This window comes from Aulonocara sp. 'chitande type north' Nkhata Bay, linkage group LG7 (genome assembly GCF_057382095.1).
Source record: "Aulonocara sp. 'chitande type north' Nkhata Bay isolate Kocher_YH1m ecotype deep benthic linkage group LG7, A_spYH_male_GT1.1, whole genome shotgun sequence".
NCBI classification, from domain to species: domain Eukaryota; kingdom Metazoa; phylum Chordata; class Actinopteri; order Cichliformes; family Cichlidae; genus Aulonocara; species Aulonocara sp. 'chitande type north' Nkhata Bay.
The window spans coordinates 55,467,940-55,599,283 of NC_141350.1; the positions used below are offsets into that span (position 1 = coordinate 55,467,940).

Genomic DNA, 131,344 nt, shown 5'->3' on the forward strand with positions numbered 1-131,344 from the left:
TTTTAGTTCCTCCCACCAGGGAGTAGCAGAGGCGCCAATAAACAGATAGATGAAAAACAAGTAGAGACAACAGCAATTTACTGAAGTGAATCCTTGGAGTCTTATTTTATAGAGATATCAATTAGATATGAAGAGCCCTAACCCAGTCCTTCAACTGCTTCTTTTTGTAGAGCTTTGACAGCATTTCAAGGGCAGTATAATGTGATATATGCCATGGTATGAAGAGTCTAGGATCACTAATTGCAGATTTTATTATTATCATGATTATTTATTTATTTATTTAAGAAGATGACAAACATGACATGTTACGGGTTTTCACTGTTTATAAATAAGTGCTTAAAACTTATTGGCAATAATGTATAAACAATAATATATATTAAATAGAAAATGGTTTCCTGCAATTAAGTGTAATGGCTATATAATTACATATAGCTGTGCATGTTCTAGATTACTATATGTGAAAAATGTCTTTAAATTATTATTATTTTTTTTATTCATTCACTCTAAAGACCTCTGCCATCACACATCTGTGGTATCTGCTGCTTTTGTTGGGCAGTATAAATAGCAATTCATCAAAACAGACATGAGTGAAATACAGCGAATAAAGCAAAAACAGTTTTTACAATTCTAACTAGCTTGAAAGTCAATATTTGGTATGACCACTTTTATTCTTCACCATGACTTGAACTTGTGAAAGCTTTCATGTAATTTGTTTAACTAGTCTTCAGGAATAGTTCTCAAGGCTTCTTGAGGGGCATTCAAAGCTCTTCTTTGGATGTTGTTTCCCTTTGTTCCATTCTCTGACAAGATGATGTCACACTGCTTGAGTAATGGTAAACGGACTGGTTCTGATCTACGCAGGCACTCAAACCACCTGGTATTTCCATCCAAGTTCTAACCAGGCCCAAACAAGCTTAATGAGCCCCTGTAGTCCCTGAACTATTGTGATACCTTGGGTTTATATTGGCAGTCATGTTCATAATTTTTTGAAGTACAAACAGCTTGGAGTGTTTTTTCAGACAAGCTGTACTACACTACATGTTTTCCATTGGCCATGTAGCCACCGACAACAAAGATTTAGCTAACAGGCTAACATGACTGGGACTTCTGTATTCAATGATAACCAGAGATGGGTCGAGTATCCAAAAATTGTACTCAAATAAGAGTAAAAAAGTACTTGGTGAAAAGACTACTCAAGTAGTGAGTAACTGTTTGAAATGTCCGATTTATTTTTTAAATAAATGCTATCAGACAAACAAAAATAAATAAATATACAAATTGTAGTATTTTCCAACAGGAATATATGTAAAAAGATCAACAAAATAAGGCACAACAATTCTAATTTCCAGATTTCAGTTTTTCCACAACATAAAGCTTTTTTCACCAATACCTACAGTAAATAATATAAATATATAAACAGTGCAAACAATTTCTAGTGACAAGATATGCTGTAAACTTTATATTCATTTTGCTCCAAATGGCACAGCAGCCTCAGAGAAAACATTAGAACACGGCAACTTCAACATACAAGGCAGCTCAGTTTACCATAAGTTGTATGGGTGTGCATTTATTTCTGCATATTTAGCAAAAATGTGCCATTTCTTCACTCAGTGAAGTGATGGTTAAGCTTCAGCAGCAGTTTGCTCTCAAGGTTCTTTCTGTGAAGCTGTAACTGTTTAGCAGTGAACAGGAGTCCTGCCTGACTAAGAAGTCCTTCACAAGCTCCAGATGCATGAAGAGCTGTATTGATTTTGATCGACAGCTTCTTGATGTGAGGAACATCCCCCAAGAACCCGAAGAGGAGAGTCCTGGCCCCTAGCCCTGCCAGTGTAGCAGAAATGATGATGGATGATGACGGCAGCAGCAGCCGTTCTTCTCTGGGCGAGTAGCTTAATGTTGTTCGTGTGTAATTTACGTTGAGTAGGCTAACCACGTTATTACATTAATGCATGTAAGGTGAACTAGCAAACACCATCGTAATTACATGCGGCTGTCTTCTTGTTTGATGGCAGATGCTCCCTTCACCCTGGCCAAAAAGGCTAAAATGACCGAAGAAAAAGTGGAAAACAGCTAAACATGAGAGGTTTTTGGACAAAGTTTTTTTTTTCCCATTGATTAAGCACTACTTCCAGCCAAGAGTGATGTCATAAATCCCCTATAGCTGCAGAAAAGGCTAACATTGTTATCTTTTTACAAAAAAACAGCTGAACATGAGAGGTTTTTGGACCAATTTTGTGTTCTTCATTCTTTAAGCACCGGTTCGAGCACCGTTTAAGCACTGGCACCGTTTCAAAAGAACCGGTTTGGTACTGGTATCGGATAAAACCTAAACAATACCCATCCCTAGAAAACAGGCAACCCACCCGCAGTAGATGTGCTCGGTGTGAGGTCTCGCAGCAAGCTATCAAATACGGCGCATTTCTTGGCTTTTAACAAAACGCTATACGTCGCCAGGTGTTTCATCAGATTCGAGGAGTTACCTCCTTTGCACAGTATCACCTTAAAGCACTTGTTGCAGGCTGCTGAGTTTGCATCTTTTGCTGTTAAGTACAGCCAGAATTTGACCGCTTCGACTTGGGCATTTTTAATCTGTAGCTCTGCTCTAAAAGAACGTACGTACCTGGGCCCGCCTACTTACGCTCGCAAAGGTAAAATGATTGGCTAGAATCCAAAGTGCATGACATCTCAGGAAACAAAAACCGAAATAAAGCACCGAAATGTGCGCTGCTTTTCGGTCTGGTTACTACCGTTTATGCCACAATGGCACCGGATACCGGTACCCATCCCTACTCGTTACTACCCACCTCTGATGACAACATACTGTAGATTGTAATAAACTGCTCTGCCACCTAGCTGTAGCTCAGGTGGCAGAGCAGGTCAGCCACTAATCAGAAGGTTGGTGGTTCGATCCCAGGCTGCATCCTGGCTGCATGCCAAATATCCTTGGGCAAGATACTAACCCCATGTTTGCCTACTGGTGGTGGTCAGAGGGCCCGGTGGCGCCAGTGTCCGGCAGCCTCGCCTCTGTCAGTGCGCCCCAGGGCAGCTGTGGTTACAATGTAGCTTGCTATCGCCAGTGTGTGAATGTGTGTGTGAATGGGTGAATGACTGAATGTAGTGTAAAGCGCTTTGGGGTCCTTAGGGACTAGAAAAGCGCTATACAAATGTAGGCCATTTACCATGTACTCAAAATGTTGATATAAATGAGTGCTGCACAAATGGTTAGGCACTAATGGAATCTAGGAAATTTGTGTCTTGATGTGAAGTCTCCTGAGAATCTTATCCATTAGCTGGGAAATGTAGATCATCTGCTTAGAATCAATCAGAATCAGAATCAGAATACTTTCTTGATCCCTGGGGGAAATTATTTTTTGTTACAGTGCTCCATTTTAAACCAACATTAAGACAAGACAGACAATACACTAACTAAGAATAGTACAATATATACATATATATACATACATACATAAGTCACTCATAAATAAATAGTTGGAAAAGAAACATGTGTAGTTGTAGCAGCAAACAGTGTGTTAAGTGGATGCGTTGTACAGGGAGATGGCCACAGGCAGGAATGATTTCCTGTGTCGTTCAGTGGTGCTTTTCGGTAATCTCAGTCTCTCACTGAACGTGCTCCTGTGACTGACCAGCATGTCATGGAGTGGGTGGGAGGTGTTATCCAACATTGTCTTTATCTTGGACAGCATCCGCCTCTCCGACACCACCTTGAGGGAGTCCAGCTCCATCCCCACAACATTGCTGGCCTTACGGATTAGTTTATTAAGTCTGTTGGCATCTGCGACCCTCAGCCTGCTCCCCCAGCATGCAACAGCATAGAGGATCGCACTGGCCACAACAGACTCATAGAAAATCCTCAGCATTTTCTGGCAGATGTTGAAGGACCTCAGTCGCCTCAAAAAATAGAGACGACTCTGGCCCTTCCTGTAAAGTGCTGTGGTGTTTTTAGCCCAGTCCAGTTTATTGTCAATGTGTACTCCAAGGTATTTATAGTCCTCCACAATGTCAACACTGACCCCCTGAATTGAAACAGGGGTCAAGTGTTTCCTGGTCTTCCTGAAGTCCACGATCAGTTCCTTGGTCTTTGCCACGTTGAGCTGCAGATGATTCTGCTCACACCACGTGACAAAGGAGTCGACCACAGCCCGGTACTCTGTCTCATCATCCCTGCTGATGCATCCAACCACCGCAGAGTCATCAGAAAACTTCTGAAGATGGCATGTCTCTGTGCAGTGGCTGAAGTCTGTGGTGTAGAGGGTGAAGAGGAAGGGGGAGAGGACAGTCCCCTGTGGTGCCCCTGTGTTGCTGATCACCTTGTCAGACACACACTGTGGGAGACGTACATATTGTGGTCTTCCTGTCAGGTAATCAACAATCCAGGACACCAGAGAAGCATCCACCTGCATCGCTGCTAACTTATCACCCAGGAGGGTCGGCCTGATGGTGTTGAAAGCACTGGAAAAGTCAAAAAACATGACCCTCACAGTGCTCGCCGGCTGGTCCAGATGGGTGTAGACACGATTGAGCAGGTAGATGATGGCGTCCTCAGTTCCGAGACGAGGCTGATAAGCGAACTGAAGGGGATCCAGGTGTGGTCTTACTATGGGTCGCAGCTGGTCCAGGATGAGCCTTTCCAGGGTCTTCATGATGTGGGAGGTCAATGCCACGGGCCTGTAATCCTAGGGGCCACTGGGACGTGGCGTCTTTGGTACAGGGACGAGACATGATGTCTTCCACATCACCGGGACCCTCTGCAGACTCAGACTCAGCATAAACAGTTTATGAAAGACTCCACACAGCTGGGGGGCACAGGTCTTGAGGACAAGGGGACTCACTCCGTCTGGTCCAGCAGACTTGCCTGAGTGAAGTCTCCTCATTTGCATCTCAACCTGGTATTGAGTGAAGGTGATGGGTGGGGGAGGGGTGTCAGGAATCTCACAGGAGGCAACAGCGCCATGTGAAGAGAGAGGCTGGCACAGTGGTGTGGTTCTGGATTCCAGGCTGACTACAGGTGAGGTTGTGGGGGTAGGAGCAGACACTGTGGTGTCGAATCTATTGAAAAACAGATTCAACTCGTCGGCTCTATTCTCACCTCCCTCAGCTCCCCTGCTGTTGGTTGGCCTGAATCCAGTGATGGTCTTCATGCCCCTCCACACCTCTCTCATGCTGTTCTGCTGGAGTTTCCACTCCAGCTTCCTCCTGTAATTGTCCTTAGCCTCTCTGATCTTGTCCTTTAGTAACAAGATCACTTTGGGCAAGTAAGCTGAGTGTTATATTACTGACCAAAGTTTCCTGAAGACTATACATTTACAAACATTTATCTCCTCGGGGGTAAATGACTGGCAACATGGTTTTAATAGTCACATTCAACAGCCAGCTTGGTAATAAACTTAAAATGTCTAATTTCTCTGCAAGTAAAAAATATCCATTAAAATGTTTTATCTTTATTATTTGTGTTTTGTAATGCAAAAGAATACATTATCACCACAATGTGATCTGGTATCTTGTGATTTTGTGTTTATTATCATAAACTGTGCTCCTTGTACCTTCAACTGTAGCAGGCCTGGAGTACTTGGTATAGGTTTAATGCTGTGCAAACTGCAAAATACAAGATACAAAATGCATATAAAAGTGGTTAACATGAAAATAAAAGACAGAATTTCAAGCTAAGCGTGTCCAGAGGTCCGCTGGATCTCACTGTAAATGCTCTATTGTTTCAGCTTAATTTGTTAATGTCAGTGTTTAAATATACCTTTTTGCCACAGTGCTTTTCAAGGATAAATTACCTTTTTAGATTTTGTGGCTGAAACAGGCTGTACTAACATCTGTAATGACAACCTGATGACCGATTTTCACCTACAGCCAATTTAGAGTAACCAATCAAGTTATCTTACAAGTCTTCTTCTTCTCATAGATCTGATTGTTGTGAAATTACAGTACTTTTCAAAAGGTCCTAAGTAAGCCCTCATTTCTATAAATTTTGGTTTCAAGGAGCCCGATTTTTTTAGTCATTGTATAGGCCTTGTACAGAACTATGGACATTGGCTGCTTCTTTTTTTTCTTTCCATTTTCAGTGCAGCCATTGCACCTGTTTCCCTGAAACTACTCAGGGTGGCTGTCAAGAAGCCATTCTTAAGAAAGGGAAACAGGGAGAAAAGGTTGAGGTATGCCAGATTACACACAAACTAAACTAAAAGTCAGAAGGTTTTGTCAATACAGTTTGTGGCTGCATTTTAGCCAGTCGTATTGGGCAGCACGGTGGGATGCACAGCAAGAAAGTCCTGAGTTCAATTCCACCATAAGGCGGGGGGTCTTTCTGTGTGTAGTTTGCATGTGTTGGAGATCTTGTCAAACATTGATTGAATTATGAATGCAGTCCCATTCATACAAGACCATCTGGGAAGTGTCTGATTGGCAATTGATTTATTTTTCAGCATGGTAATTACCCAAATATATTGCCAATACATTTAAAGCATACCCAGATAGAAAAAAAAACACAAAATAGACACTCACTTATGGGCCTCCCTGGAGCCCACACCTCAACATTATGGAAGCATCTTGACAGAGAAAAAAACAAACAAAAGGCAGCTAAAGAAGAGCTGTGGACTGTCCTTCAAATCTGTTTTGCCTTATGTAATATATTTTCATGCTCCTTTACACATATTTCCAATTTTACTAGGAAAATATAAAGAATATAAAGGGGTTACTCAAAACTGTATTTTATAGGAACAGTAGGTGAGTTATAGTTCCTGTGGGTTGTGTATAATTGTGCTCATCACTTCAAAGTTACACATGTCATGCTGATAATGGAAACTGGCATCTCTGTTTAAATGTCCACTTTGACCAGTAAATCTATCAGCAGTAACAGCTATTTCTTGTTTTGTTTTAAATATTTGGCTACATCCACCCACACCTCTGAATGAAAGATGAGGCAAAAGGAATATACAACTGCCTACTGGAGAGAAAAGGATATTGGTGCAGTAGGATGAACTGACACTCATCAATGCACACTCTCACCAACAGAGGGAGGCATGAAACAAACTATGAAGGGCTTTAAAATTATAGATGGCATTGAGACATGCTTGTAGTGTGAGTCAAAAATATTTATTCAGTGAAAAAATGCTGCAAAAAAATAAATAAAACTGGTATATGTAATAAAAACAAAAAGTCATAAGTAACTGCTTTTCACTGGTTATATATAAACACTTTAAAACAAGCAAACAGTTAAAAAAATGGATTGAATAATACTTACAGAACAGTGAGCCTTTATATATATAGGGTGCATAAAAATAATAGTATTTCATTTCAGTGTTGCTCTAAAAAGCAGTCTTATCTGAACTCCCTTCATCGTTTAAAAGGCATAATTAGGATACCAAACAAAGCTAAACCCTATATATAGGCTTTAATTGTTGTTGTTGTTTCATAACTAAAAAAAAAAAATCACATTTAAGGATTCAATTAAAATGTCAGCTCAGTGAGAGTTAGAGGAGTAGTTTCTTATATTGGCTGTCGGTGTTTTCTTGGAAAGAATCCACTTTAATTGAAGAGTTTATTTTTGAACTTTCTGTACAGCTGGATTTCAGCATTGGTCTGGTGCTGGATCTGCATGAAGCAGGCAATGAATTACTAATATCATTTCTCTTTGTAACCTTATGACACTTGAGCACGTTGGAGAGTTGTCTCTGGCATTGGGAGGATCCAAAGTAGTAGAGTAGGGGATCTAGGAGGCAGTTCAGACTTCCCAAACACAGAAACACCAGATAGAGTGCGTAAGAGCCATCAGGTGCCTCCTGGCTCTTCTCGGTGTTAAACTGCAGGTAGTGTGCAAGCAGCAGACAGTTTGTAGGCATGAAACACAGGACAAATATCAACAGAACTGTCAAAACCATCACTATTGCTCTTTTCCTTTTGTGTGAGCTTCCAGGGAGCCTTTTTTGGAGTTTGCTCAGCGACCAGATGACTCGAGTGTAGGACACCACTGTGATGAGCAGAGGCAGGAAGAAGAGGAGGCAGCAGAGAGTGATAAAGTATGTCTTTAACCAGACGATCTTATCTGTGGAGTGGACATCATGGCAGGTGGTGATATTCAACTCACTGATGTGAAAAGTCTGGTCCGATGTAACAAGAGGCACAGAGCCAGTCAAGGATAACACCCACATGGTTATGCAGGCTATGACTGTGTTCCTTGGCCTCCTCCAAGCCAGAGAGTCAATGGGATAAACAACAGCAAGCAGACGGTCCACACTGATGCAAGCTATGAGAAGAACAGAACAATACATGTTCCAGTAAAAGGCAGCAGTGACCACACGGCACATGGACGGGCCAAATTTCCAGTTGTTGCCTTCAAAGTGGTAGGAGATCTTGAAGGGGAGCATCAGTGCAAAGAGCAGATCAGCTAAGGCCAGGTTCAGCATATAGATTGCAGCTGGCTTCTTAGGACGGATCCCCCGAGCAAAGGCCAGCAGAGCACAGATGTTAATTGGCACACTGATGGAGCAGACCAGCGTGTAGAAGGAAGGTAAAAGGATGGTGGACACAGGGCCAGTTAGAAACATCAGGGCCTGTTCCGAAAAAACTTTTCTGTCCTTGGGACCATTTGAAGAACGATTTAATGTTCCGTTATCATCATAATCTATTGGTTCATCCGTCACTGACTGGCGTAAGCCATACAAAAAGCCCCTTCCATGTGGAGCAGCTGGAGAAAGAGAGAAGGGGGGGGGGGGGGGGACAGTCTGATCAAAGGTAAAGGAAATGGAAAAGTTTTGGCTAATCCAACAGGAAGACAATCTTCATTTGGTATCAAACTGTTTAACAAACATATACCACATTTTACTAGGTCCATATTATGCATTTCTAATTTATCTAATTACCTTAATACCAGTTTTGTCCATTAAAGAAAAATCAATTTCAATTTTAACAATACTTACCAAATTTAAAATCGCTAATTAAATCATTTCTTAAAAACTTAAAAAGTTCTCTTAATTGCTACTGTTTTATTACTTCAGCTTGGAAGGGAAAACACTTCTTCAATGACTTTAAAATAAAAAAAAAGAAAACCATCAATTTTATGCCGACTAAATGTAGCTAAATCAACACATTTCCAGTGAAAGTTTTTTTAAACAGTGTGCAGGGAATGCCAGAGTTTTAAACACAGTAGAAACTTTTCTTACTTGCGTTTTCTCTTGCGTAGGCAGCACCGAAACACGACACAAGGCACAGAGAAACTAACAGAGACATCGGAAGCATTCTGCTCACCGGTGAAAAATAAAACCACTAAACGAGAATAAATTGATTAAATGCGCGACGTTAATACTCTCCGTTCCCAGTCGACCCAGAGTTCTTCTGCTGCCGCTCTTCTACAGAAGCACGTCAAATGTGGCTTGTTTACGCCCAAATTTCGGCTGGTCAGATCCTATCGCGCCCCTCCACCAATCAGAGAGGTCTGTTCCCAGACACATTCCTGTGGTGTGATGTCACCTTTCCAGTCACACAGCAAGGTCAACATCTAACCAAAGACATGCGAGCAGCATCGACCCCCCCTGCCTCCCCCCGCACACCCAAACCTCGTCAACAAATTAGGACCGTTTTAATTAATGATGTAAACGGTTAGAAGACAGTTCATAGATTTTTGTCTATTTTAAATTAGAAAAAACAAACAAACTATTTTTTAAAGTTCTCTAATGAAACCTTTTACCTGTCGTTTTAACACACGATGAAAAACAAAATTAGAGTGAGACGGGGCTTATAACGTAGCATATTTCAAAGAAAAAGGCACAATGTGTTTCAAATGGCACATTTAAAACAGTGTGGGTTTTTTTGTTTGTTTGTTTTCTTTAGACAGTGAAGTTAGATGAGCCTCATGCTTTTTTTTTCTTCTTTTTTTAAAAGCAAAAACTCTCCTCTCAACCCAGGAAGCGTGACTAACACTGCAGAAAGTTGTGTCCTTTTTCCGGACAGCACATTGAACTCTGCCTAAGAGCTGCATTCTATTTGATGAGTGATAAGAAACAATGATAATGAACCACAGTAACCTAGTAGTGAAGGGACAACAACAGCAATTTATTTATCACCACTTTAAATTGATCTTTCGTTCAGCTAAATATGAAACAGATTTTCTGTTCTTGGGATGTAAACATCCAGCAACACATTTCAAAGTATTAACTTCTGGGAAAATGCCTTGGAATAAACAATTTTGTTTGAAGTGATTTAACTTATCCCTGCAGACTCTTAACTGCTTCCTTTGTTTGTGACAGAGGGCAAATGGAAAGCTCTATAGGGTCATTAATTTTGGAACAAATATATTTTCAGACAACAAAAGCCAAACTTTTTTCCCTTTTCTTCTTTTTATTTTTTTTAACCCTTTGTGATGAGATAAGATGTTGCCATTACTTATTTTAGACATGTTCAAAAGGTGGCTGGTAAAATGATAAATGTGCCTTTACATCCTCCGTTCCTGGTAGCAAATTGCTCTCCAGATTTTTTCCCTTTTTTGTCTATGTGTCCTTACATTTTTGTTTACTTACTTATGTAAACTGTTTATCCAGATTGCAATTGCTTGTCTTTCCAGGAAGTTACATGACCATGGTACTTCCCACTGGTGAAAATGACCAAGAGACAACCAACACAATAACCAATCATACAAGTTAAAGTAAAGGGAGTTTTTATATTCATGTATCTGCTTTATAAAAGTCTATATTTATAAAGTGCTGGGATGAGAACAGAGGACAGTAAAACCACCAAAATGAAAGGCACCTTTGCCTTGAAATGTGCTGATTACATTTTCTCTGTGTAAGATGAAAAGAGACTTCCTGAGGGAGGGATGGGAGTAGGGATTGTCAGCAGCTGGACTTTTTCGCCTTGCTTTTTGCTTTCATGCTTTTAATATTCACTCAAACTCAGAGAGGCAGACTAAACCCATTTCCTCCCAAAAATATTGGTCACAGTGAATTGTTTCTTATTTAAACATTCTTACATATTTAAACATAAAAAAAAATCATAACACAAATATAAAATCATATTTAAACATAAAATCTCTTTCTGCATTGGTGTTACTTAAAGCAATAGTTTAACATTTTGGGATAAATAAATTTGCTTTCTTGCTGAAGGTGCATATCTTGCACAACTATAAAGACCCAACCAGCATACTTGAGCATAAAGACTGGAAAGCAGGAAGTATATCTATTTATTTATTTTTATTTTTGGGGGGCCTTATTATGGTTTTATTTTTGATAGGGACAGCAAAGACTGACAGGAAAGTGGAGGAAAGAGAGAGGGGAAGACATGCAGCAAATAGCCGCGGGTCGGACTTGAACCCAGGCTGCCTGGCCGCTTTCATAAAGTCCACATATATCGCCTATCTATACCAGAAAACTTCATTAATTATAGCCTACATTATTTTCTTCATTAGGACTTGAGTTTTAAATAAAATTGCTGACAATAGGGAGATTACATGGAAAGAAGTGGGTCTGCATATAGATAGTTAAAGCTTTTTTATGTTTATTGTGTTCCTCTTGTATGCCTTAGTGCATGACGATTAATCGATGCAAAACCTAAGGTATTTCAGTCATGATTGACAGGGTGTTGATCTTGTTACAGTTTTCATAGTCAAGCCTTCAGTTCTTGGGGTGGGGCAAAAAACCTGAGCAGTACTGGCAGCAAGTGTGTATTCTGGTGAATTCCGCATGTTGTAATCATAATGCTGTAAACTGAACTTTCTCATGACTTCCTCAGAATGACTGGTGACTTGGCCATTCTTTAACATATATAAATAACAAATAATAACTCGTAACAGAAAATTGGTTGGCTAAATGAAAGTCACAGTATTTACACAAATGTATTGAAGACATATAACATTTGATTTTCACCAAGAAGAAGCAGAATTTGAAGTTGATTATTTTGTTGATGTTATCTAGAAACTTCTACATACACGATACCACAAAACCACTTAACTCAGGGTCCATAATGAAACATGATGAAGTCCCAAGCAAGCTATGTTAGTTAGCCCCTGTTATGACACTTGAAATTCAACACCGCATTGCAGAATATAATTATATCCCCTGAAGGATGATCAATATACTTTAGGTAGCGCATTAGTGTTACTGCATTAGTATAGTGTTTTTGTACGAGGGTATCGTCTGAAATGAATTTCTACTTTGCTCTCTAGACACTCCCCAAGTTAGCTGCTGCTCTAGTGTTGGGCAGGAAGGAAGCATTATGCTTTCAAATACTTTTTTATTTCTTGAAACAATGAGTGCTGTAAAAATGATACTATAAGGCTCTGGGACTGGCAGTATAATTCTCTGGGTTAATGGCTGCCAGAAACTGTTTTCCTGAACATTTTTGTTGTGAGAAAAAGTACAGTTTGGTATGCACAGTAGAGGACATGTTGTTCCTGCAGCCTGCAAGGCTTGGGGAGTTTCTAAACTAACAAAAGTTCATTCGTGCAAATAGGAGGAGGAAGGATACAGACTGTGGGAGATTAGATCCAGAGCAATGTCACTGCCACGCTTCCTGCTTTCTGTTTTTTTAGCGCCTGTAACAGCTGAAACAAATGTCTTAATGTTGAAGACTTGAGCATGTTTTTCTTTCTGTTGGCAAGTGAATAGTGTATTACTGTTTTTTTTTTTTTTAAATTAATACAGCCATAACAATTTTATGTGCAAATACTCAGATATCTACTTTAGTCTAGTTCCAAGAAATACAGACCATATAAATATATATATGTATATTTGAAGAAATGTAACTGTTGGTGCTTACTTCTTTGAACTGAATTAGAGCAAATTCATGTAAGTCATTACATCAGCGCCTTTGAACAAATAGCATGTTCATGCCAGCCTATGCAACGCATGAGGGTTCTTGCACTTGATGCGTTTAAAGTGTATGTGTAAAGGAGTCATAGCACTTCATTTGTTCCAGATTTTGTCATGTTACAGCCTTATTCCAAAATGCATTAAAAAAAATTTCAACTTAAATTCTATGCACAGTACCCAATAATGAATAATGAATGGTGCAAATGAACATGAACATGAACAACAAAATGTGTAAAACTCAGATAATCAAATAAGATTCAACAGCATGTGATTCAGCATATTTGAAGGACTTGAACTTCTCTAAATTCATGTTTTCTCCAAACAAATCAACAGCAAACAGTGCAAATTTCTGAGCTCATAAATCCACCATCTTTTTATAATGTTCATGAGTTGCACAGTTTCTGTCAGTGAGAAGATTGGCATTGCATAGATTCAACCAGAGAGCTTTATGTAAGAGTGTATCCATGTAAGATTTTTATAGTTGTCTGGCTCCACCAAACTCCAGAAATGCTGAGAATGCTGCTGAAGTTTAAGGTGGACATCATTTTGGAGATTTATGATGTCCATCTCCAAAGGACCAACACTGAAAAGCTCAGTCATCTGCCCTGACAACTCACTAGTGTCAACATCTAGGAAGAGGTTAGCAATAAAAGTCTCAGCAGGCTCCAGTTTCTCAAAGCCATAGAATCTGTCTGAAAACTCCTGTCCCAGTTTGGACACCAGATCACAGAATCTGTGTCCATTAAATACCTTTTCTGCTCCTAAATGGGACTCCAGTATCTTTGCAACAGAGATGAAGTGCTTAAGTCTTTTATTTAGTATCTGCTGGATATAAAATGAGAATTTAGCTGTGAACACCTTCACAGCACTGATCATTTCACACACTGTTTACTCTCTGCCATGCAACTGCTAGATCAGCTGGTTAATTCTTTCAGTCACGTCCACTAGGAAAGCCAGATCTAACAGCCACTCAATATTTCTTTGTAATGTGGTATCCTCTCCTCTTACTCACATAGACATTCACTGTGTATGCTATTGCTTCCTTGCAAGTAAATAAACGCGTTGGGACACACTACTGTGTGTCTCACTTCATAAGATAATTTTTCTAACAGGTTTTCTGTTTTCTTTGTATTATTGTAGGGTCTTTACCTTACAATATAAAGCAGGTTGAGGCAACTGTTGTTGTGATTTGGTGCTATATAAATAAAATTCAACTGAATTGAATTGAAGTGAAAAATGTCCATCCATATTCAATTTCCAAGGCAGGCTTACTTGTTTGATAGGATTTAAGGGTTTCTTTTATTCCTCTCCGTGAGAGCAAGTGGCTACATGGGTAAGTAGTTCACATATCTAAACAAATTATCTCTGGTTTGAGTGTGAGAGGAGCCATTAATGCATTGACAGCTGTGTCAGGAAGACTATCTGTTGCAATACTCTGTCAAATCAACTATATGGTGACCCCTTGTAAATAAGGGAGTTGTAGCTAAAAGATGCTAAAGATCTTTAGGGGGTATTATATGAGAACTCATCTGTGTCTGAGCTGGTTCACAGGGATCCACACACTTTCTGCTGAACACAATCTGACTACTCATCCACTCTCCTTATTTTTATAAGGAGAATGTGTGTCTGAAAACTTATGTCAACTGCAGAGAGAGACACATATATCAGATTTTAGCATCTGTTGATCTACAGCTGTGAAATCCAAAAACAGTATAGATATAGATATAGAATATTCCAGCTTGAAAAGATTACAGAATGAGGAACTTATTTTTTTTAGACTTGCAGTCTGCTAAACTAAACTACACTACTAAATAAAATACAACATCTGCGACCAGAAAACAGGAAGATACACACAGCAAACATAAGAAAAGAGCTGAAAACCATGCAGACATTTATATTATTTGACAGTACAGTTTTGGCACATGACTGTGAACAGCACATTTTCCCTCACCTTGCCCTCTAGTGACAGTACACAGAATTCCATGGCAGCGGAGTATTGGGCTTACAAGATTTAAATGACACCTGCTGTATGATAGTGTAGTAGTTTGCACCTTTTTAACATCTGGTGTGAAAAATTGGATAAATAAAATATGCAAAACTACCCACTGTGGTAACCCCTTGTAAACAAGGGATACTACTACTACTAGTACTAGTAGTAGCTTCTCTTCTACTGTTATGTAGAAGAGTGCAGATAGACTTTTATATATTCTGTATTACTGGAAATTTTAACCTTTGCAGAAATAGGTGAAAGGTGTTATATTGCTAAAAATCCCTGGACGTCAGAGCCATGGGAAGGTACTTGAAGTTGAGGGTGCTGAAGTAAGAGCGTGCATGTGTTGGGTTGGGGGTACTAATTTCTGAGGTATAAAATATATATAATATATTCCATCTGACCCCACTGGACACAGCAGACAAGGTATTTTATGATACAGCAGCGCAGACACAGAATAATTTTGTTTGCGTACAGCTGACTAGAACCCATCTAAATATGGATATTATTTTAGCCAGCCCAAAAACCAGATTTAGACAGCATACAACATACCCAAGAACTCTTTTGCACTAAAGATCTACAGCTGTGAAATCCAAAAACAGTACTTAGATATAGAATATTTCAGCTTGAAAAGATTACAGAATGAGGAACTTATTTTTTTAGACTTGCAGTCTGCTAAACTAAACTAAACTAAACTACTAAATAAAATACAACATCTGCGACCAGAAAACAGGAAGATACACACAGCAAACATAAGAAAAGAGCTGAAAACCATGCAGACGGCAGATATTTATATTATTTGACAGTTTAGTGTGAACCACAACTTCCTCCCAGAGGAATCTGACTAGAAACTCTTTGTAACTAAGAGTATGAGATCTGACAGAGAACACAACAGCAAAATGTCAGACGTCACTCAACTGAAAAAATAGGGATATTTCTTCTGTGCAACTGGACAAAATATTTTCTGTTTCTAGAAAGAGCATTGGTCCAGTGATTTAAAAGAAAAGAAGAGAAAAGTGCCCCCACCCCCACTCACTTTTCATTAACGCTTAAAAAAGATTGAGATAACAAAAAGTTCAGCATGTTCCTGTTAGCAAGCATACATCCACATGTACCTTGAATAAATATCCTTTCTTCTATCACAGATAGGATCAAGATGACAAAAACACAATCGCATAACTTTTTAGAGAGTCACATATATGTCATCTTTCTTGTTTCAAGACTCTATTGACAATAATTAATTTCCTAGGTTGACCTTGATCAGACAAAAGTGCTGATGTCAAAGGAAATAGCCTGGAGTACTGATTTATTTTAGTATATTCAGTGTTTGAAAGTGTTCCTGTTTTTTTTTATTCTTTGGCTGTATCATACCACACTTTTACTAACCAAGTAACTAAAGAGGAAGTTAGCAAGCACTTTCCCCCAAAAAATACACAATACAGTTTTGGCACATGACTGTGAACAGCACATTTTCCCTCACCTTGCCCTCTAGTGACAGTACACAGAATTCCATGGCAGCGGAGTATTGGGCTTACAAGATTTAAATGACACCTGCTGTATGATAGTGTAGTAGTTTGCACCTTTTTAACATCTGGTGTGAAAAATTGGATAAATAAAATATGCAAAACTACCCACTGTGGTAACCCCTTGTAAACAAGGGATACTACTACTACTAGTACTAGTAGTAGCTTCTCTTCTACTGTTATGTAGAAGAGTGCAGATATACTTTTATATATTCTGTATTACTGGAAATTTTAACCTTTGCAGAAATAGGTGAAAGGTGTTATATTGCTAAAAATCCCTGGACGTCAGAGCCATGGGAAGGTACTTGAAGTTGAGGGTGCTGAAGTAAGAGCGTGCATGTGTTGGGTTGGGGGTACTAATTTCTGAGGTATAAAATATATATAATATATTCCATCTGACCCCACTGGACACAGCAGACAAGGTATTTTATGATACAGCAGCGCAGACACAGAATAATTTTGTTTGCGTACAGCTGACTAGAACCCATCTAAATATGGATATTATTTTAGCCAGCCCAAAAACCAGATTTAGACAGCATACAACATACCCAAGAACTCTTTTGCACTACAGATAGGAATGTGAAATTACAGCTTAATGATGTAGGTGGGTGGTTAAAACACAAACTTAATTTAATAATGGAGTTTGACTAAAGTTTTCTCTTGGGATGTTAGGGTGCCATTAAACATGTTCTTCGTTACTGTCTTTTGAATGTTCTTAATTTATGGTTGTAAGGTACATTTACCTAACGTTTCAAACATCCACCACAGGATGGCAACATCGGGAAGAACAATAGTTACTTCTTCCAGATGTTGCCAAGTGCATCTCTGTCTGTTTTTTTTTTTTCTTTGTGCTGTTTGTTTTATTACACCAGACACAGAGTCTGCAGTCCATTCTCTAGAAAATCTTTAAAAACTAATACACCTACTGGTAGAAAAAAATAATGAAAGGTCACTGATGAGGGCAGACGGAGCAAGAGACTGAGAGATGGATTGGGGGCATGGCTGCACTGATGCAGATGCAGTGATGCAGATGCTGTGCTGGTCCACCGTGGTGAAGAGAGAGCCAAGTATAAAAGATAAGCTCTCAATTTAGCAAGCTGGCTTGATTGCCGCTAATTCTACGATTAATTAACTTTCAGCGTCCATAGGGTCAGAGTTGAGAAGTAATAATGTACAAATGTGTTATACTTAGAATTTGGGGGTATCTGTACTTTACTTGAGTACTTCTTTTTCTCAAATTTTTTTTATGTTTACCCCCTACATGTTAACACAAATATCTGTACTTTCTACTCCTTACATTTTAAAAATGGGCTTGGTACTTCAGCTTCAACCCTTAAAGGGATGTAAGCCATCCTCATACAAGAATGCTACAGTACACAATGTGAAAACATTCCTACATGGATTACAGTCAGTTACTGCCTTTTCCCATTCTGACAACTCTGTCTGCCAAATATACAGCATAGCCCTACATATAACATACACATGTATGTTTATACTTAATTAACCAGCATCACTACATCCTTAAAAAATGCAAGGTTTTCTTATAACACTAGTTAAAGAAAACTAAATAAATTACAGTACGACCATTCTGGGAGTTTCAACATCCTGGCCATTCATCCATCCATTTTCTTCTTCTTATCCATGGGCCAAATTGTGGGAAGAGCAGCCTAAGCTTAACAGCCCAGACTTCCATCTCCTTCACTCCTTCCCCCTTCTTTACCTCATATGCGGGAACACTAACACGTTCCCAGCATGATGTAAGCTTATAACCAGCTGTTATTGTTATAGCTGTCAGCTGTGTAGAGGATGAGATAATCCATTATATAAAATTTCAAGCACCTAAGCAATATTCTGTCCCTAGTGTCAAGTACAGAGGACTCCATTTCCTTTTATAAGTTGGAATGAGTGAAGAAGCAGCCAGCGCCCAAAGAAACTCTGGAGAACTATCAATTAAGATAATTTTAAAATATTTACAAGGTAGTCTGGCTATTGGAAGAAATATGTTAAGAAAGAGCTTGAATCCTCTACACAGCACTGTAATATGTGTTTATTGTAACGTTATGTGGTTTGATTCACTGCAATGGCCAATTTGTAAAAAGTACTTTTCATGAAAATCGTTGAAGGTAAATTAAGAATAAGACCATGAACAACTGGTAACACCAGGTCATGTATAGATAAACTTTATCATGAAATTCCTTTGCATAAATATAATATGTCATGATTATTAGTTTGCTGTAAATAAATCTTTTGTCCTTTTTTGTTTTGTCATATCAGATAAATGTGTCATATCTGACATATTATGGGCTCCAGCCCCCTGTAGCTCAAATTCTAATTCAAATTCAAATTCAAATTTTATTTGTCACGTACACAGTCATACACAGTACGATATGTAGTGAAATGCTTGGACAACTGCTCGTGACCTAAAGAGAACAAAAAAGGAAAAGGCTATGAATAAGATAGGAAATAAATATGAAAAATTAAAAAGGGTAAATTTAACTAGGAAGGAATAAAATATAAATTAAGGTTAAAAATGAAATAACTGTACAACACAAATTAGAATGAAGGGTAAATTTAACTGGGAAGAATAAGATAAAGATAAATATATAAATTAAAGTTGAAAATAAAATAACTGTACAACAAAATACACAATACACAATATAGAACTATATAAGAATGTATGAAGAAATCTAAATATAAATAAATATATACACAATAACAGCAGCTGTACAAGTATTAACCGGAAATGAAGAATATAGTGACCAGTGTTGTGCAAAACCAAAGTCCAGAAAGTCCAGTGTGTGTGTAAGAACCATATGTGTGGGTCAGTACTGTGTGGTGGTGTGATTGAGAGATCGTATCGCCTGCGGGAAGAAGCTCCTCCTCAGTCTCTCTGTGTTGGTCTTCAGGGAGCGGAATCGCTTTCCTGACCTCAGCAGAGAGAACAGTCTGTTGTTGGGATGGCTGAGGTCCTTCACGATCTTCCTGGCCTTGGTCCAGCACCGCCTGCTGTAGATTGAGTGCAGGTCAGGGAGCTCGGAGCGGATGGTGCGCTCAGCTGACCGCACAACCCTCTGTAGAGCTCGTCTGTCCTGCATGGTGCTGTTCCCGAACCAGGTTAAGATGTTTCCCGCCAGGATGCTCTCTATGGTGCACGAGTAAAAGTTCCTGAGCACCTTGGAGGGCAGTTGGAAGTCTCTCAAGCGTCTGAGGTGGTAGAGACGCTGTCGGGCCTTTTTCACCACGGTGTTGATGTGACAGGACCATGACAGCTCTGACAAGGATGAGCGAAAGAGGATGGATGGATACTTTCAAGTCACACATTTCTTTCAGATATCTCTGACTGTTACTGAAACGTATGTTAAGCACAGCTCTTATCATATGGAAGGAACAAGTTAATGTTTTGGCTTCCTGATATTGGTCTCAGTTTGAGATATTTTGAGTAAAAGGATGTTGATATCATCTCTGCAGTTTGAGATATTTTGAGTAAAAGGATGTTGATATCACCTCTGCATGTTGTGAGTCTGAAGACTGGCATTGCATTGCTGAAACAATTGCACGACTGGAAGGAATGTGTAGAAATGTAGATTTGTACATTTCTATTTGAGGGAGAGAGGAACAAAATATGGGGAAGATACTTGTTTTACTTGTTTTTGCTCTCTGCATAAGCGGTACACAGCTGAAAAAAGGTAAGAGAATTTTATAAAAATTTAAGAGCAGATTTAAGTGTTTTTTCATGGAAATTGACAGTTAATCTGATAATTAAACTGCCACAGTTTCATTATTCAGATAAAAACACATGATTTTGCCATTGAATGGTTTATTATAGAATGGTTTTGAATAGTTAGCCAAACATTGCCTTGTGCAGCTCCGTCAGTTTGAAAACTTCCCGTATTTTCTGTCATGCATATTCATCTTTTTTTTTTTTCTTTTTTTTTTTTTTTAAAATGACATCAGAAACAGCAGTATGCGACATTACGTGATGGCAGAGCTTCAGTTCATCCTTTGTCATTTTTTTTTTTTTTTTTTTAAATAAATAGGACAGGGGGAATGAATGAGAGAGAGAGGGGGAGAGAAAGAAAGAAAACCAAAGAGGAGAAGAGACGGTGAGAAGGGGGGGAAGAGAGAGAAAAAAAAAAAGAACTCCTGGGTCACCTGTATGGAGGAGAAAAAAAAAAAAAACAAACAAAAAAAACAAACAGAGGAGACAGCAAACAACAAAGAGCAACATAATAATAGAGAAAACAAAGCACCATCACAATAAACTAGCTAGTCATAGATATCAATATTTACTAAATAATAAACGATATTGTGCAGCACGCAAGATAGACAGCGCACAGTGTGCTTTGAGGCAGCAGCCAAGAAAGCTTTAGTCCGTGTCTGTGAATACCCATGTGTGCATACCTGTGTGGATCAGCATGCTTGCATTCCAAAGGTTTCTCCATGTAATGATCTGCTAGGGAGTGTGGGGGGGCCACAGCCCCGTCCTCCAGGGTGTGAAGCGGGTATGGAGGAGATCAAAACTCCAGACATCCAGAGGCCCCCAGAACACAAGAGACCATGGAAGACCAACAGAGGGGCAGCCGCGCCACTGTCCCAGTAAGAGCTGAGGAGAGTCCCAGATGAGGGCTCGCCCAGCAGCCGCGGAGCAGAAGTCAGGGGGAGTTGCAGTGACGCGCCCGTGAGCTCCGCCGGCCCCCAGCTGCGCCTGAGCGACCGAGCCCTAGGCCGAGAGGCCGGGGGCACCCCACCTCCAAAGGGGCCCGAGCGAGCCCCAGGCCCCAGGCCCCGACAAGCGGCCGCCAAGGAGTGAGCCGGTGTGTACCCGGACGCCCACCCCCAGACACAAAGAACCACCAACACACCGACACCTGAGGGAGTCCGCCACCGGCAGGGGAAGTGGTGGTGGGTGGAGATAGGCCTCCAAACCTTGGAGGGCCTGAGGTGTCCCCAGAGAGGTGGCGTCTGATACCCAACCTGACATATAGACACAGACATACAGGCACACACAGACACAAACATCCATTCCCACCCACATGCTCTCATATGCACTCACTCCACACTCAACCAACGTGGAGACAGACATAAAGAGACGCTGTACACACAATCACACTCCCCAAGCGTACTCTACAAACCGGGTCTAGGTACCCTTGCCCCTGGAGGGGGGAATTGCACCCAGACCCAGGTGGTGTTACCCTTTTCCCTGCGGTGGGGAGAGGCAGACCACCCCGACTCCGCAGCAGCAGGGAGGCCCCACACCCCAGACAGCAGTCGGACGGCCAACTCCTCCTACTAGCCCTCCCGCTCCAGCAGGCCGCAGAGAATGGGGGTGGGAGAAGACTCCAAACCTCCCTCCACCCGCTCATTGTAGTGTTGATGCATATGTGTTCTAAGGTGCAATTAAAACCCAGGAGGGCATGCATGCATATTCATCTTTGATTTTTCAAGCGCAGAAAAAACAAGCGTGGCACTGAAAACGGTTTTCTATTAACAAAATATATCAGTACATATGTTGGTACAAATATATTTGAAAATCATTTATATTTTGAATGTAACTTTCATTTTTGTATTGTTTTTTTGGTTTTTGTTTTTGTTTTTTGCAGGACAAAAGACATGGAGGGAGCAGAAAAACAGCTCTGAGGTTGTTTTTCCCATGCTCAGAACATTTAAAGGGGCCCCAGTCATTAACATCCAGCCCTTCGTAAATGGGACTCAGGCTTCCTTTCTAACTTATTCCCCTCCAGCTCTGAACTTGCTCAACAACAGCACAGTGCGGTACCTCGGTGGTTCTCTGAGCACCCGAGTCATTTCCATTATTTACACGTTGGTGGTTACAGTTGGGATTCCAGCCAACGTCAGTATCTTGTGTTTGCTAGTGACTAAAATCCGAAAGGTGTCTTCTGCCATCCTCTACTGCAGCCTGGCTGTCTCCGACCTCTTCCTCCTCCTCTCCCTCTTCTTTCCTCTCCATTCCTGTACAAAAGTATGCCCAAGAGAATGTGCGCTGCCTGGGTGAGCCTGGCTCTGTGGGGGGTGTTTGGTGTCGCCATCATCCCAGAGCTCATCATCCAGCAGAGCTACTGGCTCCCTCAGCTCAACCGCACAACCTGCCATGATGTGTTGCCCCTGGATCACAGCTCTCACATGTTTCTGCTCTACTATCACCTGATTCTTATTGTCTTTTTTCTTGTGGTGCCTCTGGTTGTTATAGCTGTGTGTTTTGCCCGAATCATCAACAAGCTCACAAGGTCACATTTTGACTGGGTGACGTACATCAAAGCAAGCACACTGGTGTTTAGTATCTTCCTGGTGTGCTTTGTCCCCCCTGGAGTCCTACACTTTGTCCATTATGTCCAACTGTTTGTGGATGGAACAGAAACTTTGTATGTGTACTTTAATGTGGCAGTGTGTTTGTGCTATGTCCATACCTGTCTGGATCCCTTCCTTTTCCTTTTCATGTCCAAGGCTGCACAGTCTAGGTTTCATTTTAAAACTTTCAAGAGAAAGACACTGAGCAGTGTCTTGTTAACACGTAACACGTAGACTAAGGGTTAGCAATAAGTAATTATGACTTTTTATTTTTGTAGCCAATCATGAGGAAAATGATTCTCCTTGGTTGCTATCCAAAGAGAAATCAAAAATACCTATTCTATTCATTTAAAACTTGCAGTTTACCTGAACCTGATTTTATCTTTGTTTAGTTTATGTGTGTGAGACACATATACAATTGGATATTAAAAAAGAAAGCACTAACAGGCCAATTTATTAAGAACAGCTTACTAGTACTGAAATTGACACCATTTTGCCTCCAGAACGCCTTTAATTCTTCATGTAATATGTTCTGCAAGGTGCTGAAAACATTCCTCAACAATTTTGCCTATATTGACATGAAAGCATTATGCCGTTGCTACAGATTTCTCAGCAGCACATCCATGATGCATGATGTGATTAGCCAAGAAGTTATCTATTGCTATTAAAAACTATCACAAATCAATCAACATGAGTGACCTAAATCTTGCTAAGAGTAAACCTAACTTGATAATATACTTGTTTTGTTGCATAAATAATAAAGAAAATATCTGAAACGTTTATTCCAGAAAATAGTTTTTGTGGCATTTTCTTCTTTTCCCTCCACATTCTAAAGCTATGAAATCACAATGACATGAAGGGTTAGCTGCAATGTTGATCCTGGATGAACATTATTAGGATGGAATGCCACTGTGTGAAAACATGTGAACTGTAGTCTCAGTTGTACACACAATAAACACTGCTGTGTGATTAGATGTTAAGATAACACACTTATTTTGCAGGCAAAAATCAGCACACTTAAATTTCCTCTTGCTTACTTTGGCTCTATAACTAGCACATGATGTTTATTTTCTGAGTCTATAATACTAAAGGCCTTCCTGATGAACACTTCTGATGTCGCATTGAGGCTCATAGTTTAAAATTTGTACATTAAATTATGTGAAAAAGCATAATCTTTCTACATGTTGGTCTATAAATTGTGTTTAGGAGAAAAGGTTGTGGGAGTCACAAAAGCTGTTTGGGGGAACAAAAGTATAACAGCTGAAAAGGAGCAGCTCTACACCTTTAAACTAAACCTGGAGAGGAAAAGATTAAATGATGACCAAGGATTACTGAAGCAGGTCAGTAATCCTGACTGTGGTGTACCTGGATCGTAGTACAGAAATCCTATTCCCAGCTCTTAGTATGCTGACGATACAAATAAATTGTTGTTTAACCTACAGTATTATATTCTAGAAATCACACCTTTGTTGTGGGTGTCCTGTGAGGACAATGTACATATAAAAAAAATCAGAAAAACAGGTCTACATCTTGAATTTTCAAAAAGTGTATTACAATACTAATAGAAAAATCCGATGAATTAAAAGGCTGGGTATTACATGCTGTCAACATGCATGGGGGCAATAAATATATGAATGAAAAATGAAAATGAAAGCTGCAAAACAGCTCAGGCAAGCTTATTATTATTAGGTAATATTATATTATTAATAATGAAATCGTAATATTATATTATATTATATTATATTATATTATATTATATAAAATTACTTATATTATTAAGTAATTTCCATATTTGTTAATCTGAAAGTGCTGTGAGCGTGCACCTGATCAACATGCCTGTTTTATTAGACTAGACATGATCATATTATTATTATTATTATTATTATTATTATTATTATTATTAACTTTTTTTTTTCAAACTCCATCTTCTCTGCATCACAAATGTCGACCGAGGTGGTTAGCAAGACGAAATTGTCATGATGCTAAATCACTAAAGCTCATTTAATTAATTGCTAACAACTGATGCCATAACTGTGAAAGCTGAGCTGGCCTCTCAGCTAGCCCAGCTTTGTTAACAGGACACGGACACGCCCTCAGAGAAAGAGAAGACTGCACTTTATTATGAGATGAAATAAGCGCAGCTTTCAACAGCAATAATCAATTGTGGCCACAAGTCAGCAATAATGTAAAAGATGACGACAGCGGGGTCTGAGATTAAAGGAGAGAGAGATCCCTTCATGTGAAGAAGGATAGCCTCCTGTGACAGACTGAATGTACTATCAAGCGAAAGCCAATCAGAGTGCTCCCTGCTGGCACGAGGAGACTACTAGTGGAAAGGGATCATGGTGGAAAGACTGTAGAGCAGGGATAGGCAACTCCAGGCCTCAAGTGCCGGTGTCCTCCAGGTTTTAGATCGCACCCTGGGTTAACACACCTGAATCAAATGATTAGTTCATTACCAGGCCTCTGGAGAACTTCAAGAAATGCTGAGGAGTCATTTAGCCCTTTAAATCAGCTGTGATGGATCATGGACACATCTAAAACCTCCAGGACACCGGCACTCGAGGCCCTACCCCTACTGTAGAGCTAAAGTGTTAGTTGGGGGGGGGGTTCATAAATTTTGTCCAGAATGTGTGCGTGCAGACAATCAGTAAATAAATTCATACTGTTTTCGTGATAGCATAGTTTGGTGCAACTTTCCACGTGGTCACTGTTGTTTATATTTGCGTCATCGGACAGTTTACTACTTTGTGTGCTGAGGTTTGAACAACCTCATATGAGTTGCACCGTTTGGTGAATACTTTGTGACTTTATTGTTGGTTCACTGTGTAGACATATAGAACTTTCTATATGTTAGTACATATAAATAGTATGTTTATTTTAAGTATTAATTTCTGGCGTTATGTTTGAGAAATAAGCAGTCAGAAAAATAAAATCATGTCCAAATAGACGTTACATTGCAGGTTTATACAGAAAATATGTATCTGTTTATTATTAGGTCATTTATTCCTTGTTACAGAACCACGCCCCTCTACATAGAAACAACAGCACAAGTAATTTATTTTTTATACTTAATTTCAGTAAGCTGCATTGTAACCAATGCCCCCTGGTGGCTACATTTTTTTATTTATCATTCACCAAATATATTCTTTAAATCTACTGCGGTACTTTAGTACGTCTAAAATTTAAGTTTATTTATAATGGCATTTTATAGATATTACCATGATTTTTTTGGCCACAAACAAATTTCTGATGTTGTCATATCCGTCTTACTTAAAAAATGAGTAGTCTGAGGGTTTGTGTGAACAAAGTGACTTAAAATCAAGTCATACTAATACACAACTATATTTTTATAACAAATCTAAAGGACTTTAAATAATTGGTTAATCAAATTATTAGTCTTTGAAATTATTCCTTTTAACAGCCCAATACGAGTAGGTGGGCATGTATTGTGTAGCTTCATGTTTACCATTCTCTTCATTATTTGAGCCTTCAAGGGTGCTGTTATGATTTGGCGCAAATACATGAAGGTTATAAATTCTTTGTTAGTTCTTTTCTGGAAGTTTTAAAGTTAAACTTTTTGTCATTAGAAAATAGAAACAGAAAGTAACACAATGCGACGACACAGGAAAGATGCAGTTATTTTAGGCATACCACTTGCACCACTTTTAAGAAAAGAAGGCGGGGGATCATGCTTAGTATGACTATGAAAAAAGCTATTTCTGCCTACGTCACCACTGTTCGTGGTAGACAAAATGGGTGATATTTAACTGGTCGCAAATGACTTGTAATGACTTGAGGAAGTATTCCTCTTCTGTCCCCTCACGGCCACTTGTGCCTCATGACACTCATGACACATGCATTTAGGTCCTTGGGGGTGGGCATGGTGTCCAGAGGGGGGGGGTCTGTTCATTCAGCATCACCACTGGTGCTGGTGCCCACTTCTCAATTTTAAAACAGCCTGTAGACATCGAGGGTCACAGACACACACTATGTTGGTCGGCTGCTGCTTCTAAAAATATCTTGTGTTATTAGTACTGTGTGCTTTTCAGTAACAGTTATTATTTATTCTTTACTATTATTTATGCATATGTCGGTTGTCTCCCTTTCTGTCTCTATCCCTCTTCTTCTCCTCTATTTTTCTCTCCCTCTCCTTCTGTTAAATTCCTTCCCAACTTCTCTTTCTTCTTTTTTCCCATCCCCTAGTGTTGTCTGTTGTAACTATAATAATTCAAAATAAAAAAATCCTAATAAAATTCTAATAAACTATGACTATCAAGTGGAACATTATGCAAAATATCATAATGATCCACTTGGGAAAGTAAATCTGTTGGGCCTTTTTTGGCCTTCAGATAACAATTCTGACTGACACACTGCCGGACAGGAGAAGAGGAAAAAAATGTAAAGAAATGTCTGTGAAGGTTCTCAGTCATCCAGGTCATCGTAGTCAAAGGAGCTTGCAAAGAAAAGCGTTTGGACTTCTTTAAGTTACTTGAAGACGTTTCACCTCTCATCCGAGAAGCTTCTTCAGTTCTAATGTAAAGAAATGTAATTAGTGGAGGATGGTCTCCGACTTTCACTGAAACATAGATTAAACATAACCTGTTAGTCCTCCTCAAGGTTGAAAAGAACATTCTAAAGTTTCCATTAAGTTGACTACAGTGGAGAACATTTGGTTGTCTCAGTTTGAGTCATCTGTGACATTTGGAGTTTGACGTCACAACAGGAAGTTGAGGTCACTGCTGGGGCACAACAGACCCTGATACTGATGTTACTTCTTCCCTCTGATAAAAATATACGCCGAAAACAAGGCCCGGGTCACATCTGTGATCAGCTGGATGTCTACAATAATAAATTATTCTTTGATAAAAGCAGAGAAAATACTCCAACAATCCTTCCACCAGCATGTGTCCTGATCTGTCTTACCCTGATCACTTTCAAGCATATTAAGTTTCCTGTAAATGTAAAAGTGAAATGTAAATAACATGTCAAAAACACAGAACTTAAACTGCAGTAACAGAAACCTTCTTAAAGGTTTCTGAACCAAAATGAGTAATGTTTTTAGTAAGCGTACCTGTACACAAATAGCTGCAGAAAAGGAAGGGAAGACAAAGCTGCTCGTGTTGAGGCAGGCTTATCATCTTCACACAGGCATTTCCTTGACTCACCAGTTTTTCCTTTTTCTGTGTGTTACCTCTCTTCATAGCTCCAAACTTAGGCATCATATAACTTGCAGCACTAGGAGAACTGTGTGAAAATGTATATCTGAACATTTCTATTTAAGACAGTGAAAATGATACACAATACACACGGGAAAAACTGCGCAGAAAGTTCTGAGTAAAGTACTGAGATATCAGGTAAAAAGTGGGTCAGTATTTGTTTTGGCAAAGATACAGCAACAATAAAATAGTTTTCAGACAAGACAGAGTAGGGAAGTGAAAACCATTGTCCTTCATATTCAAAACGAAAGCAAAGATATTTTGTTTTGATACTGTGTTGGGTGAACGTGTGATTTTTTTTTTTTCTTACAAGGGTCGGCTTTCAAGTTCCTCCCACAGAGCTAACTGAGCGAAGCAGACTGGGGTGACAGGGAAAAGCAGTGATAACAAACAAAGAAGAGGCTTGCTAGTGACTCTTAAGCTGGGAGCCGATCAACAAGAAGAAAAATATGGGGAAACTACTCCTGGTTTTCTTCGTTTTTGTCCTCTGTATAAGCAGTACACAGCAGAAAAAAGGTAGGAGAAGCTTGTCAAAATTCAACAACAGCTTTAAGTAACAGTTTCATGGACTTGAGAGATAATCTAAAACATCTGGCGGTGTTGCTGAGGGTTGAATGACTGTTTGGTAAAAACTGGCTGAAACAGGATTTGAAGCAGATTCATGACCCTGAATTATTTATTATACATATATATACTTTGAATAGTTAATATTTCAATATCTTGACATCATATTCTCCAGCTATTTCAGTGAGAGGATTTTTTTTGTGTTTTCTGAGTTTCCTAATCATTATTTGTTCGTGGAATTTAAGTTAGATGAAAGTGTTTTGAGAGCATTTGGCTACAGATGAAACTAAATATCTAAATACCTAGCACATTGTATAGATACTTTGAACCAGTATATTTGAAATCTATGTTGGTACAAATATATTTGAAATTCATTTACATTTTGAATGACCTGCAGTAACTTTCATTTTTGTATTGTTTTTTGGTTTTGTTTTTTGTTTTTTGCAGGACAAAAGACATGGAGGGAGCAGAAAAACAGCTCTGAGGTTGTTTTTCCCATGCCCAGAACATTTAAAGGGGCCCCAGTCATTAACAATCAGCCCTGTGTAAATGGGACTCAGGCTTCCTTTCTAAATTATTCCCCTCCAGCTCTGAACTTGCTCAACAACAGCACAGTGCGGTACCTCGGTGGTTCTCTGAGCACCCGAGTCATTCCCATTATTTACATGTTGGTGGTTACAGTTGGGATTCCAGCCAACGTCAGTATCTTGTGTTTGCTAGTGACTAAAATCCGAAAGGTGTCTTCTGCCATCCTCTACTGCAGCCTGGCTGTCTCCGACCTCTTCCTCCTCCTCTCCCTCTTCTTTAAGGCTCACTACCATTTCCATGGAAACCACTGGGTTCTCGGAGAGACTGCTTGTCGAGTTGTTACGGCATGTTTCTACGGCAATCTCTACTGCTCGGCCATGACGCTGGCTTGCATCAGCATCAAGCGCTACCTTGCTGTGGTGTACCCATTCCTGTACAAAAGTATGCCCAAGAGAATGTGCGCTGCCTGGGTGAGCCTGGCTCTGTGGGGGGTGTTTGGTGTTGCCATCATCCCAGAGCTCATCGTCCAGCAGAGCTACTGGCTCCCTCAGCTCAACCGCACAACCTGCCATGATGTGTTGCCCCTGGATCACAGCTCTCACATGTTTCTACTCTACTATCACCTGATTCTTATCATCTTATTTCTTATGGTTCCACTTGTGGTTACAATTGTGTGTTTTGCCCGAATCATCAACGAGTTAACAAGATCACACTTTGACTGGAGAATGTACATCAAGGCCAGCTCACTGGTGTTTAGTATCTTTCTGGTGTGCTTTGTACCCTCTGGAGTCCTACACTTTGTCCATTATGTCCAACTGTTTGTGAATGGAACGGAAACCCTGTATATGTACTTTAATGTGGCAGTGTGTTTGTGCTGTGTCCATGCCTGTCTGGATCCTTTCCTTTTTCTTCTCATGTCCAAATCTGCAAGCTCCAGGCTTTACTTCATGTCTTTCAAAGGCAAGACGCTGAGCATATCTTTCTAATAGAAACCTGTTTAACAGTGTTAAAAAGTAAGTGATCATATTTCTTATTTTTGTGGATGATAATGAGAGAAATGTTCTCCTTGGCAGGAATCCAAAGAGAGATCAAAAGCACATGATTTTTCATTTAAAACTATAAATGGATTTCATCATTGTTGTATTAACCTTATTCTATGAGTCATAATTGTTGTTTTATTATAAAAGTTCTGTTTTTGTGACACCCACACACAAAACGTAACTCCTATATTTAAAAACTAGAAAACAATAAGAAACTTGAAAGTGTAAAAGAAAAAAGAAAAGAAATGTATACGTACATAATACATTTTCCTGTTTAATGACAGTAGTGGCAGCAAGATTTACAGCATGTAGGGTCATTTTATGCTTACTGTAATTCACAAGTTATTTGAAAAGATGCAGTGCAATGATACATAAAATATGAGTTTTAGTGTCTGCCATTTGGTTGCTATTATAATAGTATTTTAGTAAAGCTACTGTAATCGGCATAAACAATTCATTAGAGTAAAATGCATCTACATATGTTCATGTTCCCTGAATTTCATTTTTCTCTCTACAGTGTTTACAGTAATTTCCCTACTATCCTCTGTTGTGTAACTACCCTGAAGATTTGAACTGGAAGTTAATGTCATGATGGGCTTTAGCTAAAACATAGCTGTGTGTTTTTATGTCAATTTGTATATGTATATAGTATATGGATGTACATAGAAGATGAAAGGATGTATATTATTTTTTAAATTAAATAATAAATATAATTAATAAATGTGTCAAGTAAGAATACTATACATCTATACTTAAAAAAAAGATTTCATAACCTTTTTGAACTTTTACAGTAGTATATAACTATATTCTATACATTTCTGTATCTCCGGCTTTCCTGTGAACTTTTCAAAGATATCATCAGTTATTAAACTACTCTACTTCTCTCTGCTCTCTACCACTGACTTGGTATTTCCTAACCAGCCTTTGACAGGATGTAGAGTAAAGTGACACTGACGAGTGGAAAAGTCTACTGTCCGTCCGTCACGTCACACTGGGGTAGTAAAAAAAGAAAGCACTATGTTAAAATTTTGTCTATGACTCACTTCTGGCTGTAATTGACATTAATGATAAGACAGTTTACTGAGATTAATCTTTATTCTTTATTAAAGATTCTTTGACTGTGTATTTGAATAAGGGCAGGCAGAGAGAGTTGCATGTTTTGGTAAATTTAGTATGAATGGCACCATCTGCTGGTAAAAATGAAAGTTCAACAGCTGCTCAAATGAAACTCTTTATTCAATATGTAGATACCAGAGGAATCCACCTTTACACTGTATTCACTAGAGCTTTTTATCAGCCTTATCAAAATAAATCATGTCAAGGTCAGATTTTTATCTTTACACACACACCTGCACATGTAGTTTGACAGCAGAGCTTTTCAAATCTGAAAGTCTCAATGGTGGCACTTTAATTCCTGCTCCAGTGACAATAATGACTAATCTAACTCGAAATCACCCGAAAAACAGATCTGACAACCCCTGCTGGAGGTCAGTTTGTAGTACAATCATCTCATCACTAGCATGCCCCTTCACAATGACGCAGAAGAACAATTCAGTTTAAGGAACACCTGTCCACAACAAACCTGACAACACACGAGAATGATACATTCACCTTTAACCCGGGAATCACATCTGTTAACCTCCACAGAGGAACAGCAAAGACACCAAAATGGCATATAGCAGACAAAACAGAGGGACTTAACAAACATGCAGGGTTTCAGTCTGGAAACTGTGATGTACAGTATAACAAGTTTGTTCAGCACAAGTGGAAGAGCGAAGGAGAAGCCACAAGGCAAGGCCGAGGACAGACAGAGATAAAGCATCAAACACAGGAAAGCAGATTCATATCTTGAAACAGCTGCAGTCCATTTATATTGGTAGAAAAAGGAAATAATTGGTCAATAATAGGTCCTTTACTACCAAAACTAAGATATATGTGAGAAACATAATATAACATTCAATAACAGTATCACCAAAGCTGACAAAAATTATGAAATTCCAATGATTTTTTGTATGATGGAACTAATGCAGAACAAACTACAAGTTTATGTTTTACAAATGACCTAATGTGTGTTAACATCAACTCATTAGCACTAAAGCAGGAGGTTGTTCAAGCATATAAGTCACAAAAAATAATGTTCTACAAATAACTTTTTTATTTATTTTATTAGATATCCCTCTCTGAGGTCACTGTAGTTTTGTTTGTGGTGCTCACAGTGCTGAAAAGTGTGATTTGTAAATATTTCCAAATATATAACATGTGTTTCCTTTGCAAATTAGGAAAGAAATACTGTTGAATCCGACTTCCATGGATTATTCAAAAATAACTAGCATTTCAGGATAAACTTTACTGTTGACTCCCCCCAGTGCTTGATTTTGGGATGACCAAAGGTGAACCAAAGTTAGGCCCAAAGTTGGTCCACTTTGGATCAAAGTGACTTCTTTGGTCCAGACTGAAATATCTCATTGTTCATGTTCCCCAGAGGATATATCCTACTTAATAAAGCAGTTCATTAATTTTTCTCCATATCTTTAATTAGCTAGATGGTTATTTTTGTCTTTTATGACATTCACCTCCAAAAGACACCATCCTTGTCTGCACTGCACTACAAAATATTTATGCTAGCACAGGAAACGCACATGCTAGCTTAGCCAGCATGATAGTGCAAGGCTGCAAAGGCTAAAGAGCCTTTAAAATCTTAAATAAGTGAGCATCACAAACAAATTGAATTTGCAATCTTACCATGTTTTTGTTTTTTTGTTTTGTTTTCTTGTTTTTTTAGAATTTGAGTGACTTGGCCTTTTACACATGGCTTTTAGTTTCAATTCATGATATAAATCAAAATGTAAAAACCTCAGTTCCTTGGTTTAAGAAAAAAATTAGAAAAAAATATCTGTCCACATAGTGTTAGTCTAGATATACATGCAATAAACTTACAGTCGTAGTCAAAAAGTTCTATATAGTCATCACAGGCATCAGTGTCATCTTGTGGGCTTTTAATGAGTTCTCTGAACTGTCCTTTTTTTTTCCAGGATGTAATAATTGTGCAGCATACAATTCTTTAGTCCTTTAAAACACAAAGATTGGGCGCACAAGTTTGAATTTGTTTTGGATATTTGGTCAAATGTTTTTTAGCAAGTTATACCTCGACTAGAGGCCTTTGTTAGCCATGAACAAGCTTCTGTGGTTAAGAAATAAGTTAGAATGTTCAGGAAGTCTGAAATCAAAACTGCTGGAACACTAGCATCACTGTCCACATTGAAGCCAGTTTTATATCACCATGGCCTGAGAGGTTGTGGACCAAGAAAGAAAACCCCTGAACCAAAACTGACACCTTCAAGCTTGAAAGTTTTATGGTCAGATGAGACAAAGACTGAGCTGTTTTGCCACAATGACAAGAGGTATGTTTGGAGCAGTAAACATGAGGCTTTCAAACCTAAGAACACTGTACCAAATGGCAAGCATGGTGGTGGCATCATAATCCTCAGGGGTGGTTTTACTGCCAGTGTACTGATAGAGTGTGCGGTGGATGAAATAATAAAAAAGAGAGATTACCTCAAAATTCTTCAACTACAGCTGAGATCAATAGCTAGGTGGTTAAAACTGGGGGACAACTAGGTGTTCCAACAACATAATGACCCCAAACACACATCAGAGCTGGTTTTGGAACAGTTTAAGCTTGCTAACATTATTCTTCTGAAATGGCCTTCCCAACTAACCAATTTAGATGAACCCTGACACTTCTGCTAAGAACAGTGGTCAAATGTCCAACTAGAATTATGCCAGAAGCTTGTTGATGGTTACTAAAGTGGTTGATTGAGTTACAAATTGTTAACAGTCATTTAACCAATTTCAGGGGTGTATATAAATCTGTGTGGATTTGACAATAAAATAAATTCACCTCGTGTAGCCAATTCTTATTTTTAAAGTAAATAAAGATGTGTGCGGTACAATCATTCCAACCTGAAAAAAGAACCATTCAAAGAAATCATTAAAAGCCCAAATTCACCATGATATTCGTGGCCATGACGAGTGTATGCAACCTTCTGATCACAGCTGTACATACAGAGAGAGAGAGAGAAATACACACACACAGGTGTGCTCACTGCAGTATCAAGAGATAGGAATGAAAAAAGCAAGATAGAGCAGCAAAGCTTCCAGCAAGGTTTGGAAGGAGAGGTGGGCTTGACGGTAAGAGAGGCACAACATCTGAGAAAGGCCTTTGAGTTTCAGGCGGAGCAGCAGCAAGGCAGGAACAGAGTGAAAAGACAGACAAAGTGACACTATGAAGAAACCAGGACAATGAGACAGATAGAGAGGGGGAAAAGACTCTAAACATAATTTGATACCAACAGAAGTTTCCTACAGTATAAATTCTTTTTGGCAGATGAAATTAAAAGAAAGAGCAAAGCCCTTCATGGTGAACTAAACAATACCAACATGAGAGATGCAGAGAGCAAGCATTCAGACAAAAGGATTCCAGGCCCAAAAAAGTCTCTTACTGTAAAAAGCAGAAAATGTAAACTTCTTTTCACTTTAGAAATGTAGCTGCTGAAGTTGCCAGTTTGGACTAAACTACTATGTATATCATTATTGATTTTTATGGCCTTGTCATTTTTGCAAATTGCAGCAAAAGGCTTAAGTATCATCAACCTATTTTATCAATGGAGTGAAAATTGTAGGAGCAAAGTTCAAACACAGTAAATCGCCACCCAAAAAACAGAAAAGCACATTGGTAAAGCAATGAATGAGACATAAATTAATAAATAAATAATAAAACAGCCTGTCTAATTATAAACACTTAATAAATAATTTTTAAGCAAGCCAACATTGCCAACTTTCAAGTTTTGACTCAAAACAATACCTCTTTCCCCATCCTGGTGCTATATGTTGATCACAAATTTGCTTTAGGTTTATTTATGAAATTTAATGATTTTATAATGAACACTGAAGATCCTAACCATGTCCAATGATAACTGTACCTTATACCATTAAAAGTGTTTTCATTGTTACTGGTCATAGTTACTGTAATGACTATAGCATGAGATATGAGCAAATAATATCCCAAGGGGCCAATAAATAAATGGGGACTATTTTGGAGGCTTACATAAATAAGCTGAACTCAGTTATGCTCACAATTTAATTTTATATCTTTATAAACTCAACCCTTTACAAGAGGGTAACAGCTCCTATATGTAGTTAAGTCACGCATTGATACATGAAAAAGATTACTGCTACAGAAAGCAACTGTGGACAATATCTACAATAAATAAACAAATAAAAATAAAAACTTTAGAAAACAGATGAGACTTGTACACACAGTAAATTAAAAATGTCCTAATGGCTATAATAGAGAAGGCTAAACAAGTAATTAAACTGCAGCATGAAAACTGTGACTGTGTGTGACATTACCTGTCTGGAAAAAAGTAGAGGATAATATGCTGACAGATCTTTATCACTTGTGTGTCATGTTCATGAATGTTCATGCTCATATGGATCCTTCGGTTATATAACATTTACAAATTTAAGCAAAAAGTCAGTGGGAAGACTCCTATAAACAGCTGAAAGCAATAAACTGAACTCAATAAACTGAACTCCTGTGCTCAGCATTTTGTGCAGTCATTGTGCATGAAAGGTCTTCAGTTATTTTGGACTGTGTGTCCTTTTGCTGACTAAGGGCAAGCAAATTATTGACCAGCATGAGCCACACAAGGTAGAGCCTCAAAGCAAGTGTCTCATGCCAAAACCTTGACAGTTGGCAAACCTGAGCTGCTGCTGGTGGCTTCAAATGCACATGTAAACAAAAACGTCACACATTTCCTTTAATCAGCATACAACTGATTGGAACTCGGAAGGGGAAGGTTGCTAGAAACCCAAGCCTTTTGCAGCTTTGGCACATGCATTTGTGGGCTGCATGTGTGAAACCGCCCACTGTAGTGCTGAGCTGCAATGAGCTGCTGTTATAAAGACTTTAATCACCACTGATAAATTTAGCTTGCTTCTGAAAAGCTTTTTTTTCCTCCAAATTCCTGCAAGAATGCCAATAGCTCTGGTAAAAAGCCACTGGCATAACATTTGATATTCTAAATGAAGCTCCTCTGTACACCTACTGCTCTGCAAAACTGCATTTCATTATCCTAATTTACCAGGTATTTCTCTCAGAAATAACAGAATAATAAAACTCATCATGAATCTGAGTTTGTGAACATATTCCGCATATCTTATGGAAAAAAAGTAAATAAAAAACAAACTGCAAAGCGCATTTCAAAAATATTTTAACAAATCACTTTCTGTAAATATGTTGCTATTCAGTAAACTGAGAAAATACCTGGTAAACAACATACTGTTCTGTGGTGAGGTTTACATGAGGACATTGGCACGTGTGTCTGGCAGTCGGAGCCCCACTAGCCCGCCGCCAACCAACACGGATGATGCCAGCAGAATGGGAATGGCCTTGGTGATGCCAACCAGAGAGCCAAAGATCAGGTTGCCCAGCACCGCTGCCAGCTTACACATAGCATTACAGAAGCCAAATCCTGTGCCCCTACAGACAAAGAGGAGAAGAGGGTTACAAATGTACAGTAAGTATGTCTCATTTGTTTCTTAACAACGTGAAACACCATGTTTTCTTAAAAATGCTGCTGCAAATATCCCAAATGTGCAGAAATTTAATTTCTATTCAGTTCTTGCTGTAGTCAAGGGCACCAGAAGAACTTTTGATTACTAATACAAAATCAAATCTCCTGATTGCCACCAGTTTAGAGAGCCAGAAAAAGCTGTAGATAATACAGAAGCCTTGGCATGTTTTTTACTATAGTTCATAATAAAAACTGACATGAGCCCTGAAACACAGTTTCTGATGCAATTTCTGCACCGGGTGTTTTATATGCCTTTGCTGTGTCTAACGTCTTGACCTCCAAATATGGTCTATGCAGCTTGATGTGGCTTCTATGAAAAGCATGGCTATTTCAAGGGATGGAAAGTTGAGAGACACTTCTGACACACATCATGGTGCATCTCATAGATTTGCAAGTTTCGTCTTGAGTATGGGCTCTCCATTTAGGCTCACATTAGTTGGTTTTTGCAGTGACGGGAAATAATAACTCCCTTCTGATATCTTCAACCTAAAGTAATGAACCTGTTTTGAAAATTTAAGTAGTAAAAAGTAGAGGTATTTACTGTATGTTAAACTGTAGGGAGTACAAATGATAAGTTGTCAGAAAAATAAATGCTCAAATAAGGGTGCCTGAAAATTCAACTTAGTACAAATTACAAAGTATTTGTACTTCTTTATGTCCAACCTGTGTCTAGAATTAAACAGTCGACTGTCGTGACAAAAAAAAAAAAAACTTCCAGTACTGTGAAGTGACATTACAGTCTGTGAATGGGTCAGACTTTGGCTGTGAATGTCCTCAGTGTTTCACTAATAAAAGGTTTGAGGTTGCTACTTATCAAAGTAAATTTGAAATTATTTAACACTCCCAAAACTTCCCAACTTTGAAGCAGTGCTATAGCACAGCACTGCTTAGTTTTATTCAAAGATCAAAGCAAAACTTCCAAGCATGAGGAAAAACTCGATTTTTTGTTTTGTTGTTGTAATGTTTCTTGGCCTTAGGCCTCTGCAAGACTAGTTCTTGAAAAGTCTTGAAAAACAAGAAATAATAAAGACGTGTTCTTCTTTATCTTTCTTTCATATGGGGGAACTGACAAGACAAAATTTTGCACAAATATTGGTTTGCTCAGTGATAAAGCACAGAGCCACACTATTTCCTGTATTCTAAGTTAGTATATGCAGTAAGTGCACCACTCACCTCCTGTCTGTTGGGTATAGTTCAGTGGTGACCACATCCAGGGAGTTCCAGGCGGAGATACTGAGGCCGTTGTAGAGACAGAGCATGAAGATCATCATTGACTCGCTGGTGCCAAACCAAAGGAAGAAGCAGCTGATGCCTGATAGCACCATGGAACCTCCTGCAGAGCACAGCATGAGCTTTACATCTTAAACTTGAAATAACTTCATTCACGTCACTAGAGGTCACTGCAGGCACAAAAGCCAACTGCACATGACACTAGAACAACAAGGGGAAAAATTGCTATTCATATCCCACATCGAAAGGAAATCCTACCTAACATGCTTAGGCGTCCTATTTTGTCCATGAGGAGAGCAGAGACAATGTTTCCAGGAAGCACAGCCAACGTTCCCAGGAAGTTGACAAAATAGACCCAGTAGGCACTGTAATCGTCATCAAATGTCATCTGACAGCCTGTCTTGTTGTGGTGAAAAGAGCTGTTGATCACCCTTGAATTTGTCAACTTGGTGTCATCAATATCTGTAAATGTACAAGATAAAAAGAAAGGTTTTACATGTTGACCCGGGATTAAAAGTTTGTATCTGACTGTCACCTTCTACTACCACTTGCTATTAACTAGAACAGTGGCAGACAAGACATTATGCATTGTAACATGGAAACCAACACCTAAGAGTATGTTCAAAAGCACAAAAGCACAAAAAAACACAAAGTGTTTTCTTTGTTATATCGAGACAAGAATGAGCTTTAATCTCAAATCTGATCATGACTCTTGGGCTCAAAACTACATAAAATACAACTAATTGAAAAAAGTGAACAATGTATATCCTAAGACCAGATGCAAGACGTGAAGAAGCAGACAGATAAATGTTAACATGGAGCTGACAAAAAGGGTAAACATAAAAATGACCCAAGAACACAAGAAAGTTAAAAAAAGAAGAAGATTATGAGTGTAACAAACAAGACATGATTCATTAATATGTTAGCTATTTGTTAGATTCAGATGTATTGATAGGCACATTTGATCAAAGCCATTCTTACTCCAGTCATGCCAGTTTAAACTAACTAGCAGAGGTGTGGACTCGAGTCACATGACTTGGACTCGAGTCAGACTCGAGTCATTAATTTTATGACTTTAGACTTGACTTGAAAAAATGTTCTAAGACTTGTGACTTGACTTGGACTTTTACACCAATGACTTGGGACTTGAATTGGACTTGAACCGGTTTACTTGAAAAGACTTGATATTTTACAAAAAATATAAAATTTAACATGCATATTATATAGAGATTGAAAATGTGATGTCATTCACGGGTAGAACCGCAAAGGATTCTGGGAACTCGTGGCAAGCGGTAGTAGCGCACGCAGGCTTTCAATTAAAATCAGTCACACAGCGATAAAAAGAAACACAAAAATGTCAAGAAGCTGTTGTATTATTAACTGCAATAGCCGGTCGCATAACAGCCACGGGAAGCCGACGGGTAAAGAGATCGGTTGTTATCGGATTACGTCGTTGAAGAGAAATTGTTCAAGCCATGTTTCCGAAGTAAGAAAGACGCGACGGATGGCCTGGATTGCAGCCATTCAAAGATCAAATATAACGTCCCAGAACCCTCCAGCTCACAGGTTAGTCTGCTCCAAGCATTTACACGAAGGTCAGTATTTTTTAGTAGTTAATACGTCATTTTCATAACATAATTAGTGATATAGGTTACAAGCAAGTCTGGCGCTGAACAGAAATTGTCGCGCTATGCTCCTTTATTTATTGTGCATAAATAGTGAATTGTCCTGACACAATATTGCGTTTCGCTTCTGTTATTATGGTACATTAACAAAAACATATACTTTTATTCACAGGATAAAACAGGTTTTTTGTATCACTAATTGCCCAGTACGATTACAGCATACAATATTGTTGTCACTGCTACATTTCTGTGATGGGTACCAGAAATTATTTCCACTACTAATTAATTACCGTTGAGCTCAAAGGTCCTATTAATAAACGGTTAACGAATATGTATTTATGACGACAATTTGTGAGACTGGTAAACTTATGATACGTACGATGGTCTTTCGTTCTACACGGTGCATTTCAAGGTCCTGCACCCATCTCTCGGTAAACTGTACCTGGGCTTGTTGCAGTGACCTGAAGTTACTAAACTTCATGAGTGTGTGCACTCAATCCAAGAACCGTATGATTATAAATATGCATATAAATATGCTACGATGAGATAGCTGACTTCATCTAACTAGCAAATGTTGTCCAGGCTACGTTGGTGATGCAGTTTTTTTTAATGTGTATGATATTTTTGTCATGCGATTTTAAAGCCGGTCCTACAACCGCATCCAAGAATAACATGCGGCTTATCTCAGAACTGTCGATGAAAATTATTCTTGGAGCTAGGTTTAATTGAGCTGCATTTTAAAGAGGTGCAATTTCACAATTTGTGTATATTTTCTAAGTTCACTATTTTGTCATGTGTTGAGAAAAACACAGATTTTAAAATTACATGGTCTAATATTTACATTTAGCATATAACTGCAACATTATTTTTTCGTTTTTTTTTTTAAAGACTCGAAAGGACTTGAAATTCAAAATTTCAGACTTGTGACTTGACTCAGACTTTTACACCAGTGACTTGAGACTCGACTCTGACTTGCCTGACATTACTTGAGACTTGACTTGAGACTTGAGGATAACTTGAGACTTACTTGAGACTTGCAAAACAATGACTTGGTCCCACCTCTGCTAACTAGCTCCTTACTGTAGCATGTTTTGCCTGCTAGCTGAGAAAACTATAATTTGGGATTTGCCTGGTTTATGTGGCTAACAGTTAATTTGCCTGTCATTGCTAATGTAATTTGCTAATTGCAAATTTTTGAATTTCATTGACATTCCATGATGTGTTTATAAGTTGCTAAATAACTGCTAGCTTCTTCCTGTCTGAACAACCCTTTACATACAGTCCTCTAAAAAGCTAACAGCACTTAGCTTGATGGCTATGATGCTATGCATCATTAGAATACTGACTGCCTAAAAAGTTTGCTTGGACAGGATAGGAAATGACACCACAGTCCATTTAACATTACTACAGAGAGCCAAAGTACTGCAGTACTACCAGAGTTAATGATAATAATAATAATGGATTGGATTTATATAGCGCTTTTCTAGGCACCCAAAGCGCTTTACAATACCACTATTCATTCACTCTCACATTCATACACTGGTGGAGGCAAGCTACAGTTGCAGCCACAGCTGCCCTGGGGCAGACTGACAGAAGCGAGGCTGCCATATCGCGCCATCGGCCCCTCTGGCCAACACCAGTAGGCAAGTAGGGTAAAGTGTCTTGCCCAAGGGCACAACGACCAGGACAGAGAGCCTGGGGATCGAACCGGCGACCTTCCGGTTACAGATGCGATTCCCAACCCCCTGAGCCACGGTCAGGGGTTTGTCTTCTCTGCAGGATAAAGGACTAAAGACTAAAAGACAGACAACAGCACAAATATAAACAACTACGATGCTGGTTCATGCTGTTTGAGTAAAATATCCATTGTGTGGCAGTTCTCTGGACAGAAACGCTTTGTTGATGCCAGAGGAGAGTGGCTAGACGATCTCAAGGTGACAGGAAGGGGGGAGTAACTCAAATAATCACTCGTTAAATCCAAGGTATGCAGAAGAGCATCTCTCAAACACACAATACGTGAAATTCTGCTCTCTAGAGACACATTTCCAATTGCAAAAAGATTTCACATCTCATGGAGCATTACTGGCAAACCCGACATGCCCATGCTGTTGCTATATTCAGCGCTTTCCTGAGTGCTGAAGGGGACTGATTTTCTACCATGTGCTCCCTCAAGGTCTGATTCAGCTCCAATTCTCTCAGACCATTTAAAACACCTCTCCTGCCTTTGCCTTTTGGTTCAACTTGTTTCTTTGTCGGCCTTAAAATAACTGGATTACACTTTCATAACTTAGATTTATTAACAGTACAGTTTGACACTTTTGGTGCTGCTGCAATTTTAAATTTGTTCCTGAAAAAGAAAACAGTAATCAGCAAGACCGCCTTAGTAAAGAAAAATCCACATGCACAGAGAAATATTTCTAAATAACTGTCTGACTGAACAATCACATAAGAAAATGTATCTCTGCAGGAGTCATCATGTGGTTACAAACTGCCATTTTCAGTCCTCCCAAGCACAGCTTGGCCCACTTTTTTGTTGTTAAATAAAGTCACAGTTAGTTCAGAGAGGCAATCTGTGCAGGGGGCACAGAGGTTAAGCAGTAATTTAGAGGCATAAAGCAGAGGTATAAAATGCTCAAAACCATTCTTTCTTCTCTGAGCAAGAAGTTTGGATCCATAATGAACTGCCAGACAGAGGCGGGGAGCCTGAGTGAGACTTATGTATAAGGCAACAAGAGCCTAATAGGATTTTCTGGGTTGGAGAGAAGTGCCTTTGTTCTGGAAAGGCAGAAGAGAAGTGCCCTGAATAAGTGTGCATTTTACAGATGTGGTTTACCTGTGTTGTAAAAGAAGGAGTCTACAAAGGTACAGTTCCTGAAAAGGGATCCTACTGAGGAGACATCTTCAAAGTAGCAGTTGAGAAAAGATGAGTCGATGAACGTGACTGCCTTAAATCTCATACTGATGAACCTAAAAAATAAAAATAAAAATAGGAAGTGGACAAGGATGGAGTTATTGCAAGAAAGAAGCACCTACTGACAGCGATATGCAACACATATTATTGACAATTAGGGTGATGGCAGATAATTTTCCTTCAAACCAGGGAAATGCAGAGTCACTATTTCAGTGTCTGCACAGACAACAAAGGCAGGGATGAATTGCTGAATGCAAACCAAACGGTCCAATTTCAAACTTCTTAAGATGGAATATTAGAAATTAGATGTAACAAAGGCTGCTAGATGGAAGTGAATAGCTGCATTTAACCTGATATAAAACCTCAGCAGAAATTTGAAATATTTCTACTAACATTTTTTTATTTTTGGAGATACAAGGCCTTTTACTTTTTACTGAATTAATTAGGCATTGAGGACATCTGTAACTGAACAGATAAAGCACTTAAAACCAGAATGTATGATATTCTTTATAATACTAATATAATAATAATACTGTCCACTTCCATTTGAGTGTCTCAAACTGGGGAACTATGGATACAAATAGCTGTAATTCTACAACAATTCAACAGTTAATGCAATACTTTTGTTGAGCCCCTCAAATTAAAGTTGAAAGCCAGCACTTTAATCACATGATGTATTGGTTTGATTTAAGATTCACTGTGGTGCTAAAAGAGGCAAAATTACAAAAATAAAAAAGGTCACTGTCCTCCAGCAGAACCAGGAATTTCCCACTTCAGTTCACCCTCCATTCTCCACATTTTTTTTTATCATTCAGGAACAGCAAAAATAATAATAATAAATAAAAAAAATAATCCAAGTTGAATTTTATCGAAGTACTGGTCAGCATGACAGCATCAGGAAACTGTTTTTTTGTTGTTGTTTATTTTATCTTCAAAAAACGTATTTATTCTGTTCAGTTCCACTCCATATTTTTCCATGGTCAGCTGCACCCCATCTACAGTGGATCTGTTCCCCACCAATGGTATATGTCCCACAGTTTGAAAACCACCAGCATCTCCTCCCTTCAGGATGTCTGGCCTTAGCAGTCAGTTATCTATGTGTGCTATTTCACACCACGATACACAGTACATGGTACTGTTTTTGATTTAATCTCTTATAATAAATGCATTCTGGTCTCCAGTGAGAAGGCAAAAAGAACAAAAACAGCATATCAATGTGTCTTTGCTCGGCTCTGTTTGTGAGAATTGTAACCAGGAGGAGGAGGAGGACCAGATGTGTGTATATGGGTGAGAGAGAGACCGTAAGAAAGAATAAGGAAGAGAGATAAGCTTTTTAATTTCCTGGTGGCAGACGAGAAAGAGGAAAGATTTATATTACCTGCAGTGGTGTATTGTTTGTGGGAATGACAAATAGTACTGCTATCCCACAACAGGACAAGCAGCTTTAAACTCAACATTGTGCTAAAAGAGGCTTACAGGTTTAGATCACAATGTGTTACCCTGTAGCTAGTTTTAATAATTTCTCCCACTCTTGATATCGGTGTCTGAGAAAGTTGAAGATCACTGGAAAGTATTCAAATAGAAGTCAGTTTGTGCACCAAGCGTGGCGTACCTGTCATTTACAAAGACCCCATTTCTGTGGATCTGGTTCTCCAGGGTGAAGTTGAAAGTGAAGTCTTCAATGCGTTCATTGTTATGAATCTTCACTCTGGAGGCGTACTCGTCAGCTTGAAGGTGCTTGATGACATCTGGGAACCACACAGACAGCCCGTAGTACCTGAACACAGCAAAAGATTCTGTATTAAATTGCGTTACATATGGTCATTTTTAATAACCTCTAGTAATAGTCACTTTCTCTATTCTCCATCATCTTATTCTGCAGAATTGCGTTAAACAAACTGGTTAAAAGATCCACTGCTCTCTCTCATCTCCATACCTTCTCAGGTATCCCGTCTGGACCAACAGCTTTTCCATTCCGCATCCTTGTCATAGCTGACCACACTTTCTTTTTATTAATCCTCCACACTTGCTGATTCACCATCTTTGCTCCATCTCCACTTGTCTCTCTCTCTCATTTTCTTCAGTCATAAGCTCTTCGTAGTACTTCTGCCATCTTCTTAACACACTTTTTATACTTGCTAGCGCATTTCGATCTCAATCTTTAATCACCCTGACCTGCTGCACATCCTTTCTGGCTCTATCTCGCTGTCTAGCCAATCGATACGCGTTAGTTTCTCCTTCCTTAGTGCCCAGACTCACCTACAACTCAATATATGCTTTTTTTCATTTGCTTCTGTCTTTACCGTACAGCCAGGTTCCCAGTGCTCCTGTCTTTTTCTTTATTTTCTTTGCTAACATCTTTCTTTGAGTTGCTTTAGTCTTTCCATAAGGATCTATATTAAAAGAACATGAGTCAGATGCAACACTACTGCACAACATCTGCTGAGAAATATTTATCTGGGTGTACATATATGCAGATGGTTAGGTGGAAGGTAAAAGACATGAAACTGTCTTTGTTTAAATTATACTGCTTTGTCTAAATTGCCACAAAGTCATTAGGACAGTGCAGCGTTAACTGACCACAAGTTCAAAGCCATTGCCCTGATGTTGATGTTTTCTTGCAGAGGTAGAGTATGAGGTGTAATTGAATACCAGTTTTTTTAAACAAACAAACAAACAAACAAACAAAAAAAACATTGTATTTGACTTGGGGTTTCAAATGGAAAAAATCCAGTCAATCATAGAAAGTTTGCAACAGAAAAACTGTCATAAATATGATGTAAAATAAAAGCAATAAAAGACACAAATTAAATGTAATCTAACTGACCACGGCTCATCAGGCAGATATAAGTGAGAGAACATCTACTTTGGTGCCAAGGGCATAACAGAAATCTATATTAGCTATGCATCATCCAGAGCAAAAAACAGCATATCTGAACATGATCAAAGCCAACAGTAACAACACATTCAAAGTGCAGAAGTAGAACTATATGGGATGTGTAATAACTGTCTTACCCAAAGGACAAAGTAAACCAGACTGCAGCCAGCTTCATAGTGTTTTCTTTCACTGGGTGGTTGAAACATTTCATGAATGTCAACCAGATCTGATATAAAAGAAAAAGGTTTTGGTGAATTTTATTCATAGCAACCATAAATATTGACTATAAAAGAAAATGCAGCAACAAAAGTGAAGGTTAACAAACAGGACATAAAGAGTCTCCTACTCCTCTGAGTTCAGCCCTGATCTTGAAGAGGACCTTGAGTACAGGGTTGGCTGACTCATTCTGCATCTCTACCAGCTCATCCAGCTGTTTGGGGATTTTTATCCTGTTCACCTGCAGGGGGAGACACTGATCAGTCATCTGCCAATGGCTTTGCAGCAGCAGGAATGATGGAGAGCAAAGCCCGGGGTGTACTCACAGTGAAGACTCTCTCTGGCTCTCCGCGGGCACGCATGTTCGTGTCATGGATGTGTTTGAGCACCATCCAGGCCTCGTCATGTTTACCCATCTGGGGAATAGTTGTCATAATTTGGATATATATGCTGGATTTCAATATTAACACTCCACATACACAGTGAATAGCACATGTATGCAATTTATATATCTGTGTGTAAAGTCTATTTCATGTGTTGCACAGTGACCTTCACCTCTATGCCCCAACCCCAGCATCAGAATCTCCACACTGCTGTCCTAATAAGTAAGCTTATTAAGAAGAGCAGGCTGAAAATAAGCTTTTTGCTGTTCTCCTAGGAGAATGATTTTGTTTCATTTAATTTGTTCTTTTTGATAAAAGGATAATATAAAGCAAATATTGTACATAAACTTCAGTTTCATGCAAGGGCATCTAACAGATGGTATCCACTTTGTGAGAAAAAAAAAAAAGCTTCATTGTGTGCCAGTGATTTATTTTTTCTTTGCAGCTTTTTGTTAGGGAGGCAGCATCAGAGAGAGTGACTCTAAGAAACTGAAAAAACTGATAAAGGCTGGCTGAGCTCCATGGGGAATACTCTGAGGTCCATACATGTGTTGTGTAGAGAGGGAAGCACCACAAAGTGGTCAATGTAATGAAGAACACTGCACACTCTTGCTACACATCATACTAGTTGGACAACAGGCTCTGTCAGAGGCTCCTTTAGACTTTTAGTCCTCCAAGGTGGTATAAAAGTCTAAAAGTGGGAAGCATTTAATGCTCACTGCAATAGCCATCTGGAGTTTAGGATTCCACTGTGTGTAGGGAGACTAGACTTCTCCATTGGTAACACATAAAAATGCATACTCTTTGTAACATCTGCTTTTAAGTTTAAAATTATAATTCTTTTTCTTTATTACACCCCAGTGGAAGTCTTAGTAGTACACTTTGCATCTCCCTCTATGAATATTTTATGTGTAATAATAAATAATGATCAGAAATAATAGAGGATAAATACATCTTCATAAAGTTTCAAATTCACCTGTTACAGTTTTACTTTCCATTTTCATGTTCTTTATATACACTGCTACAGTAGTGAGTGTTTAAGTTTCAAATAATGAGGTCAGCATATGTACAAGTAATTACTGTGATTTTGAGTTTTAACTAAATTCATCGCTTGCCTAATAGGGCGCTAAAGCTCACCTACCTGTAGTTTAATATGTATCTTAGTGGGCAGCCAATCAGAAAAAAGTTGACTTAAAAAGTGACATCAAGATTGTTTTTCACTATGGTCTGATTTTGTCTGATATCTACAAGAATCATAATTATTCTTTTCTTTAAATAATAAGGCTAATGGTTCTCTGTAAGAGTGTCTTTTCTTTATAATGAGGAAGACATGTTACCCAGTCCATCAGTGTGGCTCACTAATGTGATTTTAATTGAGCTTTATGGCAAAGAAGAATGAACAAGTTGCAAGCAAGCGGGAACAGTTCATATACTAAACATCTCCTTTACCTCCAGGTAGAAACGGGGGCTTTCAGGCATAAAAGTGAGAGCTACCACAGCAGAGACACAGGGCAGCGCACACACCACCACAAACACTCGCCAGCTGTGGAACTGGTAGGCTGATCCCATGCTGAAACTCCAGCCTGCACAGAGAACCATGCACACACAAGGACAGTTAGAAATAATGTGGCATAGCATCACGTTGTGAGCTCAGTCCCCGTTGCACAAGAAGACATAAAACTTAAATTCAAGCACACATGTATACTTGCTGTAGCTTTTTTTTTCTGTCCCTCAAGGTTGGACAGAAATGCAGTTAGTGGAATTATGTTAACTGCTAAATTCCCCATAGGTGTGAATGTGAGCGTGAATGGTTGTCTGTCTCTCTGTGTTAGCCCTGCATCAGCTTGGCAACCTGTCCACCCTATTGTAGCTGTGATAGGCTCCAAAACTGAGCATTGCATTAGTTCAGGTGGGCCATAAAGTCAAGTCTCTCAGCATTCCTGTCAGATCAGCTGATCTCACTGGCAGGCCAAATGACTCTTTTCGACATCCAACTGGAAAATTTCTTAGGTGTGGTTATTTAAGCTGATTTAGCTGCTTTTACAAAACTGTGCCTGAAAAAAACAGTTTGTGGTGTCTAATGCACTGTATTCACAATTAAGAAAGATTTAATCCTCTACAAAATGTTATAATAATATTCTAGTAGAGATTCAACGAGTCCCCTTAGGATTTGGTCCCATAATAGAAAAAACAAAAGAGACAAAACATGATGTCTTTAAAATGATCTAATGAAAAAACAAAAATACTTTAATTATCACTTTCTAACGATATGTTGGTCACTATGTGTTCTGAAAAAGAACAGAGATCTTTTGACACTGGCTCCATTCCAGTACTAAAATCTGAAAAACATCAAATACAAAAGTACTCTGTGATTTCTCTAAAAGTTTCAAAAGCTCCAAAGGACATTCTGCAAAGACCATCAACAAGTTGTAGCAATATATGATGGAGTACCTATATGTTTGGAAGCCATCCTGTCTACTCACACAGCAAAGTCTGTATGCAAAAATTAACAATAGAAAAGTGTATTAGCATGGACATACAAGTGTGTGTGCGCGTGTGCGTGGCCTGTGGCGCTGCTCTAGCCTGTACCAGTACAAACCTCATTAGGGGGATTATGGCTATAATGGACTAGAGGAGATGGCTGACTGATTCAGACACTCAGCAAGATTTATGTCCCTCCTCTACAGTAAGTGAACACTGCTGAAATACACATACAGTACACCGACACACACACACACGCGCGCACACACACGCGCGCACACTGTCCTTGGCCATTGCTTAGTGGTATCACACAAATTTTAAAGCATGTACATAGGGTACGTGCATAAACACAGACACACTTGCACACACACAAGCATGCACAAAGACTCACAGACAGAAGAGTCTTAAAGAGACACATGTTGCACTGTGACACACATCACACTTGAACTGGCCATTTTTTATTGTGATTTATGTGCTTCTTTACTTTAACCCATTTTTAGCACCTTAAAAAGCTAAAATCACACACACACACACACACACACACACACACACACACACACACACACACACACACACACACACACACACAGTTATCTACAAGTCAATGGAAGCACTGCGGCAGAACTTATTACCCACACATTGCTGCATCTTGTAGAAAAAATGTGTTACAACACTGGCGTCTAATCAATTGACCTCAATTATAAGCCCTCTCACACTCAGTCGCTCCTGCACTCTGACGGCCACTGGAGAGCTTTAGAATGTAAGCTTCTATCTTTAGATTCTTAGGAGCCATTTATGACCTATAAGACAGAAATATCTTTCTGTGTATGCTTGTGAGCTTCACCGCACACTAATTTTTCTTCTTTTTTTCTCATTAAACAGTTACTTCTAATTTTTGGTACTTATACATAAGTAGTAGTACTTGCAGGGACAGAACACAATGCAACTATTTTTACCCGCTGACTCAGAGACATACTGAGTTTAGCTCTGTTTTACAATAACAGTATTCTACTGGCAAAATCGTTGTAAAGCATTTATGAGAAATCCCATGTATTTGTCACGGAGATGTCCATTTATTGCTGTATCACTTTAAAAATGTGTCGCAGAGGGTTCTGCGGCACCCACTGCTGGATAGTATATGGCCTGCGTGTCTATACAAATTCTTTAAGTTAAAAGTAAATAAATGAATACATACATTAAAGAAAATACATTTATGTTATGAATTTATTTGCAGATTATTTTTCACATTCTACTGATATTTTGATATCACTAAGAGTTTAATAGGAAAGCTAAGGTGCTTACTTGCCATGTGTAGTCAGTACTGTCATGGTCTTTAATTTTCTATTTGTATTTGCTGAGTCCTGGTCCCTGTTTTGATATTGTGTTGTCCAGTGTTTCTTTATAGTTACTTCCATCTGTCTTTTCTGTATTTTTGTTACCACTTCTTTCCTCCTTATTGCCATTTCCTGTTGTTTAGGTGCCTTTTCTCTAGTTTCACAGTAGTAGTTCCTAAAGGTAGATACTGTTACTTTACTTTACTGCATGGGTGCTGGGAATGGGAAAAAAGCTCAATGTGAACTATTTTCAAAAGTGTGAGCCCAAAATTCAAAATTTCTCCAAGTTCATTCAGTGTGAAATGAAATCAGAGGTAGTGTTTATGAAATGTGAAGCTGCACAGACTGAAGAAGTTTGCACTTCCTCAACATGTTTTCTTTACCTGCTTAAAAAGTTGGTGTTGTAGCTTCATTCTAAATAAAGAACACCACTTGGTGTAGGAACTTAATCAACCCTGTGCCCCCACACTATAGTGTCACACAGTCACAGAATAGTCTCCAGCAGAGACAACATCCTGATGGCCAGTGTCCAAGAGCAAACTCCATTATATCTGATCACCAGGACCATGGCAAACAAGAAGCTTTCCTCCTCCTCCTCCTCTCCTCCTCTGCTCCTCTGTTGTGTAACAGTCTCACTCTCTCACTCTGTCTTTGTTTTGCCTCCCTTTAGCCCTCTCCTGTATCCCTTCACCTTTTGATTATCCCCGATGCAGGCCTCATAAATCAGAGCCCTCTTCGCTTCTCTTTTGCCATGTCTTCCTAATCTATTTCTCTGCTCCTCTTTCTTTATCTGCAGCCCCCCATTCCTGATTGATTTCAGTTAGCTCATTTTTTGTTCATATGCTCTGACACACCTCCTCTCCTTCACTATATGAGATTAACTATATGAGTCAACTTTTTGCATTTTTTTCACAACCTCAAACAGTTTGTCATAAAATTCCAATAAATGAGCAAAACCATTGGTTTTCAATTATAGTCTCCTAAAAGGATTTGATTAAAAAGAATGCTCTTTTAAAATAAAAATGCTGTATGTCCAGATGAACCTTGCTTGCCTAACACAACTCTGTACATTTTAGTGCCCTTCATGTATATATTTATTGTGCAGACTGACAGACACTTTGTTGCTTTTTTGTGCTGCTGTTATTGCTGTGGTTTCCACCTACATCGCCACCTGCTATGTGTTTGTGTGCCCCCCTGATGGGTCTTGATTTCTAAATTAAGCCCCACGATGGGGGAATTATTTGCGAGGCTCACTGGATGTTATGTATCGTGTTGTGATGTGCATGCCTTACTACTGCAGGGGGTATCATCAAGAGTGGAGCAGTACCGCCAAGTCCGACGTTAATGCCTTTTCTTTTTGCAGTAATGTTCAAACTGGTGATGTGAGTCTCTCCTAACAGTGGGAAACCTCTCCACTTTGGAACCTGGGCCAGTAAAGTTGCGAGCACATTGCATCACTTTGCCCTTACTTTAAACGTAGCAATGTCAGCTTTTGCTTACACTTTGTGTTTCTTTCTCTCTGTGTGTGTGTGTGTGTGTGGGTGTGTGTGCATGTGTGTGTTCCTCATGTAAAAAGCAAAAAATAACATATATGATATAGATTGTTTTTTAGGTATGTAGCACTTTTTTACTCTGAGTACTTAAAGTCTCATTCTCCCAATCACACACACATTCACACAAACACCATATCTACAACTCACACACATACTCACACTCCAGTGGATGCATCAGGGGGAACTTGGAGTTGATCTAGCATACTTCGACACGCAATCCATCAACTCTTTTTTTTTTTTTTTGGTATTTAAAACTTTATATTCAGTCATGTATTTTTTTTTTTTTTTTGCATGTCCCATTTGGCTCTTTTGCCATCAGAATTATTGTCTAAAGGCGAAGAAAGATGCCCAACGGATTTACTTTACCAAATAGACCATCCCAGCCTTGCCGTAATGGTCTATTTGATTAACCTTTTATTGTTTATTTTATTTTATTTTATTTTCACTTGCTAAATACGGGACAGATTTGACTGGGGAAAAGAAAGGGGAAAAAGAAAGAAGGAAAGAAAAACAGCGGGGAAGAGGGACGGGGATAAAGGGCAAAAAACAAAAACCAACAAAATAAGCAGACAAAAAATACATATATCAATCACCTGGATCACCTGTTGAGAAAGAAAAAAGAGAAAACAAGCAGAAGAAAAGAAAGAGCAACATAATAAACAACATCACGATGATATATGGGAATATAACAGTAAATACTAAATATTAAACATTATTGTGCAGCACATAAGATCGACAGCGCACAGTGTGCTTTGAGGTAGGAGCCAAAAAAGGGTGTAGTTTGTGTGTGTGAGCACCCGTGTGTACACCTGTGAGCATGAACACGCTTGTTTTTAAAAGGTTCCTTCATGTAATGATCTGCTAGAGGGTGTGGAGAGCCATAGCCCCGTCCTCCAGGGCATGAAGCAGGTATGGAGGAGATCAAAACTCCAGACATCCAGAGGCCCTCAGAACACAAGAGACCAAGGAAGACCAACAGAGGGGCAGCCGCGCCACTATCCCAGAAAGAGCTGAGGAGAGCCCCAGATGAGGGGTCACTCATCTGGGGCCCGTGAGCTCCGCCGGCAGCCAGCTGTGCCTATATGTATGTGTTATGAGAGTGTGAGTAATGTGAATGTCTAAGTTGTGGGATAAAATTTAGGCACAGGCAGCCAGAAGGGGACAGAGGGGGGGAAGCCTCCCCTGCACCCTGGTGACACACCTTTAAGATAAGATAAGATAAGATAGAACTTTATTAATCCCTCGGGTGGGTTCCTCTGGGAAATTCGATTTCCAAAAAAGCACAGCACCGACAGAAGTTACAGAGTTATACACACACACATATATATAAATACAGAGACAATATAAATAAAATATACGAAGGGGATAAATAGAATAAATAGGAATAAAAAATAATAAAAAATAAAAAATAAAAAAAATAAAACCCAAGGCCCTGCATGTGTGGGTGATTCATAGGTGATTCGCCCTACCTCTTGAGCCACAGCCGCCTCGTTATGCAAGGTGGAATTTAAAAGATGGATATGCCCACTACAACGTCTCACGCTGGTTAGTGAAAACCTTGAACTAGGTATTTTGTCATCACCATTTTGTGATAAGCAAGGGATGACACTCACTGTTAAGTTGAGAAATACTACGTAGCCATTGGTTAGAAAGTTGAAACTGACAAATTTTGAGGAACCTGTGTATCTTTATTTTATCCTGCTCTCTGACTCTAATAATTAATACTTATAATAGAGAGAACAAGATGGCGCCGAGTATGGCAGCCTTGTCGCGAGCTCCCCCAAGCAACAGCTTTTTTCTGTGTTTAATTTTACTTTTCCTTCATTTTTTCACGAGTAGCACATGTCTCCTTGTGTACGACCGACAAACCTTACTGGACATAAAAGACGGTCTTTCTTATAACTTTCCGGAGTTCAAGTTTTGCAACACGGACGCTCCGTTTGCAGACCCCCCATTCATCTCACCTGAGACGCCTTTGTTCTCTGGCCCTGGAGGCCGCAAACGCCGACGCAGAGGGAGAAGATCTGGTGTTCTGGTTCGACTGAGACGGCGCACTAACAGACCACCATTACCCAGTTTATTACTGGCTAATGTGCAGTCTCTGGAGAACAAGCTGTGCGAGCTTCGGGCACGGATCTCATTCCAGCGAGAGATGCGGGACTGCTGCGTGATCTGCCTCACAGAAACCTGGCTATCGGACAAGCAATACAACTACCGGGGTTCTCCGTGCATCGCGCGGACAGGTCACAGGATCTTACTGGGAAAAGCAGAGGCGGTGGTGTGTGTTTCATGATCAACAACAGCTGGTGTGATTATGCGAACGTGCACCCGGTCAAATCCTTCTGCTCACCGGACCTGGAGTACCTGATGATTAAGTGCCGGCCATTCTGGCTACCGAGGGAATTTACAGCAGTGATTATTACGGCTGTTTACATTCCCCCACAAGCCGACACTGACCGAGCACTCAGGGAACTGTACAGCGCGATCAGCAGCGAGGAAACCGCACACCCAGAGGCGGCGTTTATCACAGCCGGAGACTTTAATAAGGGAAACCTGAAGAAAGTCTCACCCAAACTCCACCAACACATCCACTTTAACACTCGTGGAGATCGGCTACTCGACCACTGCTACACCTCTTTCCGGGATGCGTACAAAGCCCTCCCCCGCGCCCCATTCGGCCAATCAGATCACCGCTCCATCCTGCTCCTGCCCGCCTACAGGCAGAAGCTGAAACAGGAAGCTCCAACCCGGAGGGCGGTGCACTGTTGGACGGACCAATCGGAGTCTGCGCTGCGGGACTGTTTTGATCACGCGGACTGGGAAATGTTTCACGTGGCTGCTAGGGACATTGATGAATACACAGACTCAGTCTGCGGATTTATCAGGAAATGCGTGGAAGATGTCGTCCCATCCAGAACAGTTAAATCCTTCCCAAATCAAAAACCCTGGATTAACGGAGATGTTCGCGCGGCACTGGCGGCACGGAGCACCGCCTTTGCCTCCGCGAACACATCGGACTACAAACACGCACATTACCAACTCCGGAAGACGATCAAAGCAGCCAAACGTGAGTACAGGGACAGGGTGGAGCAACAGTTTGACAACCCTCGGAGTATGTGGCAGGGACTAAACACGATCACAGACTTTAGAGGGAAAACCAGCACACCGCAGACCACGGCCTCTCTGTGTGAGGATCTAAACGTATTCTACGCTAGATTCGACACAGCGAACACCATGAGACCGGACAGTGTGCGCACCGCGGATGACGTCAGTGCGCACACTGTGTCTGAGGAGGATGTGCGGAGGTGCTTCAGGAAGGTGAACGCACGCAAAGCTACTGGTCCGGACGGGATTCCCGGCCGCGTCCTCAAGTCATGCGCAGCTCAGCTGGCTGGAGTGTTCACGCACATCTTCAACCTTTCCCTCTCTCTGTCTGTAGTCCCAGCCTGCTTCAAAATGGCCACCATCGTCCCTGTACCCAAATCCTCCACCATCTCCTCATTGAACGACTGGCGACCTGTAGCCCTGACCCCCATCGTAAGCAAATGCTTCGAGAAGCTGGTCAGGGACTTCATCTGCTCTGCACTACCCGACTCACTGGACCCTCTACAGTTCGCATACCGCCACAACAGGTCCACTGATGATGCCATAGCCCTGACACTACACACTGCCCTGTCACACCTGGAGAAGAGAGACACGTATGTGAGAATGCTGTTTGTAGATTACAGCTCAGCATTCAATACCATCGTTCCCTCGAAGCTGGACAGGAAACTGCAGGATCTAGGACTGAGCAGCTCCCTCTGCAGCTGGATCCTTAGCTTCCTGTCTGACAGACGCCAAGTGGTCAGACTGGGCAGCATCACCTCATCCCCCATCACACTGAACACTGGTGCTCCACAGGGGTGTGTACTGAGCCCTCTCCTGTACTCACTCTACACCTACGACTGCACAGCCACTAACAGCTCCAACATCATTGTGAAGTTTGCGGACGACACTACAGTGGTGTGTGTAGTCACCAATGGTGATGAGACGGCTTACAGGGAGGAGGTCAGCGCCCTGACCCACTGGTGTCAAGACAACCATCTCACCCTCAACGTCGCAAAGACAAAGGAGTTGATAGTGGACTTCCGGAGGTGCAGAGAAGTACACACCCCCATCACCATCAACGGCGCTGCTGTGGAGAGAGTGAGCAGCTTCCGGTTCCTTGGTGTACATCTGGCTGAGGATCTTACGTGGTCAGTACACACAAACAAAATAGTGAAGAAGGCGCAGCAGCGCCTCTTCTTTCTCAGGAGACTGAAAAGATTCGGCATGAGCCCCCGCATCCTCAGGACCTTCTATCACTGTGCTATTGAGAGCATCCTCACTGGATGCATCACCACCTGGTATGGCAACAGCACCGCCTACAACTGCAAAGCTCTCCAGCGAGTAGTGCGGTGCTCTGAACGGATAATTGGAGGTGAGCTTCCCTCCCTCCAAGACATCTACAGGAAGCGGTGCCTGAGGAAAGCGGGGAGGATCATCAAGGACTCCAGTCACCCCAGCCATAAACTGTTCAGACTACTTCCCTCAGGAAGGAGGTTCTGCAGCATCTGGTCCCGTACCAGCAGACTGAGAGACAGCTTTTTCCATCAGGCCATCAGACTGCTGAACACGTCATAGACACCTCACCTTCACTACTGGAACTTTAACATTATGCACTCCATACTGTACAGTAATGCCACTGTTTTGCACAATATATAATATACTATTATATATAATATACTATTATATATTGTACATATATTTATTAGTTTCAGATGTAGCCATTCTTGTATTTTGCTTGTTTACATTATTGTATTTTGCACAACTCTGTTGCTTGTGAAGCTCGCACACAAGAATTTCACTCACATGTGCTGTACCAATGTACCTGCACATGTGATGTGACAATAAAAGTGATTTGATTTGATTTGATAATAATTTCTAAAAGAATGTAATCAATATTAATTTAATTTAGCAATTGATACATAAACTTGTATACAACCTGTAATTAAAAAAAAAAATTAGCAATCAAATTAAAACGGAGGGTAGGCAGAGGAAGTGGTGGTGGGATATACTGAATTAAATGTGATGTCAGCACGTTACATTCTAGCACATAAAATGTGTTATCCACATCGAAACTATTCTTTCACTTGAAAGAGTAGTTGATCTGAACTAACTAACAGATCATCTGCAAAAGAATGGCTTATTTGAAGAGTTTCAGTCAGATTTCAGAGCTCATCACAGTACAGAAACATGTTTAATGAAGGTTACAAATGACCTTCTTATTCCCTCTCACAGTGGACTCATCTCTGTGCTTGTCCTGCTAGAATTCAGTACAGCGTTCGATACTGTTGACCATAATATCCTATTAGCGCGATTAGAGCATGCTGTAGGTATTACAGGTACTGTGCTGCAGTGGTTTGTATCATATCTATCTAATAGACTCCATTTTGTTCATGTAAATGGAGAGTCCTCTTCACACACTAAGGTTAATTATGGAGTTCCACAGGGTTCAGTGCTAGGACCAATTCTGTTTACATTATACATGCTTCCCTGAATAATCAGTCCCCATCTTATCTTAATGACCTTATAGTACTATATCACCCATTAGAGCACTTTGCTCTCGCACTGCAGACTTACTTGTTGTTCATAGAGTATTTAAAAGTAGAATGGGAGGCAAAACCTTCAGTTTTCAGGCTCCACTTCTATGGATCCAGCTTCCAGTTTGGATTCAGGAGAAGACACTATCTCTATTTTAAGATTAGGCTTAAAACTTTCCTTTTTGCTAAAGCATATAGTTTTGGCTGGATCAGGTGACCCTGAATCCTCCCTTAGTTATGCTTTTATGCTTTAATCCCATGATGCACTGAGTATTTCTTCTTCAGTCACCTTTCTCACTCGCTATGTGTTAATAGACCTCTCTCCACTGAATCATACTTGTTATTAATGTCTGGCTCTCTTCCACAGCATGTCTTTTATCCTGTCTTCCTTCTCTCTCCCCAGCCAGTTGCAGAAGATGGCCGCCCCTCCCTGAGCCTGGTTCTGCCGGAGGTTTCTTCCTGTTAAAGTTTTTCCTTCCCGCTGTTACCAAAGTGCTTGCTCATAGGGTGTCATATGATTGTTGGGGTTTTTTTTCTTTATGTATTATTGTTTGGTCTAGGTTGCAATATAAAGTGCTTTGAGACGATGCTGTTGTGATTTGCCATGGTATAAATAAAATTGAATTGAACTGAATTGTTAAAACAGAACTGAACAGAAATGAAGTTGATGACGAATACCTGGACAATAACATCGTAGTTACTGGCAGGTTTTAGGTATGTTAACAGATGGTTTCATTTAACCACCTGCAAAATATGTGTTTTAAGTAATTGCCTGCTGGTGAAAAATATGAAATATTATGCAAAATATTACAAAGCATCTACATAGTTAACCTTACTGGCTATTTTCCAGTCTCAAGGCCCGTTAGAGGGTAGCTTATCTTTTGTTTGTCTGTGAAGGTTCTCAGTCATCCAGGTCATCGTAGTCTAAGGAGCTTGGAAAGAAAAGCGTCTGGACTTCTTTAAGTTGCTTGAAGACGTTTCACCTCTCATCCGAGAAGCTTCTTCAGTTCTAAAGGTCAAATGGTGGAAAGACCCAGATTTAAACCCAGTGGGAGTGACCCCCCACAGAAGGACAAAGGACCCCCTGATGATCCTCTACCGGACTTTGGTAAGTTCACCAGTGAAGACACAAAGGATAACTGTTTGCCTTTCCTGGACTATGCTGTGCACATAGAAGAGAATGGCAACCTCAACATTGAAGTTTACCGGAAGCCCACACACACGGACCAGTAACTCCTCTTTGACTCCCATCACCCTCTGGAACACAAACTTGGAGTAATTAGGACCCTACACCACCGGGCAGAAAAATGTTCCCTTTAAGCCTGAAGGGAAAAAGAAGGAACACACACATGTAAAGGAAGCACTCAAAACATGCGGTTATCCTAATTGGGTGTTTATAAAGTTAGCAAAGAGGCACAGAAAAGAAGATCAGACACCAGCTAGGGAGGATAAGAAAGACAGACTCAATAACATTGTCATCCCCTATGCTGCCAGTGTATCAGAAAAACTGAGGAGAGTTTTCTCCAAGCACGACATCCCAGTGTATTTCAGACCCAGCAACACACTCAGACAGAAACTTATTCACCCGAAAGGCAAAACCCCAAAACACAAACTTAACAATGTGGTGTATGCTGTACAGTGTAACGAGGAATGCCCAGACCTCTACATTGGAGAGACCAAACAGCCACTTCACAAACGCATGGCACAACACAGAAGAGCCACCTCCACAGGACAAGACTCAGCAGTCCACCTGCATCTTAAGGATAAAGGACACTCTTTCGAGGATGCAAATGTTCACATTTTGGACAGAGAGGACAGTGGTTTTAAAGAGGAGTGAAAGAAGCCATCTATGTCCACTGTGAGCAACCATCTTTGAACAGAGGCGGGGGTTTACGACACCGACTGTCTGCCATCTATAATCCAGTTTTGAGATCCCTTCCCATATGCCTTAATGCCCACTCACACCCTGGGCCATCTGACCTCAGGAAATCAGATGATAGGGCTTTGGAGTTGACGTCACGCTGCAATGTATTGTGGGAGCGCGGTGCCATTTTCCGGGTCCACAAATCAAAACAAACACACAGTGTTGGAACGACGACAAGAAATATGCGTAAAAGCAGCTCAAAAGAAAACGGAGGGTATAGAGACCGATTGCGTCCAGAGGCGAAGCAGCGGTACTTGAAAAAAAAAATAGAGTGCATCGCAAATGTGGACCCATATGAAATACGGCAGTGGAGTAAAGACCCAGACGACTTACTGCCACTGTCCTACCCCAATATCTTCACGTATCTTGTTAACCTTAACCATCACGTTCGCATTTCTGAGTGCCCCATGTGTAACGTTGGTACCCAGTCTGGATTTGTTTGATCCATTTCATAGGCAGGCTTCCCTACAGTTGTGCGAAAGAATTAGCAAATCGTTACGTAGCACTGGGGCCCGGCCAGGCACAGCCCGAAGAGGAGACATGGGCCCATCCTCCCGCAGGCCCACCACCCGCAGGAGGCGCCATAGGGGTCGGGTGCATTGTGTGCCGGGTGGCGGCCAGGAGCGGAGGCCCTGGCGGACTGACCCCCGGCTGCCAAGACTGGCAATAGGGACATGGAATGTCACCTCACTGGTGGGGAAGGAGCCTGAGTTAGTGCGTGAGGTTGAGAGGTACCGGCTAGATATAGTCGGGCTCACCTCTACACATGGCTTGGGCTCTGGAACCAGTCTCCTGGAGAGGGGCTGGACTCTGTCTCAGTCTGGAGTTGCCCCTGGTGAGAGGCGGCGGGCTGGGGTGGGTATCCTAATATCCCCTCGGCTTGCTGCCGGTACGTTGGGGTTTTTCCCGGTGGACGAGAGGGTTTGTTCCCTGCGCCTTAGGGTCGGGGAACGGGTCCTGACTGTCATCTGCGCTTATGCGCCGAGTGGCAGTTCAGAGTACCCAGCCTTCTTAGAGTCCCTGGGGGGGGTGCTGGAGGGTGCTCCACCTGGAGACTCTGTTGTCCTGCTGGGAGACTTCAATGCTCACGTGGGTAACGACAGCGAGACCTGGAGGGGCGTGATTGGGAGGAACGGCCTCCCTGATCTGAACCCGAGCGGTGCTCTGTTATTGGACTTCTGTGCTAATCACAGTTTGGCCATAACGAACACCCTGTTCGAACATAAGAGTGTCCATAAGTGCACGTGGCACCAGGATGCTCTAGGCCGTAGGTCGATGATCGATTTTGTAATCGTATCAGCAGACCTGCGACCATATGTTCTGGACACTCGGGTAAAGAGAGGGGCTGAGCTGTCAACTGATCACCACCTGGTGGTGAGTTGGATCAGGTGGCGGGGGAAGACGCTGGACAGACCTGGTGCACCTAAACGCGTAGTGAGGGTGTGCTGGGAACGTCTAGCAGAGGCCCCAGTCCGCGAGATCTTCAACGCACACCTCCGGCAGAGCTTCAACAGCATTCCGAGGGAGACTGGGGACATTGAGTCCGAATGGACCATGTTCAGCGTCTCCATTGCCGAAGCTGCTGCATTGAGCTGCGGTCGCAAGGTGGTTGGTGCCTGCCGTGGTGGTAATCCCCGAACCAAATGGTGGACACCAGAGGTGAAGGGAGCCACCAGGCTGAAGAAGGAGTCCTATCGGGCTTGGTTAGCCTGTGGGACTCCGGAGGCAGCCGACAGGTATCGACAGGCCAAGCGGAATGCGGCTCGGGCAGTGGCTGAAGCAAAAACTCGGGTGTGGGAGGAGTTCGGAGAGGCCATGGAAAAAGACTTTCGGGCTGCCTCGAAGAGATTCTGGCAAACCGTCAGACGTCTCAGGAGGGGAAAGCGGTGCTCTACCTGCACTGTGTATAGTGCTGGCGGAGCGCTGCTGACGTCGACTGAGAAAATTGTCGGGCGGTGGAAGGAATACTTCGAGGACCTCCTTAATCCCACTGACACGTCTTCCGAGGAGGAAGCAGAGTCTGGGGATGAGGGGAATGACCCGCCAATTTCCGGGGGCGAGGTCACTGAGGCAGTTAAACAACTCCTTGGTGGCAGAGCCCCTGGTGTTGATGAGGTCCGCCCCGAATTCCTGAAGGCTCTGGACGTTGTAGGGCTGTCCTGGTTGACACGCCTCTGCAATGTTGCGTGGAGATCAGGGGCAGTACCTGTGGACTGGCAGACCGGGGTGGTGGTCCCCATCTTCAAGAAAGGGGACCGGAGGGTGTGTTCCAACTACAGGGGGATCACACTCCTCAGCCTCCCTGGGAAAGTCTATGCCAGGGTGCTGGAAAGGAGAGTTCGTCCGCTAGTCGAACCTCGGATACAGGAGGAACAATGCGGTTTTCGTCCTGGTCGCGGAACACTGGACCAGCTCTTTATCCTCTCCAGGATACTTGAGGGTGCATGGGAGTTTGCCCAACCAGTCTACATGTGTTTTGTGGACTTGGAGAAGGCATTCGACCGTGTCCCTCGGGGTGTCCTGTGGGAGGTGTTGCGGGAGTATGGGGTGTCTGGCCCATTGCTACGGGCCATTCGATCCCTATACGACCGTTGCAAGAGCTTGGTTCGCATTGCCGGCAATAAGTCGGACTCGTTCCCGGTGGGTGATGTGCTCCGCCAGGGCTGCCCTTTGTCTCCGGTTCTGTTCATAATTTTTATGGACAGGATTTCTAGGCGCAGCCAAGCTTTCGCTTTGGTGGCCTCAGAATCTCATCTCTGATTTTTGCAGATGATGTGGCTCTGTTGGCTTCATCGGGTGAGGGCCTCCAGCTCACACTGGAGCGGTTCGCAGCCGAGTGTGAAGCAGCGGGAATGAGGATCAGCACCTCCAAATCTGAGGCCATGGTTCTCAGCCGGAAAAGGGTGGAGTGCCCACTCCGGGTCGGGGATGAGTTCCTGCCCCAAGTGGAGGAGTTCAAGTATCTCGGGGTCTTGTTCGCGAGTGATGGGAGAAGGGAGCCGGAGATCGACAGACGGATTGGGGCTGCAGCTGCAGTAATGCAGACGCTGCACTGGTCCATCGTGGTGAAGAGGGAGCTGAGTGTAAAAGCGAAGCTCTCAATTTACCGGTCGATCTACGTCCCTACCCTCACCTATGGCCACAAGCTGTGGGTAGTGACCGAAAGAACGAGATCGCGGATACAAGCGGCAGAAATGAGCTTCCTCCGAAGGGTGGCTGGCCTCTCCCTTAGAGATAGGGTGAGAAGTTCGGCCATCCGGGAGGGGCTCAGAGTAGAGCAGCTGCTGCTCCACATCGAAAGGAGCCAGCTGAGGTGGTTCGGGCATCTGACAAGGATGCCCCCTGGGCGCCTCCTGGGTGAGGTGTTCCAGGCATGTCCCACCGGGAGGAGGCCCCGGGGCAGACCCAGGACACGCTGGAGAGATTATATCTCTCGGCTGGCCTGGGAACGCCTTGGTATTCCCCCGGATAAGCTGGAGGAGGTGGCTGGGGAGAGGGAGGTCTGGGCCTCTTTGCTTAGGCTGCTGCCCCCGCGACCCGGCCCCGGACAAAGCGGATGAAAATGGATGGATGGATGGATGGGTTACGTAGCACGTATGTCTGCACAGTCACTCAATTCTATGTTTGTTCGCAATTTCTAAAACCTCGAGAGCCCCAACAATAATATTATTAAGCTATAAAGAGTGATATGAACATATATAGAACCGGAGTGAAAATGTCTGGAGAACACCAACAGATATCTGGAGATGGAAGCGAACTGGATATCAGCTCATCTCACGGCTGCTATCCAGGCTAGACGCCTTCATTTTTTAAGGTCCGCCATATAAGCTCCCTCATGTTGCTTTCAGGTTGGGAAAGAATAAAAAGACAAACCCTTTTTAAGCTCATTCCCGTGCCGGTCATGCGATCGAACATTGGAGCCGACCACACAGCAAGGACGAACCTGTTGTGTGTGCCTTCGCTCCTTTTTCGCTTGCGCTTTGTTTGGACCCGGAAAATGGTGCATCAGGCCAAAATCCTTTCCACGCCCACCCCTGTGACATCACACTCCAAAGCCCTATAGGGTGGGTCCAGGTTTCACAATGAGCTCACCCGAAACCCTGGCTGATTGTGACCCACACCCATTTTCAAACCTTGGCTCATGTGATTTGGTAGAGGATCATCAGGGGGTCCTTTGTCCCTCTTTGGGGGGAAACTCCCACTGGGTTTAAATCTGGGTCTCTCCACCATTTGACTTTTAGAACTGAAGAAGCTTCTCAGATGAGAGGTGAAACATCTTCAAGCAACTTAAAGAAGTCCAGACGCTTTTCTTTCCAAGCTCCTTAGACCTTATCTTTTGTTTGCTGTAATCTCTACATCTGATTGGCTAAAGTTAGCCCGTAGTGGGCTACAAGGATGACTTCAAAGGATGTCCTATATAACAAGAAATCTGCCATGTCAAGATGCAAATGTCTATAATTACCTCACATGTCTGTTCCAGTTCCAGTGCAGCCTTGTTTCATTCAACAGAGGCACAATCAATTGGTGTTCTCAATCCAAGATCGTCGACACCCTTATCCCCTCCTCATATGATGAGCATTAGACACTTTATTCTGTTCTTAGCAGTGGAACAAAACATCCACAGACTATAGCTTGCATAGAAAACGTTACTGCCAGGCACAGGCTTTCACTGATGTACTCCAGTGATTTAGCATTACATGCTTGTGTTACAGGGTAGCAGAGTAGTTTCGTCCCTAGCATGAGTCTCCATTAAACTTCAGTGCATAGTTTTTTGAGTATTTCTCATAACACACCTTGGCAGCATTATTTCAATATATATTCTGTCCATGATGAACACCCACATAGGTTATACCACTTGTCCCTGATTTTTAATAACATTTTTATTATACATTTGGTGACACAGTACTTTTAACATTATTGGTCCTTTTTCTACCATCAGGATTATTTTTCACAGGCTCAGGAAACAGCAGTCACAATCAGCCAGGAGTGAGGGGAAGATAGATGTGAAAGATAGATGATAAATAGAAGCACTTTTACATCATCCCCTGGTTTTTGAAGTCTCATGTTAAGGCCTTGAACACCTTATTGGTGTTTTGAAAATAGATGTGATAAGAGAATAGTGAATCATAAAGCACTGCGTGCTCATACATTACTGGCTTCTCATTCACAGAGTAGGTTTAGGTAATAACGTCATGTTGTATTCAGTAACAGTGTAAACTAGCAATTGAGACCATAAACTCATTATGAAAGTGTTCATTTAAGGTAGATTAAGGAAGACAAGGGCTGTTTTCTTTCTACGTCTGTACAATCGTTTCATTTTGGCAACCAGAGCATTTGCCCTCTGCTGGCCATTGAAACAAATCCCAGTTCAGGGTATTTCCACATTGGACTCAATGTTAAAACATCTGGCCTTTCTTCACTGCGATCATCTCACCTAACTTCTGTCCTGTCTCCTTCCCTCTTCCCAGAACCAGTCACATGATGACTGCCTCCTGTTAAAAGGGAGATTTTCCATCCAACCTTCGTTAAGTGGTCAGAGGGTCGTCTAATTGTTGGGATTTTCTCTGTACTATTGACACAGTCTCTACCTTACAATATAAAAGACCTTGAGATAACTGAATTGAATTGCATTGAATTGGAATGACTTCCTAAATCTGGTTGGGTTATCTGTTCATTGTAAACTCTACTAACTTGATAATATAAAAAAAAAAGCAAAAATATAAAATAAAGGAGCAATATTATGAGGTGGGAAAATGTAATAATACACTTTAACATTTTTATGACAAATTTCTTCGATCATTTTAATGATTTCCCTTTAGTGCTGCTTTGCTGTCATGTTAATGTAACCTTTTTTAGAAGTGGTACATCATGTCACTCACCATAGTGTGGGATGATAGCCCAGGCCATGGCTGAGGCATAAATTCCTCCAATCATCCAGAACATGCACAGCCAGCTCAGATGCTCTCCTCTCTTCTCGCGAGCCAACACCTCCGCAAAGTATGAGAATACTATCGGTACTGCTCCACCGATCCTGTAAATACAGCTTGTTGTAATTAGCTATGCATGCTCAAAAAGGCAATCCTCATTTGCCTCATCAGCGCTTGCAACAATGAACATTTATCACAATATGAAACTGATTTATTGTTACAGAAAACATTTCTTCATTTGTCACTGTGAATTGTACAAACGTCTGAAACTTTTTTTTAGAACATGTCTTCGCACATTTTTTGTTCATTCATGTCACAAAGCAGATTCTACACTATTCTGGCTTATTTTCTGAGTCTTACCAGATCATCAGGAGGCAACGGCACTATCCACTGCAGCTTAGTATTTATTTGCACAAACTATACTGTCATCTTCTTGACCAAAGAAAATGAAAAATCACCACACTGTAGCACACAGGATATTACAGTCTTTGAGCCATCTTTGCTGCTTTCTATCAAACTTGCTTATTATATCATTTTCCAGAATCACAGGTTGTGTGGCCTTTAAATTTAACATAGTGAACATGTCTCAAATTGCATTGTTCCATATTAGTACGTTGTTGTATCTTGTGTTGATGTGAGGGATAGGTGCACTGAACTGAACCCTTTCAGTGAGGTGTCAGTAGAGTCAGAAGGAGCCCATCTGTGACTGCAGTGACAGTGCCCATTTTTTTCATAGCCTCAGAGTGTCGTACATATTTGAAGAGGAAAAAAACCAAATGGCAAATCTTACTAGTGTATCTCTTAAAATTAGAATATCATCAAAAAGGTTTTTTTTTTCATAATTTATTTCAGAAAGTTACATTTTCATGTAATCATTCAACACGAAGCCTTTTTGTTTTAATTTTGATGATAATGGCTCATAGTTCATGAAAATACAGTATCTGATAATGTATTAGTTATTTCTACAGATCAATAAAAAAAGCTTTAACAATACAAAAACTTCTGAAAGGTATGTTCATCTATGCACAACTTTTTGAGATGCACTGGTTTTACTGTCAGTTTTATGGTTGACTACAGTGTTGCAAATGAGAGGCAGATAAAGAGCAATCAGCATTTCTTTTATTATTATACATTTGTTTCTGATTCATTTCAACATTAATTAGCTGAATTTAATATGGATAGATGGCTTTGGAGAAAAACAAAGATAGCATGTATTGAAAATGTTGAACTTCTCCTTTAAAGTCTGATCTGAGCTGTAGCTGTTATATCCCAAATTTCTCACTTGAGCAGCCATCTGTGACATTTTAATTTCTCACTACATGTAGAAACTAAGCGCTAACTCATGAGGAACAAGTAAAGAATCTGCATTGCCATATGCTTTGTATTACCTGAAAGATGCCAATATTAGATAATCCATCCATTTATTCATAAATTTTTCAAAGTGCTTATATGTCTAAGATGAGGTGATAGAGCCTGTCCTAACACTTAATTAGAGGTGGGGTACACCCCTTTCCATTTAAGATAAAGTAAATAAAACAAAATCAAAACCTTTTCAGATCATCAACATTACATATTCATAGAAACTGCGTAACTGCAAAAAGGCTTAAAGCAAATGAAAATGTATATGGCTTGTTTTCAATTCTCAAAAACAAAAAAACCAACCATGTATAAAGTATCCAGTAAATATTCAAGATTGTGGTGACACCCGAGAATCTGATGAGATTGGGTTGTGCCTTTTGTCCTGCTTCCTTCATGTCTGCGTGGGAGAAACTTACAGTAAGAGGTTATATATGTATGAAAATAATTGTCTATGATATTCATTCTAAAAATGTCAAAACCTGTTTAAGGTTTTGCCAGAGGAGTGACTGATATGACAAACTGGTTTAGAACATTAAGTAAAATTGCACTAAAACTTAATCTGTGTGAATTCTTATTTTTTTTTTTTTATTATGGCACTGTGCTGTGAATGTCTTTTCCTATTTGCTGAGACAGATTCTGATAGCAATGCTAATAAGGTAGGAAAAATTCAATGAAAGGAACAGTGAAACACACAGCACTGGATGCCAGATCGTATTTCTGCCAGAATGAGGATGGAAAACAAAACAGAAGATCTCAGTGACCCCTTACAAAGCAATGCCTCTTTGCTGTTATTCCCAAAGGTATATGTACAATCATAGATACCATCCCACACCATAGACTACTTTCTGCATACAGATTGACAACTAGTGGTGACATAAAAGCTAAAGCTGCTAATGAAATTTTAAAGCCATTAAGGCAGAAGCTGTTTTTCAGATGATGTGAGGTTTACTGGTTGCTTACAGAACTGTAATTAAATGCACAAGAGCTGAGTGCAGCTCAGGTAAACCAATCATGAATGCCCTCAGGCACTGTGGCCCATTCTGATTTGAATATCCATTTTGGTCTAGTCATGAAGCAGCACCAGCTTAAGCCATCACAACTTGATCTAAATGTTCATACACTATACAATCTAAAAAGGATATCATGTCACTGAGATGGGAGGGCTGTCAAGGATCTGTGCAGCCAAGCAGACCATGCTAGCATTAAAACACCCAGATGTTCATTTACACTACTAGCTGATTTCTGCAGACCTTTCTCTTTTGCTTTATTTCTTCTATACCCCTGGGTATGAGGAAGAGCGGATGCCTGGCAGTTAGTATAACCTCTTGTCATGTGTTTTGAATTTGGAGGAGGAGAGACAGCAGAGGAAGTGGTGGGAAGATAGATCAGAGGGTCTGCAGGAGCATGAGAAGAGGAAAGTTAAACAAACTTACCCGAAGCCAGACACCATGCGGCAGAAGAGGAACATACTGTAGCCCTGGACAAAGGAGGAAAGGAAGGCAAAGAAGCCGTTGACTGACATGGATATAAGCAGGCACTGTCTGCGGCCCACTTTGTCTGAGAGGCCACCCCAGAAAAAGGCTCCAAACATCATCCCCAGATACACAATGCTGCCTGGAGGAGGGGAGACAGGGGGAAAGACAGTGGTAGATAGAGAGAGAGAAAGAGGGAGAGCTATAAATGATCACAACCATCTGGAGTCAAGTGTTTGTTACTGAAACTGCTGAGTAAACAAAATCCATTTTACATTTTGGAATATAAGAAGACAGTTTCAGCAATTTATTCATGCATCCTCACAACACACACAGCTTTTAAGCTAGAGTTCATAGATAACAAAAACTCCATCACTAAAACTGACTTAACTTATAGTCTGTACTTAAACTACAGACTTTAAATAATCCCATAATCTAACATCCAATTATTGCTTTACTTTTTTTTCTATAACACATGGAAGAAAATGAGAAAAAATTGAATACAAAATAGATTTTGTTTTTGTTTAGACACAAAAAACAAAAACAGATTTCTTTGATATTTCTTATGTCTAGTTATTTGTTTTTACTCACTTACGCTCTGCTCAGCTAGATGGGCATATGTTAGGTACTTCTAGTCTTAAATGCATTAAATTACAAGAGCTGCTCAGTGTCCTAACAACATGTTAGACTGTTCAGCGCTCACACACAATAATGTCGTTCAAAAACTTCGGCTTAGAATATTTATCTATTCAATGGGATCTCATAATGTGGTAACTCAAGATTTTTTTTTCTTCTTTTTTTGCTGAAAGCCTAATATTGTACATTTTGCGGTGTAATGAAGATTTGACCATATATTAAATTTCTCCAAATCAAATCACTGTCTGACAACTGATATTTCTTAAAGTGTCTCTAGGAAAAATAGAGCAGCAGTTGACTTTGTGGCTCTGTTTCTTTGTACTGCTGCTTACCTGTGCAAGGTTGGGGTCATTTCTCTTCCCATGCAGTAAAGACATTGGGTGGCAGTGGTGGAGAGGGGTTAGGGTTGTCCTGTAAACAACCCACTTTTCTCCCTATGTTCTAATAAAAATGATAATTTGCGGAGGAAGGCGTTTGACATGGCAGCACCTGAAATAATCCTGGCAGATGATAGGAAGCAGCACCCCCCCCCCCCCCCACCTCCCCCCCTCCCCCCCTCCCCCCATGTTTGCAGTGATGGGACAGATACGCTGAAAGTGGAGGGCCTTATCAAGCTGGGCAGACATGATGGTGAGAGGTAGTGATTCATTACAGGTGACAGCCCCTAGATCTATGCACTTCAGCTGCAGAGAAGGCTCTCCTATAGGTAGTAGGATATAAAGGTGAAGCTTCACTCGAGCTGGCTTACAAATATCAAACTGAATATCAAAAGTGCTGCATTCTGCACAAACTGTTGACACTTTTTGATTTGTGTAGCTACATCTGAACGTGTGTACTGAAGAAGATGCTATCTGGGAGCACTAGCTCATTTGTTTTATGGCTTCACTCACGCTGAGTTTGTATCTGTAATAAAGGGGGAGGGTGATGGGGCATCTGAGAGGCATTCTGAGATTGGATTTGTGATTTCCTGCTGGGTTCAAACTCAGGTCAGACCTTAAGGGCCTTTATGCAAATTAGCAAGGGTCAGTTAGAGGCACTGAAGCACATGGGGGAAAAGGTTTTAAGTGCTTTTCTCAAGCAGGAAACCATACATACAAATGCATTTTAAAATCCCAGTGGTATAAATACTCCCACATAAAAGAAATTAGTAAGTGAGACTGCTTAACAACAGCATGACCAAGGATATTGAAAACAGTGCATCCATCCAGTAGTGCTTGCAGTAGAGCCCCATGAATCTTCATGTAGATACTGACGTTGTAACTGAAGGCCACTAATTGCTAGTTTCACCGTACTATGAATAGTGACATTAAATATAATTTATTCTGTCATGGTCCTGGGTCGGTGACCCAGCGCTTTTAGTTATCATTTTCTAGTTTATGATGATGATGATTATTATTGTTTGAGTTCTGTGTGTTATATTTGGTCTGCCTTTGAGTCTGTGTCTCTGTCTATGGTGTCACCCCATCTGTTTGTGAATCTGTCTGTTTATTTCAATGTCTTGTCTGGTTCCATGTGTCTGAGTTTCCTGTTTTATTGTGAAGGTCTGTGTCGTATGTGAGTGTGCTCAGTTTACGTTTCCCCTGTCTCGTCAGCTGTGATTTCTCCCAGGTGTGTTCCCCTCCTGTCTCTCATCCCTTGATTACTGCCATCTGTGTATTTAAGCCCTGTGTTTCTCTGTGTCAGTGTCGCGTCGTACCCTCATCTAGCTGTGTGTTCTGCTTCTATGTTCCTAGTGTTTGGGCTCCTGCTCCAGTTTAGTGTTTCTTTCCAGTGTTTCAGTCCTTGGTTCCTCTGTTCTGACTTTTGGTTTTCTTTTGGTGAGTTTAGTTTGTACGAGGTTTTTCCCAGCAATAAAGCTGCGCCTTAAGTTTCACTTCCGTGTCTGAGTTCTGCATTTTGGGTCCACCACTCCTGCTTGCCTGCCACACAGCGGTTCATGACATATTCATTCTAAGAAAACAGCAAAACATGTAATAGATACGCCATTTGATTATGTCTATTTCACGCTTTGCCTATCCAAAGTGTGAAAAGGACACACTTGCAGTAAGTTGCAGTAAACTGCAGTAACAGCAGAGTGAGATATTTTATTTCAAGCCAACATGAAAATAATGGGGGGGTTTAAATAGACATTATTAACACATTTGCATGTACATACAAATCAGCCGCCTAGCTTAATCGTTTCTGACAATTACGGATCCTGGAATGCACTTCATACGTTTTTTGCTCACTACCGACTTCGTGGTTATATTATTTCCCCTTGCTGGTAATGCTATTTCTGCATGCGTGCCCATTTCACGTTTTGGATAGGCAAAGCGGGAAATGGACACGGTGGATCAGCATATACATACTTGCTTTGCCGTGATACTGGGTTGGACACTGGATAGACACAACTATCCACTACTGTCACGGTCGCAGTGGCAGACCGTGTGGAGAGTGTGTTGAGGACCCAGGTGCGAACACAAGTGAGGATACGGGAGTGCACTTAAACAAAAGCGAGCCTTTTATTGTGACTGATGATCACGAAAGAAACAAGAATGAGGGCAGCACAAGAGCAGTAACTAAACAAACCTAAACTGGGAACAATCTATGCTATGGCTGGGGATACAAAAGACTGGGCATGGAAACACGGAGGGTGGGAACACAGACGACGCGACTCAGACTACATGAAACACAGAGACTAAATACACAAGAGGGATGATCAGGGGAAGTGGCCACACATGGGAGCACAGCTGACACAGATAAACATAACAAGACATGGCAGGAGTAAACAACACTGAAGGGAGACTGTCAAAGTAAAACAGGAAGTACACAGAGGTGCAGACAGGAGGAGAGAGAGAGCACGGGCATAGTGGGCTGGGGAAACATGGAATGAAACACAAGGAGGGGAGACGAGGGCTCACAGATACATAGAGGGGCACACAGGGGATAAAAGTCACAAGGGGAAATCAAATAAGGAACAATACACGAAAAGACATGAATACTAAGACTGCTGGGCCAACATGGCCCAGGATCATGACATCACCCCCCCCCCCCCCCAAGGGCTGGCTCCCGACAGCCCAAACCCGAGAACCAAAACACAAGACAAACAGAGAACAACCCACCCAGGGCGGGAGGCGGGGGACCCGGACAGAGGGAACGAAACCAAACAAAAGATGAGGAGCATGAACCAAAACTGAGTCCAAAGACACAAAAACAGTTCAAAACAGGGAGGCAAATGTCCAAAGAGGTCAGAAGGTCAACCCGGGGGGCGACAGCACAAAAGTTCACAATTCAGCTGTTCCGGGGCCGGCCACGTGAAAAAGTGGCAGTGGCGGCAGAACAGATCCGGAGGCCGGCCGCGTGGAAGACGGCGGCGGCTACAGAGCGGGTCCGGAGGCCGGCCGCGTGGAAGATGGCGGCGGCTACAGAGCGGGTCCGGAGGCCGGCCGCGTGGAAGACGGCGGCGGCGGCGATGACGTAGAGACAGGTCAGGGGGCCGACCGCATGGAAGGCAACGGCGGCGACTCAGGCGAAGGCGGTCTGGGGGCCGACCACGACGGCGATGACGTCCGGCTAGAGGCCCAGAAACTGGCTGACAATGCCGAGGTGCTGGATGTACTTTGGACGGGGGTGTAACAATCGCTGGACCAGGCGTGGAGGACAAAGGCTCGGAGGCCGGACCAGGCGTGGCAGAAGCAGAGGCCGCGGCTGGACCAGACGACGCAGAAGTAGATGGTGGCTGGACGGGCTCCCCGGGCCCTCCAGCTGACGTGGCTTGAGGCTGAACGGGCCCCTCGGACCCTCCAGCAGAGACGGGAGGCTGAACGGGCCCCTTGGACCCTCCAGCGGAGACAGGAGGCTGAACGGGCCCCTCGGACCCTCCAGCTGACGCGGAGAGAGGCTGAACGGGCCCCTCGGACCCTCCAGCGGAGACAGGAGGCTGGACGGGCCCATCGGACCCTCCAGCTGACGGGGAAGGTTGCCAGACGGGCTCCTCGGGCCCTCCAGCTGACGAGGCATGAGGCTGGTGCGGTTCTCCTGAACCCCCAGCTGACGTGGCATGAGGCTGGATGGGCTCCTCGGGCCCTCCAGCTGATGTGGCATGAGGCTGGTGCGGTTCTCCTGAACCCCCAGCTGACGTGGCATGAGGCTGGAGGGGCTCCTCGGGCCCTCCAGCTGACGCAGTGGCAGGACCAGTAGGTGCAGAGACTACTGGCTGAACAGAAGGCTGAGCAGGTGATGGAACAAATGACTGAGCTAAACACTGGGGAGCTGGCTGAGCTGCACAGTGGGCTAAGGGCTGAGCTAACGGAAACACAGGAAAATGAACTATGGACTGGGCTGCTAACAGAGCTAATGACTGAGCTATAGACTGAAAAGCATGCAGTAGTGATGGTGGTGATGGTTGTGGACTGAACTCTCCTGAGCCTCTGGAACACAGGGAGGACTGCTGGGCGGGGTTGCCTGAGCCTTCAGCAGAAACAAGAATGGGTGCAGGCACCTGCCGGACACTAGCCGCTCCCACCCGAGGAGTAGGTACAGGTGCAGAGATGGGCTGTATCCTGGCTGACCTCACCCTGGGGACCGGCATGGGTGCAGGGGTGGACTGGTTCACAGCCCCCCTCACCCTGGAAGCCGGGACAGGCACCGGCAACGGCTGGGCAATTGCCCTTCTCACCCGAGGAGCTGGTACGGGTGCAGAAACTGACAGAGCCTCAGCCGGCCTGGAAACCAGAGCAGGGACCAACTGGACCTCAGCCTCCCTCACCCGAGGAACTGGTACGGGTGCAGGGGTACGCTGGGCCCGAGCTACCTCGGGAGCAGGAACACAAGCAGGCAAAGGAGCGGGCTCAGAAAAAACAGTCTTAGAATTGGCAGGCTTAGGGTTAATATGTACTGGGTCGACAAAAACAGACCTAGCAAAAATGAATTTAGCATTTTTCCCACCCTGTTTTACAGTCTTTGTTTTAGCAGGTTTTGACGTCCTCGGGTTAATAGTCTTAGAGTGAGCTGACTTAGGGATGACTGAGCCAGACTTGACAAAACCTGAACTGACAGACCCTGAACTGAGTGTTTTAGACCTGGTGACATTGCTCACAGTTTTTCCTTTAAAAGCATTTGCAGCCTTTGGCGAGTGCTTATTGTCTTTGATTTCTCCCTGTTCAAAGGGAGCAAAATGAAAAAACTTTTCCCAGTCTATGTCATCATCCAAAAGGGAGACTCCAACAGTGTCTGGGGTGAGTTTATTGTCCTTTTCAGTTATGGCTTCAGGTGGGATGTGTGAAAGGCAGTCATTATAACTCACCCCCGGGAGTGACGAGACAAGGGAAGCAAAACTAGAAACACTCACATGAGACATGGACCTTCAAAGTAAAACAGGAAACACTGACTGAATTCTAAACATGCAAACTTAACAGCAACTGGGGAGACAGAACATAGGAACCTGAAACATGGTACAAAAACGTCACAGTGGACATAACATGGAACACAGGGAAGCCATATGACAAAGCCAAAGAACTAAACCTATGATAACCATAACAGACCTAGGGAAACAAGAAACAGTACAACAAAGGACTCAAAACATAAACCATAATATAAAAACACAAGATCTCTTCAAAATAAAATAGGAAACATAATGAGACGCAGACATGACAACCAGAACTTGACAACGTAAGACACAGACATGAAACACATGAAGAGCAGGGGAGACTTAACATGGGTTGGAAACACAAGGGGGAACTAATAAGCAAATGAACCTAGGAGACCTAATGAGCTTAAACATACTATAAACATCAAAATGAACTAAAACTCAAAACACTGGGTCATAAGACCCAGGATCGTGACAACTACTGCTAAGCCACAGTACCTGCAATGGCAGCATGGCAATACAAAGTTGACTCCATGCTGACCCCAGTTAAGCAGCCAGAGCCTGACCTTTACGGTTAAGAAAAGCAGAGATAGCAGTCTAAATTTTCTTTTTCAACTTCTATCCATACCCGTTTCTACAGAATCTCTTTGGCAATCACTGTAAAGTTCTCTTTGAGATGGTTTTAAGCTTTCTTTCAGTTTTATGTTCACACTTGTGCTTATTAGAATAAGGATTTAGATTTGGATGGATTTAAATGATAAATGTGTGGCAGCGCATCTGGGCACATGTTATTGAATAATACAGAAGTAACAAGTAATCTAATATTTCTCCAGGAATGTAATGTCCATCCATCCATCCATCTTCATCCGCTTTATCCGAGGCCGGGTCGCGGGGGCAGCAGCCTAAGCAAAGAGGCCCAGACCTCTCTCTCCCCAGCCACCTCCTCCAGCTTATCCGGGGGAATACCAAGGCGTTCCCAGGCCAGCCGAGAGATATAATCTCTCCAGCGTGTCCTGGGTCTGCCCCGGGGCCTCCTCCCGGTGGGGCATGCCTGGAACACCTCACCCAGGAGGCGCCCAGGGGGCATTCTTGTCAGATGCCCGAACCACCTCAGCTGGCTCCTTTCGATGTGGAGCAGCAGCTGCTCTACTCCGAGCCCCTCCCGGATGGCCGAACTTCTCACCCTATCACTAAGGGAGAGGCCAGCCACCCTTCGGAGGAAGCTCATTTCTGCCGCTTGTATCCGCGATCTTGTTCTTTCGGTCACTACCCACAGCTCGTGGCCATAGGTGAGGGTAGGGACGTAGATCGACCGGTAAATTGAGAGCTTCGCTTTTACACTCAGCTCCCTCTTCACCACGATGGACCAGTGCAGCGTCTGCATTACTGCAGCTGCAGCCCCAATCCGTCTGTCGATCTCCGGCTCCCTTCTCCCATCACTCGCGAACAAGACCCCGAGATACTTGAACTCCTCCACTTGGGGCAGGAACTCATCCCCGACCCGGAGTGGGCACTCCACCCTTTTCCAGCTGAGAACCATGGCCTCAGATTTGGAGGTGCTGATCCTCATTCCCGCTGCTTCACACTCGGCTGCGAACTGTTCCAGTGCGAGCTGGAGGCCCTCACCCGATGAAGCCAACAGAACCACATCATCTGCAAAAATCAGAGATGAGATTCTGAGGCCACCAAAGCGAAAGCCCTCCGCCACTTGGCTGCGCCTAGAAATCCTGTCCATAAAAATTATGAACAGAACCGGAGACAAAGGGCAGCCCTGGCGGAGCACATCACCCACCGGGAACGAGTCCGACTTATTGCCGGCAATGCGAACCAAGCTCTTGCAACGGTCGTATAGGGATCGAATGGCCCGTAGCAATGGGCCAGACACCCCATACTCCCGCAACACCTCCCACAGGACACCCCGAGGGACACGGTCGAATGCCTTCTCCAAGTCCACAAAACACATGTAGACTGGTTGGGCAAACTCCCATGCACCCTCAAGTATCCTCGAGAGGATAAAGAGCTGGTCCAGTGTTCCACAACCAGGACGAAAACCGCATTGTTCCTCCTGTATCCGAGGTTCGACTAGCGGACGAACTCTCCTTTCCAGCACCCTGGCATAGACTTTCCCAGGGAGGCTGAGGAGTGTGATCCCCCTGTAGTTGGAACACACCCTCCGGTCCCCCTTCTTAAAGATGGGGACCACCACCCCGGTCTGCCAGTCCATAGGTACTGCCCCTGATCTCCACGCAACATTGCAGAGGCGTGTCAACCAAGAAAGCCCTACAACGTCCAGAGCCTTCAGGAACTCGGGGCGGACCTCATCAACACCAGGGGCTCTGCCACCAAGGAGTTGTTTAACTGCCTCAGTGACCTCGCCCCCGGAAATTGGCGGGTCATTCCCCTCATCCCTAGACTCTGCTTCCTCCTCGGAAGACGTGTCAGTGGGATTAAGGAGGTCCTCAAAGTATTCCTTCCACCGCCTGACAATTTTCTCAGTCGACGTCAGCAGCGCTCCGCCAGCACTATACACAGTGCAGGTAGAGCACCGCTTTCCCCTCCTGAGACGCCTGACGGTTTGCCAGAATCTCTTCGAGGCAGTCCGAAAGTCTTTTTCCATGGCCTCTCCGAACTCCTCCCACACCCGAGTTTTTGCTTCAGCCACTGCCCGAGCCGCATTCCGCTTGGCCTGTTGATACCTGTCGGCTGCCTCCGGAGTCCCACAGGCTAACCAAGCCCGATAGGACTCCTTCTTCAGCCTGGTGGCTCCCTTCACCTCTGGTGTCCACCATTTGGTTCGGGGATTACCACCACGACAGGCACCAACCACCTTGCGACCGCAGCTCAATGCAGCAGCTTCGGCAATGGAGACGCTGAACATGGTCCATTCGGACTCAATGTCCCCAGTCTCCCTCGGAATGCTGTTGAAGCTCTGCCGGAGGTGTGCGTTGAAGATCTCGCGGACCGGGGCCTCTGCTAGACGTTCCCAGCACACCCTCACTACGCGTTTAGGTGCACCAGGTCTGTCCAGCGTCCTCCCCCGCCACCTGATCCAACTCACCACCAGGTGGTGATCAGTTGACAGCTCAGCCCCTCTCTTTACCCGAGTGTCCAGAACATATGGTCGCAGGTCTGCTGATACGATTACAAAATCGATCATCGACCTACGGCCTAGAGCATCCTGGTGCCACGTGCACTTATGGACACTCTTATGTTCGAACAGGGTGTTCGTTATGGCCAAACTGTGACTAGCACAGAAGTCCAATAACAAAACACCGCTCGGGTTCAGATCAGGGAGGCCGTTCCTCCCATTCACGCCCCTCCAGGTCTCGCTGTCGTTACCCACGTGAGCATTGAAGTCTCCCAGCAGGACAACAGAGTCTCCAGGTGGAGCACCTTCCAGCACCCCCCCCCCCCCCCCCCCCAGGGACTCTAAGAAGGCTGGGTACTCTGAACTGCCACTCGGCGCATAAGCGCAGATGACAGTCAGGACCCGTTCCCCGACCCTAAGGCGCAGGGAACAAACCCTCTCGTCCACCGGGAAAAACCCCAATGAAACGGCAGCAAGCCGAGGGGATATTAGAATACCCACCCCAGCCCGCCGCCTCTCACCAGGGGCAACTCCAGACTGAGACAGAGTCCAGCCCCTCTCCAGGAGACTGGTTCCAGAGCCCAAGCCATGCGTAGAGGTGAGCCCGACTATATCTAGCCGGTACCTCTCAACCTCACGCACTAACTCAGGCTCCTTCCCCACCAGAGAGGTGACATTCCATGTCCCTATTGCCAGTCTTGGCAGCCGGGGGTCAGTCCGCCAGGGCCTCCGCTGCTGGCCGCCACCCGACACACAATGCATCCAACCCCTATGGCGCCTCCTGCGGGTGGTGGGCCTGCGGGAGGATGGGCCCATGTCTCCTCTTCGGGCTGTGCCCGGCCGGGCCCCATGGACTAAGGCCCGGCCACCAGACGCTCGCCCTCGGGCACCCTCCCCGGGCCTGGCTCCAGGGCGGGGCCCCGGTAACCCTATCCCGGGCACGGTAAACTGTTCCCTCGATATCCTTTTCATAAGGGTCTTCTGAATCGCTCTTTGTCTGGTCCCTCACCCAGGACCAATTTGCCATGGGAGACCCTACCAGGGGGCAAAAGCCCCCAGACAACATAGCCCCTGGGATCCCTGGGACACACAAACCCCTCCACCACGATAAGGTAGCGATTCAAGGAGGAGTGTAATGTAAAATGAATAAATACATAAATAAAACAGCCTTAGATTACTTGTTACTTTTACAAATGTAAAGATAAAGGACTGCTTTTTTGACCAGATCCCTCTTGTAAAACAGCCTGTGTTCTCAATAAGTCTAACACATGACTTTTTTGTGAGTTACAATTCCAACCCTGATTACCAACTACCGAAGAAACCAACAAAGTTTCCATTTCATCAGTGTTACTTGACTGTGCACATTGTCAGCATGACAAACTGATCAGTTATTAGATCATTAATATGAAAATAAAATGACATGATTGTGATAGTTCACTTGATGGATGTTATTTGAGATAGTTTACAAGATTAGAAACCTATTGGTATTGCAGTAAAATCAAATACTGTATCATAAATAAGTGATTTATGCATGAATCATACTCAATGGTTAAAACAAATAGATATTTAAGCCCCCAAAACATGCAATGGTCAATCAGCCCTGGCACCAGAGTGATTTTTTTTGTCAGATATTGCAATTCAACAGTGTATTCAAATTTTATAGTTCCATATTTACACTGATAAGGCATAATATTATGACCACTTAGAAATGTAGCAAATAACACTGACTATCTCTTCATCACGGCCACTGTTAGTGGGTGGGATATATTAGGGAATAAGTGAACATTTTCTCCTCAAAGACCTTAAAGTCCTGGACAAGATACTGAACCCCAAGTTGCTCTCTGGTGTGTTCATCAGTATGTGAATATTAAAATATTCACATTAAAATTAAGAAATTTGGATGTAGACTGGATTAGCTTGGATGAATATTGGTGAATGTGGAATTTCATAAATAAAAAAAATAAAAAAATAAAAAAAGCTTGAGTAGAAAAGTACACCATACCACTGCATTTTTAGCCACCTAGATGGATTTGGAAGTTTATTCAGTGTGTGTTTAGATAAAAACATCTAAATGACAAAATTATATATTGTCCGTAAAAAGTTCTAAAAGGATGACATTGTACAGCAACGTCTTTCACAGAGTATCACAGCCATGGTCAACCACCCTAAACACATATAAGGGTTATGACTTGCCTCCATTTCTCAAACACTTGTAGTCACAGGACCTCAGAAGTGCAAAGTAAACCTTACTAAAGTTGTTCTGAAAACACCTGAACTGTTAAGTATGAAGTGTTAATCTTCTTCTTAAGTAAGACCAGACAGTGTCTGCTTCTAATGTTACACTGTGTAGCTTTTGTTGCATCCAGTGGGATTATTTCAGCAGTGGAGTCTCAGCAGTCTGCATGCATGCCACTTACTTTTCCACAGTAATTAGCTCTTATGTGCAAGTGTAATTCTCTTGACACATTTCTGCTCTGTTTTCTCATCCTGTCACCATGCAATGTCCTGGCATGGATGAGAGGAGAGCTTCAGGATTTCAACAGATGAGGGGATTCCCTGAAGACCACCTGTGATTGACAGGTGGTTGCTGCAGGGAATCATACAAACAGTTTGTTTCAGGGAGGGAGGAGGAGAAGACCCCTGGGAGCAACACACATTCTGGCATTAATTAGTGGTTCCCAAACATTTTTTGGTAGGCCCCCCTTTGTTTTACAAGAAAAATGTTTGCGCACACGCACGCACACATCCTCCAACCACATACACCCATATTTTGCTCCATTGCGGTTTATTTCAGACCTCAAACATTTAGCAAGCAATTAAGCAAATACAAGTAATCTGCAATAAATTACAGGTAGTAAGGAAATAAACTACTAACTCTTTTACGCTAAGTCCACACCTACACGGGTATTTTTGAAAACGCAGCTGTTTCGTCCACACGTAAACGCCGTTTTGAATCACCGAAAACGGAGATTTTTTTAAAACTCCTTTTTTGCGTTTACCTGTGGACGAGGAATACAGAGTTCATCACGCAACGTCAAAGGTATGTGCCAAGGTATAAAGTAACACTTTATGTACACTCTGGGTTTTAATAGGATATGACGTCTTTCAACAACCACAGCTATCGTTCATTGGTGGCCTCTAAAAAGATTCCAGATTTAAGACACTTCCAGGTTGGCTTCAATTATCAGATCAGGAGGCTAAATTCATCTTTTATGCTGTCTGAGTGTTTCCTCTCTTCGCTTCATGTAGTGATGATGAACTCTGAAGGCAAGAAGTATACATCATTCCACACTGAGACTTTGGGCCATTATGAATACACCATGTGGGTACCTGTGGAGCATTTCATGTAGCTGTATGTACTCAGAATAATAAGTGTAAGTGTGGAAATATGCAATTTGATTATTGATCCTGCTTTGACCAACAATTTTAGCCTTGCTAGCTTTAACAGGTTGTGGTTCGCACTGCATAAGTTTTCAAATTGCTTGTGTGAAATTATTTACCCAGTCAGCTGATTATAATTCCAGTCAAAACAACGATTTCACTCAGATCCTTATTTTCTCACACATAGCAGTGCAAGTGCTAAGTGTACAAGCTGGAACAATTCACATGTGACACATGGACTTTTTTCCACTTCAGATATTCTCAATAATAAAGTATGCTAAGCTCTTAGTCTCTCGTGTATTTAAGTAATATCTCCTAGGATGCATAATCGTTGATGTTTCCTGGGTTCATCAGATGTTTTGGGTATCTCAACAGCAAACATCCTCACCCAGGTGACCCTCTGTATCTTTGCTCACAGATTGAATGGGCATCCTCTAAGCCATTCCTGTAATGTCCAACCATTTAAGAACTTTGCAGAATGAGCCCTTTTGGGGCTGTTTTTCTGCCAAGGGGACAGGACGACTGATCCGTGTTAAGGACAGAATGAATGGGGCCATGTATCGTGAGATTTTGAGCCAAAACCTCCTTCCATCAGTGAGAACTTTGAAGATGAAACGAGGCTGGGTCTTCCAACATGACAATAATCCAAAACACACCGCCCGGGCAACAAAGGAGTGGCTCCGTAAGAAGCATTTGAAAGTCCTGGAGTGGCCTAGCCAGTCTCCAGACCTCAACCCCATAGAAAATCTGTGGCGGGAGTTGAAAGTCCGTGTTGCTCGGCGACAGCCCCAAAATATCACTGCTCTCGAGAAGATCTGCATGGAGGAATGGGCCAAAATACCAGCTACTGTGTGTGCAAACCTGGTAAAGACCTATAGTAAACGTTTGACCTCTGTTATTGCCAACAAAGGTTATGTTACAAAGTATTGAGTTGTATTTTTGTTATTGACCAAATACTTATTTTCCACCCTGATTTACGATTCTTTACAAATCCTACCATGTGGATTCATGGATTTTTTTTTTTCACATTCTGTCTCTCACAGTTGAAGTGTACCTCTGGTGCAAATTACTGACCTCTGTCATCATTTTAGGTGGGGGAACTTGCACAATCGGTGGCTGACTAAATACTTTTTTGCCCCACTGTACGTCTATTGCACCATAACTAAGGGAGGATTCAGGGTCACCTGGTCCAGCCCTAACTATATGCTTTAGCAAAAAAGGAAAGTTTTAAGCCTAATCTTGAAAGTAGAGATAGTGTCTGTCTCCCGAATCCAAACTGGAAGCTGGTTCCACAGAAGAGGAGCCTGAAAACTGAAGGCTCTCCCTCCCATTCTACTTTTAAATACTCTAGAAACAACAGGTAGGCCTGCAGTGCGAGAGCGAAGTGCTCTAATAGGGTGATATGGTACTACAAGGTCATTAAGATAAGATGGAGCCTGATTATTTAAGACCTTGTGTGTGAGGAGCAGGATTTTGAATTCAATTCTGGATTTAACAGGAAGCCAATGAAGGGAAGCCAATACAGGAGAAATCTGCTTTCTCTTTCTAGTCCCTGTCAGGACTCTTGCTGCAGCGTTTTGGATTAGCTGAAGGCTTTTCAGCGAGTTTTTTGGACATCCTGATAATAATGAATTACAGTAGTCCAGCCTGGAAGTAATAAATGCATGAACTAGTTTTTCAGCGTCACTCTGGGACAGGATATTTCTAACGTTAGAGATGTTGCGCAAATGGAAGAAAGCAGTCTGACTCCAAGGTTCCTCACAGCGTTACTGGAAGCCAAGGTAATGCCATCCAGAGTAAGAATCCGGTTAGATACCATATTTCTAAGATTTTCAGGGCCGAGTACAATAACCTCAGTTTTATCTGAATTAAGAAGCAGAAAGTTAGCAGCCATCCAGGTCTTTATGTCTTTAAGACATTCCTGCAGTTTAACTAATTGGTGTGTATTATCTGGCTTCATGGACAGATAGAGCTGTGTGTCATCTAAATTTGTGACACACCATTTCTTCTCCAGCTTACGAGTCATCTGCTTTAGGCTACGTGTTTGAGAATTATACCACAGAGTCAGGTACTTCTGATTTGAGGCCTTAGTTTTCACTGGAGCTACAGTATCCAGAGTCGTACGTAGTGAGGAGGTAAAATTATTAACAAGATAATCGACCTCTGTTGGAGTAGCGTTCAGGTAGCTGCTCTGCTCTATGTTGGTACAGGGCATTGAAGATGATAACCGTGGGTGGATTATATTCTTAAACTTAGTTACAGCGCTTTCAGAAAGACATTGACTGTGATAAAGTTTACTCTCCACCGCTGTGTAATCGATTATTGTAAATGTAAATGTTATCAGGAAATGATCAGACAGGAGAGGGTTTTCAGGAAACACTGTTAAATGTTCAGTTTCTATGCCATATGTTAACACAAGATCGAGAGTGTGAATAAAGTGGTGGGTGGGTTCTTTTACATTTTGAGAGAAACCAATTGAGTCTAATAACAGATTAAATGCCATGTTGAGGCTGTCATTTTTAGCATCTACATGGATGTTAAAATCACCCATAATAATTATTTTATCTGAGCTCAGAACTAAATCAGATAAAATGTCTGAGAAATCAGACAGAAACTCTGTGTAAGGCCCAGGTGGACGATAGATGATAACAAGCAAGACTGGTTTCTGAGTTTCACAGCTGGGGTGGAGACAAGGTTAAGCATCAGGCTTTCAAATGAATTAAAAGTGTCACGGCGGGGTGCGCCGATGTGAGTGAAAACAGGACCCAAAAGCAGATGATGACGAGTAGTGTAAGTTTAAACAGAAAGTGATCCTTTATTAGATGACGGCAGGAGTAAACCAGGAAACCAAAATAAACTGACAAGACACTAAGAAACAAAATACTAAACGGTACTGAGATTGGAGACCACAGACTGGGACACATTGAAGGCTGCTTCTAACAGCTTGGACGAGTTTACGGACACTGTCACCTCCTATATCCACTTCTGTGAGGACAGCATTGTGCCATCACGCACCAGGGTGAGTTATAACAATGACAAACCCTGGTTTACTCCTAAACTCAAAAAGCTGTGGCTGGAAAAGAGAAAGGCGTTCAGAAGCGGAGACAGGGACTGCTACAGAGAGGCCAAGTACAGGTTCACTAAAGAAGTGGACATTGCTAAACATCAGCACTCTGAGAAGATGCAGCAGCAGATCTCAGAGAATGACTCGGCCTCTGTGTGGAAAGGTTTGAGGAATATTACAAACTACAAGCCTAAAACCCCCCACTCCACTGATGACTTGCTCTTAGCCAACACCCTTAACGACTTCTACTGCCGTTTTGACGAGCCATCAGGCAGCCTTCACACCTCCAACGGCCCCAACAATAGAGGCACTTTGGACACTAATTCCCCCACCTCTCCCCCCTCCATAGAGCCATCACCACCTTCAAACTGTTCACCTACAACACCCCCCTCCTCACCCCACACAAAAGAGGATTTCACACCACCTCCTCCCACCACAACTCTTCATATTCATGAAGCAGATGTGAGGAAGCAGTTTAAGAACCTGAATGCTCAGAAAGCTCCCGGCCCAGACGGCGTGTCTCCTGCCACCCTCAGACACTGTGCAAACGAGCTGGCCCCAGTGTTTTCTGGCATTTTCAACTCCTCACTGCAGGCATGCCATGTGCCTGCCTGCTTCAAGTCCTCCACCATAATCCCTGTCCCCAAGAAACCTAGGATCATTGGACTAAATGACTACAGACCCGTGGCTCTGACATCTGTGGTCATGAAGTCTTTTGAGCGCCTAGTTCTCTCCCATCTCAGGACCCTCACGGCCCCCCTCCTGGACCCCCTGCAGTTTGCATATAGAGCCAACAGGTCTGTAGACGACGCCACCAACATGGCCCTACACTTCATCCTGCAGCATCTGGACTCCCCAGGAACCTACGCCAGGATCCTGTTTGTGGACTTCAGCTCTGCCTTCAACACCATTCTTCCAGACCATCTCCGAGACAAGCTCTCCCAGATGAATGTGCCTGATCCCATCTGCCGGTGGATCACTGACTTCCTGACGGACAGGAAGCAGCATGTGAGGCTGGGAAAGAATGTCTCGGACTCCCGGACCATCAGCACCGGCTCCCCTCAGGGCTGTGTTCTTTCTCTGCTCTTCTCCCTGTACACCAACTGCTGCACCTCCACCCACCAGTCTGTCAAGCTAATCAAGTTTGCAGATGACACCACCGTTATTGGGCTCATCTCTGACGGGGATGAGTCTGCCTACAGGAGGGAGGTTGAACGTCTGGTGTCCTGGTGCAGCCACAACAACCTGGTGCTGAATGCCCAGAAGACAGTGGAGATTATTGTGGACTTCAGGAAGCACACAGCCCCACTCCCCCCCATCATCCTGACTGACACCCCCATCACCTCTGTGGACTCATTCCGCTTCCTGGGTACCACCATCACCCAGGACCTGAAGTGGGAGCCCACCATCACCTCCGTCATCAAGAAAGCCCAGCAGAGGATGTACTTCCTGAGGCAGCTGAAGAAATTCAACCTGCCAACACGGACGATGATGCAGTTCTACACTGCAATCATCGAGTCCATCCTCACCTCCTCCATCACCGTGTGGTACGCTGGAGCCACTATCAGGGACAAACAGAGACTGCAGCATGTTGTGCGCTCTGCTGAGAAGGTGACTGGCTGCAGACTCCCATCTTTGCAGGACCTGTACACCTCCAGGACATTGCGGCGTGCAGCTCGGATCTCAGCTGACCCTTCTCACCCTGGACACAGTCTGTTTGACCTGCTCCCCTCAGGCAGGAGGCTCCGGTCCATTCGCACCAGAACCTCTCGCCATAAGAACAGTTTCTTCCCCTCTGCTGTTGGACACATGAACAATAACCATATGACTGTTCCCGCCACTAACACATGACCCTACGCTGTGTTCACTGCATCATTCCATGTTTGGCACTGATCACCACCTGCACTCATGTATATATCTTTCAACGTAGCACTCTTAATTCTTATTCTCATGTATATATCCCATGTATATCTCATGCACATATCTTTCTACGTAGCACTTTTAATTCTTATCCCTACTTTTATTTTTTTTTTCATGTCTATTTAAGTGCTATTTATGACACTATGTTTGCACTGAAGCACCGCAGCAATTTCCTAATGTTGTAAACCTGCTCAACATTTGGCAATAAACCCCTTTCTGATTCTGATTCTGATTCTGAGACCAAAACCTAAACTATGACTGTGGTGGAAAATAACAAGCAAAGACCATGACTAAGACTAATAATACATAACAGACGAAAACCGTAACTAAGACTGAGGTCAAATAAACAGACGAACCGATCAAGGCAAGCAGAAAACAAAAGGCTTAAATACACACATGAGGTGATCCAGGGAAGTGGAGACACATGAGGAAACAGCTGACTGACATGAATCTAATGACAGGACCAGGAGGAGTGAAACTAAATACAATGACCAAAGAACACATGACACTGTCAGAATAAAACAGGAAACACTAAAAACTAAACATGACAACACAATAAGACAGACCTAATACGTGATGAATGAATACAAAACCCCAAACATAAAAAAACCCAGGAACAATCATCAATAACTGCCCAAACTAAAGGCAAAATAGGAAATAACACAAAAACTAATAACATATCAAAAAATGAGAAAAATACAAAGAGAACTCAGAGTGCTGGGTCGGAGACCCAGCCTGTGACAAAAAGTCTGTCTTGGTCTTTGGTTGATTAATAGGCTGGTGTGAAAAATTGCTGCCACACCGCCCCCTCGGCCTGTGCTTCGAGATTTCTGGTAGTTAGAATGACTTGGGGGTGTTGATTCATTTAAACTAGCATAATCCTCCTGCTGCAACCAGGTTTCTGTAAGGCAGAGTAAATCGATTTGTTGATCAATTATTAAGTCATGTACTAACAGAGACTCGGAGGAGAGAGACCTAATATTTAATAATCCACATTTCACTGTTTTACTCTTTGGTTCAGATGTGGATACTGTATTGTTCTTTCTTTGTAATTTTTTTTTATGTTTAAGTTGTCTATTGCTGGTTTTTAGTTTGTTTTTTGTCTGTTTGGCAGCTGACACAGTCTCAGTGGAAATGGGGTTTTTTTGGGGGGGGGGGTAGGTTGCAGGAGGACAGAGGACAGAGAGGCGTGTTAGACTGCAACTCTGCTTACTGGTCCCAACTCTGGATAGTCATATTTTGGGGGGTTTAATAAATTTGTCCATATTTCTAGAAATGAGAGCTGCTCCATACAAAGTGGGATGGATGGCGTCTCTCCTAACAAGACCAGGTTTCCTCCAGAAAGTTTGCCAATTATCTATGAAGCCCACATCGTTTAAGTGGGTGATTAGCTAACAATGCTGTCCTTGGTTGTGAAGAGGACATGTTTAGCCTAGGTTTTTAATTAGCTAACCTCAAGCTGCACAGAGCCTATTTATCACTCTGCTGTGCTGATAAACTTCAGGTGTCTGTGGTGATTGTGACTCTATAAGTACGTAACCACAGCATGCAAAGGTGATAGACTTAACAAATATCAGCTGGCCAAAATCCCCTTTAAAGTCTTCTTACTACACTACACCTGCAGCATGGTTTCATCTGAGCAAGCACACATTTGAACTAAAACAGTCAAAAAGGGTGATTGTGATGCAGGAAAACACCGGCAGACAAATTAAAGCCATATGTGGTGGAGGAGAAAAGGAGAAGAGGACATTTAGAGGAAGTGTGTAAAATCTCAGCCTCTCTCCTTTTCTCCCGGGAGGTACGTGAGCCAGTCTACCATAGCTAAACTGCGGTGAAGCACAATGCTGCAGAGATTAACTCTGGCCCATATCTTCAGATCGCCAGTGAGGCTATGAAACACAAAGAGGTTGTGTTAGAGCGTAAGAGCAGGATTACAGCAGGGTAACAGAAAAGACAGGGAGTTAAAAAAAAGTGGACCATCCCACATCAAGATAGCATTTCACCTTTTACGTTATATTAAAGGGAAAGAAAGTATTTGGAGTAGATCAGGGACAGAAATATAAAAATGAGATAATTCCTTTATATAAATAATAAATATATTCATGTTAGTAAGGCTTTGATCTGGGACTACCCAGACTTTTCATAGGTGTGCATTGAATAGCAGCAAGTAATCAATGATAATATATGTGCTGCTTATTTAGTCATAAGCATTGAGTATTTCTTCTTCAGTCACCTTTCTCACTCACTATGTGTTAATAGACCTCTCTGCATTTAATCATACCTGTTATTAATCTCTGGCTCTCTTCTACAGCATGTGTTTTATCCTGTCTTCTTTCTCTCTCCCCAACCAGTCGTGGCAGAAGGCTGCCCCTCCCTTAGTCAGGTTTCTTCCTGTTGAAAGGGAGTTTTTCCTTCCGACAGCAGTGTCCTGGCAGTGATTATATATGTATTTATTATTGGTGTTATTTAGTTTGTATTAAGCTATTCTATCTAAAATACTGTGATAAAATTAAATATATCATAATTATGCATGATAAACTTCATTTCCTGAGTTATGGCCAAAAACAAGTTCAGTGAGGTCACCTTCCCCTTTGGACTTTTATCCACCCAATTTTAATCTGTTTGTCTCTTGACTAAATTTACTGAAACATGTTCTCAAAGATGTGAACCTAAAACTAAATGTGTCCAGGAAGTTGCCAATATTATAAGGCTGTGAGATATCTTTAATCTGAAGCTGGTGAGGGGAGAGGCAAAGATTTTTTAAGTCATATCACATATAGATATGTATTCACTCAGTCAGACCTCACAAACACTAATGTACGAGCTGGGATTAGTGTTTTAATCAAATATAAGCAGATGTCTCTATCATTTTAACATTGTTTTTGTCAGGGTCCCTGTGCCTACCTGGTCGGCTCAGTACGGCTACATATGTTTTGTATTCCTTTTTTTATTTTTTTCCTGCTCTCTCCTTTCCCCTCTTTCCCTCCTCCCTCTGCCTGGGCGGAGCTTACCTGCGGGCTCCTGCCCTTGGCCCACGCACCTGTGGCTCATCACGAGTGATCCAGCTCCTTTATAAGACGGCAGCCCTGTGTTTCTCGTCACTGGACCGTTGCCGACCCTCGTCAGTGTAACCCCAGCTCAATGACTTCAGAAGTGTTTCATAGCGATTTACCTAACTACCCATTCGTGTCTCTGTGTACAGATTCCCTGGACCTACCCCTGTGTTACCCGAGTGAGTGGAGTGTGAGGAGGAGTGGACGGAGAGTGTGCGAGTGTGAAGAGGAGTGGACGGAGAGTGTGCGTGTCTTTCCCGTTCGTGTGTGGACCCCCGGAGCCCGGCTTTCCCCTCACTTTTGTAAATAATCACCTGGTGCATCATAATAAAGACTCTTGTGCTTTCAAGACCTAGAGCCTGCGCGTGAGTCCGTTCAGTCCCGTTGTGACAGAACGGTCCAGCCTCAATGGACTCAGCAGGCTCGGCGTCACCCGCCCCAGCCCCGGTCTCGTTGGATGAGCTGTTGCAGCGACACGAGCATATGTTGATGCGGCTCAGTGGAGACGTTGCCGCTTTGTCTCTGGCTCTCGCCCAGCGGACCCCGTTGACTGACTCTCCGCCCCCGCCAGCCTCTCCGGCAGACGAACCCATCCCGGGCGCGAGCGCGTCTCAGCCCGCAAGCGCGGCCCAAACTACACCTGTGGTCGTCGGGCATCAGCCTCCCTCTCCTGAACTGTTTCATGGTGAGTTGGATAAGTGTGCAGGATTTCTCACACAACTCACTTATTTTTTTCGTCAGCAAATTCACTGGTACCCTGGCGATGGAGATAAGATTTCCTTCTTTGTGCAACTGTTACGTGATCGCGCTCTACAGTGGGCCCAGGCAGTGCTACGATCCCACCCCGACATCTCCTACCCCGAGTTTTTGTCTAAGTTTAAGAGCGTTTTTGACAAAGGATCCGAGGCTGCCGCCGCCGCTCAACGCCTGTTAAATCTTAAACAAGGTAGACGCAGGATGTCGGATTATTCTGTCAATTTCTGGGTTTTGGCTGAGCAAACGGGGTGGGGGCAGGAGGCGCTAAAGAGTGCCTTGCTTAATAACATCTGTGATGAATTAAAAGGCGAACTAATAATGCATGACCTGCCTGCCTCTCTTGACTCTCTAATGACTCTGTGCATTAAGTTAGATGATCGCCTTCCGGCTCGCAGAGACCTCCGGGGGCGGGCCTTTCAGGAGCCACGGGCGCTCTTGGGCCCACCAGCGGGGGAATGGAGGGCTAAACCCAGTGCTGCCCACAGTGGCGAGCTAAGCGAGGAAGGCGAGCAGCCCATGCAGCTGGGTTGCTCACGGCTAACACCCGCGGAACGTCAGCAACGCATGGTCTCTGGTGAGTGCCTGTACTGCGGCCGTAAGGGCCACTTCATTGCCACCTGTCCATCTCGACCAAAAGGGGGCGCCCGCCCGTAGTTAAGGGAGTACTGGTGGGCGACCTGTCTAGTAAAAGCTCCCTTCCGCGCTTAATGTTACCGGCCAAGTTAACAGTTCACACAAAAACCCATTCTGTGATGGCGTTACATGTCACCGCCTTATCTGGGCAGCGGCTGCCTGATATAACCCATGTCTCAGAGCCCGTGTCACTCACACTCTCCGGCAACCACACTGAGGTTCTAAGCCTATTCGTGTTTAAAGCTCCTCAAACACCGCTTGTCTTAGGTCACCCCGGTTGCGACAGCATAACCCTCATATCGACTGGAAATCTGAATGCGTGGTGGGCTGGGGAGTGGATTGTCACATGAATTGCCTCCGGGCTGCAACTCCGCCCTCCGCGTCTCCTCCAAATAACCTGTCTGAGCCTCCGGATCTCACCTCTGTTCCACCTGTGTATCACGACTTGGCTGAAGTTTTTCGTAAAGATCATGCACAATCGTTACCACCTCATCGGCCGTATGACTGCGCCATTGATCTTCTCCCAGGCGCCACACTCCCCACCTGTCGCCTTTATAGTCTCTCCCAACCTGAGAGAGCGTCTATGGAGAAATACATCACGGACTCACTGGCAGCAGGCATAATCCGGCCGTCCTCTTCCCCTGTGGCAGCCGGCTTCTTCTTTGTAGAAAAGAAGGACAAGTCTCTCCGGCCTTGCATTGATTACCGCGGCCTTAATAACATTACGGTTAAGAACAAATACCCCCTACCGCTCCTTTCCTCGGCTTTTGAACTTCTGCACGAGACAACGATCTTCAGTAAATTAGACCTCCGCAATGCCTACCATCTAGTTCGGATCAGGGAAGGCGACGAATGGAAAACAGCTTTTAACACCCATCTGGAGCATTTTGAGTACCTGGTGATGCCCTTTGGGCTGACTAACGCCCCAGCAGTTTTCCAGGCCCTCGTGAATGACGTCCTCCGGGACTTTATCAATCGGTGCGCATTTGTCTACTTGGATGATATCCTTATCTTCTCTAAAACAGTGGCGGAGCACGAGACACACGTCAGACAGATTCTGCAGCGTTTGCTGGAAAACAGACTGTTTGTGAAAAGCGAAAAGTGTGACTTTCACGTGGACTCCGTGGCCTTTCTCGGATACATAATAGAGCGGGGTGATCTGAAACCCGACCCGGCGAAGGTCCAAACAGTGCTTACCTGGCCCGAACCCCCAAACCGTCGACAGCTCCAGCGCTTTTTAGGCTTTGCCAACTTCTACCGCCGCTTCATCCGAGATTTCAGTAAACTCGCTCTGCCTTTAACCAGACTCACTTCTCCTAAAGTGTCTTTTCAGTGGGACCAATCCGCGCAGGAGGCCTTCCTACGTCTCAAAGAACGGTTCGCTACAGCACCTATCCTCTGCCAACCCAACCTCCAGCAACAGTTCGTCGTTGAAGTGGACGCATCGGATTCCGGGGTCGGGGCGGTGTTGTCCCAACGGAGGGAGGGTAAGCTCCACCCATGTGCCTTTTTCTCTCACGAATGATGTTGGAGACCGGGAACTTCTGGCTATCAAGTTAGCACTGGAGGAATGGAGACATTGGCTAGAGGGAGCCACTCAACCATTCATCGTGTGGACAGACCACAGAAACCTTGAGTATCTCCGAGCCGCAAAGCGACTCAATCCCCGGCAAGCGAGGTGGGCTCTCTTTTTCACGAGATTCAACTTTTCAATTACGTACAGGCCCGGGAGCCGCAATGTGAAGCCAGACGCCCTCTCCCGACTGTATGACTCCTCTGAAGCGGAACCCGAGCCAGGTCCGATTCTTCCTGCCTCCTGCTCCATCGGCACGGTGACCTGGGAAATCGAATCTCAGATTAAAGAAGCTCAGAAAACAGAACCAGATCCCGGGACCGGGCCCCCAGGTCAGTTGTTTGTGCCCTCCTCTGTTCGTTCTCAGGTACTGCAATGGGCACACGCCGCCCGGTTCACCTGTCACCCGGGAGTACACCGCACCATACGATTCCTCCAGCGTTACTTCTGGTGGCCCACTTTGGCTCGGGATCCACGGGAATACGTCGCCGCCTGCACGACCTGCGCCCGTAACAAGTCGTCCAACCAACCTCCCTCTGGTTTGCTACAACCGCTGCCCACTCCGGGACGGCCTTGGTCCCACATAGCCTTGGATTTCGTCACCGGATTACCGGCTTCAAAAGGTAACACAGTCATTCTAACCGTTGTGGACAGGTTTTCTAAAGCTGTCCATTTCGTTGCCTTGCCCAAGCTGCCTACGGCCCTGGAAACCACTCACCTCCTCACCACGCATGTATTCCGCCTCCATGGAATTCCGGAGGACATTGTGTCAGACCGTGGCCCCCAGTTCACTTCACGGGTCTGGAGGGAGTTTTGCTCCGCCCTCGGCGCTAAGGTTAGTCTGTCCTCTGGCTTCCACCCTCAGACCAACGGGCAGGCTGAGCGGGCGAACCAAGACCTGGAGGCTGCTCTGCGGTGTGTGGTGTCCACAAATCAAACGACCTGAAGTGACCAGCTGCCATGGATTGAGTACGCCCACAATTGCCTGACTTCCTCAGCCACTGGAGTTTCACCTTTTGAGGCGTCATTAGGATTTCAGCCTCCGCTCTTTCCGGCCGTTGAGGGTGACCTCTCTGTGCCATCCGTCCAACACCACCTGCGTAGATGTCGCCGGGTGTGGAGAGCCACCCGAGCTGCCCTCCTCCGGACGACGGCACGTAACAAACAGCTCGCAGACCGCCATCGGACACCGGCTCCTGAGTATGCGGTCGGACAAAAGGTATGGCTGTCCACCCGCTATGTGCCCCTCCGGGCGGAGTCCAAGAAACTGTCTCCTACTTTTATTGGGCCATTCGAAATCGGTGCGCTTGTGAACCCTGTGTCTGTTCGGTTGAACCTTCCGCGCAACATGCGTGTCCACGACGTTTTCCATGTCTCCCAGATTAAGCCCGTGCTCTCCAGTCCTTTGTGCCCTCCTTCCGGGCCCCCGCCTCCCGCCCGGATCGTTGATGGGCTGCCGGCGTATGGGGTCTCCCGCATTATGGACTCTCGGCGCCGGGGGCGGGGGGTCCAGTATTTGGTCGATTGGGAGGGCTACGGGCCGGAGGAGCGCTCCTGGGTGCCTCGCTCGGCTGTTTTGTGTCGGCGCCTGCTCCGTGACTTCCATCGCCGGCACCCTGGTAAGCCCGGTGGGTCGCCGGGTGGCTCCCGTTGAGGGGGGGGTACTGTCAGGGTCCCTGTGCCTACCCGGTCGGCTCAGTACGGCTACATATGTTTTGTATTCCTTTTTTATTTTTTTCCTGCTCTCTCCTTTCCCCTCTTTCCCTCCTCCCTCTGCCTGGGCGGAGCTTACCTGCGGGCTCCTGCCCTTGGCCCACGCACCTGTGGCTCATCACGAGTGATCCAGCTCCTTTATAAGACGGCAGCCCTGTGTTTCTCGTCGCTGGACCGTTGCCGACCCTCGTCAGTGTAACCCCAGCTCAATGACTTCAGAAGTGTTTCATAGCGATTTACCTAACTACCCATTCGTGTCTCTGTGTACAGATTCCCTGGACCTATCCCTGTGTTACCCGAGTGAGTGGAGTGTGAGGAGGAGTGGACGGAGAGTGTGCGTGTCTTTCCCGTTCGTGTGTGGACCCCCGGAGCCCGGCTTTCCCCTCACTTTTGTAAATAATCACCTGGTGCATCATAATAAAGACTCTTGTGCTTTCAAGACCTAGAGCCTGCGCGTGAGTCTGTTCAGTCCCGTTGTGACAGTTTTTCCTTTTAACAAGATGTCCACTGAAACTTATCTTACTGACCACTTCAAGAGTCACTGACCTTCACAGAGACTCTGTGATAAAAATAACTAATGAGTGCTACTGTGCTACTGTTCTTTTAAGCATATCTGCAAGTGAGCACATATATGCATCGTCTATTTATGCAGCGTGTGACAAGTTGGTGAAATGACTCATTCTTTCTATTCTTTCCCTCCTGTCTCCCACTGAGGGATGAGTCAGAATACAGGAGGAATCTGGGTGAATAATAAACCATCTTGCTCCCCCAAACATGAAATAAGATTAGTACTCTCTTCTACATGTACTCCTGGTAATAAAGCCACACTAAGATAATGTAATAAGAGACAAGGATGACTTTTTGTCTCAGAATCTTATTAAGTGACAAAAACTTTCATTTAGCACAAACACACTGAGAAAAATATCAGTGCCAAGCTAGTATTTTTATAGTTGTGTTAGAAATGATAAAGCCAAATCACACACCATCCACATTTAAACATACAGATACATATTGGCACACAAACAGACAACTTTTCCCTAGAGTGGGAGAGATCCATCTAGCTTAACACACCTCCTACTCATCTATCCAAATACCTGGTGCCATGACAACCCACTGGCAATTCCTAAAGCAATGAGATTATGGCTAAAAGTGTCACACACCACTTAGTTTCTCTGCATATCAAATGTCATTAAAAGCACAAATCTTGTGAAAGTTAGGATCATGAGATTAATTCTGTCAACACTCTAATACTTCTACCAGTCTATAAGTGTCATATAAATCTTAACTTAATTTATGAGCATCAATAAGATTATGCTCCATGTCTACAAAGCTGACTTTACAGAAGCATTAATGTCTCCTGATAGCAATGTTAGATGACTTTTAGATGGTTCATTAGAGCGCTTCAAAATAGGAGTCTACTTGTAACTTGTTGTAACAAATTGCCTTACACAAAAAGTAAGGCAATTTGTTTTTGGTCATTTATTTCTTTTGTTTATTTTTTGCCAATATGAATTGTTACAACAAAGTAATAATTATCCAAACACCGATTTCAATATTGCTCAGATGCTGACTCAGCTATATGAGGTATGGGTGACAATGAATTAATCTACATGGCAAATCTATTCAATGTAATTCCATTTAGGCTACGTCCACACCTACATGGGTATTTTTGAAAACTGAGATTTTCCGTTTTTGTTATTTTTTTTAAATTCCGTTCACATGTAAACCCAAAAACGAAGGAAAACGTTGCTAGGAACATGCCAAAGCAACAGGTGGCGATATATTCCTAACCGTGTAGAAATGTTGGCCAATCAGAACTCTAAAAGACTGGGTGGGAAAGAGTAAACAAAGATGGTGCATATACGCAGAACTGAGTCCTATGTATGGAGGGACAGAAACTGTGTTGTATATGGAGAGCATGAATGGCATGGGAGGAGCTGAAGAATGTCACATTAACTATGTCCTTTATACTCTCTATGTCAATGACTCTCACACTGAGCTGAAATGAAACAAGTCACACACAAAAATTGGTGAATTAAACAAATCGCAAAGAATTGCTTAACTTTATAAAAAAAATCATATGTTTTATCTAAAAAAAAGTTAAGAAAGTAATGTTTGTCTATTGTTGTCTTAAAGATGAAGACATTTTATTATTTTATGTGTATAAATTATTGCCATGCTAACATTGCCATTAGCTCAAAGTACTAAAGTAAAGCAACTCAATCCCGTTGCTTAACTAAAGTGCAATAAAAATCACTTTTTTAAAAAATCTGAATCTTACTTCAAAATAATGAGTAAAACAAGATTAAAAACACACCTGTTAAGTTGAATAATGAAAACTGGACCCTGGTCACTTAATTGAACAATCTGACTAAAAAATGGCTATAAAAAGTTCTTCTGGAATAGCAAACTGATATTTAACAGCTGTCTCTAATTGGCTCGGAATGGCCCAGTCAGTTTTCATACCCAACAGTGAAAAGTATATTGTATGCAGTAAAATTAATAGCCAGAGAACTAGACATACACTAAACACATTTTCTTTGCTAGGAGGACTTCGATAGAGTTCCTCATTTGTCTTTTTTCTTTTTGTTTCAATTCATTTATTTATAGTATTATTCACATTAGTATATTCACAGCCAGAGCTGACAGGTGTGGAGGGGTAGGAGAAAAGTGAGAGAGAATGAGTTGTAATTCTGTGCAAATTTGGATTTGGTTCTTCCTTCATAGACTGGAACAAAACACTACAAAGCTCTCCAAATGCATGTGTTAAGACAAAAGCTTCAGTCTGCACAAGGGCACCAAGCTCGGTGGCCTACTCTCCCCTTCACTTCTTGTTGTCTTCACTGAGCCAGTAGCAGTAGCAATCCAAAAAAATAAAGATATTAAAAAGATATTAATAAAGTGGAACCCCGACTTACGAATACCCCATTTAACGAAAAATTCAAGTTACGAAGGCACTTAACGGCAAAATGCCCGAGTAACGAAATCCGTTGGCTCTGATTGGCTGAGCCCAGAATGCCTACAATGCCTACAATGCCTTCCGAATCATGTGACAACCCCCTTGGCTTTCGTACTTGCGCTTCGCTGTTCCACTTGAACGATGTATTGTTGTTGCAGTTAGCAATTAGCCTATAGCCTATCGTTCACTCAAAAGGCGCAATGGGTGCTTCGACTTACAAAAATTTTCGACTTACGAAAGACCCTCGGGAACGAATTAATTTCTTAAGTTGGGGTTCCACTGTACTTTAGGATAAGCCTTTTACTGATGATGTATTACTTTTCCTTGGCAATTCACAAACCTCTTTTCTGAAGACTGTCACATTAACAGATGAATCGTCAGATCTATGTAGTAACTAATGCCATAACGCAAATGTCGAACCCTATTTTAACCCTATGCTGCAACCTTCTTTTTTTTTAAAATATTTGACTGACATTTGCCCTATATTGAATAGAGACAATAGAGATGGACAAGAAAGCAGGACTCAAACCCCTGCTGCTTCCTGGTGGCCATGTCATCGCCTGCTCACATGCTGAGCTAAGCTGAAACACAAACTTGACTACATGTCAGGTCAACACATACCACAACAACTTGAGTGACGGGAAGATGTAGGGATAAAAGGAGTTTCTGGTTATGTCAATTAGACATAGATTTCCCGCAAAAGTCTATGTCAAGTTTTATAGATAAGGTCACATCTATATCAGACTACTCCATGGAATGGTGTTTGGCTCTTAATTGTTATTTTCAAAATACCTCCAGCAGGCCACAGTCAGGTAACATTAGATATTTAGGTATAAATCTCTGATTTCAGGTATTTCAGGTAGTCCCACTTCCATAGGTGTATAAAATCCAGTTCCTAGCCATGCAGTTTACTTTTACAAACATTTGTGAAAGAATTGATGGTTCTAAAGAGCTCATTAAAATTGAGTGTGGTACTCTAATAAGATGACACTATTGCAACAAGTTATCTCGTGATATTTCTTCCCTATTAGCTATTCTACAATCAACTGTAAGGAGAAGCACCTACAGCAACTCAGCCATGAAGTGGCAGACTACATAAACAGAGCTCCTGTAAACCCGACTGTTCAAAACACTGCTGACTCAATAACGGCATGGGCCCAAACCTCCTCTGGCATTAGCATGAGCACAAACACTGCATGACTGGAGCTTCATGGCATGGGTTTCCATGGCTGAGCAGCTCTTGTAGTTGTCATTTTGTAGTTGTCCATTACCTTTGTCCATATTGTGTAGCTATATTTAAGCTCAGTCTTGATGTTTACATGTATTTTATTTGAGTATCTCCATTTTGTGGTAACTCTTTTTCATGTTCCTCATTGATGGTAGGGTGATATCAGTGGTGAAACAGTAATATTCTTACTCTGCAAGGTAATTTTTGTAAAAAATGCAGACTTCTTTGAAGACCGAGGAAAACTCTTTGGACGTCAAAACCATTCAGTGAATAATATCAAAAATGTAATATTTTTCTTAATATAACATCTTTTTCAAAGAAAAAAACCTTACCAAGCCATCCAGCACCAGAGTTGGGAACACACATGTCTGTCTCAGCGCTGGGCAGGACAAAGCCCACTACAAACACCTCCACTCCATCGGACATAAGTGCCAGACCTAGAACAAAGAACAGCTGCCACTGGAATCTCCCATGGCCACACTCCTGCATGATCAACTCGTACTGCTGGGCCAGCTCTTCCTCATCTGCTTGTCTCTCATTTTCTAGTTCCTTGCGGCTCTTTAGGCTGTCAGACACTGGCTGGCCCAGAGCAACCTGACCATCCCGTGGCTTCCCATCATTGTATCCAGGCACTCCTTGGTACTCCCCCTCATAGATCTCATCTTCATCATCGTGACCCTCCGTGGCATCACTAGAGGCCCCGTCCTCTTCATTGGTTGCATTGTCGGCATAAAGACCATCTTGTTGAGTATAACTGTTGTAGTTGTTCTCTTCTTCATCCTCATTTTGGAAACGATTGTAGCTGCGCTGGGATGAGTATTCATCAGAGGCTCGATCAACAGCTTTGCTGAAATTTTTGGCAGCTTGCCTTTTGGCTTCCTTAGCGATGTCCTTGGCACCTCTGACCAAGGAAGTCCTGTTGTTATGCGTTTCCTCCATCTTGGCACGAGGGTAACAAGCACTAAATTCAGCTTTAGTCCACTTTTATTCCACCAGCTGCAATAAATATAAGTTACTTAGTTGTTTTTCTATCTTCTATTCCCAGACAGAGCAAGATTTATGCTAATTTATTACCCCTGAAATACCACCCAACTGCCAGAAGACTAGCAATTAAGTAATGGTGTCTAATTCCATTGGATTGCAGTAACTAGACAGTGCTGAAGAGAAGACAGTTGATCTCAGACTGGCAAGATTCAAAGTCCAGTGACCACTCAGGAGAGGAAACCTGCAGGGACAGACAGAAAAAAGCAAGTTTAGCTTGATTAAAGACTGCCAGTCACAAATACCTGCCTGCAGTATTTCTTGGCACACTCCAAAAGAAAATTTTTACACAGAGACAGCCACACTCCCCACTGATGTTGACAGAAAGCGCAGTCTACTAATGAGATGAAAATGATGTACTAGGAAGTAAAAGTCACAGAGGCCAAATTTTGCAGGTTTGAAGTTGTTAGCTGAAAGTAGCATTGATGATTTAAAGAAACTCTACATACCGGGACTTAGACATGTTCTGTTATGCTCATAAACATAGCTGTAATATAAATCTACTGGCATAAAATAAATATTAGTCAGTAGACTAGCTATGGATAAAATATAAAGTAAAAGTGTTACTGGCCAAATTTTCTGATATTCCTGAATACAAAATATCCCAAACCTACACTACTGTTGTACTCTCAGTCTGGCTGAAATATGCTCCTATTTATGGTTTGAACTACATAGCAAAAAAAAAAAAAGCTATTTGTATGAGCCCATCAAGAAACCAATGTCCAAGCAAGTGCACAAATAAGCAATACAGTAAGTATAGTGGTATGCTTGCTGTCAAAGTTTCATTTAATTACAACTCAGGTCCTTGAAGTATTTCTAGAGTATATTGTATAGTGCTTTGTACTCAGTTCTCGGACATGATCTGTTCACACATTATTAGTTTGTTGATGGCATGACAGCAGTAGTCTAAACATAATTAATGACCAACCCATGAAGTATGATGTGTTGACATCAGTGGCTAGAAAACTGTAACTAGGTGTTTGTGGTCCCTGCACTTACACTAAATGACAAAGTACAGGGCCACATACACATTACACCTGTAGGATTTGCTTGGCCATAGAAAGTATGTTGAAGTTTCCAGCTGTTGTGCTGACGTTAATGCCAGAGGAATTTTTGGAGTGAATCAGCTGTGTTGGTGAATTTATGCATGTCTCTGTGCTTGGTGACTTTACATGACCTGCTACTTCATGCCCATGTTGATGTAATTCCTAAATATTTCCAAGACATGTCACAAACTAACTTGTTGGAGTGGCAGCATCCCACAATCAAATTCGGTGAGCTTTTTGAAACCAAAGCCATGCAGTCTGCCTGTCCATAGGTGCTTAATTTTATACATCTGAACTCAAAGCTTAAGAAATGTGGCTCAATATTTTTGCCCATATTGCGTATTTCAGAAAATGTGAAACAATTTATTAAATTTATATGCAGCATTGCTCGGACATCTCCAATTTGCATAAAAATGTTATGGCCCAAAGTTTGACTATATAAAATGACTGATGTGAAGTTTTATTTTCATATATTAAATAGTTTTTAAGATTTTTTTTCTTTTTTGAAAAATGGCCAGAGGACAGATTGAATGTGAATGAATATCTAAAAAACTATTAAAGATAAAAGCCCAATTTTCACTGGTCACTCTTACCGTCAAAATAAATCAGGGTTTGTAACTTGGGACAGATATATAAAAAATATCTGATAATTGGCTTGTTAAAATATGAAAAAAAATGATTTGAGATGGAATGACTCCCTTGTGTGTCAGAATCTTGGCTACTAGCAGCAGACCTTTTCCATCATGGATGTCATGGGTGGACTGAAATCTGGGGGAATTTGAACACCAGGTTATTGCCTTGGGCTCTTTGTGATGTTCCTCGAGCCATTTATGAGCAGATTTCGCAGTTTGCTGGTATGCACTGCCCTCCTTACAGAGGCCACTGTCATTAAAGAGTCTCACTGCCGTATGGGTGTGGGCTTGATTTGCGACAATATTTCAGTGGGTGTGGATATGACAAAGTGGAATTTGGCACATCTACATGCATCCAGGAGCTCAAGGTTTCCACTGCAGAACACTGCACTGAAATGAGACTGTCAATTTCATTCACTGCACCTGTCAGTGGCTTTAATGCGGTGGCTGATTAATGTATATCTTGAGCATTATTGATACTTTCTTTGCATGGCGCTGTAAATGGTAAATGGCCTGCATTTGTATAGCGCTTTTTCTAGTCCCTAAGGACCCCAAAGCGCTTCACACTACATTCAGTCATTCACACATTGTAGCCACAGCTGCCCTGGGGCGCACTGACAGAGGCTGTGATTTGATTGATCAAAAATTTATTTTTAAGCCTGTTTTGTTTTGTTGGCATTAACATGTTAGAATTATAATTTCACAATGCTGAGTGCATATTGCATTTCAGCACCACGTCTGTTGCATTGTTTTCTGTTCTGTATGTCAGGTTTGCTTTGTATTTAGTATATGTTTTTATACATGCGGTTTACATTTTTGTTAAGTCAGAATAAACTTTATTGTTCTGAAAAGATATCCATAACTATATGTATTTCTGTTATGCATTCAAAAATAATACATCCTTGAAAATGTGGCTTTTGCTGCTCTGTTTTATGTCAAATGTGATTTGTTTCTGGCTCATGTTTCTAGGCTGGAATTACATGTCAGCTAGTATGACTGACTCTCCTTAGGGGACTCTGTACTATGACACTGGTGGGGCATTTCAGAAGACCTGTCAACCCACAAGGCCAAGCCATATGAGCACCCAGCAGTCACTGTACCCAAACACTGCTGCAAGAGAAACACGAGAAAGCCTCTGGGCCATCACTTTCCATTCCAAAGCCACTTTAGCATCACTATATGCTGTAGAGTGCACACTGAACAAATGGTCAAGTGGTGTTTGACAAGCCAGGTATGTGAGAAAGAAGGCTCGTCGACTGAGTTTGTTTAATGGTAAATAAATCCTCGATTAATCAAATACTGCTTTATTTTTCTTAACTTCAATGCTGGCCTCGAGAAAAAGAGCAGTCACTGGCATCTCCTTAACAAAAATACTAGTAATCGCAAACAACCTGAAAGAGTAATTTATCTGGCTACACTCTTTTTATTTTAATTAGAAGCATTAGAAGCAAATTGTAAGTACTTCCTTGTAGATTCTAGTACGCATATCAGTAAGACAATACATTGCAGTCACACAGTAATGTGAAATGATTTTGTCTAAGAGCAGATGAAAACCTTAACACACTTCTGCATTTCTGTGTGAAATCTCTTGGGTGGAAAGCATACAGTGATGTGTTAAGACTGGGTGAAGTACCCTATTGACCATGGCAGGTTGATGTATTGTGCTTCTACCACCTTTGCTCTGCAGCATTAGATAAAGCATCAGTCGGACTCTGTCATTTGAACACAAGCGCCGGAGCTCCACAACGACGTGAAGCAGATTTTGGTGCAATGCAGCAGTCAAATGATGTGGCGAAAGTGCCCTAACTAACTTTGTGCACAGGCAGGTGATTACCCCCCCCCCCCCAACAATTACCAAAGATACAGCACTAATTCTGTGGCTACAGGACAACTACATAATTTACACTGCTTCCATGTGTCCTACAGTAAAAAACAAACAGATGGATTACAACCTGAAGTGGGAAGTGAAAAATTCTACAAGGTTAGATGTTGGAATATCTAATCTATCTGATGAATCGGTCCTCACAGTTTCAGGCTCAGGTATGTTACTGTTTTGTGTAGACATGTGTTATGGCAAATATTACGTAGACCAGATGTAGACTCAATGTCCCAACATACCTATCACCCAGACTTAGCCTGAGTCAACATAGTCATTCAAACCTATAGATCGATAGTCGATTTGGTTTGGGCCAAACATCCATTACTCGCTGGATCAGCAATGTATTTTTAGTCTTTGGAGAGAACTTTTGTAAATGTAATTTGTCCCATTTGAGGTGGGAAGCAGGAAATTCCAAATTCACAGTCAGAATTTTCAGCTAGAAGCCCCCATTAAGTTGGTCTTACCACCAAAACACTGTACTACCACTGCTGTGTATTAGTAACTTGTTTAACACACCACATACAGAGCACTGGACAGGTTCTATCTATAAACTTGCTGAAGCATTCTTTTTGAGCCCAAAAAACAAATACTGCATTGTACTCTTGATAATGCAAGCAAAACATTGGCTTTTTTTCTTACTATTATTATTGGAACACTGCAAACTCGGGCTTGACGTTGTTCTCAGTTCCAACATTTGACTTCTGAGGTAAAAGATGGTGGCAAGCTAAACTAATGTACCTAGCTACTGAAGTAGTAGATGCAGGGTGCATTTCAAAATAACAAAACTAGTTTAGCCATAACTAGAAATATCTAGGGGCAGATCACAATGTGGTTTGAAACAGATTACGTAGATTATCTTGTCAGACCTTAGCATCCTGTTTAATAACTAAATAACTACATATTTAGTTATTTATATAAGATCCCTATATAAATCAAACAAGATACTATATAGTGAAGGACTTCATAGTAACACTCGGATTTACAGTATACATCAAACATTATTGGTCAAATATGACATTCTGTGCTTTTATAATGCACAAAAGAGCTTCCATTGAGCATACCGCTGTGAGTACAGAAGCACATTCCTCCTTCCAAACTTCCCCTCATTTTTAACCACACTGCTCCTCCAAACTGAGAACTTGATGCCTCTGACTAAAGGTCTAAATGTGTGATAAACCTCATGATATGCTCTGAGAGTTTCCACACCCAATGGTCAAGAAGAAAATAACCAATCAACTAACTGTCCAGCAATGCTCAGAGAACTTTTTATAAAAGAGGGAAATGGATAATTTTGTATAACAGACACCTGGGTCTGCGTGTACTCCCTGGTCTCCATGCTAATCTCTACTTTCCTTTCGCTCTGGCTCTCAATCTCTCTTCACCTCCTTCTTTTTTCTCCCTCTCTTTCCCTCTTCCATCTCTCATCTCGCTTATCCAAGTGCGCCAAGAATTTCAAAGTCATCATCTTGATGGTAATGCAGAATATGAAACGTATGCCTCTTCTGTTGACATTTCATTATTCATGATAGGCTAACCGTTCTCCTCCTTATGCAAATGGCCATTAATGCTGACATTTAGAAGTCTTTCAATATAGTTTGGGCTACAGAGATAATTCTTAAAAGTCCGGTCCAAATGTCCAGTCTCTTTTTGAAGCAATCTTTAATCCATTTCCTCACATACACATATTGCTGATGTCAGAAATTACCCATGGTTATACAATAAGTCACCACACTTCAACCAACAACCTTGGCATTTCCTCCAATAAACAGCTAATATCGCTTATGGTCACTTCTATTTTCTTTCTGATGGCGACTCATGCCTTCTGCTGTGACGCAGTTATTGGGGTTATTATTACAACAACTCTCATGTTGTGATTTTAGCAATCAGCAAAATTCCTGCAAGTTCTGAATCAGCAGTCCGCGGAGGGTGAAGAAATGATTTCCTTGCAGTCGAGCTGTCATGGCCTGCTGACGCCATCCAGCAACATTCATTAATCACTGGCAAACACGCACGAAAACACAAGATGCCTGCAAGCACACACAGGTCCACTTTGGAGGTGCTTGCTATGAGACTCAGTAAGGCATATTCTTATGACACAAGGTAAAAGGAAGAAGCTATTTTCAGCAGTATATTATTCAATTTGAAACTATAATTCATTGTTAATAATATCAAAATCAGCAACATTTTGTTGAGCATAAGATCCAGTGAGTGCATGCGACATGCTGGCTGACAATATGTGAGTGTAAGCGGTATGTGCAAAGCCCTACAGGCTCTCTACGGTGCCCACAGATGGCTGCAGTGAACATTTGTTCATGCACATCATGTGAATAAAATAACATGCCAAGCTCTGCAGATGCTTCACAAGAGAAGTTTAAATTTTGACAGAAATACTTCAGAACCTCCCATGTGGTTCCACATGTAGACATGCAATATGAGTACTTTTATAGTGGTACGATGGGTAGGTAAAGTAAGCCTTGAATTTGGATTTGCTGCCTGTAGGAGACAGAGATTAAAAACTGTAACTGTATTGCATGAAAGGTGTATGAAGCTTAGCAAAGCCTGAAGGAAACCTCACAACTGTCGCCAAAGCATAAAAAGAAGAAGGTATAAAACGTTTCGATCCCTATTGATCTCAGAAAATTATGAAACATTATGCCATGTTCTAGCACACCTCTTATCTATGTGTACATTTAACACCTGGTTGTTTTCTAATAGAACGTTAGAGGGATATCTTTCCGTTGTAGTTTTCCCTAAAATTGACACAAAAGATGTAGTGTGATCAAACCACTACATAGCAAATTTTAGAGGCCACAAGTGAGTATTTGCCACAGAACACAGAGGGAGTGGAAATAACTAAAAACTTACAAGCAAACCCCACTTGACTGCTTTGATCAGAATCCCAATAGGCCAGTTGACAGTTGTGAAGGTTTACTGACTGCTTGGCCAGCTGCTGTAGAGGTCCCTCTGTAGAAGTTTGAATCGTGTGTGTCTGTTGTCATGATCAGTGCAATGCTCAGTTGAACTTTCTGTATTTTTAGGCTTTGTCAACATGTCAGAATCCACCACTTTATATTTGTTTGTCTCTCTCCTTATGCTGCTCAAAAAGGGGACACTGGAACACCCTTTAACTTTTTAGTGGGATTTTTTAATCCAGCCCTCAGTGGATGGATGATGACTGCTGTTGCATCATTTTGTTCTCAGCAAATTGCACAGTGCCTCTCAGAAAAAAATTTCCAACTTAAATATTCACTTTCAACAAGCCAGTGAAGTTCAAAGCAACAGACCGGGTGTGAGTGTGTTTGTTCAGCTCAGCTTCTGAATAAAGTCAGATCTCTATAGTCTCCAGTTCTTCCTGGTATCTTGCTGTTGTACCTTCTTGTGCTATATGAAACAAATTCATTGTCCTATACGTGACACATTAATTAGGCCAGGGATACTAGAAAACATTTGGTCAGGTGGAAACATTTTAACTCATTATGATTTCAATTAACCTCCACACAGTAAAACGATGAGCTGCTGAAGCATAAGACATGAAGGTGGCTTCACATCACTGATCTCAGCAAATGAAGCGAATTTTACAAAGGACTCTCCCACCTTTGTTGGCATACTGAACACTGAATCCAGTTAAAAGAAGACATAGTCATGAAGCGCTACTAAATAATTGAGGGAGACATTCTTCACTTATGTCCACATATGAATCGCTTGATGTTACCTGCCCTGCTCTCTACAGGCTGGTGACCGCCTGACAGATTGTATCCTGACTTTCTGCCCCCACCATCTGTGAGACGTGTGCCGCAGACATGCAAGCCAAACCCTCCTTTGTGCGTACTGTCCTCAAACAGAGATGAAAATTGAGATTAACAAAGAAGTGAAAACGACTAATGTGAATAGATGAATGGATGTTTTCATTGCCATCTCGCGTGCTAAACCAAACACGGAGGCACACGGGCCTAAGGCAAACATCAATTTACTGACTTGGGTGTTTGACAAATATCTATTCAAATGGAACATTTATCCGGTCAAGAGAACTGCCTCGAAGCGAACACCTGGTCACAATTTCCAGAAGGATGAATGGGGAAGTTTGGGAAAGCTTTATGCAAAACTCATCTGTCACTTTCCTCTTTGTTCCACTTGCAGCGTTTTTACTACTGCGGCTTCTACGCGGCGGCGCCACCGGGTGAGTATAGCGCAGAGCACGAGCGGGAAGGAACATCAATCACCGCGCGGCCCTCTGACGCAACTGGCGTCCCATAATTAGATTTCGGGCAGTCCTTTCAATGTTCCCTTGCGAGACGACGTCGCACTACGCTGTACAGTTAGATTGCTCTCCTCACACCGCATCGAGCACTGACTCCTGATTAATGGATGAACCTATCTCCCCCCCTCCCCTCGTCGTCTCTCTCTCTGTGCGCATCTTACTGCAGATTTCACTCCGGCTGCTCGTGCGCGCTAAGCGGAGGGGGAAGCTCGGGGTTGCCTCGCCGTGCGTGCACCGACTCGCTTTTTCTATGACCAATGATCGCGTCAGGATGGTAGCACCCCCTACCCCATCACCCTTTCCATGGACACACACACGCATAGCAAAAAGTCGCAGCATTGCTCCACGATGAAAAAAGACTAGACACAAAAATATATTTAAAAATAATAATAATAATCAATAAAACTTTGGCAGCAGGCAAAAGCTGACACACGCCTCAGAATCTGCTCTGATCATCAAGAAAATGAGGAGCTACTCTGATCAAACACAGTTCTGTGGTGTGGATTTCTAATTCTAAGCACAGCTTAAGATGCTCGCGCTGGACGACTTCGAAAGTTGCCCAACTTTCCCGTCAATCATGAGCGCGGAGCATTTTATTTTTTCTACTGCAATTTTTTTAAGCAGCAGGTGAATACGAAATTTCCTCTTACCGTTAATGACAGTTATCCAGACTAAAGCGTGGGTGATGGAGGAGATGAACTTATAGTTGCTGATATTCAGTGAGACAAATGAATAAATGCTTACAATTTCTAGTGCATCGAAACGAACTCGAAGACTCTGAAGTGTCCGTTCCTTGATTTGCGTCTCTACACGGCCACGGAGGTAGTGAGCAACGAATTAATTCTTTCTTTCTTTTTTCTTTTTTCTATTTTTTTTCTCCTCTTGTCTTCTTCGATGCAGCGGTTTCTCTGCTGCAGTCCAAGAAAGCCCAGGGATGCTGATGGGAGGTAGGAAGCGTGAGTGAGTGTGTGAGTGTATGTGTGTGTCTGTGATGGGGAGCGAGGGGGAGAGGGAGGGTGCATGAGCAATAGGCAGACTGAGATCAATAGTGGCTTTGCATCCTACGGACAATAGTGAGCATTTCCGTATAATAGTCCACGGTACGTATCCGGCGAAGGTTCCGTGATGTGCTACAATCACAAGCTGCTGGGTTTAGACGTAAGATGAGAGTAAGGGAGGGCTGAAATTTGGCTCCCGGGGAGAAGTTTGAAAAGAAGCTGCTGGTTAAAGCTGCAACTTCACTAAAAAACAGTTGTGCAGTGCCTAAATCCTCTGAAGTGCTAATGTACAAAAGCAGCTTCTGTTAAGACTGCAAAATACACCCCAGGTTTATTTTTTTCATGACTTGACCTGTAAAATGTGAGAAAATTATGAGTATACTCTCACCAGCCAATTCATTAGTCATACCTTGATAGTTACTATTGGTTTTGGCTACATAACTGCCTTAATTCCTGATAGTTTTTGGTCCTTTCTGACATGACTTTGTGAAGCCTCCAGGTCTCATCTCCCTCCACCGATTTTCATTTATTTATTTATTTATTTATTTATTGGACTGATGTCTGGAGACAGCACCAAAGAATAATATTTCTACCTCCGTGCTTAACCATGGGGATGGTATTTTTTAGCTCATACTCACCATTTCTCTTTCTCCAAAAGGGTGGCTTAAGTTGATGCCAAAAAGCTTGATTTCGGTTTCATCTGACCAAAATAACTTCGCTAAATAATTTAGAAGTTCACTGACAAACAGGTGCTTCAGTCCATCACAGCGTTGTTTTACAGAAGGTGTTCTTAGTGTTTGTGGTCCCAGCTGCCTTAAGATCATTACCAAGCTCATCTTGTGTCCTTTTAGTCTGATCGACCACCTTTCTCATGATCATCCTCACCCCAAACATGAGCTAAACATGAGCTAAACATGAGAGGTTTTATGACAAAGTTTGTGTTTTGCATTGTTTAAGCACCGGTTCCAACCAAAGGAGGTATGTTGTATCAACAAAAAAGGTTAACTTGGTTATCATTTTGCAGAAAAAAAGAGACTGCTCCAAATAAAAACATAAGAGGTTTGTGGACAAAGTTTGTGTTCTCCATTCTTTATTAAGCACCGGTTCAAGCATCGTTTAAGCACCGGCACCGTTTCAAAAGTTCTGGTTTGGCACCGGTATCGGATGAAACCTAAACGATACCCATCCCTACACAAGACCATCTTTTTGATCTTGCCATGGTGATGGAGGCTTGATTGTGAAAATAACTTCATCCACAACACAAGGTTAGTGTTTAATATGTTGCTGCATGGCTTTAATTACTTGTCTTAGGTCCATACTGAAATTTTACTTAGCCATGGAGGCATTCCTTTTTGAGGTGCCTCTGAAAGCACCTTCACCAGCACTTGACCTGAGGCTAGTTTTTCCTGTACTAGATCAGTTATTATGTTAACAGAGATAGCCTAAGGTGAACAAATGAAACTACTTTCTACCATGGGTGTCTGACATTGCACTGGAGCCATCAATCCCACAAACTTAACAGTATTTTGTTTCTTATTAAGAGCATTACAGTCAGCTATGAAATCACCTGGCTTTTTATCATAAAAACAGATCATTCAGAGTTCCCACTGCTAGCATTCAGAGCTTTTATAATTGACCTTGAAGAAACAGAACCTTTCTGGCTAATTTTAGAATACAGTACGAGAGAAAACATAGCTTTTAGTTTCATGTTTGTCACTGAGAGCTACTTTATCAACCGCCACAGGAACATAATTTCTAAATTCCTCAGTAAAAATTCAAATGGCTGTTTTAACAACCTTGTTGGGGGGTTCTTTTCCTGGACACATAGCAACAATGATGTTCAAGCATATTTAGGCCATTCTAAAGGTTTTGATACACACTCAAAATGGGAAAGTATCTTTCCACATCCTTTTCAAAAAAAATCTTGTGAACACATGGACAGATCTTCTGGTGCCTGAACCTTTGTTTGTTCCATCTTGCTATTAAATCACATAAAAGACCTCAATTTCACCTTCTCAACAGACTGACTATTTATATTCATATCTCATTTTTCCTATGAGAACTAGACCAGTTTCAGTGTGGCGTTGCTCTGCAAAGCCACAAGCTGTACTTTGGTTCAGCAAAAAAAAAAATTCTGTTGTTAAAGTTTCATAGAACTTCTCAATTTTTGCCAATATAAAACAGGTGACTACAACAAAACTTACAACTTCCTGTTGAGGCAACACAAACCACCTCTCCTTTGATAAGCTTTTAACACATCCACAGAGACACCAAAGCACACAAACACAGAACTGGTTTTATGTTACCAACATTTACCTGCACAAAGCCAAGAGTAAGCAACCGAAGATAGTTAGCACCCGTAGCAGTTACTCAAGACTGTTTTATACCACAGAGTTTATATATGATTAGGACCATTGCTACCTTGACACTAGCAAATAAAATTCAAAGACTAAACACTAATTATCTTACAACACTAAAGTACACTACACTACACTTATATTGATGAACATTAAGCTTCTCCTGCAAACAGAATGTGTTAGGCTAATCATGTTAGAATACCTGGGTCGTTGACCCAGAGTTTTGAAGTTTTGCATGATTATTTAACTTTGATTTTGTCATTATTTATCATTTCTAGTCTTTTGGGTTCAATGTTAGAGTTTTTAGTCTTCTGGTTTCTGTCTTTGTTCCATAGTTGCTCCGTCTGCCCCTGTCTGCTCGTCAAATCCGTGTCTCTGTGTTATGTTTCCTGTTTTACTTCGAAAGTCTGTGTCTCACGTCAGTGTTTTTAGATTGCTTCCCTTGTCTTGTTAGGCATGATTTGTCCCAGCTGTGTTTCCCTCCTGTCCCCCATTCCCTGTTTGCTCCCTCTGTGTATTTAAACCCTGTGTTTTTCTTGGTCTATGTTGTGATTTGCATCATACCTCACTGTGTGTTCCATCTGTCTGCCTTAGTTTATTTGTATTCTTCAGTTTAGTTAGTTTTCCTTGTGTCCAGTATTAAAACTGTATTTTGAGTTCACCTTTTTTGCCTCCGTTAGTCTGCACTTTTGGGTTCAGCATTCCTACCTGCACAGAGTACATGACAAATCAAGTCTCATAGTGTGGTATTTTTTATATCACAGGTTCATGTATAGAGTTTTCTCATCAGAGTAACTCAATAAGCAAATGCATTTGACAACACGGTAAAGATGTTGGTGGTTTCCTGTCTTAACTTAGATGTAATAGAAGAATATTGGCTTTCAGCATAACATCTATTCATTCAGCAAAAGTTGTTTTGTCTCTTCCTTTTTTGCTTCTATATTTCACAGCTGACTGCACTTTTTGATTACTATGTTTTTTCTTTCAAATCATTAAAGACGTTACTTTTAAATGATTTATCATATAAGTTCTTTATGTTTTAAAATGTGTATTTAAATAAATGTTGGTGTTTCTTGGGTGAATAATTTAGAGTAATCAATAACTTTTGCAGTTCAAATGGTTAATGAAGAATATGTGTTTATGGCTGCAAGGATTTGTTTGTTTGTTTGTTTGTTTGTTTGTTTGTTTGTTTGTTTGTTTGTTTGTTTGTTTGTTTGTTTGTTTGTTTGTTTGTTTGTTTGTTTGTTTGTTTGTTTTAGGGAGCTGGCTCTTGGCTACATTAGCCCCAGCATAAAGCAGAAGAGCCATTTTGAAGTAATAAAAATCCAAGTCACAGATTTAAGGCAATCAATAACTTCTTATATTTTTAGTTTATTCATTTTTTTGTATTACAGAGACAGTAACAAAGGCATATGTGTAAGGGAATAGGAAAAGGGAAATAAATAATTAATATGAGCTAAAATAAGATAATTGTCTGCTTGACTTTCCATTACTTTACATTTTAATCACACTGTGTGCTTGTCTATATGTGCTTGCACAGCTTTTTTGCATGTCTACACTCAGTATTATATGACATACATATCCAGGAATTACATATATCTTTCTTCCATCTGATGCACATGAAGAACCCAACGCCTCTGAGTGGCTTGTTGGTTGGATTTAGCCATAAGGACTAGTGACTGGACCAGTGTATGACTATCAGGATAAACCAAGCAGAAGAGACGGTGGGTCACAACTTGGCAATGCAATGAAAAAGAAATATTCTCTGCTGCCTACCCATACTTTACATTTACTTTAAATAACAGCATGAATGTATGCATTTTTATTTGATTATCAGTGTGAACGTTGACAAACAATCTAGGTAAATCTGTTAGGCACCCAGTTGTCCTCCTTAACTAAAACTTCAAAATATATTGAAAGCGCTTTTTAAGGGCTGGACTTCATAAATTATAAAATTATAAATTACCAACATATGCCAGGTGTTGACATTATAGGACTAATACAATTTCCTAATGTTTTTAATCTTATAATTGTGACATATTCATGGTTATACTGTGATTTTCAAATCAGGTCTACAAAGAGAAAGCTTATAAAAGAAAAAAAAATGGTCCACAGACTTGCATGGTGAGAGAATGGTCCAATTTTCATATACTGAGAGCAAAATATGCAACAAATGTCCTCACTGGAGGAACTTGATTGAACTTAATGGAAGAGCAGTCTTATGTGTCACTGTTTATAACACTGGACACTTATCCTTTCCTGGATGGTCTGCCTAAAACAAAAATATTCATGGTTTGAGTTCAGAGCATACCCACTTCTTCAGAAAGTGCCACTCCTCCTCCTCTGTCTGCACTCAGCGTCTTTATATCTGTTCCTTTTAAAAGGTGTCAGTGACTCATGATTCTCCAAAAAACGTTGGAGGGTAAAAGAGTTCAATGCAAAAGTCTGGGCAGAGAGAATAAGCAATCCCCAAAAACTCATCCTATTCTGCACGGCTAGAGAAGGGCCATTATGAACTTCAGTGAATGAGCACTCCTCTCCTCAGCTTTTAGAAATAACCATTATGGTAGAAATCTCATTGAGCAAGGAAGAAGCTTGGAAGGACATCCCTCTTAGTCAAATAAAAATGCAGATGCATTTGCATTTCTATCCAGCAGCTGTTGTTTAATGTAAGGGTTGAAGTGAATAAAAAAAAAAAAATCTAATATCAAGACACACACACACATGTACACACAACACCTGTCACCTGTAGTAACATCATGAGCTGTGTTCAGAAATCATCATGTAGGTATATAAAGTCATACATTTTACCATGATTATCATCTCACCTTTTCTCTTATGTTCCCTTTTTCTTTTCATGAGCGTCACCAAGTCATTGATCAATCAAAAACAATGCTAATATGCAGGGTGAGAGGTGAGTGGGTGGAAACAGTGAATGGAGAAATAGTAAGAGGACAGATGAAGAGATTTCTGTCCTGTGTGCCACTGCGTGAATAATAAACTGATTGTAATACCAACCATAACTCCTTTCAAGTGCTCTACTATGGCTTTACCATCAAGGATTTAACTTTCTGACTGAGGCCTGTAGAGGCTGAAATGTAGCTGTTAGCCTTTTAGCAGTTTCCTTGAGCATTGCACAGTCGTGCACTGCATGTTCTCTCCAGCAAATTGCCAAAATGTCTGCCTTTATAAAGGCTTCTTTATTCACTTGCTCATAATCAGTTAGTCAAGTGCATTTGCTTAGCTCTGAACTTCTTTTTCGTTTTTCACAGGACTGCATAAAATCCCCATAAAGCTTCTTTTTTGACATGATTGTATTTCTTTTTTAGATCTAGAGATGGTAAATGGTAAATGGCCTGTATTTGTATAGCACTTTACTTAGTCCCTAAGGACCCCAAAGCGCTTGACACTACAGAGAGGATATAAAGGTGTCTGAAGTCTAAGAACATAGCTTCACTAAGCTAGTATTAGTTCTAGGATTCCAGAGAGGCATTATGAGCCAGCGAATGGGCAGATCTCAATGCCCAAGTCAACAATTTCCTTGTATGACCAAGCACACAACAGCTGGATGGTCACAGAACAGTCCTATGCCACCAAATATAAAGTACTGGTAGAATAACAAGATTGCAGATGTGGACAGCAAGTCTGTGTAAAACTACATTCTCCTACAAGAAAATCAGATTAACCACCTCCAGTTCACAAATAAATGTAGCTTAGTTAATATATGTACGAATTCAAAAGTCTTACAGGGCTCTCACAGATTCATATGACATGAGTTATTTGTAAAACTTGACAAAATTCTAAGTCAGAGCTTCTATATAGCAAATTTGGTGAAAGATGCCAAGAATCATCCAATTTGGGTATTATTTGGGTGCCCAGAAAGAAATCTATGAAGCTGCATTATTAAAATTAAAATCGGGTGTCCTTGGTCTTTTTGGATCATACACCACATTGCAGACTCATTTTTCATCATATCAATTTCAACTCATACTTATGACCTCACTCTGTCAGCCCAAGATTCTGTGCAATGTAATCTTGTAATTAGCTGCTTCAGCGTTAAAAGAAATGAATCCAGAGACAATTTCGAGAGGATCAACCAAGCAGCATCACCATGTCAACATGCTGTGTCACTTGAGTACTCAGTGCTAATGGCTCAAACCAAACTGGTCTTGAAACTCTGAATTCCACACACCTTAGTGTATCTTTCATCTTGGCAATATTTTCTTGATAAAACAAGCATCCATGTACCAGCCAAAGTACAGTACACAAACCACCACGTTGCCATCACATATGATGGCAGATAGACAGACGCATAATATGACAACTATACTAGCTGCACTGTAAGCATGCATTAAAAAGTGTGTTTGTGTGCGTTCAAATGCATCTGTATGGCAGCACAACCACAATGGTTTAGTGAAATACTGTAAACTCTCATTTATATAGGGCTTAAAATGTGCAAATAAGTGTTCTCAAAGGCTCTTCTAAATGTACTTCACTTTTTTGCAATCTTCTCCAAAACTGTCAATATTACACCCTTGGGCTGTACACTTTGATAATACACTGCAAAATTGTTCTGAGTAATTTAGTTGGATGTGTGATATGGAGTTTAATTGATTTCTAATTATACGCCCTGGTGGGTGCATAATTTTATAGGTAAAAAAAACAAAGCAGGTTGTTAGCAAGGTCTACTTTAGAATGCATCAGGATGCACTGCTTTGTATTCCGTGTAATTACACACTCCACTCAAAATCCTGCTCTTACTTAACACATACACACCTCTGAAAAATGTATTTTGAGAGGTAGATAATTGCTTGGTTTTGCTTTAACTTCCAAACTACTGAATAAGTACTTCGAAACAAGACCAATTGATTCATGAAAACTAATAATTGTGTGGCAGTTTGGAATTAACATGACTAAAATTTGTTGAAAATTATAAATTTTACTAGTTTTGATTATGATTTTTAGATTAGAATTAAAACATTAATTTTAACAGAACTTATTACTGATTTCAAACCTGCTAAAAAAGCAGTGTCAGATCATTTCTAGCACCCAATGAGAGTGAATGGCGAATTCCCTTCCGATAAAAATTCCAAGAATTTGGCCACCATCTAAAAACTTGGTTTCATTTTGGAATTTTCAACACACAGCTTTTTTTTGTTTGAGTTATTTTGAGTTATTTCTGACTCCCCCCCCCCCCCCCCCCCCCCCCCCCCCCCCCCCATCTTCTCATCAAGCAGCATCAAAAGCTCAAGGTATCGCTGAGGGATATTAAGGAACAGGAGGAAGGGCCTGTGGAATAATAGGTTAAAACAAGGTTAATTACATTTCTTACCACACAGGGGTAAAGTGCTGGAGACAAGGAGGTGACTGAAAGACTGTGAGATGAAGGGAATAAGCTCAAAGTGGTAGAAAGGAGGGGTTAAGAGGCATTTTTAATGTTGTGAATCCCACCAGGATTTACTCTATGTCTGAAAAAAAAATGGCCTCTTCCTAATAAATTACTGGAATATATGCATTTCTTGATGTTCCCTGCAACAGCAGTGTGAGATGTCTTTTGTCAGTTGTTAAACAGATAATCATATAAATGCAGTCAGTGAGGCAGATAAAATGCTATTTTTGATACCTATTCATTTTGCCTAACCTGCAAAGTTCCATGACAACAGCCTGATTTACCTTGGCCCTGTGATCTTTTGTGCGTCACATGGTCAAGCCCCAAGGAGAGCAGATACTTTTGTCTACAAACCTTCTGCAAATGCCAAAGTGTCAAGTCACTTTGCCCCTTGGAGGAAAAAAAATGACGCACGCATTCATATTGAGGCAGGAGAGTTTGATATTTTATTTATTTATGTTAGCTTCATAGATGATCTGATTTGAACAAATTCACATTATGTTTTGTTTCATGTGCGTATTACCTGGTCCTTTAATGCAGAGTTTACAAGCAAACTTCACAGCAGTATTTATCCATTATGACACTTGGCTGTTTAAGTGTTGTTATGTTGGAGATTGATTGCATAGAGGAACTGAAAACTTAGAAGCAGAAAGCAACATGAATCTGATGATGATGATGATGCTGAAAAATCCTTTGGGGCTCCACCTTCATCTATTCTTTCATGTCTTCCCATCACAGGAATAAATGGAAGACCAGTGATTATCAAAGAGGAAAATAACGTCTTTGAAGCTCTCTACTCTCCACAAACCTGCCTGTGTACTAATTATAAGCACTGCTAATGACATGTGCGCATGTGTAGGTGTAAAGATGCTGTCGAGTGGATGTGTGAGTAAGTGTCATTTGAAACTTAATGCACTGAGACAAGTGTGGGCGAAAGTATAGGAAGGGCACATCAGTCAAAGCAACATGTAATCACGTTTACATTACATTAATTACATTAAGTTAACCTAAGGACAAGGACACCTGGACCAACAAATAGAAAAACACATGCTTGTTTATAAAACTACAAACAAAAAAAGCATCTTCTGTTCTCGCCAAAGACATGGGAGAAAAAAGACTTCAAACTCCAAGAACAGCTGGAAATGAAGACGGGGGTGGCAGCCTCAAGGTTCACGATCCATAAGATGAAGAGCACTGTTCACAAAAATTTGCTGAAGGTACAATAGAGGTAGAATTTTCGATAAAGATAGAAATGAACACTGACTCAGTTTATCCTTCTGGTGCTGAACAGTCTAGTTGTAAGATATCAGGATGTGGAAATAAATAACTCACCAGTGGTCACAGATAAAAAAAAACAAAACAAGAACTGCTAATCAAGGAGAGATTCAATGAAACTGCATGTGGTGGTGTGGTAGAGTAATAATATGCAATATGTATAGTTAATAATTTGTTTGCTAAAGTCTATTTTAAAAATGCACTTGTTCAGGTGTTCATCACAGAAAAAACTTTGTTTGCTAGTTGTGGTCAGAAGTTTCCATATACTTTTAATTAGAATGAATGTCATAGTAATTTGGGGCGTTAAATGATTTCTAGGGTGGAACGATTGTACATTAATTATTTTAAAAACAAAAAAACAAGAATTGGTTTGGATTTATTTTGGAGTTTCTCTCATCCACAAAGCATAAAAAACAAATATATACCCTCACTAATATTTGATTAAAATTACTTAGCCCAACCCGATCTTTGATAGATATCACCAAGGTTGTGGCATAACTCTGGCTAGATATTAGACCAGCTCTTCTTGGCATAATTTGTAAAGTTTATTTAAACTGGCTGGCTTTCTGGCACAGACCCAGCTTTAAAGAGTAGTCCACAAATTTCAATAGGTTTAGGGTCGAGGCTTTGGGAAGGCCATTCTAGAACTTTAATATCAGCCTTTTTTTAATGTGTTTGGGATGATTGTTCTGTTTGAACACCCAAGTGTCCAAGTTTCAAACCTCTAGTTGTTGATTTGAAGTGAAGCTTGGAGGTAATCCTCCTTCTTCATTATTCAATCGACTTGTACTTGCAATGTACAAGAAGCACTGAAAGCAAAACAACCCCAGAGCGTGATGATGCCTCTACCATGTTTAACAGTTGGTCAGTGTTCATAGGTTTGGAAACTTAATATTTACTCCTCTAGGCTACCTTATAATTTTGGCTAATATCTAAATCTTTGTCTAGTACTTTTCTCCAGAAACCATATGGTGCAAATTTCAGTCAAACTTGAAGATGTCAATTTTGGAGTGAGGGTCTGTTTTCTTTAAGGGTGACATTGGTGTTCTAGCAGTTTCCACTTCATAACAGGGTCTCATTTGAGGGTGAGAATCTGGGTCCTCTTCCAGATCTTGGCAAAATGATAAATACCAAATACTTTGTATTTAGATACAGTTTTTTGAAGTGATGAAATTTCTGTCACGATCGGGCGAATTACACACAGTAATTCGGCGTGCCCGCGTGGCGTGCTGGCTAGACCCAAACGCGGTGAAGGCTAGCGATGGGTTGGAACAGGCACGCAATTATTCTAGTAACGATCAGTGCACGAAGCGTGGCTTCGGAACTGGCGTTACAGACGGAGAGCGAGCGGAGCAGGGATGAGAAAAGGAATCAAGAGGGAAAACACTCACAGTTGCTGAGGCAGGCGGAGACTGACGTCGGCAAGGTTTCGGAGCTCCTGACATGAAGAGAACGACGACGAACAGGTAAGTGGTGTCTCTCTTTTAAACCCGGCCCCGTGATCAGCTGATCACTACCTGACAGATCACCACCCCCACCCACCCCCACCCCCCCCCCCACCCCCCACCCCACCCCGACGACCGGCAACTGACGGTCCAGGACGGCAGAAATCCGAGATAAGGGAGGGATCCAAGATGGTAAATGGTAAATGGCCTGTATTTATATAGCGCTTTACTAGTCCCTAAGGACCCCAAAGCGCTTTACATATCCAGTCATCCATCCACCCATTCACGCACACATTCACACACAAGATGAAGCGGGACGGCACCCAGGAGCGCTCCTCAGGACCGTAGCCAGCCCAGTCCACAAGATACTGGACCCCTCGACCCCGGGGACGGGAGTCCAAGATCTGCCGGACAGTGTAGACAGGATCCCCATTGACAAACCTGGGCGGGGGGGGGGGAGGCGCCAGCGAGGAAGTAACGTGCCGTTTAAGCTGCGAGACGTGGACAACCGGATGGACCTTCATGGCGGATGGAAGCCTGAGACGATAAGTCACGGGGTTGAGCTGGGCAGTGATCTCGTACGGGCCAACGAACCTGGGAGCGAGCTTCTTGGACTCGGTGCGGAGCCTCAGGTGCCTTGTGGAGAGCCAGACACAATCCCCCGGCTGAAAAGGATGACCCGGGCGGTGGTGGCGATGATGCTGCTTGGTGTACAGAGCGTTGGCTCGGGAAATGGCAGCCCGTGCCTTGATCCAGGCCTGACGACAGCGGCGGACCATCCGTTCAGCAGCAGGCACGTCAACCTCCACCTCCTGATGGCTGAAGATAAGAGGATGGAAACCATGACAGATTTCAAAGGGCGAGAGACCGGTGGCAGAAGAGATGTGAAGGTTATGAGACAGCTCAGCCCACAGCAGGTAACGAGGCCAAAAAGCGCCCCAGCTGTTGATTGATCCGTTCAACCTGCCCATTGGTCTGAGGGTGATAGTCGGACGAGAGGCTGGGAGAGGGATGGTACATAGAGCCTCCCAGCAGGGGTGTCAGGCGGAGGTGGTTCGGCGGTCAGGGCATCCCGGATAGAGTCCTCCAGGGGCCACTGTGAGGAGAAAATTATTAGGAGGCAAAGAAACACAGACTCAAAGATTTTACATGTTTTGTTTTGTTTTGGGTTTTTTTAGGAAAAAAAAAAAAAAAAAAAAAAGATTTTATATGTACATGGGCGATGCCCCGACACTGCACCAACGTGTGCACTGTGTGTGTCACAGAGGAATTGCGCCGGGGCTCCCAGTACATTCTTTATTTATACTCAAACAAGCTTTCACAGAAATAGGTGTGGCATGTGTAGAACTCAAATAACATCTCCTTAAAAGGAGAGACCGTTAGCTTATCTGTTGAAACAGGTGGTAGCTTTTTGGCTGTCACAGCACATTTTTTCAACACACAGTGTCTCACTCCCTTCCTTCAATTGTCCAACTCACAAGCTCTTCTTCCTTTAAATGAAGCTACAAATAAACATAACACAAAACTCAAAATCTTTCAACAGCCACCGAAGGGGGGCAGCAAAGTGATGAGAAAGTAGGATAGGTCCGGGGTCTGACGTGAGGCCGTCCTGGGCAAACTGTCTGGAGAGAGCATCTGCCTTAGCGTTCTTGGTAGGCGAGGTGGAAATTGTAAGGCTCAAAGGCTTAGGTTGAGCTGCTTGGCAGTCCTAATATAGATCAGGTTCTGATGATCAGTTCAGATCAGAAAAGGGTCTTTTGCTCCCAGGAGCCAAAGCCGCCACTCTTCTAAGGCCCACTTGATGGCCAGGAGTTCTCGGTCTCCGACACTGTACTGTTGTTGCGTGGGAGAAAACTTCCTTGAGAAATAGCAGCATGGGGTGACGTTTTCCATCCAGGCCATGTTGAGAAAGGACGGCGCCGGCGCCAACATCGGAGGCATCCACCTCCACCACAAAATCTCTGGCAGGATCAGGGTGGAGCAGGACGGGGGCCGTAGTGAACCGGTGGATAAGGTCTCGGAATGCCTGTTTTGCGCCTTGGGAGAGGCAGAAGTTTTTAGGCAGGTTAGCTGGTTTGGTGAGGGATGTCAGCAGGGCGACAATGGTGCTGAAATTACGAATAAAGCACCGATAGAAATTGGAAAAGCCCAGGAAGCTCTGTAGCTGCTTAAGGCTGGAGGGCTGAGGCCACTGGGTCACGGCTTGGACCTTTTGCGGGTCCATGGTCAGGCCATCGGAGGAGATGGTGAAGCCTAGGAAGGTGGTGGACCGCTGATGGAAAGCACACTTCTCCAGTTTGCAGAACAGCTGGTACTCGAGCAGCCTGTTCAGCACGGCCCTCACATGGCGAATATGGTCCACTTCGGTGCGGGAGTAGATCAAGATGTCGTCTAGATAAGCAAACACCCACCGGCCTAGCATATCCCGCAAGACATCGTTGATCAGATGTTGGAAGACAGCAGGGCTGTTGCAGAGGCCGAAGGGCATCACCAGGTATTCCCAGTGCCCGTTAGGGGGGATGAAGGCCGTCTTCCATTCGTCCCCTTCCCTAATGTGCACCAAATTGTAGGCGCTGCGTATGTCCAGTTTGGTGAAGATGCAGGCTTGGGAGAGGGAATTGAGTGTGGTGGATAGCAGAGGAAGAGGATGGCGGTTCTTGATAGTGACTTTATTCAGGCCCCGATAATCTATACAGGGGCGGAGCCCGCCATCTTTCTTCTTGACAAAGAAGAATCCAGCAGCAGCAGGAGAGGTAGAAGGGCGAATAAAGCCCTGTTGGAGAGCCTCAGCAACGTACTCCTCCATGGCCTTATTCTCTGCAGGAGACAGAGAGAACAGGCGACCCTTGGGGGGGACAGCTCGGGGGAGGAGCTCAATGGCCATGTCGTAGGAGCGATGAGGAGGTAGAGTTGAGGCTCGCCTCTTACTGAAGACCTCAGATAGGTCGTGGTAAGCCGGAGAGATCTTATCCAGATCAATGGGCTCCGGGGGAAAGGCCTCTTCTGACTTTGAGTTCTTTTTGGTCCGAGAGAGAAGGCAGCGGCGTGGACACTCGGGACTCCAATCCAGGATCTGGCAGGAAGACCAGGAAATGTGGGGGTCATGTTGACGGAACCAGGGGTATCCAAGGATGAGAGGAGAGGAAGTGGCCAAGACTACTAGAAACCGGATCTCCTCCTGATGATCCCCAATAGACATGCGAACCGGCTGGGTCTGGAACTGGATCGGGTAGGGTTGGAGGGGTCGCCCATCTACTGAGGTCACCGGGAGAAATCGATCAACAGGAGCTAATGGAATGCGAAGTCGAGAGGCTAGTTTTTGGTCGATGAAGTTCTCAGCGGCTCCGGTGTCCAGGAGGGCTTCAGATGAGAACTGTTGGTGTTTCAGGTGAAATATTACTGGTAACAAAAAACGAGAGGGGTCAGAGGAGTGTGAAGGGCCAGGTGGGACTCCCCCGCAGTCTACCTGGCGTCGTCGTTTCCCGGACGTAGCGGGCACTGGGGACGACGGTGTCGAGCTGATCCACAGTAGGCACAGAGACCCTCACGCCAGCATCTCTCTCTCTCCTCTTTAGATAGTCTACCCAGCTGCATGGGCTCCTCGCTGGATATACTGCTTGGGCTAGCAGCTGCTCCTTCAGAGGGGGCAGGAGGCTGCGAAGACGTGGCCCTCTGAGGCTGGAAGGGTTTGAAGGCCCGAGGGGTGTGGCGAGGCCGCGACATCACTCATTGGTCGATCTTCAGGGCGAGGTCCACGGCCTCATCCAGAGTTTTGGGGGCCTCGCGGCCGGTCATCTCATCTCGGATGTAATCAGCCAGTCCCTCCAGAAAAATGGAGCGTAGAGAAGCATCTCCTCACTTTAGCTTAGCGGCCAGGGTACGGAATTGGGAGGCAAAGTGACAGACAAGTCGGCTGCCCTGGCGTAAATGAAGCAGCTGTGACTCCACTTCCACTTCACTGCTCGGGGGAACAAATGTCTTTTTTAATTCCTCCACAAACGGGGCATAGTCATTGCAAGCTGCGGATTTATTGTTGTAGAGAGCCGCGGCCCATTCCTGAGCCTGGCCAGACAAGAGAGAGGTTAACATTGCAACTTTTGCATGGGCGGTGGCGTATTTCGTGGGCTGGCATTCAAACAGCATGTCTAAAGTGGCGAGCAAACCATCAGGCCAGCCATCAACTCCGTTTCACTTATCTGGTAGTCCGATCCGGGGCTCCGCGCTCACCGGCGTTGGCTGACGTTGCAGCGAGGTGACGGAAGTGGAAAGTTGGAAGACAGTTTCGGTGAGAGATTCCATTTTTGTACTCATCCGATCTACCACACTGCGAAGATATAGTCCTCCGGCTTTCAGCCATTCGAATTCCGCTGGGTCTATAAGCGGCTCAGACATCCTGTCACGATCGGGCGAATTACACACAGTAATTCGGCGTGCCCGCGTGGCGTGCTGGCTAGACCCAAACGCGGCGAAGGCTATCGATGGGTTGGAACAGGCACGCAGTTATTCTAGTAACGATCAGTGCACGAAACGTGGCTTCGGAACTGGCGTTACAGACGGAGAGCGAGCGGAGCCTGGATGAGAAAAGGAATCAAGAGGGAAAACACTCACAGTTGCTGAGGCAGGTGGAGACTGACGTAGGCAAGGTTTCAGAGCTCCTGACATGAAGAGAATGATGTCTGAACGGCGAACAGGTGGGTGGTGTCTTTCTTTTAAACCCGGCCCCGTGATCACCTGATCACTACCTGACAATTTCAAGTTTAGAGACCTTCTTAGATCTATATTAAGATCACTTTCACTTTCCCAATTTTCTGTATTAATATATTTGGGCCTGTAACTTTTGCAAAAAAATGTTTATTTAAAGATGTATGCCTGAAAGAAATCAGCATTTATCATTATTGACATTATTATGCAAAAGAAATCATTAAAACCCCCAAATTGCTATGAAATTCATACCTATAAGGACTGTATTTAAACTTTTGACCACGACTTTGTATGGCAAACAAACTTTTTCAATGATGAAGCCAGATAAAGAAAAAGAATGTACCAACCAAAGCAGCTCTGCAGTCTCCTAATCAATGCATATTTTCTCATTACTTTTATCACTTTACAGGTAGATTATTATATGGAGAAGTTGCACATTGAATCTTGTTTTACTGTGTGTATTTACAATAAAGGAATGCAGTTGAATTTATCTGTCTACATTCACACATACTGCATGGACTTAGTTTCTAGGAAAGTTTCTGAGTTATAGAACCACTTTCAGGGTGAATGGACTACACAGACACAGACACACACACACACACCACTTCACAGCATCCCGTATTACACTCCATAATTTGTCATTTTCCATTAGGAAGGAGGATAATAGATGGTTAGTGACAGTGATGTTAATTGGTTTTCCCCTCCTTGGCAGCCAGGGGTTGGAAGAAGAGACAGCAGGAGAGGTAGAAAGAAGGAAAGAATGGAAAATAGAAAAGGACAGAATAGTTTTACCATACATTATATATTCTACCAGAACAAAACTTACACCACTCACTTATATGACTCGCCTTTGTTCTGCACTTCTTCCAGCTTTCATTTTGATTCTTTTCTCTTTTCTAAGTAATGTTTGTTCTGTTGAGGGGTTTAAATCCTTCCAGCACAATCTATCAGTGTTTTTATTCATATTATCTCAGTAATCTTATTCTGCTTTACCTCTCTGCATTTGAAATTTGCAATTCTTACAGTATTATACACACCTGAGAAAAGTTTTATGTTCACTGCATATTTTCAAGGTGGAGGTCTCCTCCCTTTGAAACATTGTATTATTTTATTTTATTTTATTTATATTTGGATTTTTAAACCAGGGGGCAAACTACACGTGCATTAAGTGTATGAAAATGCAAATCGCTGGATTATATTTAAACCAATAATGGTTGGTTAATTGTTTATCTATATCATCTTTTTTCAACCTGGTTTTTGCAGTTTTATTAGTCTGCTTCCTTAGAAATTCAACCCAGTCAACAATTACTCTGACCGTAGACTGAATTCAATTCAGTTTTATTGATAACATCAAATCCCAACAAGGTTACCTTAGTGTACTCTACATTGTAAGGTAAGGACCCTACAATAACAGAGAGAAAATCTCAACAATCAAACGGCCCCAGCTTGGTGACAGTGGGAAGGAAAAACTTTCTTGGTGAAATGAAATGAAACCAGTCTCCCTCTCATTCCCACACATTCCTTCTCCTTCTGTCTTGCTTCAACTGATTTTCTTTCCTCTTCTCCCAAGAGCATACCTCCACCTCTCTAGGCTCTCAGCCATTTACTCCCTACTTTCACTCACAATGCCATCTGCAACCATCATAGTCTACAAAGACTCCACCTCATCTGTCTGTCAGAATGGACTCAGGGCTGATACCCTGACGTACAGTAGTTCATCTTGCTTTCACAAAAGGTTTTAATCATGTTTAAAATATGAAATGAATGAAACTCATACTAAGGCCTGTTGAAAAGATCACATTTTATGGTTTAGACAATATTTGGGAAAATATGGTCAAGTGGGCTGCACACCTGCAGGGTGAATAATGTAGCACCAAATGAGAGCCGCATTAGTATTGACCGCTCTTCACAGGAATCTACTTTGATTTAATGTCCAAGAGAGACATGGCAATATGAGAGGACCTAGGGTGAGGGTTATAAGAGTGACTATAAACATTGATCAGTGGTGGGGTGACAAAAAAACTAGGGGGAGGAAACTATGATATTTAACATCAGGAGTGGAGAAAGATGGCACTTCGTAATCCATTAATTACATTTACCTGTCAGCCACCACCTTTTTAAAGAGTTTATGGTGTGTGAATATCATACATGGATACACATTTAGTTTTAAGCAGATGCATGTTTGTGTGCGTGGTGTGAGTTTTTATGCATATATTTAATTGAATTACTGTGCACTATAATAGTGCACAGGCCTGCAGTGTGTAACCATGGCTTAAGTCCTTTTGCGATGCTGCAGTAACAGAAAATATTGTCAAGGCGAGCTGTGTGGTAGATGGTGAGCAGACCTGAAATGCAGAAACCCTCAAATAAAAGTAAACTCAAAGTGCAGCTTTTTTCTTGTTTTTATACTTAAGATGAATTATTCTTGAATGAAGATATTGATCTGACACATTTGTTTCTGCATTTTGCTTGTCAAGTTTCTTGCATCTGTTCTGCACTTCCTCTAATTTTGCTTGTTTTTCTTCAAGCTATATATATATATATATATATATATGTACAGGAACATCTGTGCCGAGTACAACCTGGAAGTCCCGAGGTCAAAATGGGAGATGCCCCCAAGGGTGGTGGAGAATGACCGAGCTAAGATCCTGTGGGACTTCCAGATACAGACGGACAAAATGGTGGTGGCTAACCAACCGGACATAGTGGTGGTAGACAAACAGAAGAAGGCGGCCGTAGTGATCGATGTAGCGGTTCCGAATGACAGCAATATCAGGAAGAAGGAACACGAGAAGCTGGAGAAATACCAAGGGCTCAGAGAAGAGCTCGAGAGGATGTGGAGGGTGAAGGTAACGGTGGTCCCCGTGGTAATCGGAGCACTAGGTGCGGTGACTCCCAAGCTAGGCGAGTGGCTCCAGCAGATCCCGGGAACAACATCGGAAATCTCTGTCCAGAAGAGCGCAGTCCTGGGAACAGCTAAGATACTGCGCAGGACCCTCAAGCTCCCAGGCCTCTGGTAGAGGACCCAAGCTTGAAGGATAAACCGCCCGCAGGGGCGTGCTGGGTGTTTTTTTTATATATACATATATATATATACATATATACTTGTGTATATATATATATATATATATATATATATATATATACACAAGTCACCATCATGTGCGGGATCTACCAAGGAGATGCTCTGTCCCCACTGCTGTTCTGCATAGGCCTGAACCCCCTCAGTGAGATCCTGCGGGCGGTTTATCCTTCAAGCTCGGGTCCTCTACCAGAGGCCTGGGAGCTTGAGGGTCCTGCGCAGTATCTTATATATCCTTTCACATATTTGCATTGCACATTGAATGTCACCTCTCCGGTGGGGAGGGAGCCTGAGATTGTGTAAATTGGAGTCTGTTTTATACCAAATGCAGAAAAAAATGTTTTAAGAAAGCAATTAAGTTCATGTTCCAAAAAATATGATTGTTTGCTTGCAGGACACCGGGAGAGATGAGTCCTCCGTCACAGATGGTGTGGTCAGTGAACACTCTAAGAAATGATACATTGATGTTGCTAGCATTATGTAAACGTTTTATGTTAAAATTAATGTCACAATTGATTTTTAACTCCAAACACAAGGATATTGTTTTGATTTTAATTAATAACACTGTTTCTACTCTGGTCGAAAGAATCCACGCTCCGTACTGATGTCCACAATTCTTTTATTCCTCTCACAATCATGGAGCACCGTGAAAACTAGAAACAAGTAAAATAATATCAATAGCACATATGATATTCATCTCAGCCACTTATTTCCTTTCACAAGGTGCACAAGTGTTAAACAAATAACAGCATAATGAATTTTTACCGTGTACGCCTTGTAAAACCAGCAGTAGAAAAGTTGTATATTCCGAAAAGTCCGCCGTGTTAACGTTCTGTCTTGTCTCTCCCGCGCACAACTTCCGGTTCCCGCAACTCACAGGAAGTGACTACTTCACAATAATATTTTAACAGAAACATTTCTTATAAGCAGGATATATCACTGGATTCATAGATTACCTTTCCTACTGCAAATGTACACAAGCATGAGAAGCAAATAAAGAAAACAAATAGAAAACAATAACGATCTCAGATTCACTTTGGTGTTGTCATGGCAACCCACACAAACATTTCAGCGTCAGCTACACTCCCACCAATTACCTTTGATTATTACAATTGAGAACGTAAATACACTTGCATTTCTCATTATATCAATGGTAATTCCCAAGCACCATGTTGTTGTTTTAAACATTCTTGCATTGACATAAACAATATTATTTTCTCAACAAATGAATTCAACAATATGAACAGTAGATTTTACATCTCCATAACATGTGCATGAAGTACAGCATAATGACAACTTCTATTTTAGAAGGGAAATCTAATCAATGAATGACATTTTTCCCATTTAGCTGTTTTTCACCAGGACCACTAATTTCTGAATGGGTCTCTGAATGATTGAGGGTTGGACGAGGCGTTCGCCTCCCTTTCCTAACTTTCGATCACCAGTCTGGATTGTCACCTTCCGTACAAGTCCATCATCATCCTCATGTGCTTCCACAACCCTAGCAAGTTTCCATTCATTGCGAGGAACATCTTCCTCTTTGAGAATCACAATGTCCCCACCTCCACATTACGTCTTGGTGTATGCCATCGCTGTCTCAGAGCAATATTGGCCAGGTATTCCTTTCTCCATCTGTGCCAAAATTGCTCAGTCAGATACTGTACCCTTCTCCACCGTTTCTTAGCATACAGGTCCTCCTTGACGAATTTACCTGGAGGTGGAAGTGGGACTGAGGATTTCATGGTGATCAAGTGGTTCGGTGTGAGTGGCTCCAAGCTTTTGGGGTCATTGATGTTATCAACAGTGAGTGGGCGGTTATTCACGATGCACATAGCTTCATAAAGGAATGTCCTCAATGAAGCATCATCCAACCTTCCCACACTGCAGGCAAGGACCGTGCTCAGTACGCTTCTCACTGTCCGGATTTGACGCTCCCATGCACCTCCAGCATGACTAGAGTGGGGCGTATTCATCTGGAAGTCGCACTGATTTTCTGCTAGGTATGCAGTCACTCTTTCCTTATCAAGTTCTTTCAGAGCCTTTGCCATCTCGTTTCTTGCCCCCATAAAGTTAGTTCCCTGATCGGACCTAATGTGCCTAACAGCTCCACGAAGGGCAATGAAGCAGCGCAAAGCATTGATGAATGCGTCAGTCGTCAAATCCTCCAACATCTCTATATGCACTGCCCTTGAGCAAAAACATGTGAAGAGGAGGCCGTACCGTTTTTGATCTTTGCGACCTTGTTTGGTGTGAAAAGGACCAAAGCAGTCCATACCACAATAAGTGAATGGTGGTGTGGGATCAACACGGTCACTAGGTAGATCTGCCATCCGTTGCTCCTCTGGTGGCGCGCAGGCTCTCCTGCACTGTACGCACTGCCTGATGTATTGGGCTACAGCCTTACTTCCACCAGTGATCCAGTAACCATTGGCTCTCAGGGCATTGAGGGTTTGTCCTCTGCCTTGGTGTTGTATCTTGGTATGATGGTGTGCAATGATGAGGTTTGTAACAGCACCATCTTTAGGAAGGATCACTGGGTGTCTTAACTCAAGAGACACAGATGCCTTCCTCAGTCTTCCTCCTACTCTCATCATGCCATCTTGGAGGAATGGGTCAAGCTGAAAGAGTTGGTGGTTGCAAGGCAGCCTTCCTAGTTTCTGGCTGAGTGTGTTTAACTCCTCTTGAAAGGCATCTTGTTGTGCAAGCTTGACGAGAGTCTGTGCAGCTTGCTTTCTCTCTTCCACGCTTAAAGGCTTAGCGGTCCTGATCCTCTTTGCCAGCCGCTGGATACGAGCAATGACGTTGACAGCTGTAGTCCATCTTGAGAACCGCAGCAGATGCTTCTGGATGTCAAACTGCCTTGCTACATCAACCTTCAACACCTGAGTAGTCCTCACCTCTGGGTCTCCCACCAGCAAATCTGAAGTAGCCTGTTTTGTGGCTATCTCTCTTTCCCATAGAAAGCTGGGACCAGAGAACCAATTTGACTTGATGAGGTCAGCTACTTTGAGGCCTCTCGAGGCATGATCAGCAGGGTTTTCTCCTGTGTCAACATAGTACCATTTCCATGCATCGGTGGTTTCTCGAATTGTCTGCACGCGGTTTGCCACGAACACATGGAACCTTCTTGCTTCATTATTGATGTAACCAAGCACAACCTTTGAGTCTGTCCAAAAATATTCGTCATCAACCTTGAGTTCTAGCTCCTCTCTTAACATGCTGCTCACAGATGCCGAGGTTACTGCTGCAGTTAACTCAAGTCTCGGTATGGTAACTATTTTGGTTGGTGCAACCCTCGCCTTGCCCATGACCAAGGAGCAGCATACCCTTTCTCTGCTTACCACTCTGATGTAAGAGCACTGGCCATACCCTTGACTGCTTGCATCAGAGACATGATGAAGCTCGACTCTTTGAATCTCGCCAAGGCTGTCAGGTATGAAGCATCTTTGAATTTCAATTCTTTCCAGGTTCTCCAGATCCTTCATCCAAGTCTCCCACCTTAACTTCAAGCCTTTGGGTAGTGGCTCATCCCACCCTGTGCCTCTCTGACACATCTCCTGCAGCACTCTTTTCCCTTCAAGAATGACTGGGGCTAGAAACCCCAAAGGGTCATACAAGGAGGCCACAATTGAGAGAATCCCTCGGCGCGTTGCTGGTTTCTCCTCAAGTGACACCTTGAAGGAGAAGCTATCATTTTCAACATTCCACCTTATACCTAGCACTCTTTGAACTGGTAAATCCTCGAGATTAAGATCAACATTCTTTACCTCCGTAGCACGCTCTGCAACATCGACAGAGTCAAGGACCTCTCGGCTGTTGGAGAGAAATTTGTGAAGGTGCAGCTTTCCTTTGGCACACACGGCTTGGGCTTCTTTGACCAGTTCAATTGCCTTACCCACCGACTCTACACTTATGAGACCATCGTCGACATAGAAATGTTTCTGGATGAAGTTAGCTGCGGAGGGGTACTCTTTCTCACATTGGCTGGCAAGGTGCTTCATGCCATAATTGGCGCAGCCCGGGGATGATGATGCTCCAAACAGGTGAACCTTCATGCGGTACTCTCTGGGTTCAGAGTTTGTGTCTCCATTTTCCCACCAGAGAAACCGCAGGTAGTCTCTATCATCCTCGCTCACATGAAACCTGTGGAACATTTTCTCCACATCACACATGACTGCGATGGGATGTTTACGGAAGCGGCACAGCACGGCTGTTAGGCTATTTGTGAGGTCAGGTCCTGTTAGCAGATGGTCGTTTAAGGAGGTGCCTTCATACCTTGCAGAGCAGTCGAAAACCACTCTGATTTTTCCTGGTTTTCTGGGGTGGTAAACTCCTTGGTGTGGGACAGGAGAACGGCGGCTAAGCTGTCATCCCTGATGGACAACATCTCCCACCCCATGCAGCAGACTGTGACAGCACTGAGCAGCTCCTTCAGTGGGAGACTGCGGCACCCACGGTGTGGGATGGAGAGATTTCGCAGGTCTTTCCTCCCCACTGCTGTCAGACTCCATAATAAAGACTTTAACTGATCAAGCACACACATCCATACATATGCAATAATACTAAGTGCAATAATCCTTTCTGTCATCGTTGTATTTTTACTCAGTTGTATATAGTATTTGTATTTGTATTCTATTTTTATCTTATTGTATATTTATTTTATTTTATTCTACTGTATATAGTATTTTATTTTATTCTATTCTGTACAGTTGTCAGTGTTGGGAAGGTTACTTTTAAAATGTATTCCGTTACAGAATACAGAATACATGCCCCAAAATGTATTCTGTAACGTATTCCGTTACGTTACTCAATGAGAGTAACGTATTCTGAATACTTTGGATTACTTAATATATTATCGTGCTTTTTACAACAACGTGAATGTACTATTGCTGTGTGATTTATTACTATTACTGAAGGTCCGCGACTCCGAACTGTAGTAAAGGGACCTCTGACTAATACGGCGGGGTCCCTGTCGGCTCATAGCCGAAAAATAGCTTTACTTTGTTGTGTGGGTCAATTTTTCTTGCGAGAGACAGAGAGAGGCGTTGAAAGACTGCTCCAACGGAACTTATTGTTTTCGGAGGAAAACACGAACACGGTGTACAGTCGAGTCTAAATAGCTTACTTACAACTGGGCTCGTCAGGCACTCTTCTTGGCTGCAGTGGTTATTATTATATTTACATGCTTCCAGCTCCCGTTTTTCCTCGACGACAACTCGTACCTTTCCACTCTCCTTTTTCTCCCTCCTCGCGCTCACAGACACATAACGTGTATGGCAGTGCATTCTCCCTGCAGCACGGACTACACTGGCCATGATGCTACATTCTTTAGAGCTATGCTTGTAGCATTCTGCCTGTTAGCTTAGCACAACAACAACAACGAAAAGGCGCTCTCTCACCCAGGAAACACACAGTCGCAGAAAGAGAGAGAGAGCGTCGCCCTGTAACCATGGCAACCGTAACGCTGCCGCCTGGAACAACAGAACGTAGCTGTCAAACAAAACCCAAACAGTCCTGATCCGCGACAAAATGAAACAGGAAAGTACCGCAGTGTAATCCATTTATTTCAACAAAGTAACTGTATTCTGAATACCACCTTTTTAAACGGTAACTGTAACGGAATACAGTTACTCATATTTTGTATTCTAAATACGTAACGGCGGTACATGTATTCCGTTACTCCCCAACACTGACAGTTGTGTACTGTATTTATTCTTATTGTATTCTAATTTTTGCCTCATAACTTTTGCACTGTCCACTTCCTGCTGTGACAAAACAAATTTCCCACGTGTGGGACTAATAAAGGTTATCTTATCTTATCTTATCTTATCTTATCTTATCTTATATACCAGACTTTCCCCAGCTCTGCTTGGTTTTCCACTTTCTCTGCATCTCCATCCTTGAAGACACCTTCCATAAATCTCACGTAGTCTATTTTGAATTTGGGATCTCTGTCCAGCTTCCTCTTTAGATGCTTCAGCCGTACTAACGCCAGCCCTTTGTTGTCTGGGAGATGCGGACGTGCTTTGAAAGGGAGAGGCATCTCCAGGTGACCATCCTTATTTTGTTGGATTCTGTCTTTCAAGATCTGCAGGAAGCAAATATCTTCTTGAGATATGCTTCTGTCACCAGGTTTTGTGTCTCCAAAATCAGACTCCAGGGCCTTGATGACAGCAAATGGTGTTATGGGTGGCACCTCTCTGACAGACACTCGATGGCAAAAACCAGTCACATCTTTAGCCTGCACACGCTGTGGTGCGGTTCCCACAATGCTCCAACCAAGATCCGTCTCAATAGCATAAGGCTCATAGTCACCCCCAGTGACGACCCTTCTTGGAATTAAC

At 42.5% G+C, this 131,344-nt stretch overlaps 3 protein-coding genes and 1 pseudogene across 4 annotated transcripts; 2 read left to right on the top strand and 2 right to left on the bottom strand.

The window, feature by feature from the left end:
* Positions 1-6,421: 6,421 nt before the first annotated feature.
* On the bottom strand, positions 6,422-9,394 carry LOC147326298 (proteinase-activated receptor 1-like). The gene is made up of 2 exons (XM_086301428.1): positions 9,186-9,394; positions 6,422-8,710 (listed from the first exon to the last, which is right to left on the bottom strand). The coding sequence occupies exons 1-2, from the start codon at positions 9,259-9,261 to the stop codon at positions 7,497-7,499; spliced, it is 1,290 nt and encodes a 429-aa protein (XP_086157554.1). The 5' UTR covers positions 9,262-9,394; the 3' UTR covers positions 6,422-7,496.
* A 10,565-nt stretch (positions 9,395-19,959) lies between these two features.
* On the top strand, positions 19,960-22,877 carry LOC147326299 (proteinase-activated receptor 3-like; annotated as a pseudogene).
* Positions 22,878-28,036: 5,159 nt separating this feature from the next.
* LOC147326300 (proteinase-activated receptor 3-like) lies at positions 28,037-30,930 on the top strand. Its single transcript, XM_086301431.1, has 2 exons — positions 28,037-28,378; positions 28,874-30,930. The coding sequence occupies exons 1-2, from the start codon at positions 28,312-28,314 to the stop codon at positions 29,938-29,940; spliced, it is 1,134 nt and encodes a 377-aa protein (XP_086157557.1). The 5' UTR covers positions 28,037-28,311; the 3' UTR covers positions 29,941-30,930.
* LOC147326301 (synaptic vesicle glycoprotein 2C-like) lies at positions 30,838-106,852 on the bottom strand. 2 transcript variants are annotated; one of them, XM_086301429.1, is made up of 13 exons: positions 106,498-106,852; positions 97,230-98,122; positions 67,508-67,688; positions 64,668-64,819; positions 47,325-47,458; positions 45,819-45,908; positions 45,623-45,733; positions 45,414-45,502; positions 44,011-44,175; positions 42,321-42,454; positions 38,121-38,324; positions 37,806-37,965; positions 30,838-36,538 (listed from the first exon to the last, which is right to left on the bottom strand). In XM_086301429.1, exons 2-13 carry the CDS (start codon positions 97,834-97,836, stop codon positions 36,355-36,357), a joined length of 2,211 nt encoding a protein of 736 aa, XP_086157555.1. In that variant the 5' UTR covers positions 97,837-98,122; positions 106,498-106,852; the 3' UTR covers positions 30,838-36,354. The 2 variants fall into 2 exon arrangements, with proteins under 2 accessions (XP_086157555.1, XP_086157556.1); XM_086301430.1 differs by having other exon boundaries at positions 106,404-106,852.
* Between the last annotated feature and the right edge of the window lie 24,492 nt (positions 106,853-131,344).

What these genes read in the sequence shown, in the direction of transcription:
- LOC147326298 (XM_086301428.1), bottom strand. Translation starts at nt 9,261, where the DNA reads ATGCTTCCGATGTCTCTGTTAGTTTCTCTGTGCCTTGTGTCGTGTTTC. An exon ending in CTACGCAAGAGAAAACGCAA is followed by an intron (nt 8,711 to 9,185) that starts GTAAGAAAAGTT and finishes CTCTTTCTCCAG; the next exon opens with CTGCTCCACATGGAAGGGGC.
- LOC147326301 (XM_086301429.1), bottom strand. Translation starts at nt 97,836, where the DNA reads ATGGAGGAAACGCATAACAACAGGACTTCCTTGGTCAGAGGTGCCAAG. An exon ending in GGCTATCATCCCACACTATG is followed by an intron (nt 47,459 to 64,667) that starts GTGAGTGACATG and finishes TTCTCTGTGCAG; the next exon opens with GCTGGAGTTTCAGCATGGGA. An exon ending in AGCCAGAGAGAGTCTTCACT is followed by an intron (nt 45,734 to 45,818) that starts GTGAGTACACCC and finishes CTCCCCCTGCAG; the next exon opens with GTGAACAGGATAAAAATCCC.
- LOC147326300 (XM_086301431.1), top strand. Translation starts at nt 28,312, where the DNA reads ATGGGGAAACTACTCCTGGTTTTCTTCGTTTTTGTCCTCTGTATAAGC. An exon ending in CAGTACACAGCAGAAAAAAG is followed by an intron (nt 28,379 to 28,873) that starts GTAGGAGAAGCT and finishes TGTTTTTTGCAG; the next exon opens with GACAAAAGACATGGAGGGAG.